The sequence below is a fragment of the Ornithorhynchus anatinus genome, chromosome 5 (genome assembly GCF_004115215.2).
Source record: "Ornithorhynchus anatinus isolate Pmale09 chromosome 5, mOrnAna1.pri.v4, whole genome shotgun sequence".
NCBI lineage: Eukaryota > Metazoa > Chordata > Mammalia > Monotremata > Ornithorhynchidae > Ornithorhynchus > Ornithorhynchus anatinus.
This window is the reverse complement of record NC_041732.1, coordinates 82,488,700-82,632,878: the sequence shown is the minus strand read 5'-3', so window position 1 is coordinate 82,632,878 and position 144,179 is coordinate 82,488,700. Positions and strand designations below refer to the sequence as shown.

Sequence of the window (144,179 nt, the reverse complement as noted above, 5' to 3'; positions counted from 1 at the left end):
AAGGAAGATCAGAGAGAAGGCAGACACAATAATCCAGCCAGGATATTATGAGAGCCTGTACCAGTAAGATAGCCGTTTGGGTGGAGAGGAAAGGGCAGATCTTGGCAGTTCTAATGCCAGATCCACTACTTGTCTGCTGCGTGACCTTGGGCATGTCACCTCACTTTTCGGTTCCCTCACCTGTACAGTGGGGATTAAGACTGGAAGCCCCATGTGAGAAATGGACTAAGTCCAAACTGATTAGTTCGTATCTAAACCAGCGCTCAGTATAGTACCTGGCACATAGTAAGTGCTTAACAAACACCATTACAAAAAAACTTTCTTCATTCAACAGTACTTACTGAGTGGCTTCTGAGTATCAAGCACTTTACTGATAGCGTACAAAAAGAGCACCAGTCATGGTCATCGTACTCAAGGAGAGGCGTTTACAGTGTACTGGGGAGGTAAACAGGCAGACGAGACTTGCATCAAAATTGAAAAATCGAGCCAAAACAGGACAACTTTCAAGGTGTAGATAACTCACTCTACCAGGTCAAGAAGGAAAGCTCTTACCCACAGATAGCACACCTCTCCTGGAGGATTCTGCTCAAGCTCCTCATATCTGAGACGCGGGACCAGAACCTCCAGGAGAGGGAGACTCACGGAGCACCAGATCATCTTGGGTCAAGAATCGTTCCACCAAAGACACAAATATTAGCCTTTCTGCCCTTCGGTTACCAAGGCTACAGCAGATAACACCAAAAGAGACCCATCTGCTGCCCTAAAATTGGGACTGAAAAGGAGAGACTGAAATTAACTTTCCTGGAAAACTGCCCAGGTTCTACACTGCTCTATCAGCCAATTTGCAAGGTGAGATTCTAAACACCAAGTCAACCAGTCAGTTGAACCCGGTAGCAGTGGGGAATGCTTGCCATTTCCCTCCAAATAAACATCAAGTTTTCAGGAGCCACTTCTAGGAGAAGAAAACTGAATTTCTAGAAGATGGTACATTCTGGTTTTTTAACCAGCGAAGGGTTTGTATGCCAACAGAGCGAGGGGATTAGTAAGCGCTCAATAAATAAGATTGAATGAATGAATGGGATCTTGGCAAGATTCCAACATTGGCTCAATCTGAGATCTGGCAATAGAAAGCTGGCTCTGAATTGGTATTTAAGACTTCACTTCATTTCAAAAGAGTCCCAAGTAGCTCTGAATTAGAAATTGAATTAGAAAGAGCGTTCTCTTGTTATGTTTCAGATTAGGTGGGTAAAACTCCTGATATAGAAGGTAAGGAATGGAATTATTACAACAAAAAAACTATCAATACTGTCGCTGAGAGGATGGTTAAAGATGAAAAAAATGCACACATTGCTTAGGGAAGTCAAAAAAAAGGACTCAGCAAGTTTGCTGCCAGAACTGTAAAAGTTTTCCATAATTTAATGAAATGTAAATACAGTGAAAGGGTAAAGCTTTGTTGCATAAATGCCTATTTCAACATTTTTGAGCTATGGAGTAGGCAAAAACAAGCCTCCTTTGCTTAGCTGGCCTTTTTATCTTAATAAAATCAAATAGGATACACCTTACAGTTCCCTCTGGTTACTACGTTGAACACATCAATGAGTTGAGATTTCAGCTGGTTCTTCCTTTCACCATATCAGCAGAATTTTCCCCTTTCTTTCCACCCAAACTGCCACCATGCTGGTCCAAAGCACTTGTCTTGTACCAACTCAACTATTGCATCTACCTCCTTCCTTTTCTCCCTGCCGTCAGTCACTACTGAAATCACTAACCTTCTCTGTTCTTCGATTTCAGCTTTCTTCCTACCGACTCCTTGCCCACCTACCTCCCTCTGGCCAAGAGGTCCTTCCCCATTCATATCCAAGAGACCACCACTCTCCCCACTTTCACATCTCTTCCAAGTGGCCTTCCCTAAGCCCTCTTTTCCATTTTTTCCGCTCCCTTTTGCGTCACCCTGATTCATTGCCTTTATTCATCCCCTCTCCCAGACCCACATTATTTCCCTGCCCATACTCCCTGCCTATAATGAGTTTACAGCCTAGAGGGGGTGACAGACATTAATATAAATAAATCACAGATATGGACAAAAGTGCTGTGGGGCTGGAGGTTGGGATGAGTAAAAGGAGCAAATCAGGTCGATGCAGAAGAAGTGGGAGAAGAGGAAAGTAGGGCTTACTCAGGGAAGGCCTCATGGAGGAGTTGTGCTTTAGATAAGGCTTTGAAGCAAGGGGAGAGTAATTGTCTGTCAGATATGAAGAGGGAGGATGTTCCAGGCCAGTGGCAGGATGTGGACGAGAGGTCAGAGGGGAGATAGACGAGATTGAAGTACAGTGAGAAAGTTGGCATTAGAGAAGTGAAATGTGTGGGCATCTGTAATTCATTTTAATATCTGTCTCCCCCTCTGGGCTGTCAGCTCCATCTGGGCAGTGCTCTCTATACCATAAGTACTCAATAAATACCACTGTTTGATTGATTCATTCATCATTTATAAATGTAAGTATATAACTGTCAATCAATTATATTTATTGAGCACTTATGGTGTACAGAGCATTAAGCTAAGCAGCTGGGAGAGAAACACATGCCAGAGTTGATAGACTCATTCCCTGCCCACAACAAGCTTACATTCTAGAGGGGGAGACGGGCATTATAAATCAATAAAATATGGATATGTTCACAAGTGTTTAGGGCCTGGGTGGGAGGTGAAAGGCTAATAGATGGAACAAATCAGAGACACACAGAATGAAGTGGGATAAAAGGAAATGAGGGATAGTCAGGGAAGGCCTCTAGGAGGAGAGTCTTCAAAAAGGCTCTGAAGGTAGGGAGAAATTGTTCATTGGAGATGAAGAGGTAGAGAGTACCAGGCCAGAGGCAGGATGTAGGCAAGAGGTCAGTGGCAAGCTAGATGAGATTGAGGTAGAAACAGTAGGTAGGCTTAGAGGAATGAAGTGTGATGGCTGGATTGTAGTGGGAGATTAATGAGGTGAGGTTAGGAGGGGGCAAGTGATGTTCTTTAAATTCAAGATAATGTCATTGATTGTGAGATCCTATAAAGCTCACCTCCTCCAAGAAGCCTTCCCAGACTGAGCTCCCCTTTTCCCTCTGCTCCCTCTGCTCTCCCTCTACCCCCTCTTCACCTCTCCTCAGCTAAGCCCTCTCTTCCCCCCTTTCCCTCTGCTCCTCCTCCTCTCCCTTCCCCTCCCCTCAGGACTGTACTCGTCCGTTCAACTGTATATATTTTCAATACCCTATTTATTTTGCTAATGAGATGTACATCACCTTGATTCTATTTAATTGCTATTGTTTTAATGAGATGCTCATCCCCTTGATTCTATTTATTGCTATTGTTCTTGTCTGTCTGTCTCCCCCGATTAGACTGTAAACCCGTCAAGGGCAGGGACTGTCTCTGTTACCGATTTGTACAGTCCAAGCGCTTAGTACAGTGCTCTGCACATAGTAAGTGCTCAATAAATACTATTGAATGAATGAATGAATCTACATTGGCTGCTTTGGCAAACTGACAGCATCTTTGCCTTTGGGTGAATCTACCTTTAGGCTTTCCTAATCTTTTCAAACCCTCTGCTCAAAGCAACCAGCCCCTCTCCAGATTACCACACGTCAGGATGGCTTGTGTATTTGCCAGGCACTGTACTAAGCTTAGGGGCAGTAACAAACTAATCAAGTTGGACTCAATCCATTTTCCACATGGGGCTAATCTCCATTTTACATATGTTAACAGAGGCACAGAGAAGTTAAGTAACTCGCCCAAGGTACAGCAGACCAGTGTCCCCAGAGCTGGGTCTAGAACACGGATCTTCTGACTCCCAGTTCCATGGTCTTTCCACTAGGCTTCCCCGGGTAGTAATCCCAGAAGACTGGTGTCATTCCAGGATTTGTGTTGCTGATTCCGTCTAATGATGGGGTTAATAATGGCACGGATGGGATTGCTATAGAAGCCAGATGCTATCACCCTTTCCCCAGGGGTAGGTTTGAGGATCAGCGCAACAAGAGTGAGAGATTAGAGTCAGAAAGGCTGAGTCATGTGAAATTTATTCCACGTGACAAATTGAACTTTCCTTTCAGGAGAAATACAGTTATTTTTAGTCAGTCACATGTGGAGAATTGAACGGTCCCCCAAGGGGAATACATGTATGCGTGACTCATGCGGTGAAGCAGCTAGCTCCCACCCACGAATGCTTCCCACTCGGGAGGAATTCACACAAACGTGGTGAGGCACCTACCTCCCACCCACAGATGCTTCCCTCTCAGGAGGAATACACTCATGTGCTACTGTACATGGAAAAGCACCTCACTCCCGCCCATGAACACTTCCCTCTTGGGAAGTATTCACTTCTGCATTACCCACATGTGGAGAAGCCCCTAGCTTCCAGTCCCTTGAGTGCTCAGCAGGACACTCTCCAGTCCCACAGCTCCTCATCTGGAGCAGACAAAATGGGTATCCCACCCTCTGGGCCCAGGTGACGCGCAGCCAACTGCTCCAAGTCTTGATACTCTGCCCAGAATGTTGGAGGCGGCAGGTATTTATTACCTGTTCTTTTGGGCCATTCAGGCTTCCGGTTTCCTTTTTTCCAATCTCCATCCCCCACCCCTTGCTCCTCCAGACCTTATTTCGTTGGCACGGGGGAGAGGGACATCTTCTTCCACATTTGCATAGAGGCTAGAGCACAGGCCTGGGAGTCAGAAGGTTCTAAACCCGGCTCCACCACTTGTCTGCTGTGTGACCTTGAGTAAATGACTTCACTTCTTTGTGCCTCAGTTACCTCATCTGTAAAATGGGGATTGAGACTGTGAGCCCCACGTGGGACTCACCTGACCTGGGGTGTCTGGAGGCTTTGGTTACAGAGACGGTGACCCACCTGCTCTTCCAAATTCTGTTTGCTAGCTCGGGCAGTCACGAGATAACATTTTGACCTCGAGATGGTTAGTGCCCTGGTTCACTTTGGAACAGATGTGTCAGGTCTTAAAGAAATAGTAAAGTTAGGTTATCACTTAAGCTTGTAATAATTAGTTAAGTACTTACTATGTGCCAATTGCTGGGGTAGATACAAGATAATCAGGTCCCACATGGGGCTCACAGTCCAACTTGGAGGGAGAGCAGGATTGAATCCCCATTTTCCTGATGACAGAACTGAGAAACAGAGAAGTTAAGGGACTTGCCCAAGGTCACAAAGCAATAAGTGGCAGAGCTGGGATTAGAATCCAGATCTTCTGTCTCCTAGGCTGTGCTCTATCCACAAGGTCATGCTCACACATGGTCACACATTTCCTGCCCACGTGGAGATTACAGTCTAAGAGGGAGGCAGACAGGTATTTAAACCCCTTTTAACAGATGAGAAAACTGAGAAACAGCAGGAATATGGAGTTTGACATGAGCCCATAAGTCTGACATGAGGTTTGTTGCACCTTTATTGCCAACTCCAGTAAATTTCAAAAACAGCACTCTGGCCTTCATAGGTAGTTTTATTTTTCTTTTCCGATCCCTATATCACTTAAAAGCATATTGATTAGGTAGCAAGATAAAGTGACAGTTTTACATTCTCTGTGCATCATTATCATCATCATCAATCAACTGAATGCCTACTGTTTGCAGAACTCTTGGGAAACATCCAAAAGGTGTAAGATAGATAGATCTAGCCCTCGAAGAACTTAGGAAAGTCTCTGGTTTTCTTGATGCGGGGCTGACGGTGACCCTGGCCTTCTTTAAGCTGATTCGTTATGGGCAGGGAATGTGTCTGCTTATTCTCTTGCATCGTTCTCTCCCAAGATCTTAGAACACTGCTCAGCACACAGTAAATGCTCAGTGAATACTACTGATTGATCGATTGCTGATCCATGGTGATGTGCCTGCTCTGTGAAGAGCTGATGATAAGCTGCAAGTGTTCTTTGGGGTGTCCCTTCTGATTTTCCCTCTAAAGCTCAGGCAAATTTGTCCTCGCTGAGACATCAGCTAGCTAGATCTCCTTCAGGCTTAATATCCATCCATGGCACTGTGATCCCATTGCCCTGATTGAGTTTTACAAACCATCCAAGCTTCACTCACATAATAACAGTTATTATTAGTAATAATAATTGTTAAGAACTTACTCTGTGCCAAGCACTAAGTCCTAAAGTACATACAAGATAGATCTGACACATTCCCTGCCCACGTGGAGATTACAGTCTAAGAGGGAGGCAAACGGGTATTTAAACCCCTTTTAACAGATGAGAAAACTGAGAAACAGCAGGAATGTGGAGTATTAATAGTTAGTGAGTATTTACTTGGTATGAAATACTACTGGATGGTGGGAAGAATCCATGGGGATGATCTCAAACATGGGACCCAGCCTATATGGGACTCAAAAAGTAGGTAGGTTGGAGAAGGTGGACAGGCATTCGGAAAGGGAGAGAGGTAAAAATTGAAATGAAATAAAATGCAACTACCTGTAACAATAACAGTAATAATAATAATAATGTTGATATTTGTTAAGAGCGTACTATGTGCAGAGCACTGTTCTAAGCACTGGGGTAGATACAGGGTAATCAGGTTGTCCCACGTGAGGCTCACAGTTAATCCCCAATTTACAGATGAGATAACTGAGGCCCAGAGAAGTGAAGTGACTTGCCCACATTCACACAGCTGACAAGTAGCAGAGTCAAAATTTGAACCCATGACCTCTGACTCCCAAGCCTGGGCTCTTTCCACTGAGCCATAATCTGTGGTACCTATTAAGCACCTACTATGTGCAGAACACTTTTAGTTCTAAGAACTTGGAAGGGTTCATGAGAAGGAAAAAGCCATTGGCTTTCCGTGACCTCCTGCATCAAGCAAAAATTTACTTCAGTCAATTTCCAGGCTCTCCATCAACTTGTTCCTTTTTTACACAGCTGCTCCCTTCACCCCACTACTCCCCAGCTCTCTGTCTAGGTTCCTTCCAAGCTAATCTTCTAACGATACTTCCTGTCCCCTGTCCCTATCTTTCACACCGTTACTCCAGCCTGGAACTCCTGCCTTCCCCAAAGCTAAGAGATGACAACTCTCCTCAGATTTGAAGCCTTCCTAAAATCCCACCTCCACTAATATGTCCTTTCTGATTAACTCCCAACCCTCCAGGTTGGATAAACCCACCAACCACCTCTAGTATTTTTGCACTTATTCGGGTACATAACAGGGGTGCAAACTGTCCAAGGTACATTTGATTTGATTACAGTCCTGCCTAAGCACCCCTATCTGATCATACTCCATCCAGTTGAAGGGGTTAACCTGCTAAAGGGCTGCATCCTCTGATTGACTCTCGCAGATGGGATATGATTCGTTTGGGTCATCTGCCAATCAGATGATATTTTAATCTGATGCAGATAGGACTGGGTATCACAATGTATCTTACCCTCTCTTTTCTGGTTCTGTCCCTTTGTCGCTAGGTCGACAAATGCAGCAAATAGCGTGGCTTAGTGGAAGGAGTCTGGGCTTGGGAGTCAGGGGTCATGAGTTCGAATCCCAGCTCTGCCACTTGTCAGCTGTGTGACTGTGGGCAAGTCACTTAACTTCTCTGTGCCTCAGTTACCTCATCTGTAAAATGGGGATTAACTGTGAGCCTCACGTGGGACAACCTGATGACCCCGTATCTCCCCCAGCGCTTAGAACAGTGCTCTGCACATAGTAAGCACTTAACAAATACTAACATTATTATCCAGTCAACTTCAGTGCTTAGAACAGTGCTTGGCACATACTAAGCACTTAACAAATACCATCATCATTATTATTATTGAAAGACTTCTCCTTAAAAATGACACTAGTGCACTGCACTCAATCAATCAATCAATCAGTGGTATTGATTGAGTGATTGCTGTGTGAAGAGTACTGTGCTAAGCTCTTGGGAGAGTATACTACAAAAGAGTTGGAAGATATGATCCCGCCGTCAAGGACCATAACATTCAGTGGGCACTTAGTAAATGTTACTGTTATTATTGTGGGGTGGGGGGGATTCTGAAAAATATTCTTCAGCTTGTTTATGACTTTTTCCTGCTCTTTTTCCTACCCCTTATATTGTACTCTCCCAAGTGCTTAGTACAGTGTTCTGCAAACAATAAATACTCAATAAATACGATTGGCCTATTGACTGACTAGAAGCAAAAAAACTTCCTTAAATGATTTCCTGGCCTTAATATGATAGTCATTTACTAATAACTTTTTGGAATGATCTCCTCTCAGGATTGCATCTGGAGAGTTTCCAGAATTCTACCCGTCTCGGTTACGGGAGGGAGAGTCAAACAGAGGCCTACCCATTCCATTCCTAGCTTGGGCAGTGGCTAGTGAGTGGAAGGCAATCTGCTACAAGTCAAAACTCACCTGTGCTGGGCAACAGCAGCATGGGAGAGAGTTGAGGGTGGAGTCTCAAGTTTATCACATGGAAGGAAGCAATGCTAAACCACTTCCTTACTTTTGCCAAAAAAACTCTATGGATATACTTCCAGAAGAATTGCAGATGGAGGTGCTGTGTTCTGGGAGATATGTGTCCATGGAGTCGCTATGGGTCAGCGATGACTCTACAGCATAAGACAAAACAAGATTTGCATTGATATCTATTCTGACCTCACAGACAAAGCCCTGATCGGGTGAAATTCTTTCGGCTTTAGCCAAAAAATGTAGTGGAATCTGCCCAAGTTCCCAAAATCATGAGTCACTCTTATTGCTTTTCTTTACCTGTCCACCTCCACTTACACCATGAGCCCCTCCTTGTGGGATGTCTGATCCAATCATCTCATATGTGCCCTGGTGCACAGCATAACACCTGGTACATAAAAAGCATTTAATAAAAGCCATGACAGAGTAACTGATAGAGTTTTTCTGATAAAAAACCTTGCAGCCTCATCTTTCATCTCCAAGCAACATTAAAAATAGAAAAGTGATTTGTCCCTCACTGGAAATTCAACTATTCCTTCTCTGTCAATCCCCACAGAAATCCAGAGTGAGATCAATTTTGGGTTGGCTCATGAGGGCAAGGATCAATCTCTGAGCTGCCGTTAAGTGTGAACTGGCTGTCAGTCTCAGACAAGGGCACTCATCCAACTTCAGCAAAGGTCACTCTGGTGTAGGGATTGGGAAGTATTAAAAAAGCTTAAAAGGAGGGAAAGATAATGACCAAAAATCCAGTGTATTTTTTTAAACCCCAGTAAATCCTCATAATGAACTTTTCACGCTATGAAGTTGTGTTTCAGAATGAATGATATAATCTAAATTGGTAAAATTCACCCACCTCTGGTGGTTGAAATATCTACTGCCAGGACCTAGATCCGGACAAGAGCAAAAACACCCACTATAAGACAAGCTGTACACAGAAGAGAAATCACAAAATGAAAATCAGGTCAGGATTTAAATGTCTTCAGCTTTAACTCTACCGTATCTCAAGGCCTGGAAAAGATCATCAGTAGGTTATCTTCCCAAGGAATCTCTCCCTAGACTGTTCTGTAGTTTATTAACAATATAATATCAATGCCAATTGCACATGAATTTCCTAACATTCTCTAGATAATTAGGGGTTGAGCTCCTGAATTCACACCTCCAAATTTTAGAGCTTCTCCCCTTTCCTATCCCGGTGGATTATTGCATCAGCCTCCTCTCGGATCTCCCTTCCTACTGTCTCTCCCCACTCCAGTCTATTCTTCATTCCGCTGCCCGGATTATCTTTCTACAGAAACGCTCTGGGCACGTCACTCCCCTCCTCAAAAACTTCCAGTGGTTGCCTATCAACCTTCGCATGAAGCAAAATCTCCTCACTTTTGGCTTCAAGCTCTCCATCACCTGGCCCCCTCCTACCTCACCTCCCTCCTCTCTTTCTACAGCCCACCCTGTACACTCTGCTCCTCTGCCGCTCACCTCTTCACGGTCCCTCGTTCTCTCTTGGTCCACTGTCGACCCCTGGCCCACGTTCTACCCCTGACCTGGAATGCCCTCCCTCCTCACCTCTGCCAAACTAACTCTCTTCCCCTCTTCCCCTACTGTGAGCTCACCTCCTCCAGGAGGCCTTCCCAGACTGAGCCCTCCCCTCTGCCCCTCCTTCTCTCCCCATTCCCCCTGCTCCCTCCCTCTGCTCTTCCCCAGCATGGCTTAGTGGAAAGAGCCTGGGTTTGGGAGTCAGAAGTTGTGGGTTCTAATCCAGGCTCCGCCGCTTGTCAGCTGTGTGACCATGGGCAAGTCACTTAACTTCTCTGTACCTCAGTTACCTTATCTGTAAAATGGGGATAAAGACTGTGAGCCCCACGTGGGACAACCTTATTACCTTGTATCCATCCCACTGCTTAGAACAGTGCTTGGCACATAGTAAGCACTTAACAAATACCAACATTATTATTATTATTTGTATGTATTATTTATTACTTATTTATTTTATTAATGATGTAAATATATCTATGATTCTATTTATCTTGATGGTATTGACGGCTGACTACTTGCTGTGTTTTGCTGTGTGTCTCCCCCGTTTAGACTGTGAGCCCATTGTTGGGCAGGGATTGTCTCTATCTCTTGCCGAATTGTACGTTCCAAGCATTTAGTACAGTGCTCTGCACATACTAAGCGCTCAATAAATATGATTGAATGTTTTATCTTGTCTCATACTGCTTGAGACTATGAGCCCCACCTGGGACAGGAACTGTGTCCAACTCAATTTGCTTGTAACCAACCAGTGCTTAGTACAGTACCTGGCACAGAGTAAGCGCTTAACAAATACCATCATTATTATTATTATTATTAAGTCATCTCCAACCCACAGCGACACCTTGGACACATCTCTCCCAGAATGCCCCACCTGGATCTGCAATCATTCTGGTAGTGGATCCATAGAGTTTTCTTGATAAAAATATGCAAGTGATTTACCACTGTGTCCTTTCACGTGGTAAAACTTGAGTCTCCACCCTCGACTCTCTCCCATGCCGCTGCTGCCCAGCACCGGTGAGTTTAACTTGTAGCAGATTGCCTTCCACTCCCTAGCCACTGCACAAGCTAGGAATGGAGTTACGGAAGCGTCTGCTTGATTCTCCCTCCCGTAATTGAGGCTGGTAGAGTACTGGAAACTTTCCAGGTGCTACTCTGAGAGGGTCCAATTCCGTCATGACCATTTAATTCAGGGCTTCCTGAGACACAGAGAGAAGAGCAGCTGAGAATGGAAACCAAAAGAAGCAGCCAATCTGAGCATGTGTGGTGCCCCAGGCTGGGGGAGGAAACCTGGTTTCCCAGAATCTTCCTCTCCCATGCCACCACGCAGAGAGAGTCATTCCCTCTAAGCCTTCCTCAATTTGCTCTTCTCCCTCCTTAGCATGAAACAGTCACAATGGGGCGATGTGATTTGGGCTATACTGACACATGACAATAACTTAGTTTTGCCTGGGTGGCTCACATCCACGGCCTTAACCGAATAACACTTAACACAATGGCAAGTAAACATTTCTCTTGCCATCTGTGTTTTCCAGGGTCACAACCACTCAATAAGAATGCAACCTGTATTGTTCGTTGTTTTACTTCTTGCAGAAACTGAACTGGCCCCATCCTTCTGGTCAAGCTACAACAAAGTAAATCCCTCCCTTTCTCTCTCCCTCCCTCCCACCTGGGATGAGATTAAGCAATCAACAATAAAGGGCTCCCTTCACTTGTCTGTTTCAAACATTAAAGGCTTTAAAGAGATCCGAAACAGATGACCAAAGAAGTACATTCGATTATATTTACTGAGCACTTACTGTGTTCAGAGCACTGTACAATTCAGCAGTAGAGACAATTCCTGCCCACACCAGGCTTAAAGTCTAGAAATTGTGGAATTGAGTAGGCAACTTAATTTAGAAATGGATTAAATAGCGATCAATCAATCACTAGCATTTATTGAGCACTTACTCTGTATAGAGCACTGTATAAAGTGCTTGGGAGAGTATAATAGACTTAGTAGATATTCTCCCTGGACTCAAGGAGCTTACCATCTATCAGTAGATGGACAGTAAAACAAATTACTGGAAAGGGGAAGCAAATAGAGTTTAAAGATGCTTAAATGCTGTTGGGGGAGAGGAGGTATGGGGTGAGTACCTAGATGTGAGGTGTGTATAGGTGACACATTGGTGGGTGAAATAGAATTAGGGAGATGTGAAATCAGTCAGGGAAGGCTAAGGTGGAGGTGTGATTTTAATAAGTTTTCGAAGATGGGGAGAGTTGTGGTCTGCCAAATATGAACAGGCAGGGACTTCCAGGGAGGAGGGAGGCATGAGCAAGAGGTCAGTGTAAGATGTTGATGATTTCATGGAGTCCTATTTAGAGGAATTATCCAGTGAGAACGTCATTGAACTTTAAAAACCCAACACAGCATGAAGACAAATGAACAAAAGGTTATGATTTCCCTATCACCAGGTAAAATCTTGGGATTAAAAAGTCTTGCATGACAGTGAATGCATTTATCAATATAATTGAAGAAGTTCCTATGGGAGAGAGGTGTTTGATGGTGCCCAGAGGTATTAAGAAGGACTTAACTTGCAATGAGGTGCATTAAGAAGAAAAGAGGAAGAGGCTGCTGGTTCATCCTAAATTGTTTGGCTTCTTCACAAAAGTTGAAAAAGCACCCACAGCAGGGCAAGCTCTTATTTTAATTTTTTTATGGCATTTGTTTTGCACTTACTATGTGCCAGCCACTGTTCTGAATGCTGGGGTAGATACAAGGTAATCAGATTGGACACAGTCCCTGTCTCACATGGGCTTCACAGTCTCAATCCCCGTTTTACAGATGAGGGAACTGAGGAACAGAGACATAAAGTGACTTGCCCAAGGTCACATAGCAGTCAAGTGGTGGAGCGGGGATTAGAACCCAGGTCCTCTGACGCCCAGGCCCCTACTCCATGTCGTTAGGCCATGCTGCTTTCATTCATTCACAGCTTCCTGAAAAAGACTCATAGTCCTATCACACTTCATTTACTTAAAACTGTGATGCTATGCTTTGAATTAGGTTAATAAAGATTAAACAAGAATTTAGTGGCATTTATTATTACAGTAGATACATTCAGCACATTTGCAGTACAATTTCATATCACTTCTGCAGACATTCTGGAATGGAGTCTAATTTATAAGATGTATATCTATGGAAAAACATAACCCATGATAGAAGTATTCAAGTTACAACCACCTTTTCAAGAACAATAATCCAGTTGTCTCGTGGGGTATGTTTAAAGTGATCTACTCATGTTGCTTATTATGCATTGTTTGCATTTCATCACATGTTGGGTATTCTGATAATTTGCACCTGCCTATCTCCTTTAATAGAATGTAAACACATTAAGGGCAGGACCATGGCTCTTACTTTTGTTATATTGTACCAAGCACTGGGTAAAGTGCTCTGAACTCAGTAGGAGCTCAATAAATACCACTGATTGATTGATTGATTGTCAGTAGGTGTTGGGGGAGGGGAGGGAGCAATGCTAGAAACCAGAAAAAGACTCCTGATGTATATCCTGATCTCCTGAGCAGGAGCTGTTAATATTTAGTTTGTTTTACTACAAGTAGCCTTGGGTTTCAGACTAATAACTCTCACCAAACCAGACATGCTATTTGCTGCTAGAAGCTACCACATTCTTAAAGCTGCCTTTTATGGGAAGCATGCATTCATTCATTCATTCATTCAATCATATTTATTGAGCATTTACTGTGTGCAGAGCACTGGACTAAGCGCTTGGAAGAGTACAATTCAGCAACAGAGACAATCAGCACGGTCTAGTGGATAAAGTATGGACCTGGGAATCAGAAGGACCTGGGTTCTAATCCCTGCTCTGCCAGTTGTCTGCTGAGTGACCTTGGGCAAGTCAATTAACTTCTCTGAACCTCAGTTACCACATCTGGAAAATGGAGATTAAGACTGGGAGCCCCATGTGGGACCCAGACTATGTCCAACTTGATTAGGTTGTATCTACCCCAGGTTTTAGTACAATATCAATCACATCCCTCTCCTGGAAACTATCCAATGTTGGCTTCAGTGACAATTTCCTCTCAGTTTCCCTTCTTGTCTTTCTGGCTACTCAGTCTCAGTCTCTAAGCCGGGGAGGGGGTGTCCCTCGAGGTTCAGTTCTGGGTCCCCTTCTATTCTCCATCTACACCCACCTCCTTGGAGACTTCATTTGAACCCATGGCTTCAGCTACCACTTCTCTGAAGATGATACACAAACTCCACATCTCCAGGCCCGATCTCTCTCCCCTCTTTGCTGTCTCGCATTTCTTCCTGCCTTCAAGACACCTCTACTTGGAGGTCCTCCGGTCACACATCAAATGCTTAACATTCATTCATTCAATTGTATTTATTGAGTGCATACTGTGTGCATAGCAATGTACTAAGTGCTTGGAAACTACAACATCACAATTATTATTATTAGAGAGTATTCTGTAGAAGTATGTAATATTCCATTATACACAGAAAGAAAAAGAGAGAGAGAGAGAAGAATTGTGGTATTTGTTCAGCATTTACTGCGGGCCAAGCACTGGGGTAAATACAAGATCATCAGGTAGGATGCAGTCCCTGTCCCTCATGGGGCTCGTATTCTAAGTAGCAGAGAGAACAAGTATTTAATTTCCAATTTGCAGATGAGGAAACGGAAGCACAGAGGAGTTAGGCGACTTGCCCAGGTCACACAGCAGATAAGAAGCAGAGTTAGGATTAGAACACTGGTCCTCTGACTCCCAGGCCAATGCATTTTCAAACAGGCCATGCTGTTTCTGTTAGACTAAGAAGATTTCTTAGTCTAACAGGGCCTTATCAACAGTGATCCAGAGTTCCCTTTGAATTATCTTATTTTCCAGGAGTTTGACTTTCAGCTGCCTGGATGGTTTCTATTCCACTTGTTGATGTACTGCCTTTATCATTAGTGAACGTTTAAAACGAATCAGACCAGCACTCAGAATCATTCATAGCTGCGTAATAGGAACACCCTTCCCATCTTGCTATTGAATGATGGTTAAATCAATTGCTTGAATCTTGGGAGCATCTCTTATATGGAAAGTGAAAAACTGTTCATTAGAAGCTGATTTAGAGCACATTCCCTGGGGAAGAGTTTAATTTGCCTTTTAAAAATCCCTTGGCTTACAGGACTGTTCTCCACGTTTCAGTGTTACTACAGTTGGGAAAGTAAAATGAGAAAAAAAAAATTTATAATTGAAACTGAAATGGACTAGTGGAAAAAGCATGGGATTAGGGGTAAGGAGACCCGGGATCAAGTCCTTGTCCCATCACTGACCTACTGTGTGACCTTGGACAAGTCACTTGTGCAAGACCCCTGGCCCACGTCCTACCTCTGGCTTGGAATGCCCTCCTCAAATCTGCTAAATCTGCTAAACAATCACACTTCCCCCTACTGAAGATTCACCTCCTCCAAGAGGCCTTCCCAGACTAAGCCCCCTTTTCCTCAGCTCCCCCTCTCCTCCCCATGTCCCCAACTCACTCCCTTTGCTCTAGCCACTCTCCCTGCCCCACAGGACTTGTATATCTATGTTCATATCTATAAGTCTATTTATTTTTATTTATGCCTGTTTATTCATTTTGATGTGTATATATCTATAATTCGGTATCTATAATTCCAATTATTTATACTGATGCCTGTTTATTTGTTCTGATGTCTGTCTCCCCCTTTCTAGACTGTAAACCCAGTGGGGACAGGGATTGTCTCTCTTTATTGCTGAATTGTACTTTAATAATAATAATGTTGGTATTTGTTAAGCGCTTACTATGTGCCAAACACTGTTCTAAGCGCTGGGGTAGACACAGGGGAATCAGACTGTCCCACGTGGGGCTCACAGTCTTAATCCCCATGTTACAGATGAGGTAACTGAGGCACCGAGAAGTTAAGAGACCTGCCCAAAGTCACACAGCTGACAAGTGGCAGAGCTGGAATTCGAACCCATGACCTCTGACTCCTCTTTCCACTGAGCCACGCTGCTTCTCAGTACAGTGCTCTGCACACAGTAAATGCTCGGTAAAAACGATTGAATGAATGAATGAACTTAACTTCTCTGGACCTCCATTCCCTCATCTGTAAAATGGGGATAAAATAGATCATGAAATCCCATGTGGGACAAGAACTCTGTCCAATCTCAAAACTCCTTTATCTACCCCCCCGCCGAGTGCCTAGTAAGCATTTAATCAATGACCGTGAGCTCCTTGTGGACAGGGAGTGAGTCTACCAATTCTGTTGTTTTGTACTCTCCCAAGCACTTATTATACTGCATTGCACACTGTAAGTGCTCAGTAAATTCCACTGATTGATTATTATTGAAAATAATAACAACTGACCCCAAACTTTCCAGAGACACAACCTCAGAAGAGCACATCTGGTAGATATGAAAAAACAGGAGGCAACGTGATAGTCTCTTGCCAAATATACATGAAAGGATGGCTGTGGTAGACTCTTTGCCTAATATGAATGAGAAAAAACAATCATAAAGCTCTTCAGAAAATCCTCACGAAATGGACACATGCGGGGCATAAGAGCAGCACTTGGTAATTGCGGAAAGGAAATTGACAGTCCGGGGAGTGTTTAAGGGGAATTGAGACAGCGACAGGGCCTCTGTATTGGGGCACTAAAAGCTGCATAGAAATCCAAACCTGTTGGAAGAGCAGCAGATCTAAATGATCTGGCTAGCTGCCCTCTAGCAGGTCTGCCAAGGCACTGGGGTAATCATGAGTGAAATCAATGTTCAATGAGAATTTTTTTTTATCACTGCCTAAAGGGAAGCAGCAGTGGTAAGTGGTAAGAGGCCTGGGTCTGAGGCCATCTGGACTCAATGCTGAAAATTTGATCGATTCACTTTCACCCTTTGGACCTCAGTTTGCCCATCTAAAAGACGGGAAGTATGATACGTTTCCTTCCCTATCTCCCTCAGGACCACTGTGAGTAAAAACGACATCGCAGTTGATGTGGCCCGGATTGCCCTCCCTCTTCATATCCGACAGACAACTACTCTCCCCCCCTTCAAAAGCCTTCTTGAAGGTTCATCTCCTCCAGGATCCCTCCTTTCCTCTTCTCCCACTCCCTTCTGCCTCACCTTGACACTTGCACTCTTTACTCGACCACCTCCCAGCCCCACAGCACTTATGTGCATGTCTGTAATTTTATTTTCTTTATAATAATAATAATGTTGGTATTTGTTAAGGGCCTACTATGTGCAGAGCCCTGTTCTAAGCGCTGGAGTAGATACAAGGTAATCAGGTTGTCCCAAATGAGGCTCACAGTCTTCAACCCCATTTTCCAGATGAGGTAACTGAGGCCCAGAGAATTTAAGTGACTTGCCCAAAGTCAGAGCCGGGATTCAAACCCACGACCTCTGATTCCCAAGCCCGGGCTCTTTCCACTGAGCCACGCTGCTTCTCTATATACATTAATGTCTCTCTCCCCCTCTAGAATGTAAGCTTGCTGTGGGCAGGGAATGTGTCTGATATATTGCTACTCTCCCAAGCACTTATTATAGTGTTCTTCACACAGTAAGCACTCAATAAATACGACTGAGTGACTCACTGACTGACTGGCTGCCAAAGTCGATGTAGGAATCGCATTTATTGAGCACTCACTGGATGTAACACACACTACAAAGTGTTTGGGGATAACAAAAGGGAGAAATAACACACGGTCTGGCTGTAAGGAGCTCATGCTCTGACAGGACCGTATGGGGAAAGAACAGAGGGAAAAGGAAGGAGAATGGCAAAGCTGTGAAGGGAATGTACTGAGAATGGGAAATATGGGGGCATGTGCTGGTGAGGGGTGCCCTACAGAGAGATTTGAGGAGAAAGAAGACCCTGAAGGCAAGTTCTACCTTCACATCTCTTGAATCCTCCCCTTCCGCTCCACATAAACTGCTAACAATATTGATCGAAGCACTTGTCATATCCCACCGTGACTACTGCCTCAGACTCCTACCTGACCTCTTTACCTCTTGTCTCTCCTGTCTCTTCAATCCTACTTCACTCTGGTGCCTGGATCGATTTTCTGAAAAACCATTCGGTCCATAACTCCCCACTCCTCATGAACATCCAGTGGTTTCCCATCCAACTCCTCATCAAACAGAAACTCCTTATTTCCCGTACCCATTTTCCCCTCTGTATCGTCTATGCGCTCGGATCTTAAGCACCTGATATTCAGCCCACCCGGAGTCCCAGAGCACTGATATATACATCCTTCTACTCTCTTTCCCCTTTCTGTCATTTATCTTAATGTCTATCTCCCCCTCTTGACTTTAAGCTCCTTGTGGTCAGTGATTACGTCTACCAACGCTATCGTATTATACTTTCCCAGATGCTTACTTCGGTTCTCTGAACACAGTAAGCACACTATAAGTACCATCGATTGATTGAGAAGGGAAAATCTAAGGTCAACCGGCAGGTGTTTAGGAGAAAGGATTTGGCAGATGGACCCAGAAGTTAAGGGAAGATAACTTGTAACCTTGAGGGATTCAGATTCAGATATGGAGTCTCCAGGAAAGATAGAAAAAGAAAATCAGGATAGATTCGGAATCTTAATAATTATGGTATTTAAGTGCTTGCTATGTGGAGAGCACTATTCTAAGTGGTGGGGTAGATAAGGGTGATCAGATTGTACCACATGGGGCTTACATTTTTTAATCTCCACTTTTACAGATGAGGTAACTGAGGTCTGGAGAAGTTAAATGACTTGCCCAAGGTCACACAGCGGACGAGCGGCTGTGTTGGGATTAGAACCCATGACCTCTGACTCCCAAGCCTGGGCTCTTTCCGCTAAGCCACGCTGTTTCTCATATAATCTTAATCATGTTCAGGTGGAACCCTCATGTGTATTTAGGAACATGGGAGGTTGTGTGGACTATTGGACAGAGTGTAGGCCTGGAGCCAGGAGACTCAATTTCTAATTCCAGCTGCAACACTCTGCAACCGCCTGTGACTCATTTTCCCTCTCCGTAAAATGGGGATGACTTTTTCTTATATTATGAGCCCCATGTAGGACAGGGATCATATCCTACCTGATTATCTTAATAATAATTGTGATGTTTGTTAAGTACTTACTATGTGCCAAGCATTGTGCTAATCACTAGGGTAAATAGATAGAATATAAGCAGATCAGACAGAGTCCCTGCCTCCCATGGAATTCAAAGTCTACAGGGAGGGAGAACAGGTATTTAATCCCCATTTTATATACGGAAACTGAGGCCCAGAGAAGTTCATCAATCGATCAATCGTATTTACTGAGTGCTTACTGTACGCAGAACACTGTATTAAGCACTTGGGAGAGTACAAGACACCAGAGGTGGTAGACGTGTTCCCTCCCCTCAAGGAGCTTACAGTTAGAGGGCAGTTGCTCAAGTTAAGTGACTTGGCCAGGGTCACGGAGCAGGCGAGTGACAGCGCGGGTGTTAGAACCCAGATCTCCTCACTCCCAATTCTGTGTCCTTTTCAATAGTTGATGTTGTTTCTGTACACCCCTCCACTTATCTCAAGGTTTGGCCCAAAGTAGCATTAGTAAACAATAAGGATAACATTAAGCCAGAATATTACCGGGATTCAGATCAGGATGAACTGGGGTCCCAGGATGCTTGGCAAAACCAAGGGATGGTCATCCGCCAGGACTTTTTGCCCCTAATGACCGGGCCACTACTTTATTGATAGAATTGCTACCATCAGACGTATCCTCCTAAAACCTCCCCTGCTCCTGTTCAGTCCCTCCCTCCTCCTGTGCTCTTTTTGACTCTCCATCTTGCCCTGCGGTATCTCAAGAAGAGATCTCCCATCTCCTCTCAAGATCTACCCTCTCCACCTACTCCTCTGACCCCATCCCTTCACACTTTATCGAAACCCTTTCTTTTTCATTCTTCCCTCTCTACCATCTTCAATTTTTCACTTTCCAATGACTTCTTCCCCACTTCTTTCACCTATGTTATCGCCTATGATAAAAAACTTTCCTTTGACCCCAAGACTCACTCCATTTATCACCCCCCTCTCCCTCCTATCATTCCTCTCCAAATTCCTTGAGTGAGTTGTCTACACCCACTGCTTCCGCTTTCGCTCCTCCGATTTATTCTTTGACCCCCTCCAACCTGGCTTCCACGCCCTTCACTTCAGAGAAACTGCCCTCTCACCAGTGATGGCCTTGCCAAATCCAACAGCCTCAACTCCATCCTAATCCTCCTCAACCTCTTAGCTGCCTTCTGCACTGTGGACCACCCCTTTCTCCTGAAAGCATTATCCAACCTAGATAATAATGTTGGTATTTAAGCGCTTACTAGGTGCAGAGCACTGTTCTAAGTGCTGGGGTAGATACAGGGTAATCAGGTTGTCCCACATGAGGCTCTCAGTCTTCATCTCCATTTTACAGATGAGGTAACTGAGGCACAGAGAAGTTAAGTGACTTGCCCACAGTCACACAGCTGACAAGCGGCAGGCTCGGGATTCAAACCCATGACTTCTGACTCCCAAACCCTGGCTTTTTCCACTGAGCCACGCTGCTTCTCTAACACTATCCAATCTTGTCCCCTCCTGGCTCCCCCATCCTCTATTTCTTATCTCTCCTCTTATCTCCCTTCTTGCTCATTCTCAGCTTATTTTTCTCATTCTCAGCTTATTTTTCAAGTTCCTCCTCTGCCACCCACGCCTTAACTGGGGGAGTCACTCAAGGCTCATTTCTGGGTCCCCTTCTATTTTCCAGCTACACCCATTCTCTTGGAGAACTCATTCACTCCCATGACATCAACTACCAACTTTATGAAGATGATTCCCAAATCTACATCTCCAGCCCTGATCTCTCTCTCCCTCTCCACAGTCTTGTAGTTCCTCCTGCCTTCAGGACATCTCTACGTGGATGACCCACCGACATCTCAAATTTAACATGACCAAAACAGAACTTCTCACTTCCCACCCAAACTCTCCACATGACCACATCACTGTAGACAGCACCACCATCCTCCCTGTCTCACAAACCTGTAAACTTGGCATTATCGTTGACTCATCTCTCTCATTCAACCCACATATTCAATCTGTCACCGAATTCTGTCATTTCTTCCTTCACAACATCACTAAAATCCAACTTTTCCTCTCGGTCCAAACAGCTATCACGTTGATCCAGACACTTATCCTATGCCACCTTAATTACTGCATCGGCTCCTTGCTGATCTCCCTGCTTCCTGTTTCCCCCGATTCTAGTCCATACTTCACTTTGCTGCCCTGATCATTTTTCTACCAAACCGTTCTGTCCACGTTTCCCAACTCCTCAAGAACCTCCAGTGATTGCCTATCCACCTCCGCATCGAACAGAAACTCCTCACCATATGCTTTCAAGCACTCAATCACATTTGTCCCCTGCTACCTCACCTCACCACTCTCTTACTACAACCCAACCCACACACTTCACTCCTCTAATGCCAACCTGCTCACTCACTGTATCTTGATTTCATTTATCTCACCGCCAACTTCTCGTCCACCTCCTGCCTCTGGCCTGGAACACCTTTCCTCTTCCTATCTGACAAAAGATCACTCTTCCCACTTTCAAAATCTTATTAAAAGCACTTCACCTCCGAGAGGGCTTCCGCGACTAAACCCTCATTTCCTCTTCTCCCACTTCCTTCTGTGTCACCCTTGCACTTAGATTCGCAACCTCTATTCACCCCTCCCTCAGTCCCACAGCACTTATGTACATATCTGTGATACATTTATATTAACGTCTATATCCCCCTATAGACTTTAAATTCTTTGAAGGCAGGGAATGTGTTTACCGACTCTGTTGTACTGTACTTTCCCAAATGCTAATACAGTGCACTGCACACTGTAAGCTCTTAATAAAAATGATTGATTGACCAGTTAGCACCCTTAACATTTCCATCTCTGATCCTAACTTTCCCTTCTATTCCCTCAATGTTTTACCCTACCCAATTCCCTCTTGAACCTGCTAAACGGGTTCTGCCCATAAACCTTCCTAAGGTAACTGGTTCCACATGCTCATCAACAGTTTTGTGACTAAGTGGTTCCTTTTGCAGAAAGGAACACTTCGCTCTTATAATGCTAACCTTCTCACTGTACCTTGATCTCGCCTATTTCGCTGCTGACCTCTCGCCCACATCCTGCCTTTGGCCTGGAAAGCCCTTCCTCTTCATATCCGATAAATAAATACTCTCCTCCTCTTCAAAGCCTTATTGAAGGTACATCTCCTCTAAGAGGCGTCTTCTGACTAAGCCCTCCTTTCCTCTCTCTTCTCCCACTCCCTTCTGCATTGCCCTGATTTACTCCCTTTATTCATCCATGCTTCCAGCCCCACTATGCTTATGTTCATATCTGTAAATGTATTTATTTGTATTAATAAATCCCCCTCTAGAATGTAAGTTCTCTTAGAGAAGGGAATGTGTCTGTAATATTGTTGTATTGTACTCTCCCAAGTGCTTAGTACAGTGCTCTGCACACAGTAAGCACTCAATAAATATGATTGACTCACAGAAATGGCATTTACTTGGGAATTACAAAACAAGAAAATGCCAAATACTCGGCCCATAAGGAAGTTCACTCTATTGGAGAAGACAGACATAACAGTATTTTCAGATCAAGTAATCAGAATAAATCACTGAATTTACCATGGAAATGTATACATATGAATAAATATGGATAAATAAGGATGAGTATATGATGCTGGATATAAGCAAATCAGTGCTAGAGTTTAGAGTTGGCTAATGGTTGAACCAGCCATTAGAATGTTCATATATAAAGTTGCCAACAATATAATAATGGGATATATTAAACACTTACAATATGCTAAGTGCTAAGATAGATGCAAAATAATCATATCAGACACAGACTCTGTCCCACAAGAGGGTCACAGTCTAAGAGAGAGGAGAAGCGGTTTTCTTATCCTCATTTAATGAAAGAGCTGAGGCCCAGAGAAGTTAAGGGAGTAGCTCAAGAACACACAGCAAGCCAGTGGGAGAATGAGGAGGAGAAAATGGTGACTTCCACATAACTATTCTTTCTACTAGATCTTACTGCCTGAGGCAGCTGGATGGTTTTGATTTCTTGCAGCTGCTGCAGCTATCCACTTCAGATAATTTGGGTTGAAAAAAGGAACCCAGAGAAGAAGACCTGTCTATCCTTGAACTTCTGGGGGGGACGTTGCAGCCAAAAGGCTCTGGATGGCAAGAAGGATCAACGAATAGGCTGGACATCGGTCTCACCTTCTTCTAATCATCTCGACCGGTGATAATTAGACTGACGACCACTCTAGACTGTAAGTTCATTGTGGACAGGGAACATGTCTACCATATTTTTTATATTGTGCTCTCCCAAGCTCTTAGTACAGAGCTCTGCACACAGTAAGCACTCCATAAATAATGGCACCTTATTGAAGGCATGTCTTCTGAGGCCTTCCCTTAAGCCCTTATTTCGTTTCGTTCATTCATTCATTCAATCGTATCTATTGAGAGCTTACTGTGTGCAGAGCACCGTACTAAATGCTTGGAAAGTACAATTCAGCAACAAAAGAGACAATCCCTGCCCAACAATGACTTGCTCCCTTTATTGACCTCCACCCTCAACTCCGCGGCACTTATGCACCTAGCCGTAATTTATTAATTTCTATTAATGTCTGTCTCCCCTTCTAAACAGTGAACTCGCTGTGGGCAGGGAATGTGTCCACCAACTCCGTTATATTGTTATATTTTACTCTCCCAAGCGCTTAGTACAGCGCTCTGCACACAGTAAGTGCTCAATAAATACAAATGATTGAATGAGTGAGTTTATGTGCAGCAACGGCCAAAATACTGAATCCTAACTTAAACCCATCTATGGCCTTTCATGAACGCACAAATTAGTTGAACATGCAGAGTTTGAAATCTTTTTATGAAATTCCTCCCAAAGGTGAAAAAGGACTTAACCCTTCCATTCCAACCCCACTTCTTTTTGTGCAAGGCAGTGTGATTTACTACTTCACACATCAGGCGGTGATTGCCAGAGTTTGTAAGGTGAAGTTATTGATCAAAACTACTGAGCAGTTATCCCTAGGTATCACTGTACCGAGCCATCCATCTTTTGAAGGTTAAAAGAATATTTCTCTAAATCTGGCACGCTGCAGTTCAGAACATTCCTGACTGGGCTTCATATCCTTAACCAGACATGTCATGTTGCTTAAGGTTCCTCACTGTCATTTTAAAACTGGTGTTAAGTGTCAGTGAAGTGACCATAAATGTACAATATATTTAGCCTGCCCAGCTCATCTTGATTATATTTCCCCAGTTTTCCCAAATGAGAGACGATAATTGATCGGGAATGAGCACAAGTTTCATTTTTTCCATTTGTTTGTTTGTTTGCCTTCTGTTAATTCCCTTCTGGAAATGGAAATGAAAAGCCTCTGTTTGATTAAATGCCTCGTGGCTATTTCCAATCACATTAACATTACAAAATATCAGTACGTAGTCATTTCCAAATGATCTTCCTTTGTCCGAAATGAATTAGAGGGGCAAGCAGAGGCCATTTGATGCGGATTAGATCACCTGATTAGAGATGCTCCGGGTGAGAACGGATGGCGACAAATGATATCACTATCGGCCCAGTAATCCTCTGCCGAATGGGGAGTGCTTAATTAAGCAAATGTGTCTGTTTGGTTTTTTTCTGGCTCTCAGTCTTACTGATGCATGTGGATAGGCCTTTCCAGACTGAGCTCCCCATTTCCCTCTGCTCCCCCTCTACTCCCCCTTCACCTCTCCTCAGCTAAACCCTCTTTTCCCCCCTTTCCCTCTGCTCCTCCCCCATCCCTTCCCATCCCCTCAGCACTGTACTCATCCGCTCAACTGTATATATCTTCATCACCCTATTTATTTTGTTATTGAGATGTACATCACCTTGATTCTATTTATTTGCTATTGTTTTAATGCAATGTTCATCCCCTCGATCCTATTTATTGCCATTGTTCTTGTCTGTCCGTTTCCCACGATTAGACTGTAAGCCCGTCAGACGGCAGGGACTGTCTCTATCTGTTACTGATTTGTACATTCCAAGCGCTTAGTACAGTGCTCTGCACATAGTAAGCGCTCAATAGATACTATTGAATGAATGAATGAATGAATGAAGACAATTCCTTTCTCATCTCTATCGGTTTAACTAAGTCTCGCATGATGAGCTATTTAAGTGTCTGTCCCCCCCTCCACTGGATTGTGAATTCCTTCGGGACAGTCGCTCAATTGTATTTATTGAGCATTTACTGTGGGCAAAGCACTGTACTAAGTGCTTGGGAGAGTACGATATAACAATCTAACATTCACATTGCCTATCAACAACGAGCTTACAGCCTAGAGGAGGAGACAGACATTAACATAAATAAATCATAATAAAAATGACAATAATAATAATAATGATGGTATTTGTTAAGTGCTTACTATGTGCAGAGCACTGTTCTAAGCGCTGGGGGAGATACAGGGTAATCAGGTTGTCCCACGTGGGGCTCAAAGTCTTCGTCCCCTTTTTCCAGATGAGGGAACTGAGGCACAGAGAAGTGAAGTGACTTGCCCACAGTCACACAGCTGACACGTGGCCTAGCCGGGATTCGAACCCATGTCCTCTGACTCCCAAGCCCGGGCTCTTTCCACTGAGCCACACTGCTTCTCGTACAACTTCGTACGTATTATCGCGAATAATTACGCTATATACATAGGTGCTGTGGGACTGAAGGTGGGGAGCAGAGCAGGGAGATGCAGAAGGGAGTGGGAGAAAGGGAAACGAGGGCTTAAGTCTCTTGGAGGAGATGTACCTTGAATAAGGTTTTGAAGGTGGGCAGAGTCATTGTCTGTTGGCTATGAAGGGGGAGGACGCTCCAGGCCAGAGGCAGGGCGTGGGTAAGTGGTCGGTGGTGAGATACGCTGAGAAGGATGGCATTAGAGGAGCAAATTGTGCTGGCTGGATTGTAGGAGAGTAGCCGAGGTGAAATAGGAGGAGGAGAGGTGATTGAGTGCCTTAAAGCCAATGGGGAAGAGTTTCTATAATAATGTTGGTATCTGTTAAGTGCTTACTATGTGCAGAGCACTGTTCTAAGCACTGGGGTAGATACAGGGGAATGAGGTTGTCCCACGTGAGGCTCACAGTCTTCATCCCCATTTTACAGATGAGGTAACTGAGGCCCAGAGAAGTGAAGTGACTTGCCCACAGTCACACAGCTGACAATGTGGAGGTGAATGAGCAACCACTGTGGGTTCTTGAGGAGTGGGGAAACATGGACTGAATGTTTCCTCGAAAAATGATCCGGGCAGCACAGTGAAGTATGGACTGGAGCGGGGAGAGGCGGGAGGTAGGGAGGTCACAATAAACACCGTTGACCGATTGGTTGAGTGAGGGAGAACCAACCTGCTATTCTTTTCACTTCTCTAAAAGGTGAGCTGAGCAGGCAGGGCTGACCACGGGGTCTGACCGCCCAGCCTCCTGTTCCCCAGTGGCATCCAGCCCTTTCTCGGCCTGGCCCGAGGGGAGGGGAAGAATACTTTGGACAAACTTTAGAACACGAGGGACCCTATGGCTGCTTATCTGAGGGGTGAATTTGGGGGGTGAATCCAGGATCTCTTCCTCTAGATGTCTCCCCTCTAATGTACCTTTAGTTACCCTTCCCCCTCCAGATCCATCCCCAGAGCATGGCCTAGTGGATAGAGCACAGGCCTGGGAGTCAGAAAGTCATGGGTTCTAATCCCGCCTCCGCCACTTGCCTGCTGTGCTACCTTGGACAAGTCACTTCTCTGGGCCTCAGTTACCTCATCTGTAAAATGAGGGTTGAGACTGTGAGCCCCATTGTGTCCAGCTAGATTTACGTGTATCCACCGCAGCTCTCAGTACAGTGCTTGGCAAGTAGTTTGCGCTTAACAAATGCCATCATTATTATTAATATTAATATCATTATTATAATGCGGTTGGTATGCCATGGGGGTATGATCTGCATAGACGGCATTTGGTTGGATCACTTCTGTGGGCAGGGAAGCAGCATGGCGTAGTATATAGAGTACGGGCCTGGCTATGCCCCTTGTCTTTTGCGTGACCTTGGGCAAGTCACTTCCCTTCTCTGGGCCTCAGTTACCCCTTATCTGTAAAACGGGGATCGAGACCGTGAGCCCCACATGGACAGGGACTGAGTCCAGCTTGATTTGCTTGTAAGCACCCCAGCGCTTAGTACAGTGCCTTTCAAAGAGTAAAAGCTTCACAAATGCTCCAATTAATTCATTCATTACCAACTCTGTTGTATTGTACTCTCTCAGGTGTTTCATAGCGTGCTTTGCCCATAGTAAGCGCTCAACAAATAGGATTGATTACAAGCGCATTTGGGCATTTTATTAATCTGCCCATCTCCAGGAGAAGGGATGGAAACTCTGATCCAACATGGCACCGCATCCCCTGTGATTGAAATCTGCCAGTCATATGACACAGTCTGACCGCAGCCTGGCACCTGCCACTCCCCCACACCCGATTCACTCCCCGGCCACCTCCGGAGGTACCGGACGCTTGTCCCTGGAGACCGGTCCATTCCTCGTGTGCCAGGGATTCTGCTGTGGGGAGGCAGCTCTGGAGGAAGGAATCCAGGAGAGAGATGAAAGACAATCAATAGGAGAATGGCTTCCTATTAATGAATTCCTAAATAATTGAAAATGGGAGAAGAACATGATTTAGGCACTCTTAAATTCTCTTCCTTGTCCACCCTTCCTCCTGCCCACTTCAACTCACTGTGAGGCCGCCCCCGAGCCACACAGCTGACACGTTTAGCCTGGGGCCCGGATCCCCTCCTCGGGACTTCAAGCCCACTTCCCTCTTCCCCGACGCTAGCCCCTGATCACGAGATTCGGCAACTTTTTAATTTACGCTTCGAAGACAATTAATCGGGAATCGATAGAAACCGACTTCTACCAGATGTCCTTGAAGGATTTCACCTGATTAATGTGATGTAATTACAAAATGCACCAATCCACCTGGAGCCCCTGGGGTAACAAAATCTCTGGCCACGTGACCTGCTTATGGCCAGCTGGGCCACATCCAGGTTGAGCTCACACACTGCACTCCACCATGTGCACCTTACCCCCACCTCCGACATCCCTAGTCTCCTCTCTTGTCCCGGCCCCAAACCACATTTCATTTATTCATTCACTCATTCGTTCATTCATTCGATCGTATTTATTGAGTGCTTACTGTATGCAGAGCACTGTACTAAGCTCTTCGGAAGTACAGTTCAATAAATAGAGACAATCCCTGACCACCATGGGCTCACAGTCTAGAACGGGGGAGACAGACATCAAAACAAGTAAACAGGCATCAGTACCATCATTATAAATAAATAGAATTATAAATATGTACACATCATTAATAAAAATAAATAGAACTATAATTATAAATATGTACATATATACCCAAGTTCTGTGGAGCAAGGAGGTGGGTAGAGCAAAGGGAGGGAGTCGGGATGAAGGGGAGGGGGAGCAGAGGAAAAGAGGGCTTAGTCTGGGAAGGCTTCCTGGAGGAGGTGAGCTTTCAGTAGGGCTTTGAAGGGGGGAAGTGTGCTAGTGTGGCGGATTTGAGGAGGGAGGGCATTCCAGGCCAGAGGTAGGATGTGGGCCAGGGGTCGACGGCGGGACAGGCGAGAACGAGGCCCAGTGAGAAGGTTAGCGGCAGAGGAGCAGAGTGTGCGGGCTGGGATGGAGAAGGAGAGAAGGGAGGTGAGGCAAGGAGATGGAGAGCTTTGAAGCCAATAGTGAGGATTTTTTGCTTGATAGGTCAACCATGCTGATCTCTCCCATGTCCCAGTCCTATCAAGTGCCTACTTGAGAAGCAGCGTGGCTCAGCGGAAAGAGGCTGGGCTTGGGAGTCAGAGGTCATGAGTTCGAAGCCCAGCTCTGCCATTTGTCAGCTGTATGACGGTGGGCAAGTCACTTAACTTCTCTGTGCCTCAGTCACCTCATCTGGAAAATGGGGATTAAGACTGTGAGCCTCACGTGGGACAACCTGATTACCCTGTATCTACCCCAGCACTTAGAACAGTGCCCTGCAAATAGTAAGCGCTTAACAAATACCAACATTATTACTCAATCCATCAATTGTACCTTCTGAGAATTTACTGTGTGTAGAGCACTGTACTAAGCGCTTGAGAGAGTACAACACAACAATATTGTGGCTCAGTGGAAAGAGCCCGGGCTTGGGAGTCAGAGGTCATGGGTTCTAACCCCGGCTCCGCCACTTGTCAGTTGTGTGACTCTGGGCAAAGTCACTTAACTTCTCTGTGCCTCAGTTACCTCATCTGGAAAATGGGGATTAAAACTGTGAGCCCTAAGTGGGACAACCTGATTACCTTGTATCCCCCCCAGTGCTTAGAACAGGGCTTTGCACATAGTAAGCGCTTAACAAATATCATCATCATCAATATCACGGACACATTCCCCCCGCCCACAATGAGCTTACTGAAAATAAAAATACATATTGCCTGCAAGAAGCAGCATGGCCTTATGGAACGGGCCCAGGCCTGGGAGTCAGAGGACCTGGGTTCTAAACCCAGCTTCACCTACTGTGTGACCTCGGGCTGGTCACATTCCCTCAGTTTTGTCATCTGTAAAATGTCTTAAACTATGATCCACGTATGGGACAGGGACTGTAATCTAATTACCTTGTTTCTACCCCCATGTTCAATAGAGCGCTTGACCAATATTAATCACAATAAATACCTACACTACTATTATCCAAGGAACTTCCAATCTAACAGGGGAGACAGGCAGACAGAAATTATTTAGCAATAGTGGAAGCAGGTGGGGGAATGAGTTCAAAACAGGAGATAGTATAAATGTCTGGATGAAATAGCTGAATAAATAATTGAATATTCTCACCTACATGAATGCTAAGGATGTGCATAATTACATAAGTTTTGGGGGCTGGGGAGGAGGGAGGCAGCTTTGGGATTGATAGAACTCAGGGTGTTGGGAATGAATCCGAGAAGGCTTCCTGCAGAAGAGGGTATTTTAGAGGGATAAATCAGAGATGGTGAGATTAATCCATCAATCAGTGGTATTTATTGAGCACTTACTATGTGCAGAGCACCGTACTAGCACTTGGAAGAGTACAATACCAGAAAGTTAGCAGACATGGTCCCTGCCCACACCAAGTTTACAGTCTAGAGGGGGATCAGTGTTTGAAGATGACGAAATCTAATCTGTGCGGTACCGATGTGTGGCCGAGGCGGGGTGGAGCAGATCAGCCGAGAAGAAAGGGTGGCTGAGGGATCAGAGAAGGGAACAGGGGAGTTTGCTCACGAGGAGCAGCATAGCCTAGCGGAGAGAGCACGGGCTTGGGAGTCAGAAGAACGTGGGTTCTAAATCTGGCTCTGTCACCTGTCTGCTGTGTGACCTTGGGCAAGTCACTTAACCTCTCTGAGCCTCAATCACCTCATCTGTAAAATGGGGATTAAGATCGTAAGCCCCATGTTGGACATGGACTGTGTCCAACCTGATTCGCTTGTGGCATCCCAGTGCTTAGAACAGTGTCTGATACTTAGTAAGTGCTTAACGTATACCATTAAAAAGTCATATAATTGTGGTATTTGTTAACTGCCTACTACCTGTCAGGCACTGTCCAGTCCTACATGGGGCTAGCAGTCTACGTAAGAGGGAAAACAGGTATTGAATCCCTACTTTGCAAATGAGGTAACTGAGTCACAGAGCAGTGACTTGCCCAAAATCATACAGCAGAGAAGTGGCAAAGGCAGGATTAGAACCCTGGTCCTCTGGCTCCCTGGCCCATCCTCTTTGCACTAGATCTCGCTGCTTTTCTACTAGAAGTGAGAAGGGAGAGGGGAGGGGTATCAGACACTGTTGTGGGCAGGCGGTTTGAGGACAGGGAGGGAAGAGGACATGAGTAGTGAGAAGCAGTGTGGTCTAGTGGATAGAGAACAGACTTGGGGGTCAGCAGGACCTGGGTTCTAATCCTGGCTCCATCACTCATCTGCTGTGTGACCTTAGACAAGTTATTCAACTTCTTTGTGACTCAGTTCCCGCATCTGTAAATGAAGATTAAGACTGTGAGCCTCATGTGGGGCATGGACTGGGTCCAACCTGATTAGCCTGTATCTGCTTAGTTCAGTGCCTGGTAATAATAATGTTTGGTATTTGTTAAGTGCTTACTATGTGCAGAGCACTGTTCTAAGTGCTGGGGTAGACACAGAGGAATCAGGTTGTCCCACATGGGGCTCACAGTCTTAATCCCATTTTACTGATGAGGTAACTGAGGCACAGAGAAGTGAAGTGACTTGCCCACAGTCACACAGCTGACAAGTGGCAGAGCTGGGATTTGAACCCATGACCTCTGACTACAAAGCCCGAGCTCTTTCCACTGAGCCACGCTGTTTCTCTACTAAGCACTTAACAAACACCATAAAAAAAAATTGAGTAATCTTAAATTACTTGATGACCAGAGTTGATGTCTGGATTCACCAAAGGCCATGGGTTGTAATCCTGCTCTGCCAAATGTCTGTTGTGTGACTTTGGGCAAATCACTAAACTTTTCTGTGCCTCAGTTACCTCATCTGTAAAAATGGGGATTGAGACTGAGAATCCCACATGGGACAGGAACTGTGTCCAACCTGATTTGTTTGTATCCACCACAGCGCTTAGTACAGCTCCTGGCATAGAGTAAGCGCTTAACAAATACCATAAAAAAAAGGTTGGTTGCAGAATCTACCCTTGGGGCCAAGGAATGGCTCAGCTTCCAAATGCCCCGGCCTTCCCCAGTTTTGTCACCGATCGATGCCACTTTTCCAACCACCTAAATGTTGTTGCAAGATTTCTTTACCTCCCACTCCTGCAATCAATCAGTAGTATTTATTGAGTCATACTATGTGTAAAGGACTGAACTAAGGGCTTGGGAGAGTACAATATCACACAGTTGATAGACATGTTCCCTGCCCATTATGAGTTTACAGTCTGAGGGACTTGATGGCTCTCTGGATTCTCACCAGACACCATCAGAACTAGCTCCTTTCAACTGTCTTCCTGGTCAGAGTAAGAGGCTCTGGAGTGTGGAAGGATGGGGCGGGAATCCTCCACCTTCCCATTCCCTGCACATCCCTCACTTCCCATTACCTTTCAACATGGCCTCTGGAATGTCTCCTCTTAAACTCTATTCATTTCGACCGATGACCTCCTACTAGACAACACAACACCCACCCACCGGCATGGACATGACCTGGTCTTCAAAATTACCATGTGCTATATCGCTTCCAAAATCACAAAATTTCATCCCCTAAACTCTAAAAACCTGACCCACCAGAGCAGGAATTACATATCCACACCAGCGAGGACATAACCTGGTCTTCAAAATTACCCTGTGCTTTATCGCTTCCAAAATCATAAAGTTCCATCCCCTAAACACTAAAAACCTGACCCATCAGAACAGAAATTATGTATCTCAGAAAGTACATTCACGACCATTTTTCAGTTGCACTATATAAAGCTAGTCCCCCCGCACACACTCTCCAAATGTTGTAACTTCAATCCCACCCCTTCTGCTGCTCCCCAGGGGTTCCTTCCAGAACGTCTAACTTGTTCTCCCATCTCCACGGTCTCCTACAACTCCTTCCGGTATAGGTCTATTATTTTAACTTTTATTTATTAATTCTCCAGTTGGGTCCCATTGAGATCTCACTACTACTTGCTCCCTCTGTTCACCTCCCCACTCCCAGCCCCACAGCATTTTTGTGTCCCCCTGTAACTTTATTTCTATTAATATCTGTCTCCCCCCATGTGTCTGTTTATTGTTACGTTGTACTCTCCCAAGCCCTCGGTACAGTGCTCTGCATACAGTAAGCACTCAGTAAATGTGATGGACCAACTGTCTGACTTCTGCTGCCATCCTAACTTTCCGGGCTGACCAGACAATCCCATGACTTGTGGGTCTTCCTTCTGGAGCTGTAAAATCAGTGGGTCGGGTGGGACTTCGGAAGGAGGGAGGAAAGCAGACAGTGGAGAATGAAGTGGGAAAGGAGGAAAAGGAGACAGCATAGCCGAGTCGAAAGATCACAGGACCGGAAGTCAGGAGATCTGGATTCCAGGCCTGGTTCCATCACTTGCCAGGTCTATGACCTTGGGTAAAATCACTTTAACCACTTTAAGCCACAGTTTCCTCATCTCTAAAGCTGGATAAACTACTTGTTATCCCTCCTTCTTCTTTGATAAACCCGGTGTGCGAGAGGGATTACGACAATTCTGATTATCTTGTATCTCCCTCCAGTGCACAGTGCTCAGTGTATAGTAGGCCCTTAAAAACTACCAGTGTGATTATCAAGGAGGAAGAGATGGAAAAGCCAGAGAGAGCCTCAGACCTCCTCCCTTTTCCCCATATCCAATTCTCTTCCTCCTCTTCTTCCTCCACCTCCACCTTCTCTTCCCCCATCCCTCCCCAGTCTGGCCCTGGCCCCCCGATTTTGCAGTGCTGAAGTCAGAGACCACCAGCCGTGGGGGTAGCTGGAATGGTGAAAGAAGCAACTGCAGCGAGGATCCAGCAGCAACAAAGACCCAACCGCGTTGTAGCTGCAGAAAAAAAGAAATAAAAGTTAAAAGAGAAAATTAAAATAGAGGCGGTGCAGGCAACTGAGGAGACTACTGGGGGAGGTTGAGGGATGGTGGGAGGCAAGAAAGCTGCAAAACCCACAGAAACCCAGCAGGCTGGGCTATGGCGAGGTGGGCATGGTGATTTTGTGGGTGAATTCAGGAGAAGAAGTAGGAGAAGAAGGGATTTCTGCCAGGCTGATGATGAAACCTCTGGTTTATCGCTTTCTGATCCTAGCTCCGAACCCATATCCCTCAAAATGTTTTCCATCTCCCAACCCCAGCTCCTTGCCCCAAGAACTCTGGCCTCCAGAAATCCTCTACTTTTCCCAAATTACTGCATCTGGTCACTCTAAAAGGCCCCCTCTCTTTGGTTCCCAAGTTCACACTCTAGGGTCATTGCTGAAGTGTCAGGTTCGGGTGTGTAGTGCCTAGGTGGGATGCCCCTGCCCTTTAGAGGTCAAAGATCAGATTCTATGGTTTTCTTAAATGAAATGATTTCAAGAACACAGGCAGCATCACAGAAAACTATTTCCCATTTTGCCAGGAAGTCTCTCTCTCTCTCATCACCAGCCTTGAGATGCTGGCCAAGCTCCCAGACTCAGTTGAAGCGGGGCCAGGCCACCGACCGACAGCGATCGACCGGCCAGCTTTGGCTGCCAATCAAACCCTCTCTCGCAGAGGATGATTTGCCGCTGACTTACCCAGCTAGTCCGAATGCCTACCCCCTGCCTGAAGGTGGAACTCTAATAAAAATGGTCAGTGAACCTGTCTGAAACTAAATATCCGTCAGTCAAATCCTTCCCCGCCTTCAGATTCTCCATAAAACCAACCGGGCAGTCTAGGTTCTCAGGTTTCCCTATAAACTCACCTCTAGGATCCTAATCGGGGCTAAATGTGGACACTCTTGGAAGCATCTATTTCCCATTCCTAGGGAGAACAAGGAGAGTGAGGAAGCCCTATGCCGAGGTGGTTTCTTTTTCAGAAGCCTACGGTTCTTGTCCCCCCAAGACAAGCTGTCCATGATGTGTTTGCAATGGCCCTATTAGGGCAAGTGTCAAGGAGTATGTTACTCCATAAGCCCCGAAGTTTCTTCTCAAGACAATCCCAACACCCCCTCCAGTCCAATAAATTATTCTGGTCATGGAAGTCGGAAAGTAGCCCAGAGAGAACAATCAAGTTTTCCGACCACAAACAGAGCACTCTTTTAGCTGGTTGGAGAGTTTGGCGCAGGGAATCAGGAACTGGGTATTTACCTTTCCTCAATCAATCCATCACAGAGAAAGTGTCTCCCAAGCCCTTAGTATGGTAGTTAATAAACATGATTGACTGATTGGTATTTATTGAGCCGTTATTGTGTGCAGATCACTGTACTAAGCATTTGGGAGAGTACAATATAACAGAGTTGGCAGACATGTTCCCTACCCATAAGAAGCTTACAGTCTAGAGGGCGAGACAGGCATTAATATAAAAAAAGAATGGGTGCATACCAAATAACAATGATTAATTGTGGCATTTGTTAAGCACGTACTATGTGCCAAGCAATGTTCTAATCACTGGGGTAGATACAAGTTAATCAGGCTGGACACAGTCCCTGTCCCACATGGGGTTCACTCTCTTAATCCCCATTTTACAGGTGAGGTAACTGAGGCACAGAGAAGTGAAGTGACTTGCCCAAGGTCACACAGCAGACATGTGGCAAGTCCTGACTCTCAGGGCCATGTTCTATCCACTAAGCTACACGGCCTCACTCTGCCTCTCTACCTAAGTGCTAAGTGAGGGAGGGGTGAATAAAGGGAGCAAATCCAAGTGCGAAGGTGAAACACAAGGGAGTGGGAGAAGAGGACACGAGGGCTTTGAAAAGGCTCTTAAGGTGGGGAGAGCCAATGTCTGTTGAATATAATAATGTTGGTATTTGTTAAGCGCTTACTATGTGCAGAGCACTGTTCTAAGTGCTGGGGTCGATACAGGGTAATCAGGTTGTCCCACGTGAGGCTCACAGTTAATCCCCATTTTACAGATGAGGTAACTGAGGCACAGAGAAGTTAAGTGACTTGCCCACAGTCACACAGCTGACAAGTGTCAGAGCCGGAATTCGAACCCATGACGTCTGACTCCCAAGCCCGGGCTCTTTCCACTGAGCCACACTGAAGGACGTTCCAGCCCAGAGGCAGGATGTGGGAGAGAGGTCAGCGGTGAGATAGGTGAGATGGAGGTACAGTGAGTAGTTAGGCATTGGAGGAGCAAAGCGCGTGATCTGGGTTAGAGTTGGAGAGCAGTGAGGTAAGGTAAGAGGGGAATGAGACCAGTATGATGGGTCTCCATCCCACTGTTGAGCTACTGGTGGACAAAAACAAGACCACAAAAGGCTAAGTGAACTTGCATGAAGCAATCTCCAGGAAGGGAAATGAGTTGTAAGTTTTTATGTATGTAATTCCCTCTTCCATTTCCGCAAATCGGTAAAAAGTGAATTGTTGTCAATCACATCATGACCTAATTAATAAAGATGGTATTTGTTAAGCGATTACTATGTGCCAAGTACTGCTCTAGATGCTGGGATTGACACACGGTTATCAGGTTGTCCCATGTGGGGCTCACAGTCTTAATCCCCCTTTTACAGGTGAGGTAACTGAGGCACAGAGAAGGGAAGTGACTTGCCCAAAGTCACATAGCTGACAAGTGGCGGAGCCAGGATTAGAACTCGTGACCTCTGACTCCCGAGCCCGGGCTCTTTCCACTAAGCCACGCTGCTTGTTGTGGGAAAATTCCTAGGACATCCTTTCTTTCAAAGCATCAATCCTGTGGACCCGTAGGGATTAGCTTGCTTTCTCTATGCTTCTCCTCCTGAAACCACCTAAAACGGTCCCCCGACAAGAATCATCCATAACCCAAACCCCAGAATGCTAACTGGGGAAACCTAGTTTTTCCTCCTCCTCCTCCTCCTCCTCCTCCTCCTCCTCCCTCACCTCAACCCAAATCCTTGATTTTTTATAATAGTATTCATTAAGCGCTTACTAGGTGCCAGGCACTGTACTAAGCGTTGGGGTGGTTACAAGCTAATCGGGTTGGGCACAGTCCAAGTCCCACAGGGGGTCCACACTCTTAATCCCCATTTTACAGATGAGGAAACTGAGGCACAGAGACGTTAAATGACTTGCCCAAGGTCGCACAGAAGACAAATAGTAGAGCCAGGATTAGATCCCAGGACCTCGGACTCCCAGGTTCCATGCTCTTTCTTTCCACTAAGCCACGCTGCTTCTCTGATATCTGCTTTGATACTCTCAGTCCCCTCCGCAACTCCACTCCATTCCCGGGGAAATCTGAAGACACAGACAGTAAACACATATTGGGAATAGAGGGCGAGAGTAGAAACTACTCGTTGAAATAAGAGAAAACAACTAAATTGAAAGATAAATGAATGATATAAATAAACCCAAGAGTGACTGGTGGTTCGTCAGAGAATGCCTCCGTTGTAGAGTAGTTTTTCAAGCGCTCAGTACAGTACTCTGCACACGGAAAGCACTCAGTATATTTGGTTAGATTGAATGCGCCCAGGAAGAGACGACCTGGGAACGGTTTGGGTTTGGCAGATGGGGAAGACACGGTTTGGTAGGTTGGACGAGGGAGGGAATCCCCGCGCAGCAAGGAGGACACAGCCGGAGGGCTGAAAGAGAGAGAAGAGTTGGCGGTAAGGTTCAGTTAGGTGGTAAGCAGCGTGGCTCAGTGGAAAGAGCACGGGCTTGGGAGTCAGAGGTCAAGAGTTCGAATCCCGGCTCTGCCACTTGTCAGCTGTGTGACCGTGGGCGAGTCACTTAACTTCTCTGTGCCTCGGTTCCCTCATCTGTAAAGTGGGGGTTAAGACTGTGAGCCTCACGTGGGACAACCCGATGACCCTGTAGCTGCCCCAGCGCTTAGAACAGTGCTCTGCACATAGTAAGCGCTTAACAAATACCAACAAATACCAACGTTGGCTGAAAAGAGTGAAAAGTCTCATCTGGGGTGTAGTGAAAGAAAGCAATCATGGGAGGAGCAGAAAGGTAAGACATACTTTTAAAACATTCGACACGTGACTTCTAGAGTAAGGTCAGCAACGCCGCTTCAGCACAGTAATTAAGATCACCACCTCTCAGGGTCACACTTGGAGAGTTTCCAGCGCTCTACCAGTCTCGACTATGGGAGGGAGAGTCGAGCAGAGGCATATCCCTGTCAGCTGTGTGACTGCGGGCAAGTCACTTCACTTCTCGGTGCCTCGGTTACCTCATCTGTAAAATGGGGATGAACTGTGAGCCTCACGTGGGACCACCTGATTCCCCTGTGTCTACCCCAGCGCTTAGAACAGTGCTCTGCACCTAGTAAGCGCTTAACAAATACCAACATCATTATTATTATTATATCCATTTCAGGTTCACTGCACTGAAAGAAGCAGGGGTAAACCGCTTCCATAATTTTACCAAGAAAACTCTATGGATAGGCTACCAGAACGATCGCAGATGGAGGGGGGGCATTCCGGGAGAGACGCGTCCACGGCGTCACTAGGGGTCGGACACGACTCGACGGCATAAGACAACGACAATACCAACAACTTCAGATCACAGATAACGAGGTCCCGGAATGACTTCGGAAAACCAGCTTCCAAACAACATCTGCACATCACACCATCACTGGGTGTACCGGGAGGGACCGGAGCCTGCGTAGACTGCCCGCCCCCTGTATATCGATTGTAACGGAATGCCGAGGAAAGGTTTATTGATTGACGGGCTGATGGTTTACCGATTCTATTTACTGTGATTATGTTGTCTTGTTTTTGTCCGTCTGTCTCCCCCGATTTGACTAGTAGCCCATGGATTGTGTCTATCTGTTGCCGAATTGTATATTCCAAGCGCTTAGTACAGTCCTCTGCACATAGTAAGCGTTCAATAAATACTACTGAATGAATGAATGAATTTAGAGCAGATCGCGGGGGGCTTACCCACAGACCAGTCCGTGGTGGCCGGCGGACTTGGAGAGAACACACCGCACCCTCTCCCCGCATGCACTGCCTCATATCCCCTCTGGTGTGCCAAGAACAAAGGCGGCCCCGTATGGTGGTGGGGAGGCATCGGCCACCTGGCTCTATGCTCCCTTCCAGATATCTCTGGGGCCCCAAGATTCGGGAGGGGTATGTCCTTGGCGATGGTTCGCCGTACGGTCTCGTTGCTGCCGTGGGGCCTCCTTCCTCCCGCAGGTCCATCTTCCTCCCACCCGGGGTTGGCACTATGCCGGCGCTGTGCAATTAACCGGGCAGGATGGAGCGGGGGTCGGCCTGGACTGTGCCAGCCCAAATGTTTCCCGTGGAGTCTGACCATAATAATGAGAACGTTGGTATTTGTTAAGCGCTTACTATGTGCAGAGCACTGTTCTAAGCACTGGGGGAGATACAGGGTCATCAGGTTGTCCCACATGAGGCTCACAGTCTTCATCCCCATTTTACAGTTGAGGGAACTGAGGCCCAGAGAAGTGAAGTGACTTGCCCACAGTCACACAGCTGACAAGTGGCATACACCGGGCAAAACGTACTTCCTACTTAGATAGTGAGATCTGTATAGGACAAGGACCATATCTGACCTAATTACCTTGTACCTTCCCCAGAGTTTAGAACAGTGTTTGACATACAGTAAGCGCTTGCCAACTCACTGATTATGATTGTGATTATTATCATCACTATCGTTAAAGAACAGATAACACTGGGCTCTCTAAAGAGTTCCCCTAAGTGAGCCAAACGGAGGGAACTGGAGCCGGGGCGAGCAAAAAAAATGCTCTTCAGATCCAACGGAGCCAAATCTAAAATGATGGGCACAGCATGTCGATGATAAATTAGCCTGGTGGGCAGCAAGTCAAACTGTCTTGGAAGAGAGGCCGTAGAAGGGCCATCCCGCCAACGGAGAGAAATTAAAACGGCATTAAATAGTGCAGTAGCAAACGGAACGCTCTTTATATTAACACAGTGTGGACGGGATTGTCAATCTTGCAGTGGCTAATAATAATAATGTTGGCATTTGTTAAGCGCTTACTATGTGCAGAACAGTGTTCTAAGCGCCGGGGTAGATACGGGGTAATCAGGTTGTCCCACGTGAGGCTCACAGTTAATCCCCATTTTACAGACGAGGTAACCGAGGCACAGAAAAGTTGTGACTTGCCCAAAGTCACACAGCTGACACGTGGCAGAGCCGGGATTCGAACCCATGACCTCTGACTCCCGAGCCCGTGCTCTTTCCACTGAGCCACGCTGCTTTAGGCTGGGAGGAGAGCCAGTGCGCCTCCCTCACGGGCCCACGGCCCTGGAGGACTCAAACGGTCAGGTTGGGAGGAATGAAGCGAAGGCGCAGATAGACTGTAAGCCCACTGTGGGCAGCGAATGCGTCTGCTATTTTGTTATATTGTACTCTCCCAAGTGCTTAATACAGTGCTCGTGAAGCAGTACGGCCTAACGGCAAGAGCAAAGGCTTGGGAGTCCGGCTACAGACACACTCACACACTTACCGAAACCTGACTACTAATAGCATCTTCTCGGATCCCAGAAGGCAGCTCTATAGAAATACACTTTACGGCATGTTATTGGGTTTACCTGGTCTCGGGATAATTCTGCTGGGAGATGCAATATAATCAGTTAATGTTACCTTGTAGCGTCCTCTAGAGCAGTGCGCCTCTGCCAAATATTCAGAAACGGGTAATCTAATTCGTTGACATTTCTGCAGAGCCTAGAGTTATGAGTGCAGTTGGGCCCGTTGGTTCCTATTTTTAGCCCAGGGAATGGCTCCCAACCAGTGACCAACTAAACTGGATCAATGTGTAGGCCAAAGTGACTGCAGCACATCTTCAGTGCTATATTGTAGGGCTACAGCGGCCAGTAGCTTGGCTGACCACCCCGGCCTGCCATCTTTCAGGATTCTGAACCTCTCCACCTGGCAGAACGCTCCAGGAGGTTCTTCAGTCAGTCAAAAACCTTCGCTACTAATGGAATAATCTCAACAGGCAGGACCAGAATTCAGGTTTGTTGATTTGCAGAGTAGTCGTGGCTCAGTGGAAAGAGCACGGGCTTTGGAGTCTGAGGTCATGGGTTTGAATCCCGGCTCTGCCACTTGTCAGCTGTGGGACTGTGGGCAAATCACTCAACTTCTCTGTGCCTCAGTTCCCTCATCTGTAAAATGAGGATTAAGACTGTGAGCCCCACGTGGGACGACCTGATTCCCCTGTGTCTACCCCAGCACTTAGAACAGTGCTCTGCACATAGTAAGTGCTTAACAAATACCAACATTATTATTATTAGTCCATTTCCACTGGACCAACATTACGAGCTTGACTGCATGTAGGGGTTCATAGGTGACTTCCTCCTATGATACTCACAGTGATACTCATAGCTTGTTGAGTCATAGGCTTTCAGGTGGATCGTAAATATCTTCCTAATAATAATAATGGCATTTGTTAAGCACTCACTATGGGCCAATCACTGTTCTAAGTACTGGGTAGATACAAACAAGGTAATCAGGTTGTCCCACGTGGAGCTCACGGTCTTAATCCCCATTTTATAGATGAGGTAACTGAGGCACGGAGAAGTTAAGTGACGTCACACAGCAGACAAGTGGCAGATCCAGGATTAGAACCAGTAAGCGCTCGATAAATACGACTGAATGAATGGATGATGAACCCACGTCCTCTGACTCCTAAGCAGTGCTCTTTCCGCTGAGCCACTTTGCTTCTCTCAATGATGCTTGCTTATCATCATCAATTGCATTTACTATTTGCAGAGCATCATACTAAGCTCTTGGGAGAATACAATATAACATAGTTGGTAGACACATTCCCTGCCCACAAGGAGCTTCCAATCTAGAGGGGAAGATAAACATTATTGAATCCTCAAACAAGGTTTATAAAATATATTATCAGCCACACTAGCACACATCGACAAGAAAATTTCATTGTCGATAATGTCATCTCCGAAAGCAAAGGTCAGTTAAACCTCTGTCCAAATATAACAATTCCTGTTGTATTTCGACTTCTCCTGTAATATCCAACTTTTATCGAGAGCGTTCGTTCCAGCTCGGGGAGAAATGGGATTCCTTGTGCCTAACTAATAATAATAATAGTGTTGGTATTTGTTAAGCTCTGACTATGTGCAGAGCACTGCTCTAAGCGCTGGGGTAGATACAGGGTGATCGGGTTGTCCCACGTGAGGCTCACAGCCTTAATCCCCATTTTCCAGATGAGGGAACTGAGGCACAGAGAAGTTAAGAGACTCGCCCACAGTCACACAGCTGACAAGGGGCAGAGCCGGAATTGGAACCCATGACCTCTGGCTCCCAAGCCCGGGCTCTCTCCACTGAGCCACGCTGCTTCTCTGTACTACAGAGAACTACAGCGAGAGCGTATTTTTATAAAGGACCGGCCAGCGGCTGTGGACTCCCCACATCTCTGTCAAACACGAACGGTTATCAAAAAGTGAAAAGCGTTATTTCTCTGTCCCCCTAACCCTTAAATTTCCTTTCAAAATCCTTCAAGTACTTTGGAACTTGAATGAGCCTGATTTACAAATCGTTCCATCTTGTGGTACAAGTGAACAGCTGCTGTTCGTGCGTCAGTCGATGGTACATACTGAGCGCTTACTGTGCGCAGAGCACCGTGCTAAGTCCCGGGGAGAGTACGGTTGTGGGGCGATGCCCCCCAGGTGGGCTGGGTCGTCGACCAGAGGGAGGCTCCGGATTCTTCAGACGGGGCGACGACGAGCCCAAGACCAGACGCTGAGCCAGAGTGATGAGTTCTGCCTCTGTACTGGATGTACTCACATAGCCGGAGCGCAGCAAGAGAAGGAGGGGTGCCAGTCCTAATGAGCAGGGCAGGCTCTGCGGGGCTCGTTCCAAACGCCTCCGACTAATGATTCAGCAATGCCTCTTATATACGAAGCCCGCTCGTCCCCGTCGGTCCTCCCCGGACTCCCAGGGTGTCTATCCGATGGGGACGGTTCCCGTTCCGCGACCTTGTAGTGTAGCGTTCCTGTGTCCTTGCTGTGGGTTGCTCAGGAGGAGGGAGGGGGTGAATTCCCAGACAGGGCACTCTTCCCACAACGGTATATAACAATAAACAGACCCGTTCCCCGCCGGTAGCGAGCTTACGGATTTTGCGGGTCGAAAAATGAAAGGTGAGGGAAAACGAGCTTGGGATTGAAGTTTATCAAGGCATATTAGATTGTGGTACCACCACCACCCCCCACTCTTCTTTCGCTTGTGCGTGTATTTGTCTACGTTTGTGTGTCCACCCATCCTGCAGAAGGTTAACAGACCTCCTCACTCCCCTCGTCACTGCTCTCAACAAGTTCCAGGTGAGTAGGTGACTCAGGATATCGGTCAATCTGTTGAGCCAAGGGTATTTTTTTAGTGACACCTTGAGTGTCTGAGGAGCCATATTTAGCAACGCAACTCACGGAGGAGGAACTGGAAAAGGTCCGCTGGACGCTGCTGGCCTCACCAGGACTACGCCTGATCAACCGTTATCTGGTGCTGCAATAACAAACAGAAAACCGATGAAGAGACAGAATAGTAATTAATAATGGTATTTGTTAAACACTTAAAATTCATTCAATAGTATTTATTCAGCGCTTACTATGTGCAGAGCACTGTACTAAGCGCTTGGAATGTACAAATCGGTAACAGATACAGTCCCTGCCCTTTGACGGGCTTACAGTCTATCCCGGCTCTGCCTCCTGTCCTCTGTGTGACTCTGGGCAAGTCACTTTACTTCTCCGTGCCTCAGTTCCCTCATCTGTAAAACTGGGATGAAGACTGTGAGCATCACGTGCGACAACCTGATGACCCTGTATCTCCCCCAGCACTTAGAACAGTGCTCTGCACATAGTAAGCGCTTAACAAATACCAACATTATTATTATTAATGCCCCAACCGAAGTACTAAATGCTGGGGGGCGTTGATACAAGATCATCAGATTGGACACAGTCCTTGTCCCACATGGGGCTCACAGTCTAAAGTGGTGGGAGAACTGGCACTGAATCCCCATTTTCCAGATGAGGACACTGAGGTACAGAGACTGGAAGCTCCTGGTGGGCAGGGAACGTATCTACTCTCTCTGCTGTATTGTATTCAGCAGCGTGGCTCAGTGGAAAGAGCCCGGACTTGGGAGTCAGAGGTCATGGGTTCGAATCCCGGCTCTGCCACTTGTCAGCTGTGTGACTGTGGGCAAGTCACTTCGCTTCTCTGGGACTCAGTTACCTCATCTGGAAAATGGGGATTAACTGTGAGCCCCACGTGGGACAACCTGATGACCCTGTATCTCCCCCAGCGCTTAGAACAGTGCTCTGCACACAGTAAGCGCTTAACGAATACCAACGTTATTATTATTACAGTTCTCTGCCCGCAACCATAAATACCACTGCTTGATTGGTATTACCCAGGAAGCAGGTGGCAGAACAGGATTTGAACCCAAGTTCTCTTTCCCCTAGACCAGGTTGCTTCCCAGAGGCCCGTGCTGCTTCCGTTATACAACCTCAATATGTGACTCAATGATAATAGCGACCATCATCCAATAAAATGGATGGTACTTGTGGTTCCACCTTCCAGATGGAAACAACATAAAAGTACACAAGATTATTTGATGAGAAAAGCTCCCAGATACAAGTGCAGGATACATCTTCAGGAAGAGACCTTGCCTCTTTTTCTCTATTTATTTTTTTGAGGGAACGGGAGGTGTATTTGTTAAGTGCTTACTTTGTGCCAGGCACTGTTCTAAGCGCTGAGGTAGATACAAGCTAATCAGTTTGGACACAGTATGCGGGGCTCAGTCTTAATCCCCATTTTGCAGATGAGGTAACTGAGGCTCAGAGAACTAAAGTGACTTATCTTCCGAGTGATACCACTTGGGGTTTGGATGTGGAATCAGAAAGTTCTTAGTCTGTAGTCTCCTAAATCTTTACAGAGGCAAAGTGACCAACTGATATCCTTCTGCCTGCCCGTAAAGTAGAAAAGCTTTGCTCTGATCATTAACATATATTTATTCAATAGTATTTATTGAGCGCTTACTATGTGCACAGCACTGTACTAAGCGCTTGGAATGTACAATAGAGACAATCCCTGCCCATCGACGGGCTTATAGTCTAATCGGGGGAGACAGACAGACAAAAACAATAGCAATAAATAGAATCAAGGGGATGTACATATCATTAACAAAATAAATAGGGTGATGAAAAATATACAGATGAGCAGGTAAGATGTATGACCCAACAGTGACTAATAATAATTGTGGTATTTGTTAAGCACTTACTATAGGTCAGACACTCTTCTAAGTGCTGGGGTAGATACAAACCGATCAGGTTGGACACGGTTCCTGCCCCAGATGGGGCTCATAGTCTCAGTGGGAGGGGGAATCATCATTTTAAAGTTGAGAAAACCGGGGCACAGAGAAGTTGTGACTTGCCCAAGGTTACGCAGCAGGTAAATGGTGGAGTTGGGATTAGAATCAGGTCAGAGGATCCCAGGCCCATTTTTTTTTTTCCAGCCACCCATACTTATTCTTAGATCGGAAACTCTTTGAAGGGCCTGGGACTGTGTCGAATTCTCATCAACGTCATCATCATCAAAGGTATTTATTGAGCTCTTACTGAGTACAGATACTGTACTAAACACTTGGAAGAGTAATGATAATAATAATAATGGTATTTTTTAAACGCTATGTGACAAGTACTGGGGTAGATACAAGCTGATCAGGTTGTCCCACGTCGGGCTCACAGTCATCATCCCCATTTTACAGATGAGGTAACCGAGGCACAGAAAAATTAAGTCACTTGCCCAAAGTCACAAAGCTGATAAGTAGCGGAGCCGGGATTAGCGGGATTAGAACCCACGGTCTCTGACTCCCAAGCCCGTGCTCTTTCCACGAAGCCACGGTGCTTCTCTACACTTCAACAGAGTTGGTAGACACATTCTCTGCCCACGACAAACTCACGCATTCTTTCCCAGCACTTAATACAGTGCTTTGCATGGCATGGGTTAGTAAATACTATTTCTACTACTAAATAGCAGTGAAGAAAAAGAAGCATCCTAAAAGGGTCTGGTTAAATGCATCCTAATCGGTCCCCAAATCGGACAGGCCGTGCGTCATGGGAGATTTCCGTGCACAGATGGGCAGTGATGAGGATTTTCAGAAAAAAGTCATGAGGACTCATGGGATTGGCTATCTAAGCAGCAATGGGTGACTTCTACTTCACGAACGTGCCAAACAACAGCTCCTACTCACAACACTACCTTCTGGACCTCAAATAAGTAAGAAAACCAAAACGCCATGATGCGACCAAGCTCTAAACTTTGACTTTGTGTAGACTAAGCCACTGTCTGTCAGCAGGACATGAAAAAAAGCAGGATCCTTTGCAAGAAATGGAAGGACCCAAGTGCTCTACTCACCTTCAACTCACATTTAGCCAACTCCCCCAGAGTCCATTCCTACACCTCACTAGAACTGGGGGGGTGAAAATTCCTTCTGGGGTTATGCCATCGATGGTGGAGATTTCTAAGAACCTCTTAGCGTACCTTGTGTGGTGGACCTTTCTCATCAAATCGCTCCTCTTTCAGTTATCGCTGGTTTTACAGAGTACACTGTTTCCTGGAATGTCGTTGAGTTTGTGTGGGCGACACAGCCTGTTCCTGAAAGTAGTCTGGCTTTCTTCTTGTTTTCCTTCCATTTCTTTTCATTTATCCTCAGTTGTTGTTGGCTGTCACCGAGGCACAGAGAAGCTAAGTGACTGGCCCGAGGTCCCACAGCGGACAAGTGCTGATCCCAGCCCTTATCCTATCCTGCCTTGACTACTCCATCTGCTTCCTTGCTGACCTCCCTGTCTCCTCTCCCCACTCCAGTCCACACTCCACTCAGCTGCGCGGATGATTTTTCTAAAAATAAACGTCCGGTCCAAGTCACCCCACTCCTCGAGAACCTCCAGCGGTTGCCCATCGACCTCAGCATCAAATAGAAACTCCTTACCATTGCCGTAAGGGCGGTCAATCAGTTTGCCCTCTCCTACCTCACCTCACTGATCTCCTACGACGGCCCAGTCCGTACACTTTGCTCCTCTAGAACCGGCTTACACGCTGGGCTCCGATCTCTCTATCTCACGCCCGACCCCTTTCCCGCATCCTCGCTCTAGCCTGGAATTTCCTCCCTCTCCAAATATGCCGGATCGCTACCCTCCTAACCTTCAAAGCCTCATTAAGGTCACACCTCCTCCGGGAGGCCTTCCCCGATTAAGCCCTCTTTTCCTCAGCTCCCTCTCCCTTCTGGGTCATCTGTGCCCTTGGATCTGTGAAGGCTTAGTGGAAAGAGCCCGGGTTCGGGAGGCAGAGGTCGCGGGCTCTAATCCCGGCTCCGCCGCTTGTCAGCTGGGCAAGTCGCTTCACTTCTCTGTGCCTCAGTTACCTCATCTGGCAAATGGGGATTAAGACTGTGAGCCCCACGTGGAACGGGGACTGTGCCCAACCCCATTACCCTGTATCTACCCCAGCGCTTAGAACAGTGCTTGGCACATAGTAAGCACTTAACAAATACCATCATTATTCTTTCTAGACCTGAGTCCACTGTTGGGTAGGGATTGTCTCTATTTGTTGTACAAATTGTACCGCGTGCTCTGCACACAGTAAGCGCTCAATAAATACGATCGAATGAATGAACCTTTGGACATTTAATATTTGGCCCACCTTCAAACCCACAGTATTTATGTACAGACCTTTAAATTATATATTAGACATTATTAATTTATATTAATGTCTGTTTCTCCGCTAGGCCGTCCGCTCACTGTGGGCAGGGAACATGTCTACCAATTTTGTACTCTTCCAAGTGCCTAGAACAGTGCCCTGCATAAAGTAAGTGCTCAATCAATATGATTGATGATGATGACATCTACCCCAGAACTTCGTATAGTGTCTGGCACAAAGTGCTTAACAAATACCCTTGAAAATAATTAGCAGGTTCACACTACACTGACAGGAAGGCTTTTAAGTTGTAGTAGAAGTAAGGTTTAAATAGCTACGACAGTTGAAAAAGGAGCATTAAACAAGCTGTGGGAATAAACACATTGTCCCAAACAGCATGGTCTAGTGGATAGAGCACGGGCTCAGGAGTCAGAGGACCTGGGTTCTAATCCCCGCTCCGCCCCCCCCGTCTGCCGGGTGACCTTGGGCAAGTCACTTGACTTCTCTGTGCCTCAGTTACCTCACTTGTAAAAGGGGAATGAAGACTGTGAGCCCCATGTGGGACAGGAACTGGGTCCAACCTGATCTGCCCCAGCACTTTGAAAAGTGCTTGACACATAAATACCATCATCATTATTAAACTTGTTCTTAAACAAAGGCCAAGTGTTGGAGCCTGCCTGAAATACTGCAATACTTCCCTGATCCAACTGGATCCAATCCCCATGGATATGGCCTCTGCGGGACTTTCCGGGAACTGGAACTCAGCCCTCCCTGGGGAACCCCAGTTTCTACCTGGAATTAAGGCTGCCTTTCTCTCATCCCCATCACTGGGCAGGGATTGTCTCCATCTGTTGCCGAATTGTACATTCCAAGCGCTTAGTACAGTGCTCTGCACATAGTGAGCGCTCAATAAATACTATTGAATGAATGAATCCTTCCCGACCCCTGAATTTTTATTATCTCTCTCTCCCTGCCCAGTTTCTCCCTCCGCTAGGTAGTACTGCAGTCGATTTGGGAAGCAGCGTGGCTCAGTGGAAAGAGGCCGGGCTTGGGAGTCAGAGGTCATGGGTTCGAATCCCGGCTCAGCCGCTTGTCAGCTGTGTGACCGTGGGCAAGTTACTTCACTTCTCTGTGCCTCAGTTGCCTCATCTGTAAAATGGAGATTAAGACTGTGAGCCTCACGTGGGACAACCAGATGACCCTGTATCTCCCCCAGCTCTTAGAACAGTGTTCTGCACATAGTAAGCGCTTAACAAATGCCAACATCATTGGTATTGTTATTGATTTCATCAGGTAAGTGATTGATGGCCTTTTTTACATAGCCTCCCCTCTGCAAGAGTTCCTGAGGAGTGAGCAATTTACTTGATCCGATAGTTTCCAGAACTTCCACCTCATCTTTAGGAGGGGACCAGCATGGTCAGAATCATGCTAGCCCAGACACTGGTCACCCCTCATCTTAACTGTTGTCTCAGCTTCCTCCGCGGTCTCCCCGCTTCCGATTTCTCTCCCCTCCGGTCGGTACTTTACTCTGACGCCTAGAAGCAGTGTGGCTTGGTGGATAGAGCGAGGTCCTGGGAGCCAGAAGGATCTGGGCTGTAATCCCGACCCTACAACTTGTCTGTCGTGTGAAGTTGGGCAAGTCACTTAACTTCTCTGGGCCTCAGTTATCTCATCTCTAAAATGGGGATGAAGACTGTGAGCCCCATATGGAACAGGGACTGTGTCCAACCTGATTAACTTGTATCTACCTCAGCGCTCAGAACAGTGTCTGGCACATGGTAAGAGCTTAACAAGCATTATTATCATCAAATCATATTCTAAAACATCTTTCGGCATATCTCCCTCTCCTCAAAAACCTCCGATGGTTACCCATTCCTCTCCACATCAAGTAGAAACTCCTGACCATTGATTTTTTGGCATTCAGGCAGCTCTCTCCTGATTTACACACTCTCATCTCCCATTCCAGCCTAGTTCACCCTCTTCATTTCTCTCAAACACATCCGTACTTTGCTCCTCGTTCTCATCTCTCCCTGCCTCCTGACCTCTCGCTCGTGTCTTTCCCTCAGCCTGGGATTCCCTCCCACTCCAAGTCTTCTCGTCCACAGCTCTCTCCATCTTTCAAGTCCTTCTGAAAACCTTCCCTGATTAATTTCTCTTCCCTACATTATATTTCCTGGACTCTTTTTGTGGGCAGGGAGCGTGTCCACCAACTCTGTTATATTGGACTCTCCCAAGCATTTAGTACAGTGCTCTGCACACAGTAAGTGCTCAATAAATATGACTGATTGATTGACTATCATTTCAGCACTTTTGCTTCATCTATGCACTATGAACTTGGGTACATTTCAACTTGGGAATGTGTCCTTTTATTGTTATATTGCACTCTCCCTAGCGTTTAATACAGTGCTCTGTACACAGTAAGCACTCCAGCGTGGCTCGGTGGAAAGAGCGCGGGTTTGGGAGTCAGAGGTCATGGGTTCTAATCCCGGCTCTGCCGCCTGTCAGCTGTGTGACTGAGGGCCAGTCATTTGACTTCTCTGTGCCTCAGTTAGTTCATCTGTAAAATGGGGATTAAGACTGTGAGCCCCACGAGGGACAACCTGATTATCCCGTATCTACCCCAGCACTGAACAGTGCTCTGCACATAGTAAGCACTTAACAAATACCAACATTATTATAAATACGACTAACTTACAAACCCATCTATTTAAGCATTTGCTCGGCTCCATATTCACTTATCCTTCTTCCTTCTATCTGTAAATCATCTGCCTCCCTCACCAGATTGTAAACTCCTTGAGGGCAAGAATCATTTCTACTAACTCTACTATACTTTCCCAAGCCCTTAAGACAGTGAACTGCACACAGAAGACACTCAGTCAACGCTCCGGATTATTTGATCGTGTGACTATCGCATGGTGATCTGTGATTTTGTCCTTAGCCATGTTTTGGTTTGGGTAGTGCATGGTTAGCTATGTTTTTCTGCAGTCGGTCCAGAAGGACTCTGGTCAGACTCTCGCCGGGAATGGAAAGCAGAGAAAAATCCCACTGGCACCAAGATTTACCAGGTGAATAACTGGTAACACGATGTGAAAAGCTTTCGATCCTTACCACAGAACGTGTCTCCCATTCTAGAGTTCGTTGAAATCAATCCATCAATCGTAGAGAAGCAGCGTGGCTTAGGGGAAAGAGCAAGGGCTTGGTAGTCGAGAACTTGGGTTCTAATCCCGGCTCCTTCACTTGTCTGCTGTGTGACCTTGGGCGAGCCACTTAACTTCTCTGTGTCTCAGTTTCCTCATCTGGAAAATGGGGATTCAGACTGTGAACCCCACGTGGGACAAGCCGATTACCTTGCGTCTTGGTACGTAGTAAGCGGTTAACCAATACCATTATCATTAGTTATCGAGCGTTTACCGTGTGAGAGATGCTGCCTTAAACTTCTATGGTGGACAGTTGTCCCTGAAGAATTGACCAAGAATTACATCCAAAAAGGCATAAAAGATCATTGGCATGGCAACCAGGATATCCAAGGAGAATGCATTATTATATTGGCATTAATATTCATGAGGAACTTATGACTCATTATTCCAACCGGGCCGAACCAAGCTGATTAATCAAACGCCACCCATCCTGGCTACCTGAAAGATGGTAACTGGGTGATTGCCACACCGTCCAAACGAGGGCAACAATCATGCGTCTGGGGACCCTTATGTGGTGGGCTCTAGTGACTACCGCTGCTGATATCAGATATTCGAAAAGAAACTCAAGCTGTGGGAGAACAGCAAGAGTTTGCTTTCCCCTCCAAATTCACCGGTAGCTGCAGGATCCCCAAATGGGATCCAAGCCTCAGGCGTCGGAGCAGGCAATAAAGCCCATCAGCCAGCTAATGGCCATTTAATCATATTCCTCCTCCGGCCTGCGGTGAATCCATCCAAGATTAACCACCGGAACGACACCCACACTATGCAGAGCTTCGCGTTCACGGCCCTTAGGAAAAGACTCGATTTTTTTCTCCATCGCGGCGCACCGTACCGTTCCAGCCTCCTCAAGTGATTCCCAGGTCCCCGGTGGAGATGCTCTCTTTATCAGTCAATCAGTGAATCAATCCTATTTATTGAGCATTCATTAAGTGCAGAGCTCTATAATGATAATAATAATGGGATTTAAGCGCTTACTATGTGCCGAGCACTGGTCTAAACACTGGGGTCGATACGAGGTCATCAGGTTGTCCCACGTGGGGCTCACAGTCTTAATCCCCATTCGGCAGATGAGGTAACTGAGGTGCAGAGACGTTAAGCCACTTGCCCACGGTCACACAGCAGACAAGTGGCGGAGCCGGGATTTGAACCGACGTCCTCTGACTCCCAAGTCTGTGCTCTTCGCACTAAGCTGCCCTGCTTCTCTAAATAAATTGTGCAGGTTGATGGTGTTACATACCATTATAGTCACATCTGGTCGACTGAGTGGTGTTGTCTACAGAGTAACAGACATAGAAGTAATGTTGCCAGCCACCATAAAGGTAGTTGGGTCGTACCGAAGCAGAAGCGGATAGACCACGGGCCTGGGAGTCAGAAGGTCACGGGTTCTAATCCCAACTCTGCCACCTGACTGCTGTGTGACCCTGGGCAAGTCACTAAGCTTCTCTGTGCTTCAGTTCCCTCACCTGCAAAATGGGGATTGAGACCGGGGGCTTCACATGGGACAGGTTCTGTGTCCAACCCCATTTGCTCGGATCCACCCCAGCGCTCAGTACGGTGCCTGGCACATAGTAAGCACTTCGAAAAAGAAGTGACCCATTCCTTTCCCATAAGGAAATGACAATCTAAGAGGGGTGACAAACATAACAAAAATTACAGACAGAAGTTGTCATAATCGATAATTGAATGTATTATTGATTGCACACGCACACACTCACATACGCACCCATTTTCAGCACATATATAATAATAAAAACAAATAAGTTTTGGTATTCGTTAAGTGCTTACTACGCACAAAGCACTGTTCTAAGCGCTGGGGGGGATAGAAGGTGATCAGGTTGTCACCCGTGGGGCTCACAGTCTTAATCCCCATTTTACAGATGAGGTAACTGAGGCTCAGAGAAGTTAAGTGAGTTGTCCAAAGTCACACAGCTGACAGGTGGCGGAGCCAGGATTAGAACCCATGACCTCTGACTCCCAAGCCCGGGCTCTTTCCATATATATGAGAAGCAGATCATCTTAGTGGAAAGAGCACGGACTTGGGAGTCAGAGGATGCTAGTTCTAATTCCGATTCCGCCCCTTGTCTGCTGTGTGACCTCGGGCAAGCCATTTAAGTTACTCTGTGCCTCGATTACCTCATCTGTAAATTAAGGATTACAATTGTGAGGCCCATGTGGGACCACCTGATTACCCTGTATCTACCCCAGCGCTTAGAACAGTGCTTGGAACATAGGAAGCGCTTAACAAAGATCATTATTATATATATATAATTATTATTATATAATATATATTATATTATTATATATATGTAAGGTGTGTTTATAAATAAACTCGTAAGTGCTAGGGTTGGATGAGGGTTTGGTCCTACATAGCATGCTACGAAATTCCCCAAGGAAGTTTTGCTAGACAGAAATTAATAGAGATTGCTGAACAATTTGTAGAAATAATAATTATGGTATTTGTTAAGCGCTTACTATGTGTCAAGCACTAATACTCAAGTGGACGTTGCTTTCCACCTCAGGATTATAATCAAAGTCTGGATTTCCAGGAGTCTATTTAGGGGTGAAGTCGAGTGTCACCCATTTTAGAGATCCTCCATTGTAGTAACATGAAGAAAAATAATAATTATGGCATTTGTTAACTGCTGACCACTTTGGACAGGTACTGTTTCTGTTATTTTGGGATACCGTACTCTCCCAAGCGCTCAGTGCAGTGTTCTGCACAGAGCGAGCATTCAATAAGTACGACCGACTACGTGCCAAGCACTGAGCTAGGCGTCGAGGTAGATACGATACAATAAGATCGGACACAGTCCCCGTCCCACATTGTCAGATGGGGTACATAATCCCCATTTTACACATAAGGAAACTGAGGCACAGAGAAGCTAAGTGATTTATCCAGGTCTCCTGACTCCTATGCCCATACGTATTCCATCTGGCGATGTCGCTTCTCTAGCGATTCTGGGGATTTGTTGTGAAATAATTTTACCAACAGCTAAATCGTTACCCAAATTTCAAGTAAACAATTATAATTTATATATTGTATGGATATATATTAAATTTAAAATTGCATATGCAGACACTATAATTATTTGCATAGCTTTAAATTATATATTGTAAATCATTTGTATTAATGTCTGCCTCCCCCCTAGACTCCTTCTGGGCAGGGAGAATGTCTACCAACTCAGACTCACCCCAGCACTTCACAGTGCTCTGCACCCAGTAAATGCTCAATAAATAAATACCACCGATCGACTGGTGGGAATCTTAGCCAGTCAACAATGGATCCAGTCGGATGAGATTCCGCCTACGGGGTCTGAGTGCGGAAAAAAGGTTTTACTCTTTTTAAGGAATTCTTATTTACTTTTATTCTAACATCTGTGCATGAGTTATTCAATTTTCTAAAGACTAATCGCCACACGCAGCGACTCCCCCATTGAGTTGGAGGATTATCCCAGAGCACACTGACGGCTAACGGGATCCGCGTCAGGGAGTCACGAAGGAACTACCGATAGACGGCTTATTTCTTAAACTGAATTACATTCTCTTCGCAATATCGCATTTATATTGTGTAATATACTCAGAAATCACAATAAATGGCCGGGAACGAGCCGCTTCTCCCAAGTCTCTAATGAGCTATTTAAAATCTTTGACTCAGCACGACGGCCTGTTCTAAAATGCAAGCACTTGGCTGAGAGACAGGTCGGTGAACCAACAATTCAGAAGTCAGGGGAATAAAGTTGCATCCCGGAGAGGAACAAACAGCAAGAAAACTGCAGAGTAACGGGACCGAACTCTAAAAATGGGAACCTTCTGCTATTTTATGCCTGCTGCCGACCTGGTAAGCACGTCTTGGGCAAGTCACTTAACTTCTCTATGCCTCAGTTACCTCATCTGTAAAATGGGGATTAAGGCTGTGAGCCTCATGTGGGACAACCTGATTACCCTGTATCTACCCCAGCGCTTAAAACAGTGTTGCGCTTAACAAATACCAACATTATTATTATCATTATTCAACCTGCTGCCTCCGATCACCCCTCCAAAACCTTGGCCCGCTCACCTACAGGGCTTGGTTTCGGCAACACGGCGATCCACCTCTCGCCTACGTCTGCTTCTCCTCAGTCTCTTCCGCCCCGACTTGATTAATGTGTGTCTACCTCAGCGCTTAGAACAGTGCTTGGTAAGTAGCAAGTGCTTAACTGTTATTATTATTATTATTAGTCAACTGCGTGACTGTGGGCAAGTCACTTAACTTCTCTGTGCCTCAGTTCCCTCATCTGTCAAATGGGGATGAAGACTGTGAGCCTCACGCAGGACAACCTGATGACCCTCTATCTACCCCAGTGCTTAGAACAGTGCTCTGCACATAGTAAGCGCTTAACAAATACCAACGTTATTATTATTATTGTTCCACCACAGAGCCCCTCACTGTATGTATCCAGCAAGGCTCTGTTCTCGTCCCCATACTCTACTTGCAGGACACTCACTCACTGGGAGAGTTCGTCTGCTCAGATGGCTTCAGCTATCACTTCTTCGTGAACAGCTGCCAAATTGACTTCTCCAACCTGTAATCCCATATTTGTGATCGAATTGTACTTTCCAGGCACTTAGTACAGTGCTCTACACACAGTAAGTGCTCAATAAACGCGATTGAAAGAATACCATGATTAAGTTGTTTTATGGTGATTAAGTTGGCTTGTTTTTGTCTGTCTCCCCTGATTAGACTGGGCAGGGATTGTCTCTATCTGTTGCCGAACTGTACATTCCAAGCGCTTAGTACGGTGCTCTGCACATAGTAAGCGCTCAATTCCACTTCAGCCACTTGTCAGCTGTGTGACTGTGGGCAAGTCACTTCACTTCTCTGGGCCTCAGTTGTAAAATGGGGATGAAGACTGTGAGCCTCACATGGGACAAACTGATCACCCTCTATCTCCCCCAGAGAGCTTAGAACCGTGCTCTGCACATAGTAAGGGCTTAACAAATACCAACATTATTATTATAAATACTATTGAATGAATGAATGAATGAATATTTCCTAGTGTCTCCAGGATGTCATCAACCACCTCAAAGTAACATGTCTGAAACTGAACTACTCATCTTCTCTCCTATATCCCGTCCTTTTCCCAACTTCCCCATCTCTGTCGATGACCCCGTAATCCCTCCGGACACCCTTGCTATCACCCGAGGCTCTTCGACTATCTTTCAACCGCCACGTTCAAGCTACGACTAAATCCTGCCCCTTTCTACTCCGCATATCCGACCTCTGCCCATCCCTCACCCAGTCTTCTTCCTTCTCGGTCCAAGCTCTCGCCGTATCATGGCCGGACTAGTTTAGCGGCCTCCTCCCTGATCTCCCTGCCTCCAGCCTCCCCCCCATCAAATCCACACCGCAGGCTGCTGCACGGATCCTCTTCTTTACGTGCCACTCATTCATTCATTCAACAGTATTTATTGAGCGCTTACTATGTGCAGAGCACTGTACTAAGCGCTTGGAACGTACAAATCGGCAACAGATAGAGACAGACCCTGCCCACTGACAGGCTTAGAGTCTAATCGGGGGAGACGGACGGACCAGAACGATGGCAATAAATAGAATCGAGGGGATGTACATCTCATTAAAACGATAGCAATAAATAGAATCGAGGTGATGTACATCTCATTAACAAAATAAATAGGGTAATTAAAAATATATACAAATGAGCGGACGAGCACCTACCCTCTCCTCAAATCCCTTCCCCTGGCTTCCCCTGTCCCTCAGCGACAACTCCTCCCACTTGGTCTCAAGGCTCTCGGCCAACCCCACCTTACATATCTCCTCGCTTTATCAATCGGTTAGACGATCGTATTTATTGAGCATTCAATATGCGCAGAGCTCTGTAATGATAATGATAATGGCATTTGATAAGCACTTACTATGTGCCAAGCAGTGTCCCAAGTGCCGGGGTCGATACAGGTAATCGGGTCGGTCCCACGTGGGGCTCACGGTCTCAATCCTCATTTTACGGATGAGGTAACTGAGGCACAGACGAGTCAAGTGACTTGCCGAGGGTCACAGAGCAGACAAGCGGAGGAGCCGGGATTAGAACCCAGGTCCCCGGACAGCCAAGCCCTTGCTCTTGCCGTTAGGCCATACTGCTTCACGAGCACTGTATTAAGCACTCGGGAGAGTACAATATAACAAAATAGCAGACGCATTCCCTGCCCACAGTGGGCTTACAGTCTATCTGCGCCTTCGCTTCATTCCTCCCAAACTGTCCATTTGAGTCCTCCGGGGCCGTGGGCCCGTGAGGGAGGCGCGCTGGCTCTCCTCCCAGCCTAAAGCAGCGCGGCTCAGTGGAAAGAGCCCGGGCTTGGGAGTCAGAGGTCATGGGTTCGAATTACGCCTCTGCTACTTGTCAGCTGTGTGACCGTGGGCAAGTCACTTAACTTCTCTGTGCCTCAGTTACCTCGTCTGGAAAATGGGGATTAACCGTGAGCCTCACGTGGGACAACCCGATTACCCTGTATCTCCCCCCAGTGCTTAGAACAGTGCTCTGCACATAGTAAGCGCTTAACAAATGCCAACATTATTATTAGAGAAGCAGCATGGCTCAGTGGAAAGAGCCCGGGCTTGGCAGTCAGAGGTCCTCGGTTCGAATCCAGGCTCTGCCACTTGGCACCTGTGTGACTGTGGGCAAGTCACTTAACTTCTCAGTGCCTCAGTTACCTCATCTGTAAAATGGAGATGAAGACTGTGAGCCTCACGTGGGACAACCTGATTATCCTGTATCTCCCCCAGCACTTAGAACAGCACTCTGCACATAGTAAGCGCTTTACAAATACCAACATTATTATTAGATGGGGAGGACTCTTAGGTCAAGAACCAGCGTGGCCTAGTGGATAAAGAGGATCTGGGCTCTAATCCCATCCCTGCCGCTCACCTGCTGTATGATCTTGGACAAGTCACTTAACTTCTCTGTGCCTCGATTATTCATTCATTCATTCAATAGTATTTATTGAGCGCTTACTATGTGCAGAGCACTGTACTAAGCGCTTGGAATGAACAAATCGGTAACAGATAGAGACAGTCCCTGCCCTATGACGGGCTTACAGTCTAGTCGGGGGAGACGGACAGACAAGAACAATAGCAATAAAATGGGGATTGAATACCCGTCCTCCCTCCTTCTTAGACCGGGAGCCCCGTGTGCGACTGCGACTGAATCTGGCCCGATAAGCTTGTATCTATCCCATTTCTCAGAGCGAAACTTGACACAGAATAAGAGCTTAACAGAAACCATAAAAATACTCATCCCAAGCTACAGTTGCCTTTTGGCCCCGCACAGATCCAGTCTGAATATAGCCCGGGATGTCCCCGGGCAATCATCTGGCCGGAACAAAAGACCCGGCAACTTCCAGAACTCTCCAGACTGGGGAATTCAAGCCGAGAAATGATAAGCAACCAGCCCCAGCCAGCTCAAGATGAGGCTGCCGGCCACTAACAACTGATTGCTAGTGGTGGAGAGGAGGGATTCAAGGCCCAGAGGAGCTCACCCCAAGTGCGGAGTGAGCTAAAGCAGACCGGCTTGGCTCTCGGGGCAGGGAACCGAAGCCGTAACTGGAGCTGTAAGGCTCCTGTCTGCATTCTTTTCCCAGATCCAAGGAGCTCCCGGGAGAGCCAGCAGCTTAAGGTGATCATCGGCACCGCCGAAAGAGACTCCACACTCATTCGTCGACACGATCCAGATCACAGAGAGCCCTGGAGGGGGTCAGACACTGAAAATATCGGGAAGAGAACCAAATCTCATGCCCTGGAAGAGTCTGGAGCATTAGCCACTTATTACCTCCTGGCACGCTTAGGAGCCTTCAAACTGCTCTTTTTGTTATCATGCCTAGCGGCTTTTATTGCTTGTTTCCTTACCTTGCTTCTTTGTATTTATCTTTTTAATCTTCCCCGTTCATGTGTATTTGGTGCCTGGTCACTTTTCTCGCCCTATGGGCTGCGAGCAACGTAGCTCAGTGGCAAGAGCCCGGGCTTGGGAGTCGGAGGTCGTGGGTTCCAATCCCGACCCTGCCACTTACCACTTTGGGCAAGTCACAACTTCTCTGGGCCTCGGTTACCTCATCTGTAAAATGGGGATTAAGACTGTGAGCCCCAGGTGGGACAACCTGACGACCCTGTATCTACCCCAGCGCTTAGAACAGCGCTTGGCACATAGTAAGCGCTTAACGAATATCACCATTATTATTATTAAATGTTCAACAGATACCACTGATTGGTGGATTGATTCCTCGTATTCAAAGATGTCACTCATGGTAAAATTCACCTAAGAGCGCATGTGAGGCTAAAAAACCCAATGGGGGGCCCACAGGGTGATCCAATGTGAGACATGAAGATTGTCCCTTATTGTCATGTTTGACGTTTACAACTGGCACGTTTTCCTTTTGCCTCCTCGTCTCTCAATCCTTATCAATAAATGGTCTTTAAGGAGTGCATACTGTGATCAGAGCACTGTGCTCAGTGCTTGGGAGAGTACAAGGCAACAGAAGTAGTGGACGCATTCCCTGTAAATAAGGAGCTTCGAGTCTAGAGGAGACTTATGAAGATTTTGCTCAAAAAAACAAAAAGAAGACGCTGGTCTCCCCTCCGCAAGTGGTTCTGATCTGTGAGCTGAGACGGAGCATTGTCTGAGGCTCTGTTTCGTTGAGCCCATAAAAGATTTCCTCTGTCCCCCTTGCTTTCGGTTGCATAATTCAACTCAACATTCAGCAGTGTTTCGATCTCTCGCTGTCGTTCAAAAATCCTCCTCCCAATATCGCACTCGATGGAGCTTGTTGAGGTGAGCATAGTTTCAATATCAGGAGACTTGACCTAATATAGGGGACCGAATTCTGGAACTCAATAAACACTACCGAATGAGTGAAACGGAGAATGATGACAGAAAACCTCAATGCAGAGGGAGCATCAGACTAAAAACTTAACTGAGCACTACTTAAGAAACTTTATTCACGCCTTATAAGAACCCACAAGAAACAAAGTGCTATGAAAGTACACGACTACATCATCAAAAATATGCAGAACACTTTTGGAGTCACAAATACATTTTTATATCCTGTTCAAATTTACTAAGATGAAAACATTCTTTCGGGCTCATCTATCTCTACTTTGGTATAACGTCTTTTTTATAAAAAGTTACCAGTCCAGTGACATGTTCTCTGGATAATTTAGAAGATTACTTATCTACTTGATCTTTAAGAAATCTTGACTTGGCAGAATTTAAGGGAAACATTCTCCAGTTCAAATGGACTTCCTGGAGTTATTACGTTCGGGGTTCTGTTAGGGTTTTTAGTTCTTACTAGTTTAGAAGACACAGAACTAATGATCGCATATTTATATTAACACCACACATCCCTTAAGCAGTCTTGACTCCGGATCGTTTACAATTCCCCAAATAAGATTCATGATACACTTTGGATGTTTCTAGAAAATGTGTTCGGTGTTGAATGCTGTCGGGGTTCGAGGATCCTCCAACGATCAACGTGAAAGACAGTGGATCCCACTGGACCAAAATTCCTTGTTTGCGACAAGAAAGGAAAACTCTTAACATCCTACCACGAGCACTAACTTTCTTTTCCTCTGTAATCCAAACAAAACCAGTTAGAGAAAAGTAGTTTGATTCCGCGCTGACTTTCAGTAGTTTGTTCCAAACCACCAATTCACTTTTTTAATGCTGATGTAAAGAACCAAGTTGACAATGTAGAATTCTTCTGTCATGTCCATCCAGATGAGCTTCAGCTGGACTCGTCCTTCTGGGTCCACGTAGCTTCCAGTGAAGTTCTTTACCCCGTTGTTTAAATGGTCAGAAGGTTGAGAAACAGGATATATGGTGAATGGGGAACTGAAACACCAGAAAGGTTTCTCTATTTCATCCAACAGGGTAACGTCCATTACACAGCAGTTCTATGAAAAGAAAAAATCACAAAGAAGGACTCGCAAGGCCAATCGTATAGAACAGAAACACCTCACCATCGGCTTTAAAGCGTTCGGCTTGCTCCCGGCTTCATGATTTCCTACTACAACCCAGTCTTCACTCTTCACGCCAGCTTGCTCACTGTTTTTCTATCCCATTTATCTCGCCCCTGACCCCTTTCCCACAACCTCCCTCTGGCCTGGAACTCCCTCCCCACCAATATATACCAGACCACCGTTCTTCCCATCTCCAAAGCGTTATCAAGGTCACATCTCCTCCAAGAGGCCTTCCCTGATTAAGCTCTCTTTCCCTGACTCCCTCTCCCTTCTGTGTGGTCTCTGCACTTACACTTGAACCCTTCGGGCACTTGGTAATCACCCCACCCTGAACCCCACAGCACTTATGTCAATGTCCATAATTACTCATTTATATTAATGTCTTTCTCCCCCTCTTGACTGTAAGCTCCTTGTGACAGGGATCATTTATTGGAGTCTCCCAAGTGCTTAGTACAGTGTTCTGCCCACAGTAAGTGCTCCATAAATACCACTGATTGTTAACGCTTAATGATACATCATCCGTAGCACAGCAAGACTTTTGCGTCAGTCTCCTTGCTGCTGTCCATCCTCTCCCCTCTCCAATCTACACTACCCTCTTCCACACAGAGCGTGCGCTGAAGTGCTGCCTGACAGACATGCCTCCATTCTTCCAAACCCTCTACTGGGTCCCAAACTCCTTCCTTCCCCAAATCCTACAGACTGCAGCTCTCTCCCACATTCAAAGTCCTCTTTAACTCCCACTTTTTCCAACAAGCCTCCCCCAATTAGTTCCCAGCACCCCAAATCTTTACTGACCCGCTGCCCCCACCTTGAACTTGGGTACGTATTTATACCCGTCCTCAGCTCTTTATTTGTAAATAATTTTATGTCTGTCTCCCCCATTAGACTGTAAGCTCCTTGAGGGCAGGGAACATGTCACTTCTCCATTTTATACTTCCCAAGAGCCTAGCACGGTATGATGCATCGAATGGGCACTCAATAAATACTATCACAGCTACTTCATAATGATATAGCAGCATGAGAAGCAGCGTGGCCTAGTGGCAAGACCACGGGCTTGGGAGTCAGAGGACCCGGGTTCTAATCCCGACTCGGCCACTCTTCTGCCGCGTGACCTTGGGTGAGTCAGTGTACTTCTCTGTGCCTCAGTTACCTCACCTGTAAAATGGTGAGCCCCACCTGGGACAACCTGATTACCTTGTATCTACCCCAGTGCTTAGAACAGTGCTTGGCACATAGTCAGCGCTTAACAAATACCATAACTATTAATTATTATTATACAGCCCTAAGTTTAGAAATCCTATAGAAGAACACCTACTGACTTCAACAGTAATCTTTTCTGTAGTCCCTAAAGAGTGGGCTCTCTAACTTTAGGATTCAGGGTGAGATTTTCTAACACTTAGTTTACTCATTTATTTACCAGTCTCTTGCAATGGGAGAGCCAAGCCTCTTCCTTGTAAAACCCTTATGGGTAAATATTTTCTCCAGAAAGTACGATTTGTTTAAATGTCTTCTCTATCATTTATGTGTTGTGAGAACTGGTTTATTTTTCTTAAATAATTTTAGATGATTTTCTTTGGACTCGAGAAATACACTACCGCAAGAGTCCCGTGGGGAGACTAATCTGCTATTTTGTGAGCTCCGAAGTTTTGTTTGTCTCCAAAGAGATGCCATCAGGAAAACAAATGGACTTGAGAGAACCTACCCACCAGGAATGACACAGTAGGAGATTACCCCAATGCCAGTCCAGGAATTGAGCCAAAGACATTTTTATTTATTTATTCGCTGCTCTGTCTCACTAAAACGAAAGCATTCTTTCCTGCCTCATCTACCTCCGCTAAATTTCTGCTTCTTTAAAGTCCCTTGTACAATGACATAGTCTCCAGACAACCTCAGGGATCACTTATCTACTTATTTAATGCAATACTGATGTTGCTTGCTAAAAAATGCTCACATCTCCCCTCTTCTAAAAGGAACCCTTCCTTGACCCCATGGCTCCCTCTAGTTAACATCCCATCTCCCTCCTTACTTTCCTCTCCAAACTCCTTGAGTGCGTTGCCTAAACCCACGGTCCCTATTTCCTCTCCTCCAGTTCTCTCTTGGACCCCTACCAATCTGCCTTCCATCCCCTTCATTCCACCTAAACTGTCCTCTCAGAGGTCACCAGTGATCTCCTTCTTGCCAAATCCGATGGCTCCTACTCTATTCTAATCCTCCTCGACCACTCAGCTGCCTTTGGCACTGTCGACCACCCACTTCTCCTGGAAACGTTATCCAATCTCTGCTTCACCGCCGCTGTTCTCTTCTGGTTCTCCTCCTATCTCTCTGGTGCTTATTCTCGGTCCCTTTCGTGGGCTTCACTTCTGCCTCCCCACCGCAAACTGTGGGAGTCCCTCAAGGTTCGGTTCTGGGTGCCCATCTCGTCTCCATCTACACCCACTCCCTTGGAAAATTCATTTGTTCTCATGGCTTCACCAACCATCGCTATATGGACGATTCCCAAATCTACATCTCCAGCCTCGATCTTGCACCTTTTCTGCAGTCTCGCATTTCCTCCTGCCTTCGGGACATCGCTACTTGGATGTCCCGCCAACATCTCAAACATGTATGAAACACAACTCCTCATCTTCCCACCCAAACCTTATCCTCCCCTCAACTTTCCCAGCCCTGTAAGCACCACCATCATTCTCCCTGTCTCACAAACCTGTAACCTTGACCATATCCTCAACTCATTTCTCTCATTCAACCCAACTATTCAATCTGTTGCCAAATCCCGTCGGTTCAACCTTCACGACGCCACCAAAATCCGCCCTTTCCTCTCTATCCAAACTTCTACCATGTTAATCCAAGCATTTATCCTAACTCGTGTTGAATCCTGCATCGACCTCCTCACTGACCTCTCCCCACTCCAAATCCTACTTCATTCTGCTGCCGAGATCACTCTTCAACAAAACCGTTCAGTCCGTGTTCCCCCACTCCTCAAGGACCTCCAGTGTTTGCACGTCCACTTCTGCATCAAACAGAAACTCCTTACCGTAGGCTTTAGAGCAGTCGATCGGCTCGCCTCCTCCTACCTTACCGCGCTGATCTACTACGGCCCAGTTTGCACATTTCAGTCCCCTAGAGAAAGCACTGCACTGTGTCAGAATCTCATCTATCCGGCCGCTGACCCCTTTCCCATATCCAATCTCTGGCCTGGAACGTCCCCCCTCTTCATATCTGACAGACGATCATTCTCCCCATCCTCAAAGCCTTATTAAAAGCACATCTCCTCCAAGAAGCCTTGTCCAACTAAGTGACTAAGTGACTTAAGCAAAGTGACCCAGCAGAACGGGGATTAGAACCCAAGTGCTCTGTGTTCTTTTCCCTAAGCCGTGCTGCTCGCCAGTCAGTGAACGGTGGCAGATGATATCTTGGAACCTTGAGGGGCTCTGACTGGAAAATACTCTCCAAAGTGGAGGGGAAAGTTGAGGATAAGTGGCCAGGTTTCTACCTCTGAGCTCAAACCACTGGAGAATTCATCTGAACCTGTGTCTGAGCTTAGCCTGGCCCCTCCCTGCTGAACTGCCCTCGGTTTGATCCCGTCGAGGGCCGTTTGTAACTCACAGTGCGTAATCCCCGGGAGACCGAAGAGCAGGCAAACAAGAGTTGGCTCCCCTTGGTGATATCTGCCTGTGACCCTGGTTGAAGGTACTGACTGGGGAATGGGCAAGATGACAGTAATAAATCACAACGGAGCAAGAGATCTCTCCAAAGAACCAGCTACTAGGAAAGTGAGGGGATGCGCCAATCAAACGCTGAGAAGCTACCACAGCCCTGAACTCTTCTCACACCCACAGCCCTCTCCCCGCCCCCCGGGCGGGAATGTTCCCAGGACTAGATCTACACCCATCATTTTCAAACCTCTCTAATGCTAAGACCTCCCGCTATTAATGTAAGTACTCAGGGACTTGTTTTTGAATAATTCTAATTTCAGTTCCACTTGAGACTTAAAGGTGCACCCTACTGAATGAGCTTTGACATTCGACCTGCTTAGATCAAGACCATTTGTGCCTATTCTACATCCAGCTACAATCAAAGTTGCTGCTGACAAAATGCCGTGTCGAGACCCAGACTCGAAAACTGTGTTATGTTAGTTCTCTTTACACTCTCCGCCCCTGAATTCTGCAGCCACAAATCGAGAACTGCAGATTCCCATACACGGCGGTGGGAACAGCAGGCCTTCAAGAGACTCGGCCCTCCAGCTAATGTCTTAGACGCCTCGGCCTTCCTCACGGCACAACTGCTCAACAGATGGCAATGGCTTCCCAATCACCAAGGTATCTTGGGAACAACCTTTACCTGTACGTTGCCTTCAAAAATATCTGTTTTCCAGAAGATGCCGATATTTTTATTAATGGGGAGATGCTGAGCGTTCTTCTTAAAATTTATGATTACGAGCTTCAGGTATCCATTTTGAATGTAATCTGAATAAAAATTTAAAAAAATCATTACTCCAGATCCATAGAATACACAGCAAATCAAAGCCTTTCCTGATTCATTTTTCTTCTCCCCGAGTTACATCCTGCCAAATACCACCTCAATACTTTGCACCACTTCCAAACTTTTTTCATAATCTACAATTTAAATAACATTCTCATCTATATACCCATCTTCTCCAATTTCTCTTACCTCTTATTTGTAATTATTTTATGTTCTCAGGGAACCTCGCTCTCATCTCTCTCATCATCGACCCCTTGCTCACGCCCACATTCCTTCTTGGAACTCCCTCCCCGACTACATCTTATTTTGTTTTTTATGGTACTTGGGAAGCACTTACTATGTGCCAAGCATTGCTCTAAGTGTTGGGGTAGATAAGAGTCGTTCAGGTTGAATACAATCCCTTTCCCACTTTCATTCATTCAATAGTATTTATTGAGCGCTTACTATGTGCAGAGCACTGTACTAAGCGCTTGGGATGAACAAGTCGGCAACAGATAGAGACAGTCCCTGCCGTGTGACGGGCTTACGGTCTAATCGGGGGAGATGGACAGACGAGAACAATGGCAATAAATAGAGTCGAGGGGAAGAACATCTCGTAAAAACAATGGCAACTAAATAGAATCGAGGCGATGTACAATTCATTAACAAAATAAATAGGGTGATGAAAATATATACAGTTGAGCGGACGAGTACAGTGCTGTGGGGATGGGGAGGGAGAGGTGGAGGAGCAGAGGGAAAAGGGGAAAAAGAGGGTTTAACTGCGGAGAGGTGAAGGGGGGGGTGGCAGAGGGAGTAGAGGGAGAAGAGGAGCTCAGTCTGGGAAGGCCTCTTGGAGGAGGTGAGTTTTAAGTAGGGTTTTGAAGAGGGAAAGAGAATCAGTTTGGCGGAGGTGAGGAGGGAGGGCGTTCCGGGACCGCGGGAGGACGTGACCCAGGGGTTGACGGCGGGATAGGCGAGACCGAGGGACGGTGAGGAGGTGGGCGGCGGAGGAGCGGAGCGTGCGGGGTGGGTGGTAGAAAGGGAGAAGGGAGGAGAGGTAGGAAGGGGCGAGGTGATGGAGAGCCTCGAAGCCTAGAGTGAGGAGTTTTTGTTTGGAGCGGAGGTCGATAGGCAATCACTGGAGTTGTTTAAGAAGGGGAGTGACATGCCCAGATCGTTTCTGCAGGAAGATGAGCCGGGCAGCGGAGTGAAGAATAGACCGGAGCGGGGCGAGAGAGGAGGAAGGGAGGTCAGAGAGAAGGCTGACACAGTAGTCTAGCCGGGATATAAGGAGATCCCGTAACAGTAAGGTAGCCGTTTGGGTGGAGAGGAAAGGGCGGATCTTGGCGATATCGTAGAGGTGAAACCGGCAGGTCTTGGTAACGGATAGGATGCGTGGGTTGAACGAGAGAGACGAGTCAAGGATGACACCGAGATCGCGGGCCCGAGAGACGGGAAGGATGGTCGTGCCATCGACGGTGACAGAGAAGTCTGGGAGAGGACCGGGTTTGGGAGGGAAGATGAGGAGCTCAGTCTCGCTCACGTTGAGTTTTAGGTGGCGGGCCGACATCCAGGTGGAGACGTCCCGGAGGCAGGAGGAGATGCGAGCCCGAAGGGAGGGGGAGAGGACAGGGGCGGAGATGTAGATCTGCGTGTCATCTGCGTAGAGACGGTAGTCAAAGCCGTGAGAGCGGATGAGTTCACCGAGGGAGTGAGTATAAATGGAGAACAGAAGAGGGCCGAGAACTGACCCTTGAGGAACTCCGACAGTTAAAGGATGGGAGGGGGAGGAGGCTCCAGCGAAGGAGACCGAGAATGACCCGCCAGAGAGGCGAGAGGAGAACCGGGAGAGGACGGAGTCCGTGAAGCCGAGGTGAGATAAGGTATGGAGGAGGAGGGGATGGTCGACAGTGTCAAAGGCAGCAGAGAGGTCAAGGAGGATCAGAATGGAGTAGGAGCCATTGGATTTGGCAAGAAGGAGGTCGCGGGTGACCTTAGAGAGAGCAGTCTCGGTAGAGTGGAGGGGACGGAAGCCAGATCGGAGGGGGTCTAGGAGAGAATGGGAGTTAAGGAATTCTAAGCATCGATTGTAGACGACTCGTTCTAGGATTTTGGAAAGGAAGGGTAGTAGGGAGATAGGGCGATAACTGGAGGGGGACGTGGGGATGAGGTACCTGAGACCCAGAGAAGTTAAGTGACTTGCCCATGGTCACACAGCAAATATGTGGCAGAGCCAGGTGTAGAACCCAGCTCCTTATGATTCCCAGGCCCGTGCTCTACCCACTAAGCCACACTGCTCCTCTATACAAAGCTCGACACATCTCCAGGAAGTCTTCTCGAATCGCTCATCCTCCCACCTGTCGTCCCTCGTTATTGGTTCACCCATAAGTCCATTTCCCTAAACACTTTTGTGAATTATCCACCCCAAACACAGCACTTACGTGCCTATCCTTAGTGTTGGTTGCCTTCCCTATCTGTAATTTACACGGGCATGAACGAGGCACAGTGAGCCTCTCCTTTCTTCATCATCTATGCCCTCGCCTCTGTGACCTTGGGACATCTGATATTCACCTCACCCCCAACACCAGAGCACTTAGGTACACATCTGCAAACTCTATATTATAAATTATTCATTTATTCATACTAATGTCTGTCTCCCCCTCTAGACTGTAAGCTCATCGTAGGCAGGGAACGTGTCCGCTAATTCTATTGTATCGTACTCTCCCAAGTGCTTAGTACAGTGCTTTTCACATAGTGAACGCTCAGTAAATACCACTGATTGATCCTTTCTTTCCTCTTATTCCTCCTTTTCAGTTCCTCCAATTTTTCTCACCACCCCTCCCCCCGCACTTCATCCTTGATGGGCCCTGTCTCCTCAACGCTCCATCACCAAATCCACGTCCCGCAGAGCTCTCCCAAACCCTACCCCAAATTCATTCCCCTGTTTGAACTGAAAAGTTAGCACTCCGGCTGGCCGTGACCCAGCTCCTTGTCCTTAGAGAAGCAGCGTGGCTTAATGGAAAGAGCCCGGGCTTGGGCGTCAGAGGTTGTGGGTTCCAATTCCGACCCCGCCACTTGTCAGCTGTGTGACTTCGGCCCAGTCGCTCAACTTTTCTGTGCCTCAGTTACCTCATCTGTAAAATGGGGATTAAGACTGTGAACCCCATGTGGGACAACCTGATGACCTTGTATCTACCCCGGCGCTTAGAAAAGTGCTTGGCACATAGTAAGCGCTTAACAAATACCAACATTATTATTATTATTGTTATCCAGCCAACTCAAAGAGTCTCTATCATCTTCAATATCCTTGTCACTTCCCACTTTTCTCCATTTTAAGGCTGGCCGTGAATAGAAGGACAACTCTGTCGTACATAGAACGGTATGTAGTATATAACAAGAAATAGTAATTCCACGTAGATATTTTCCGATCGCTGAAACGACTGGAGGAAGAAAATAGTCCCTATACCTTCTCCTGACTCTCCCTCCTCGGCCTTAGTGTGTGTAGGGCTCTGTATAGAGTGTGGCCTCAGCCACAAGCTATGGGCAGAAGAGGGAGCTGAGAATAAGCCTTTATTCCATGGCTACACTTGCTCCCTCTAAAGCAGGCTCAGAAATGGAAACTGAGAACTAGAAATGAGTTCTCAGAAACATGGATACCTAGAAAGGGCCTTACTACCTCAGTGGAACCCATCTGTCACCTTTAAAGTGGCATTTTGAATGCCTCTAACTACTGTGCATTCTCGATATTCAGTCAGTCTTGTATTTATTGAGCACCTATTGTAATTTAGCAGACACTTCCGTGCCCACAGCGAGTTTACAGTCTGAGTATAGAATCCTTACACCTTTTTCCACTGCAATTTTGGGAGGTACCATTTAACCGCCCCTAAACGTGAAGCTTTGAAAATGACGCACGCTGATTTTGAAAATGAACTTTTAAAATCCAGCTACGTAATTAGTGGAAATGAATTCCATTCAAAATAATCAATGGTTCTAATTTGGGTGGGGGCACCATTTAATCAGCCCTAAATGTGAAGCTTTGAAAACGACACACGCTGATTTTGAAAATGAGCACTGAAGATCCAGATATATAATTACTAGAAATGAATTACATTCAAAATAATCAATAGTTCTAAAAGAGGAATAGAGCGAGTAATTAATTCTGCACTCCAAGTAAAATTAAAAGTATGTTGATAGGCAAAAAATAATTCAGTTAAATATCATCTTACCTTGTGCACAAAAATTAATCTGTGACTTACAATATATAGCCTGCCTTCGGACAAAGCTCGAACATCAAAAAAGCCTAAATCCCATTCTACAGTATTCTACTACAAATACACTACTATTTTAATGGTAATCATTAAATCCTTACTCTATGTCAAGAACTGTCTTAAGTGCTGAGGTAAATACAAATTGATCGGATCAGAGAGAGTCCCTGTCCCACATGGGGCTCATAGTCTAACTAGGAAGGAGAAAAGGTACTGACTCTCCATGTTACAGCTGAAAAAACTGAGACACAGAGAAGTTAAGTGACTTGCCCAAGGTCACACAGCAAATAGGTGGCAGAGCTGGGATCAACGGTTCAAAGGCAGGAGCTCTTACGTTGCTTTCCACAAGAGAGGGTCATCCCACAGTCTCGGAATGCTTGAACGGAGAGAAAAACAACCCAACTCCTCCCTTCCTGAACTACGGTTGGGTCAAAACTAGATTTTGACTTTTCCCCTCCCTTCCTGAACTACGGTTGGGTCAAAACTAGATTTTGACTTTTCCCCTCCCTTCCTGAACTACGGGTGGGTCCAAATCTAGTTGACTTTACCTTTCCTGCTGCAGAGATTGTGGAAGGTCCCACACAGGTACTTATCCTTCCCGCTGTGCAGGTCGATATGGAGCTGATAGCCACGCAATCCATACTGCGGGTCAAGGTCATCCAGAAAAGGGTTGTGAGGAGGAGCGGCATACGGGCTTAGACAAGAACATAAACAGTGTTATACGGAATCAATAAATCAGTTGTATTGATCCCTGCCACTCTGCCATTTGTCTGCTCTGTGGCCTGGGTCAAGTCGCTTCTCTGCGCCTCAGTTACCTCAGCTGTGAAATGGGGAATAAGACCGTGAGCCCCATGTGGGACACGGACTGGGCCCCACCTGAGTAGCTTGCATTTACCTAGGTGCTTAGTACGGTGCCTGGAACACAGTAAGCGCTTATTAAATACCATAAAATTAAAATAAGTATTTATTCAGGACCTGCGGCTTGTAGACCACCATATTAAACACCAAGGAGAGTACGATACAATTAATAGACTTGATCCCTGCCCTCAAGGAGCTGCAAGCTTGGCCTAATGGATAGAGCATGGGAGTCAGAGTTAGGACCTGGGTTCTAATTCCACCTTCGCCACTTGCCCGCTGTGTGACCTTGGCAAGACACCTCACTTCCTCTGGGCCTCAGTCACCTCAGCTGAGAAATGGGAATTAAGACCGTGAGCCCCATGGGGGACATGGACTGTGGGAAACCTGAAAGTGCTTAACAAATATGATTAAAAAATTATATTTATTGAACACCGTATGCAGAGCGATATAATAAATGCTTGGGAGAGTAAAATATGTACGTAGACGTGATGCCTGATATCAAGAAGCTTACAATCTTTTAGAAGGGGAGACGGACCTAAAGTCATTATAGATAAGAGGATGGGAAGAAACACAGATTGGAAGAAATAAGTGAGGATAAAGAAATGAGTGCTTAAGCCCCACAGCCCTTATGAACCTATCTATGAATTATTCATATTAACGCCTGTCTCTCCCTCTAGACGTAAGATCTTGAGCATAGAGCTCGTCTAAAACCTCTGCTGTACTGTGCTCTCCCAAGTGCTTAATAACGTGCTCTGCACACAGTAATCACTCAATAGATTATAATTTAATTATAATTATAAATTATAAATTCTCTAATAAATTAGAGAAGCAGCGTGGCTCAGTGGAAAGAGCCCGGGCTTGGGAGTCAGAGGTCATGGTTTCGAATCCTGGCTCCACCATTTGGCAGCTGTGTGACTGTGGGCAAGTCACTTCACTTCTCTGTGCCTCAGCTACGTCACCTGTAAAATGGGGATTAACTGTGAGCCTCATGTGGGACAACCTGATGACCCTGTATCTACCCCAGCAGCTTAGAACAGTGCTCTGCACATAGTAAGCGCTTAACAATTACCAACATTATTATTAATAAATATCACTGATTGAGGTTCTTAGATGGCACAGAAGTGTTGAAATGATAACCACGGAAATATAAAGTGGGGAGAGTAGGAATCAATTGGGGAAGGCCTCCTTGGGGAGATATGATTTCAAAAGGACTTTGAAGATGGGGAGAGCAGTGGTCTGTTAAATGTGAAGGGGAAGGGATTTCCAGGAGGAAAGGAGGAGCAAGTGGTCAGCGGCAGGGGGCGGGGGGGGGGGGGAGAAGATGAAAATGGGGTCCAGTGAGGAGATTACCTGGAAAGAGATGAAGAAGGCAAGCTGGAATGTAGTTGGGAAAGCAGCATGGCCTAGTGGAAATAGCATGAGCTTGGGAGTCGGTGGATATGGGTTCTAATCCCGACTCGGCCACTCGTCTGCTGTGAGACCTCGGACAAGTCACCTAACTTCTCTTTGCCTCAGTTACCTCATCTGTAAAATGGCGATTAAGACGGTGAGCCCCATGCGGGCCAGGGGTTGTGTCCAACCCGATTACTAGCACTTAGAACATGGCACATAGTAAGCACTTAACAAATGCTCTAATTATTACTACTAATTATTATTTTTAGAATCTGTATGGAGAGCATGAGCGGACAGAACGGTAATGCCAATGGTCAGGAGCTTCTCTCTGATGTGGAGAGAAAGGGGCAACGAGTGGAGGTTGGTGAGAAGTGGGGAGACGTTTGGAGAACAACATTTTAGAAAAATGACTCTGGTTGCAAAGTGAAGGGCTGGAAAACGGCAAGTCTGGACCTGAGAGATCAGCAAGGAGGCTGATGTAATTGTCAAAGCAAGATCTATCCACTGAGGAGCAGCTCAGCCTGGAGGAACGAGCACAGGCCTGGGGGTCAGATGACCTGGGCTCTAATCCTGACTCCACCACTATGTGACTCTGGGCAAGTCACTTCACTTCTCCGTGCCTGATTCCTCACCTGTAAAATGGGGATTCAATGCCTATTTTCCCTCCCACTAAGACAGTGAGTCCCAGGTAGGACTGCGTCCAACCTGGTTATCATGCATCTACCCCTAGTGCTCAGAGTAGTGTTTGACACATAGTAAGTACTTAATAAATGCAATAAGAACAGTAATAATAATAACGAGAGTTGCCAGGACAGTGAGGTGGCTCTTCGGGTGGAGAAGAAGAGGCTGATTTTAGAAGGGGAGACCTGACGGGATCCGATGGCACACCGAATTTGGGGGTTGAAGGAGAGGGAGGAATGAAGGATAACGCCAAGTTATCTGGCCGGTGTTGTCCAACTTCACCGAGAAGCCCAGTGACAGAACTGCGATTAGAACCCAGGTTTCCTGACACTCATTCCTATGTTCTTTCCACTAGGCCAAGTTGTTTCATCACCTGCAAGCAGGAGAGGGTGCAGACTGATAGCTCCTGCCCTGGCCTACTGGAGCTCAGAAAGGTTACACATCTCTTTATTGCTGTATTGTACTATCCAAGTGCTTAGTAGAGTGCTCTGCACACAGTAAACACTCTATAGAAATGATTGAACGAATGAATGAAAGGAGTACAAATAGGAGTCCAATTCATTCAAGAAAACAATTTCAATTCCCAGTAGAATGAGGGACGTTAACTCCAACTGCCAGGGCGGCGGAGAGGACAGGGGAGACAAAACGCTCTTTCCTCAGGTAAACAGTTAAGAGGAGGAAGTAAATTCTATCCCAGCACTTACTACAATGCCCGGCACTTAACAAATACCATAAAAAACAGCTTGAAGACATAGCGTTACACCTCTCTGTATGATAACTCTCTCATCACAGGTTATCGCCCAACGAAGTAAATTAACAAAACAAGAATGTTCTTGTGAATTACTTCAGCAGGTCACCAGAATCTTTTAAAAAAAAATTTCAAGCCTACAGAGCTGTTTAACTAGCTAATTTATTTTACTTTTATTCCTCAGATGTAGAAGATAAATTGTACATACACCAAGCCTGAGCCCAAAATGCTCCTCTCCAGAAGATGATGACAATGAAGATTCGCCATAACAAAAGCCATTTCCTTCCCTTGCTGAAAAATTAATTACAAAGAATTCATTTTTCACCTGGAATAGCAAATTTTTCACAAGGTCTTCTTGAAGAACACAGCACATCAATCTTTCAGATATGTGTTATTTCTTATTATTGTAAGATTAGCAGAGTGCTCATGTATTATTACTGCTAATATATCCTTTCTATTTCATATGTCACACTGACAGGTGGGCCACAATCCCCAGGACGTTTCAGTACAAACTGTCCCAGCAGTCTTATTATAAAGTATGGGGGCACTTGGAAGTGACTGAAAAACTGACTGTGTATGATGATTCTGTGAAAACAAATATTTGCTGCTTCCAAAGTCTTATAATGAACACTATGTAAAGAAGAAGGGAAACCATTAAGAAGAATAAATGGCCCATATGTATCAATTAATATCCTTCATTCAGTCATCATCAGTGCTCTACTTATTAATCAAAAATCATTTTCCAATCTCCAGATTATTGCTTCCTATAACTTAGCGAGCCCATAATATAAAAATGGCACATTTTCTCAGTTTACCTATCAACTTCCACTTCAGAAGCAAACAAACCCCCAGATTTCTCCCTTTCCTCACTGCTGACAGGAAGAATGATGGCCCATATGCACTTGCCTGGGCAAGGCAGCCAATTCTGTGACCTGGACCGGGAGGACAAACAAGTAAGGACTCTGTAAGAGATATGGCCAAATCACGCCCATGCCAGAAAAGGCATTCATTCATTCATTCAATAGTATTTATTGAGCGCTTACTATGTGCAGAGCACTGTACTAAGCGCTTGGAATGTACAAATTGGTAACAGAGACAGTTCCTGCCCTTTGACGGGCTTACAGTCTAATCGGGCTTTTCCCCAAGCCACTGGAACAGAAAATGGAGCATTTACTATATATTGGGCGGTGGCGGGGAGCACTGGGACACAAGTAAGTGGAGAGGAGAAGAGTACTGATGCAGAGTACCCTTCCCTCTTGCCGCTTCCAAGGTCTGCTCGCCGGCGGTCTCCAACTCAGCTAGCACGGTAGGTAAAATGGCTGTGCCCAAAATCTCCAGCAGCCGTGGAAGTAGTCAGGACCCCCAAGGGGATGGGGGAAGGTTGGCAACGGTCACGACGACGATGACGACAATCTGCTGTTACCATCGTGCCTCGCCCCACTCCAAAACCACACTGGATACATCTTTCTATGTTTGTGTGGGAGCAAGTGCGAGTTTGTAGATACCAGCCTGTACTCTAGATTGTAAGCCTCTTCTAGGCTGTAAGCTCGCTGTGGGTAGGGATTGTGTCTGTTATAGTATTATATTCTACTGTCCCAAGCACCTAATACAGCCCTCTCCTCACAGAAAGCGCTCAGTAAAGATGACTGACATCCATGGATCTTTTTCTCTCTCTCCCTACCTCACTCAGTTCAACTACCCCGGATCCCACCTCTCCTTCTTCCCATCCCGTCCTATCTTCATCCCTCCCATCATCCCTCTTCCTCTTCCCATCTGTCCTTCTCTTTCCCCTTTTCCCTCCATCTCCATTTCCCTGCCCAAACCTTTCCTTCCTCCCTTTCATGCTTTATTCCTTCTCCTTTTTTTGAATCGCCAACCACTCTTGTGGAAGTATGGTCACTTCAGACTTGGCAAAAACCAAAAGTGAATTTGCATTGAGCCATTTCCACAAAACATATTAGATACTCCTATCCTGGCCTCTTCACCCACCCTCCGTCCACTTCTTGAGACATATACATTCACTGTGAGCAGGGAATGTGTCTCATATTGCTATATCGAACTCTTTCGAGCACTTAGTACAGTTCTCTGTGCCCGGGAAGTGCTGAACAAATACGACTGACTGATAAATATAAAGTTTCCCTTCAAAGGATGACTATTTGCCCAAGCATGGGCTTGGGAGTCAGAGGTCATGGGTTCAAATCCTGGCTCAGCCACTTGTCAGCTGTGTGACTTCGGGCAAGTCACTTAACTTCTCTGTGCCTCAGTTACCCCATCTGTAAAATGGGAATTAAGATTATGAGCCCCACGTGGGACAATCTGATCACCTTGTATCCCCCCCAGCGCTTTGCACATAGTAAGTGCTCAACAAATGCCATCATTATTATTATTATTATTTAACCTGAAACGTGTTTCTTCTACCTTGTGACCGACAAAAGCCTTAATTACGTATGCTTCTTGCTGAACAAAGAATGTATATTTGGTTTCCAGTTCAGATTTAAAGGCACAGAAAAAGCAGGCCAGCAGAAATCAACAAGTTAAAACTAAACTTAGAACAGGCATATACAAACAGGAAATAATAATAATAATGATAATAATTATGGTATTTGTTAAGCACTTACTATGTGCCAGGCACTGAACTGAGCACGAGACACTGTACTAAGCATAGAGGGAGACAATGATCCATGGGCACATTTGAAAGAGACACACATTTACATAAATGCAGGAATATCCACAACAACTTAGAAAAATAGAAAAACCCCGCTTCCTCTTCTCCCACTTTCCTTGATGCCCTGCAATCTGGCTCCCGCCCCCTCCGCTCCACTGAAGCTGCTCTTTCTAAGGCTACCCAAAGTCACCTCCTCGCCAAATCCATGTGCGTCCTCGACCTCTCAGTACCACGCACCACCTCCTTGTCCTGGGATCACTATCTTACCTTGGTTTCATTTAACACTGCCCTCCCCCTCTCCTTCTCCTCCTGCCTCCTTGGCCTCTCCTTCTCACTCTCTTTTGCTTTAGACCTCCCACCAGCTAAATGTGGGAGTCTCTCAAGTTCTGGATGTCCTTCCATTTTCCATTACACCCACTCCTTTGGAAGAGTCATCTGCTCCCATGGCTTCAACTACCATTCTTTCGCAGACGGTTCCCAAAGCTACTTCTCCAGTCCTGATCTCTTTCTGTCTCTGCAGTCTCACATTTCCTCCTGCCTTCAGGACACAGATGATTCCCCATCTACCTCTCCAGCCCTGATCTCTCTCCTTCTCCGCAAACTCACACTTCCTCCTGCCTTCAGAACAGCTCTACTTGGATGTCCCACCAACACCTCCTATTTAACATGTCTGAAACCAAACTCCTCATCTTTCCACCTAAAGCCACTCTCCCCCGACTTCCGCCTCACTGTTGGCGATAGCACCATCCTCCTGTCTCCGACGTCTGCAACCTCGGCATCATCCTTGGCATTAGCTCTCTCTCAGTTCGATTAATCAATCCATGGCATTTATTGAGTGCTTATCTTGTGTGCAGCACCGTACTAAGCACTTGGGAGAGTACGAGAGAGTTGGTAGACGGGACCCCTGCCCACGAGGAATTATCACATTCAGTCAGTCAGTCACCAATTCCTGTCAGTTTTATCTTCACAACATCTCTAGAATTTGTCCCTTCCTCTCTTCTCAGACTGCCACTTGTTTTCCCCGTCCCCAATCTCTTCCCTCTCCGGTCCATACTTGACTCTGTTGCCCAAATCACTCTCCTAAAGACTCATTCTGCACACATCTCATTCCAAAAAATCTCTGATATTTGCTCAACCGCCTCCACGAGATGCATTTTCACGGCAGAGATATTTCAGTTACTTCAGAATTCAGCTCAGCAAGCGGGAAGCAAAGGTATGATACACAAATGAATGTCCTCTCCGGGTTCTGGTTTGAAAGATATATCCCATAGGGCTCCGCGTACTTGAATTTACCCATCGTTCAGATTAGGGGAAAAATGAGGTCAGGGACAATATAACCGAGACGGCCAGTTCACCATTCTTACTAAATGAATATGGGAAACTCCAATCTTACCTTCCAGAGCCCAACAAGGAGTCCTGGGGCCAGATGGAAGAGCTGGATGAGTCTGTCAGAGCCAATCATCTTGGACCTAGATAGGTTACTCAGACAGTACTCAGCAATCAGGGAACGTCGCCGCGGTCTTTCGAAGACGAAGCACAATATGGTAAATAAAGGCAGGAGTAGGTTTCACCATTAACATAGTTACGTTTCTTTTCAGTTCATTAAAGCACCTTAGAGAAACAGCACCTTAAAGCACTGAATATTCCTAAACAAAGAGGTGTATGGACGCAGGATGACCAAATGGAAAGATCACAGGACTGGAAGCCAGGGTTCCCACCCCAGTTCTTCCACTTGTTCACTGTTGGACAAGTCACTTCACTTCTCTATGCCGCAGTTTCCTTATCTGTAAAATGGGAATGAAATACCTATTCTCTCTCCTCCTTAAAATGTGAGTCCCATGTGGGACAGGGACTTTGGACAATTTGATCATTTCATATCTACTCCAGTACTAAGCACAGCACGTGACACCTAATGAGTGCTTAACAAATACCACAATTATTAGAATTATGAAACCTGGGCTCTAATCCCAGGTTTGCCACCTGTCTACTACATGACCCAGGAAAAGTCATTTAACTTCTCTGTGCCTCAGTTTTCTTGTTTGCAAAATGGAGACAAAATACCTGCTCTCCCTCCTTGGACTGTAAGACAGGGACTGTGTCTGATTTGATTCTCTTGTACCCACCCCAGTGCTCAACAGAGTGCTTAGCACATAATATGTCCTTAATAATTAATTATAATCATTATATAGGGAAATGGCAAATCCAACACACTTCAGGCAAATTAGAAAATAGCATATTTCATCAGAGTATCCCTTTAATAATAATGTTGGTATTTGTTAAGCGCTTTCTATGTGCAGACCACTGTTCTAAGCACTGGGGTAGATACAGGGTCATCAGGTTGTCCCACGTGATGCTCACAGCTAATCCCCATTTTACAGATGAGGTAACCGAGGCACAGAGAAGTTGAGTGACTTGCCCACAGTCACACAGCTGATAAGTGGAAGAGCCGGGAGTCGAACCCACGACTCTGACTCCGAAGCCCAGGCTCTTTCCACTGAGCCACGCTGCTTCCGAGTGCATGTGCATTAATGTCTGTCTTCCCCGCCTCTAGACTGTAAGCTCGTTATGGGCAGGGAATGTGTTTATTATTTTCCCGTACTCTCCCATTTGCTTTATATATTCTCTGTACACAGTGAGTGCTCAATAAATATGACTGAATGAATGAACACTGGTTGTCCTAGTTGGTAAATTAGGCCCCGGCTGATCTTGTAGGAGGCTGACCGATTCTTCCCGGGCAATGGGAAGGCAAGTAAAGCAAATCACTGCGGGATGTGAGGTTTCCACGAGCCCAAATTCAGGAACTTGGCCCAATCCATCAGTTGCTTAGTCTGAGGCTGGCTGGAGTCCAGTGGGTCCAACCTTATTGACCTCCAGGCTCATCGCCCTCGCCAGTTGCTCCAGACGTTTAACTCCCTCCTCAAACCCCTTGTCTCCCAGCCTCCCCATCCCTTGTCCCCAGTGACCTGGCCACCTACTTCATTAAGAAAATTGACACTGTCACTTGTGATGTCCCTAAAATCTCCCCTTCCCCACCTCACCCTTCCCTGCTCCTGCCCCTTTTTCAACTCTCCCATCTTTCCCAGCGATACCTCTCGAGAAGATCAGCCCGGCGTAGTGGATAGAGCACGGACCTGGGAGTCAGAAGGTCATGGGTTCTAATCCCAGCTCTGCCACACGTCTGCTGCGTGACCTCGGGCAAGTCACTTCAGATCTCTGTGCCTCAGTTACCTCATTGGGAAATTGAGACTGTGAGCCCTAAGTGGGACAAAGGACTGCATACCAACCCGATTTGCTTGCAACTACCCCGGCGCTTAGTACAGTGCCTGGCACATAGTAAGCGCTTAACAGATATCATCTGTCTCATCTCCCTCCTATCATTCCTTTCCAAACTCCTTGAGCGAGCTGCCTGTACCTGCTGTCTCAAGCTCCTCTGCAGTTCTCTCCTTGATCCCCTCCAATCTAGCTTCCATCCCCTTCACTCCACAGAAACCAAGGGAGTGGGTTTTGATGGCGAATAGAAGGGACCCAAACTGAGCTCTGAGGCAATGTGACAGTTAGATGGTAGAGGCGGAGAAGGAGCCAGCAAAAGAGACTGAGAAGGACAAGTAAGAGAGATAGGAGAGAACAGTGTTGTTCACGCTGAGGTTAGATCATTCTTCCAGGAGAAGGGGGTGGTCCTCAGTGTCTAAATCAGTGGAGAGATCAAGAGGGATTTGAATGGAACAGAGGCCACCTGATTTGGCAAAATGGAGGTCACTGGTGACCTTAGAGAGGGCCGTTTCCATGGAGCGAAGGAGAAGGAAGCCAGATTCCGGAGGGTCAAGGAGAGAGTTGGAGGAGAAAAAGTGAGTGTGTACAACTCACTCAAGGAGTATGGAGAGAACCATAATAATAATAATAACGTTGGTATTTGTTAAGCGCTTACTATGTGCTGAGCACTGTTCTAAGCACTGGGATAGATACAGGGAAATCAGGTGGTCCCACCTGGGGCTCACAGTCTTCATCCCCGTTTTACAGATGAGGTAAGTGAGGAACCGAGAAGTCAAGTGACTTGCCCAAAGTCACACAGCTGACAGGTGGCGGAGCCGGGATTAGAACCCACGACCTCTGACTCCGAAGCCCGTGCTCTTTCCACTGAACCACGCTGCACTGGGCAGGGACTGTATCTTTTGCCGAATTGTATATTCCTAGCGCTTAGTACAGTGCTCTGCACATAGTAAGCGCTCAATAAATACTATTGAATGAATGATATTCATCCAAATTAATAAAATCCTCGACATCAGTTGCATTATTTTAGAACCTGGGTTTGAAGTCACCTATATGTTCTGCACTCTCTCTCTCCAAGTGATTTCCCAGAGACACAGAGAGAGAGAGAGTCTTAATAAACCTTTAATAATATCCCCTTTCCTATGATCTAGGGATATGACAATATAGAATTATTTTAGATACAATCTCCTAATTCTTTTTCACTAGTCAAATATTAGGTCACGGAATGAATGCAATTAATATTCTTGGCAGTGCCTGGTGGTGACAACGCTCAGATTCCTATTTGAGGACAGTCTGAGGTCAAAAGATGAAGGGAAAAGGGGAAACTATTTGCGCAGGCCCTGCTGCCTGAGATCTACATATATCAGAAGCCTAAGACCTGCGCCGCTCCAAATCATCCGAATTAGTAAACCTGGGGGAGACTTTTAATTTCAGGAGAGTGAAACACGGCTCTTCTTACTCATCTCTCTTCCAGGGCAGACTAATAATCTTGCCGATTAGTGAATACGAAGGCTTAGAACTCTCTGTTTATTTCAGCAGCCGTCTCTCTACAGTACTTCATGTGCGCCATAGAGCCTGCGTGTCTAGGAGCATAAAGGCATTTGGAATGGATCGGGTTTAGCTTTCTCCTTTATTTCTTTCTGTGCATCACGCCAATTCCTATACCTAGGTTCCGGGTGCTTGGGGAATGTCTGGAAATGTTTCTCAGATCCCAACCCCAGTTGTCTTGACGGACCAAATGTCACTAAATGCCAGAAGGGTGGTAATGGCAGTTCGGTAATCGTGAGCCGAGACAACTTGAAGCATTCAGAGTCCAACAGTACTCTACTGAGCTCTAACAACCCAATGAATCAATCAAGCCTGGCTCAGTGGAAAGAGCCCGGGCTTGGGAGTCAGAAGTCATGGGTTCGAATCCCGGCTCTGCCACTTGTCCGCTGTGTGACTGTGGGCAAGTCACTTAACTTCTCTGGGCCTCAGTTTCCTCATCTGTAAAATGGGGATTAACTGTGAGCCTCACGTGGGACAACCTGATTCCCCTGTATCTACCCCAGCGCTTAGAACAGTGCTTTGCATATAGTAAGCGCTTAACAAATACCAACATTATTATTATTATTATTATTGAGCATTTACTATTTTGCAGAGCACTGTACTAAACAGTTGAGAGAAGCCTGGCTTAGTGGAAAGAGCACGGATCGAGGAGCCAGAAGACCTGGATTCTAATCCCAGTTCGGCACTTGTCTGCGTGTGACCTTGGGCAAGTCACTTAAATTCTCCGGACCTCGAGTTTCCTCACCTGTAAAATGGGGATTAAATCCCACTCCCACTTACTCAGACTGTTCATGTGGAACTATGTCCAAACCTGATTAACTTACATCTACCTCCAGTGCTTAGACCAGTGCTTGGCACATCATAAGCACTTAACAAGTACGATGTTTGTTTACGATACAACAGAGACGGCAGACGCATTCCCTGCCCACGGTGAGCTTAGTGTCCAGAGGGGGAGAGAGACATTAATACAAATAATTTAAATATCAATGAAATAAAACTCACCCATTTCTGGTTTGAACCATACAACGGTCCAGGAAAACTGGTGTGACGCCACACAAATCTATCGCCGACAGAAAACCTATAGGTGGCCAAGTCTGTCCATACCAAACCACGGTAATAGAGGAGTCATTGAGGAAAGTCTCAGTCTGTTCCATAATATGCTCCTTTCCATTTCTGTCCTTCAGAACTATCACCCACTTCAGGCCGGACACTCTGTGGTTGGAAGAGATGAAAACCAAAACTCGGCACCAATTTTGTAAAGTTCATTTGGGTGAGTTGAGAATACAACAGTTAACCTTAGGTTTTATTCCCTAGCCAAACCTAAACTTTCCGAGATTTTTCTAGGTGAAATTTGACCGGAATAGAGACTCTTTATCTATCTTTATCTGTCCTTTTGGAGAGGAAATGCTTCTCTCAGAGATGAGCAGTGGTTTCATTTTGCAATCACTAGATTTCTAAAACCCAACAGGTCATCGCTTACTTGATAGCTTCTTTGGTCTTAAATGGAAGGCCAGTGTAACAATTGATGGGTTTGACGAACTGAATGGCCATCCTTTTGCCAGCTTCAATTCGTTTCATAATATAGTCCTTCTTCCAATAGCCAATGTCTTTGTCTTGAACGGAAATCTTCTCATCTGGATTCGTTTTCCACTTTGAAATTTTAGGTGAAAAGAAAGCAGTATAGGCTCTGAACCAGATCATACTGGGGAAAACAAAATGAAGACATAAGTGGTTATGGCCTATAAACAGAAGAAGAGGATCTTACAAATCAATGTTATTGCTGCAGAATCACCATCATATAAGAAAACGATTGCTCAAAACAACAATCAGCCGGCAAGTTCCTTTTTAACCTAACATTTTGATTGATGCAAGATTCGGATAGAGATTAGGATTCCTCAACTCACCAGCCCAGCCTCTAGCTAGAGCTGTGGACACCAGTGCATTTTACCTGACTCAATCAATCAAACAACGGTATTTAATGAGTGTTTACTGTGGGCAGAACATTGTACTAAGCGCTTGGGAGAGTACAGAAAAACAGAGTTGGTAGACATTCATAATAATAACAATGTTGGTATTTGTTAAGCGCTTACTATGTGCAGAGCACTGTTCTAAGCGCTAGGGTAGATACAGGGTAATCAGGTTGTCCCATGTGAGGTTCACAGTTAATCCCCATTTTACAGATGAGGTCACTGAGGCACAGAGAAGTTAAGTGACTCACGCCCAGTCACACAGCTGACAAGTGGCATAGCCGGGAGTCGAACTCATGACCTCTGACTCTGAAGCCCAGGCTCTTTTCCACTGAGCCACGCTGCTTCCCATTCAGTAGTATTTATTGAGCGCTTACTATGTACAGAACACTGTACTAAGCGCTTGGAATGTACAATTCGGCAACAGGTAGAGACAATTCCTGCCCAATGACGGGCTTCTAGTCTAATCGTGATATATGCCCATGGTCTAAAGGGAAGCAGGGTGACAAGCCCACTGTGCCCATGAAATTGTCCTGTTTCTCGCAACACCGAAAGCAATCCCAAGCCACCAACCCTCCAGGAATCGATTCCCAAGGTCAGAATCAATCAATCATTCAAGCAATGGTATTTATTGAGTGCTAACTGTGCAGATCACTGTACTAAGCGCTTGGGAGAGTACAACAGAGCTGGTAGGCACATTCCCTGCCCACAAGAAACTATCAGTATAGAGGGGAAGACAAACATTACTATAGATAAATTACGGACACAGATATCGGTGCGATGGGGCTGAGAGAGAGGTGGATATCAAGTGCTTAATACTGCACAAGATTGCAAGAGCACGGGAAATGCAGAGGGGAGAGGGAGTCCAGGGAAAAGAGGGCATGATCAAGGAAGACCTCTTGGAGATGTGACTTTAATAAGGCTTTGAAAGTTGAGAGAATGGTGTCCCGGCATATACGGAGGGGGAGGGAGGGAAGATTCATTCATTCATTCAACAGTATTTACTGATTGATTGATTCATTCATTCAATAGTATTTACTGAGCGCTTACTATGTGCAGAGCACTGTACTAAGCGCTTGGGATGAACAAGTCGGCAACAGATAGAGACAGTCCCTGCCGTTTGACGGGCTTACGGTCTAATCGGGGGAGACGGACAGACGAGAACAATGGCAATAAACAGCGTCGAGGGGAAGAACATCTCGTAAAAATAATGGCAACTAAATAGAATCGAGGCGATGTACAATTCATTAACAAAATAAATAGGGTAACGAAAATATATACAGTTGAGCGGACGAGTACAGTGCTGTGGGGATGGGAAGGGAGAGGTGGAGGAGCAGAGGGAAAAGGGGAAAATGAGGCTTTAGCTGCGGAGAGGTAAAGGGGGGATGGCAGAGGGAGTAGAGGGGGAAGAGGAGCTCAGTCTGGGAACGCCTCTTGGAGGAGGTGATTTTTAAGTAGGGTTTTGAAGAGGGAAAGAGAATCAGTTTGGCGGAGGTGAGGAGGGAGGGCGTTCCGGGACCGCGGGAGGACGTGACCCGGGGGTCGACGGCGGGATACGCGAGACCGAGGGACGGCGAGGAGGTGGGCGGCAGAGGAGCGGAGCGTGCGGGGTGGGCGGTAGAAAGAGAGAAGGGAGGAGAGGTAGGAAGGGGCGAGGTGATGGAGAGCCTTGAAGCCTAGAGTGAGGAGTTTTTGTTTGGAGCGGAGGTCGATAGGCAACCACTGGAGTTGTTTAAGAAGGGGAGTGACAGGCCCAGATCATTTCTTCGGGAAGATGAGCCGGGCAGCGGAGTGAAGAATAGACCGGAGCGGGGCGAGAGAGGAGGAAGGGAGGTCAGAGAGAAGGCTGACACAGTAGTCTAGCCGGGATATAACGAGAGCCCGTAATAGTAACGTAGCCGTTTGGGTGGAGAGGAAAGGGCGGATCTTGGCGATATCGTAGAGGTGAAACCGGCAGGTCTTGGTAACGGATAGGATGCGTGGGGTGAACGAGAGGGACGAGTCAAGGATGACACCGAGACTGCGGGCCCGAGAGACGGGAAGGATGGTCGTGCCATCCACGGTGATAGAGAAGTCTGGGAGAGGACCGGGTTTGGGAGGGAAGATGAGGAGCTCAGTCTCGCTCACGTTGAGTTTTAGGTGGCGGGCCGACATCCAGGTGGAGACGTCCCGGAGGCAGGAGGAGATGCGAGCCCGAAGGGAGGGGGAGAGGACAGGGGCGGAGATGTAGATCTGCGTGTCATCTGCGTAGAGATGGTAGTCAAAGCCGTGAGAGCGGATGAGTTCACCGAGGGAGTGAGTGTAAATGGAGAACAGAAGAGGGCCAAGAACTGACCCTTGAGGAACTCCAACAGTTAAAGGATGGGAGGGGGAGGAGGCTCCAGCGAAGGAGACCGAGAATGATCGGCCAGAGAGGTAAGAGGAGAACCAGGAGAGGACAGAGTCCGTGAAGCCAAGGTGAGATAAGGTATGGAAGAGGAGGGGATGGTCGATCAGTGTCAAAGGCAGCAGAGAGGTCAAGGAGGATCAGAATGGAGTAGGAGCCATTGGATTTGGCAAGAAGGAGGTCACGGGTGACCTTAGAGAGAGCAGTCTCGGTAGAGTGGAGGGGACGGAAGCCAGATCGGAGGGGGTCTAGGAGAGAATGGGAGTTAAGGAATTCTAGGCATCGATTATTGAGCGCTTACTGTGTGCGCAGCACTGTACTAAGCGCTTGGAAAGTAAAATTCAGCAAGAAATAGAGACAATCCCTACCCAACAATGGGCTCACAGTCTAGAAGGGGAAAGATGTGGGAAAGAGGTCAGCAGTGAGAGAGACAAGATCGGGGCACGGTGAGCAAGATGGTGTTAGAGGAGTGCAGTATGCAGCTGGGTTATTGTAGGAAATCAGCAGGGCTTTAGAGCAGATGGAAAAGAGTTTCCGTTTGATGGACAACCGCTGGTGGCTGAGGAGTGAGAAGATGTCGACTGAATGTATTTTTAGGAAATGATGAGGGAAGCAGACTGAAGTACAGATTGGAGTGGAAAGAGACCAGGAGATCAGTGAGGAGGCTGATGCAGTAGTCAAGGCAGGATACGATCACTTCTTGGATCAGCATTAACAGCAGTTTGGATCAGTCAATCAGTCACATTTCTTGAGGGCTTTCGGTGTTGCAGAGCATTGTGCTAAGCCCTTGGGTGAGTACAGTATAACAGTATAAAGAGATGCCACACACATTCCCCGCCCACGACGAGCTTACACGGAGTTGTTGTTGTCTTATGCCGTCGTGTCCGACCCACAGCGACGCCACGGACACATCTCTCCCAGAACGCCCCACCTCCACGTGCAATCGTTCTGGTAATAATAATAATGTTGGTATCTGTTAAGCGCTTACTATGTGCCGAGCACTGTTCTAAGTGCTGGGGTAGACACAGGGGAATCAGGTTGTCCCACGTGGGGCTCACAGTCTTAATCCCCATTTTACAGATGAGGTAACTGAAGCACCGAGAAGTTAAGCGCCTTGCCCAAAGTCACACAGCTGACAAGTGGCCGAGCTGGGATTAAAACCCATGACCTCTGACTCCAAAGCCCATGCTCTTTCCACTGAGCCACGCTGTAGTGCGTCCATAGAGCTTTCTTGGTAAAAACACGGAAGCGGTTTACCACTGCCTCCCGCACAGTAAACCCGAGTCTCCGCCCTCGCCTCTCATCCGTGTCGCTGCTGCCCAGCACGGGGAAGTTTTGAAGAAGGGGCAAACGTTACCGATGTTGTCAAGATAGAACACACGAGATCTGGTGACAGGTTAAATATGAGGAATTGAACGAGAGAGGTGAGTTGAAGATGACGCGAAGGTTACGGGCAGGCGAGACAGGGAGGATAGCAGTGTCGCGTACAGTGATGGGGAAGACAAGATTTGGGTAGGAAGATGAGGAGTTCTGTTTGGGACCAGTTTGGTCTGAGGTGTCAGCAGGACATCTATAAATCTGAGCCGCTTTCTTTCCTTTCCCCAGCTACTCCTCATAAATAGGATTCCGAGATGGAAAGGTTCCAACTCACTGTCAGACACAGATCTATCCTCTCACTGAGCCCTTCCCTGTACGTCGGGCTGATTGAGTAAGTAAAAATATCGATCATGTCTATCGTATTGTGCTCTCCCAAGTGGTTAGTACAGTTTTCTGCATACAGTAAGCACTCAAAAATACCTCTGATTGACTAGCGGATCATTATTATATCATTTATTATTATCTCTCTAGATGGCACCACCATCCTTCCTGTCTCTCAAGCCTGTAATTTTGTCATTATCCTTGACTTCTCTCTCTCATTCAACCCACAGACTCACTCCAACACTAAATCCTGTCGGACCCACCTTCACAAAATCGCTAAAATCTACTTCTTGCCTCTCCATCCAAACCGCTGCCACGTTAATACAGTCAGTCATCCTATCCCGCCCGGATTACCGCATCAGCCTCCTTGCTGACCTCCCGGCCTCCTGGGTCTCCCCTCCCCAGTCCAAACTTTACTCTGCTGCCCGGATTATTCTGCTATAAAAAAGCTCAGGACATATTTCCCCACTCCTCAAGAACCTCCGGTGGTTGCCCGCCCACCTCCCCATCAAAGAGAAACTCCTCACCGTTGGCTTTAAAGCACTCAATCACCTTGCCCCCTCCTACCTCATCTCGCTACTCTCCTACTATAGTACAATCCAGCCAGCACATTTTGCTCCTCTAATGCCGACTTTCTCACTCTATCTCGATATCCTCTACTCACCACCAACCTCTTTCCCACGTCCTGCCTCTGGCCTGGAATGTCCTCCCCCTTCATATCCAACAGACGGTGACGCTCCCCTATTTCACGGCTTTATTGAAGGCACACCTCCTCCAAGAGGCCTTCCCTGACTAAGCCCCCCTTTCCTGTCTCCTACTCCCTTCTGCATCGCCCTGACTTGTTCCCATTGTCCATCCTCCTTCCCAGCCCCATAGCACTTATTTACACATCTGCAATTTATTATATTAACGTCTGCCTTTCCCCCTTCTAAACTGTAAACTCGTCGTGATGACGACGAATGATGATGATGGTATTTGTGAAGCGCTTACTAACTCTGTTCTAAGCACTGGGGGAGATACAAGGTCATCAAGTTGTCCCATGAGGGGCTCCCAGTCTTCATCCCCATTTTACAGATGAGGGAACTGAGGACCAGAGAAGTTAAGTGATTGGCCCAAGGTCACACAGCTGACAAGTAACGGAGCCGAGACTAGAACCCATGACCTCTGACTCCCAGGCCGGGCTCTTTCCACTAAGCCAAGCAGGGACTGTGAATGCATCTATTTCTAGTTATGTTATACTCTCCCAAGCACTTAGTACAGTGCTCTGAACACAGTAAGCGCTCAATAAATACGACAATGAATGAATGAATGAATGAATGAATGAATGAATGGTGCTGCATTCATGGCCGCTAGGATTTGAAGTACCAGCAGTGAAGTACTAGCAGCCCATGGAACCTCACAGCCAAGTCAGGGGTATTGGCCGCTTTACCGATTCCCTTTCGAGCTGTAAAAGGGCTGGGCGTGAGACCCCCGGCCATGCTTCCAAACCTCATTTCACTTCGACTAAATCCGCTCTCGGTCCCAGGAACCCAGTCTGCCCGGAGATGCGCACATATGCCTGCCGATTTCAAGGGACGGATTCTTCCAAAAAAATCTTACTTTTAAAAACTGTGCAGGACATTCTGAACTTTGAAATTAGTACCAAAGGTCTGCTTTGAAATATTGGGAAAAAAATACTCTTTTTTAGAAACACAGTCCTACCACTCTAGCTGGCCTTTATTTATTTTTCTTTACTCATCTGTCCTCCCCGTCTTCTTCCCACCCTCTCCTGCCCCACTCACCTCGCTCTCCTTTAATCTGTGAAATCTCTACCCACAGAGCTTCCCAGCACTCCCCTTCCTCACACGTCTCAAACACAACCCCTTCTTCTGGAGGGAGCAGGAGCTCCTTTGCTGCGCTGCCCTCCAGCCGGACCAGCCCTTACCCCAGTAACCCCGACCCATTCCGGCTTTCATCCCTGTTCCTTCCCTGTTGCGAGGATTCATTGGTTCATTCAGTCATCTTTATCGAGTGCTTACTGTGTGCAGAGCCCTGTACTAAGCTCTTGGGGAGAGTAAGATACAATAATCAACTCACATTCCTGCCCACGGTGAGTGCCGATCCCTTAGGGCATGTGCCAGCAGAGCCCTCCCAAGTCACAGCTCGGTGAAAAGAAGACGGGGCAGAAACCCAGTGCACGTGGGGCGGCGGGGGGCCTCTCCAGGCCTCCTCGCTCACCCTGTTCTGACCTCATTCCCCGCGTGACCAAGAAGGAACAGGGTGGGTTTGAGTTATGGGGCACAGGCCTGGACGGACGAAACAGGGGTACAGAAGAGGAAGAGGAGCAGATTCAGGGAAGTAGGATGCAAGGAAAGGGGTGCAGGAAGCCAGTTTTTTCAACCTTGTCTCAGCACCCCTGCCTCTGGCCCTTCCCTGCCAACGCGATCCCTTCTAACCTGTATCCCCCAGTGCTGCCAGATCCGCAGGGACACGGTGGCGGGATGGACTTCCTCCTCTACCTGGGCTTGGGCTGTCCCATCCCTGCAGCTCTTGAGGGTGGAGGCGGGTCGGGGGGGAGGGTGAGTCTTAGGTAGCTCAGACTGCAAGGGATAATAATAATAATGATGGTACTTGTTTAACATTTACTAAATAAAATAAGTAAAAATAAATGGTGGTACTTGTTAAGCGTTTACTATGTGCAAAGCACCGTTCTAAGCGCTGGGGGAATACAAGGTGATCAGGTTGTCCCAAGTAGGGCTCACAGTTTTAATCCCCATTTTACAGATGAGGTAACCGAGGCACAGAGAAGTTAAGCGACATGCCCAAAGTCACACAGCTGGCAAGCGGCGGAGCCGGGATTAGAACCCACGACCTCTGACTCCCAAGCCCGGGCTCTTTCCCCTGAGCCACGCTGCTTCGTCAAGCACCCTTCTAAGCGCCGGGGGAGATACAAGCTGATCAGGTTGGACACGGTCCCTGTCCCACATGGGGCTCCCAGTCTTAATCTCCATTTTGCAGATGAGGTAACAGAAGCACAGAGAACTGAAGCGCCTTGCCCGAGGTCACACAGCGGAAAAGTGGTGGGGCCGAGATTAGATCCCAGGTCCTTCTGACTCCCGGGCCCATGTTCTATCCCATAGGGAGGGGATTGATTGGACCCGGCTAAGTAGAGTTTAATTTAAGAGACAGGAGAGAGGGTGCAGTTACCAGCATAGAGTTGCCCCAGCTGGGGTGGAACTGCTAGAGTATTTTTTATTCTTTTAATTCTACACAGGACGAGGGGACATTTTAGAAAAAAAAATGCCCAACAAACAGAACACGATGATGATATTTGTTAAGCACTTACTATATGCCAAGCATTGTTCTAAGCTCTGGGATAGATACAAGGTTATCAGGTTGTACCACGTGGGGCTCATGGTCTTAGTTCCCATTTTAGAGATGAGGTAACTGAGGTACAGGGAGGTTAAGTGACTTGCTCAAAGTCAAACAGCTGAAACGTGGTGGAGCCGGGATTAGAACTCACTCCCAAACCCGTGTTCTTTCCGCTAAGTCACGCTGCTTCAACATCTTGTAGAATATCCTGTAAAATATTACAACATCTTGTATAATACAGGTCATGCGGTCATCCTAGGAGACCAAGACCTAATTACCTGAAGTGCATTTTGGGGTGCAGGGATCAGAAACTGGAGCAAACACATAGTCAACACAATCCCGACTCTGCCCCTTGTCAGCTGTGTGACTGTGGGCAAGTCACTTCACTTCTCTGTGCCTCAGTTCCCTCATCTGTAAAATGGGGATGAAGAATGTGAGCCTTACGTGGGACAAACTCATTCCCCTGTATCTACCCCAGCGCATAGAACAGTGCTCTACACGTAGTAAGCGCTTAACAAATATCAACATTATTAATTTATGACTGTCCCTTCATCAGATCCCTTCCTCTCAGAGAATTGTTAACCAACCGAGCACTAGCTCATCCTGACTAAAATGCATTTTCTGGTTTGCAGATAGGCCGGAGCAATATGAATCACGTGGACTAGTGGATAGAGAACGGGCCTGGGAGTCAGAAGGACCTGGGTTCTAATCCCAGCATAGCCACTTGTCTTCTGTGATACTTTGGCTAAGTCACTCATCTTGTCTGGGCCTCAGTTACTTCATCTGTAAAATAATAATAATAATGTTGGTATTTGTTAAGCGCTTACTATGTGCAGAGCACTGTTCTAAGCGCTGGGGTAGATACAGGGTAATCAGGTTGTCCCATGTGAGGCTCACAGTTAATCCCCATTTTACAGATGAGGTAACTGAGGCCCAGAGAAGTAAAGTGACTCGCCCACAGTCACACAGCTGACAAGTGGCAGAGCCGGGAGTCGAACTCATGACCTCTGACGCCGAAGCCCAGCCTCTTTCCACTGAGCCACGTTGCTTCCAATGGGAATTAAGACTGTAAACCCCATATAATACATGAACTGTGTCCCATCTGATTAACTCCTTTATTCCCCAGCGCTTAGAACAGTGCCCAGCTTAACAAATACCATAAAAAAAATCAGTCCTTTGATGAGCCAGAAGAAAAATATTCCAACGCCCCAAAGACCATTAAATACAGACTATGACTTCAACTCGTTTTAGATAGTAATCACTGGCTAGAACTTTCACTAAACACTTTTTAAACTTATTTCGCAGATAACTGCACAACGTGAGTGAGTTTTTATCAAGTCTTCCTAACTGTTTCAGTGAAACCAGATAAAATACGTCTACTACAATCATAACCTGAGGCGACAAGATCCATAACTGTATTTTTCTTACTTATCATTGGCCAGGTGATAAAAACGCTTATTCACACAACCGATACACAACAAGGAGACAGGATCCAAGAAAGAAAATATCTTCAGTATGATCTCTGAGGGCATACTGGAGAAGAAAGAGAAAAGGAAACAAAATGAATATCTTATCTTAGAGCGTTAGAGCAGTGAAAAACAGCTCTTTTCCCTTATGCTGAGGAAATTAAATAGAACACAAATTGCTGCCAACTATCTGAGCCCCTGTATCAAAAAGCTACCGGCAATCTCCATCACTCAAATCTCCCGCCAGGCTTAGAACAGTGCTTAAGACACAGTAAGTACTTAACTCAATAATAATAGTAACAATAATAGTAATGATAATAATTAATAGGTGTACCGGGGTAGCAGACCAGCCAATTTTGCCTGGTACACAGGGGAAAGCAGCTTCTCCCCAGGTTCTGAGTAGTTGGTGACGTGTTTCCACCACTGTGGCTCTCTACAGTCACCTTGAATCGGCTTTAAAGCAGTCGATCCGCTCGTCCCCTCCTTCCTGACCTCGCTGATCTCCTACTGCGGCCCAGCCCGCACGCTCTGGTCTAGTGCCAGCTAACTCACTCTCTGCCCTGATCTTGTCTATCTGGCCGCTAACCCCTTTCCCACACCCTCCCCCTAGCCTGGAACTCCCTCCCGCTCCAGACCTCTCCACCTTTAAAGTATTACTAAGGTCACACCTCCTCCAAGAGGGCTTGCCCAATTAAACCCTCTTTTTCCCAGCTCTCTCTCCCTTCTGTATCATCTAGGCCCGTTCTATTTATCATGCAGCATGGCTCAGGGGAAGTAGCGTGGCTCAGTGGAAAGAGCCTGGGCTTCGGAGTCAGAGGTCATGGGTTCGAATCCCCGCTCTGCCACTTGTCAGCTGTGTGACTGTGGGCAAGTCACTTAACTTCTCTGGGCCTCAGTTACCACATCTGTAAAATGGGAATTAACTGTGAGCCCCACGTGGGATGACCTGATTACTCTGTATCTCCCCAAGCGCTTAGAACAGTGCTCTGCTCATAGTAAGCGCTTAACAAATACCAACATTATTATCGTGATTATGTTGTCTTGTATTTGTCCGTCCGTCTCCCCCGATTAGACCGTGAGCCCGTCACTGGGCAGGGATTGTCTCTATCTGTTGCCGAATTGTATATTCCAAGCGCTTAGTACAGTGCTCTGCACATAGTAAGTGCTCAATAAATACTACTGAATGAATGAATGAATCGGTGACCTCTGGACACTTGATATTTGCCCCATCCCCAATTCCACAGTCCTCCCGTGCCTATCTTTAAATTACATATTACAAATTACTTATTTATTCGGATTAAGGTCGGTCTCCCCCCTCGTCACGGGCAGGCTAAGTGTCTGCTAATTCTGGTGGGTTGTACTCTCCCAAGTGTTTAGTACAGTACTCCGCGCATAGTAAGCGCTCAATAAATACCACTGATTGACTGATTGTCTGAATGCCTTGATCCCCCTTGTCCGCGGGAGCCTCCTCCTAGATCCGAGGGCTTTATGTAGGGCACTCATATGTTTACGTTGGGGTTCAGGGTAGGACACAGACTTCGGCAAAGACGACAAGCGATCCTAAGAGATGGAACCCCTGCTGCGTCACCCCAAAAACTATTCTTCCTAAAGCAGCTTAGAACCACAGAGATTAGAATTGGGTGGCTCCGTTTGGGCAGGTTACCTATCTACCACCTCTGTTATACTGTACTATCCCAAGCGCTTAGTACAGCGCTCTGTACACAGTGAGCACTCAATAAATACCACCGATTAACAGTATAAAACATAGCCCCTAACCACAGGCCAGCTCCAAACTCAGCAAAGCAGAAAGATCCGAGGTTGCAATAGCAACCGTAACTAATGCGGATGAATAACGTCAACATCCATCTAGTAACTCATTCTAATTACGAGTCAGTATTTCACATTGTTGAGAGTGGGAGGGAAAATTAAGAAGGGACTAAGACTTCCTCAAACAGCCTTTAAATAATGCACAAATAAAATAGATTTTAGTCCTCTAGGGCCCCATTAATGGGCTCGGGATTTTTCAGATTTAAAAAATAATTGCAGAGGTGGTCACCACTGTTGTTTCCTTAATTTGATTTAATTTTTTGAATATCTACATTTCAAAAATGTGGGTGAGGCTTTTAGTTCTTATTTTACGATTTCTGCACAGAGACATCTGCATGGCTAGTGCTTCTTCAGGGCTCTTATTCTTTTCTGGCATTTGCAGGCAACCCAGATGGCTACCTGTCGGACCCTCTTGGCCACGTTACAGCAACTTGGCTTAATTTAGGGTATGAGACTTTTGGATGAATTCGGGATTTAAGACGAGCCGAAACTTAGTTTGGGAAGAAGGGTTCATTGTTGGAGGGAGTAGAATAATGGTTTTCACACCGAAAATGGCAATAAACGACTCTCATGCGAGTTAACCAAAGGGAACACCAGACTCTCGTTACCTGAGTGGGGCAAAGGAAAACAGCACTCACACATTAAGTTCATTTTGGAAGGGGAAATGTTAAAGTAAGATGAACAAAATTTAAATTTTGAGTGTTATTAGTAAAAGCTAATTTTTTAAAAAGTTATTTGAATTGTAGGAATTGAGTTAAATAATAATAATGGCATTTGTTAGGCGCTTACTATGTGCAAAGCACTGTTTTAAACACTGAAGAGGATACAGGGTGATCAGGTTGCCCCACGTGGGGCTCACAGTCTTAATCCCCATTTACAGATGAGGTAACTGAAGCACAGAGAAGTCAAGTGACTTGCCCAAAGTCACCCAGCCGACAGACGGCGGAGCCGGGATTTGAACCCATGACCTCTGGCTCCCAAGCCCATGCTCTTTCCACTGAGTCAGACAAAAGCCCAAAAATCAGTATCTATTCACTCGGCAAGAAGAGTTAAACAGTTTGATTTTGGTTTTTTAACATCATTTAGAAAAATCAAAGGTGAAATGTTTCTTTGATGCATTTGGGGGTTAACTGGAAAATACCATCCCTACCAATATGTGTTAAATAACACTAGCATCTTTGGTATTAGATTAGATTTCCCCAATAGTCACCTTTCATTTTTTTTCTCAGATGTCTTTTAAAGAGTGTTCGATTCTATCCGATCCTTAACACCTCTAATGTTAAAGAATACTTTTATAATGGTTTTTCTTGAGTCCCGAGGTTCTCTTCCACAATTACGAAAAAGAAAATAAAGCACAAAGGTAGTCTTGAAGGCACTCCTGTACAATTAAAAGAATACAGGCTGCAGCAAGATGCTCTCCTCAAATACCCAACTATGGTCAATTTGAGGGGTGCCACACCAGCTCTGGCTTTAGAATAAATTCGTAAATATAAAGCTCCCTTTCTTTCTGAGAGAGTGGAGAGGGAATTAATTTGAAGTGCAGCTTAGTAATAGAAAATTTAAATTTACCTGTCACCTTTAGAGGTTTGGTTTCAGACAGTCTAATGGGGATGATGGTGACAGGCTGACAAGTCACACGGCTATTCTCGACAGAGCTCAAAACCAAAATAGCAACTTGACATAATCAATATTATTCCCATTTTCCTCCTCCATTGTCCCCCTCTTCTCTCTTCCTCCCAAACCCAAAATGAATGTAAAAGTCAAGGTGACTGCTTCTGCAACTTATCTCTCCATGTAAGCACATTTCTTCAAGGATGATTCCCGAGAGTGTCTTGGAAACATTTTAGATTCCACAAACATAATTTCTAGCTTTCTCCTGGAAAAAACAACAAAAAAATTGAAGTCACCTAATTAGCAAATGAGAGGGGATGGGTATTTGAACTGCTTTTGCACCGTCCTATGGAGTTCAAAGAGAATTCAGAAACCACCAGGTTCGTTCCCTCTTATGAGTAGACCCCAAGGATACTATTCCATAAATGAACAGATACAAATACTTAATGGATCCATTTTTTAAAGCAATCTTTCATTCATTCACTCAATCGAATTTACTGAGCGCTTACTGTGTGCAGAACACTATACTAAGCATTTGGAAAGTACAACTCGGCAACAGATAGAGACAATCCTTATCCAACAACGGGCTCACTTTCACCTCCTTAGAAAGAGTACAGTAATAAAATAAATATATCTAGCATTTGACTAATCTTGAATGAGCTATGTGTATAAATGTAGGGAAGGAAACAATGATGGATTATAGTGAACAGGGACGCATGGGCAGAGTTCTCACCACCTGCTTAAAAATTCGGGTTTCAGCTCTACCCCAGTTAATAGACGACGGGCCTGGGACTCAGAAGGTCATGGGTTCTAATCCAGACTCCGCCACTTGTTTGTCGAGCAACCGCAGGCGAATCACCTCACTTCTCTGGGCCTCAGCTACCTCAATCTGTAAAATGGGGATTGAGACTGTGAGCCCCACGTGGGACAGGGAGTTTGCCCAACCCAATTTGCTTGTATCCACCCCTGTGCTTAGAACAGCTAGAGAAGCAGCGTGGCTCAGTGGGAAGAGCCCGGGCCTGGGAGTCAGAGGTCATGGGTTCGAATCCCAGCTCTGCCTCTTGTCAGCTTTGTGACTGTGGGCAAGTCACTTAACTTCTCTGTGCCTCAGTGACCCCATCTGTAAAATGGGGATGAAGACTGTAAGCCTCACGAGGAACAACCTGATTACCCTGTATCTACCCCAGCGCTCTGCACATAGTAAGAAGCTTAACAAATACTAACATTATTATTATTAACAGTGCCTGGCACATATTAAACACAACAAATTCATTCATTCATTCAATAGTATTTATTGAGCGCTTACAATGTGCAGAGCACTGTACTAAGCACTTGGAATGTACAAATCTGTAACAGAGACAGTCCCTGCCCTTTGACGGGCTTACAGTCTAATCGGGGGAGACGGACAGACAAGAACAATAGCAATAAATAGAATCAAGAGGATGAACAACTCACTAAAACAATAGCAAATAAATTGAATTAAGGCGATGTACATTTCATTAACAAAATAAATAGGGTAATGAAAATATATACAGTTGAGCAGACCAGTACAGTGCTGAGGGGAGGAGAAGGGAGAGGGGGAGGAGCAGAGGGAAATGAGGAGAAAAGAGGGTTAAACTGCGGAGAGGTGAAGGGGGGGGGTAGAGGCTGTAGAGGGAGAAGGGGAGCTCAGTCTGGGAAGGTCTCTTGGAGGAGGTGAGTTTTAAGTAAGGTTTTGAAGAGGGGAAGAGAATCAGTTTGGCGGAGGTGAGGAGGGAGGGCGTTCCAGGACTGCGGGAGGACATGGCCCAGGGGTCGATGGCGGGATGGGCGAGAACGGGGGACGGCGAGGAGGTGGGCGGCAGAGAAGGGGAGCGTGCGGGGTGGGTGGTAGAAAGAGAGAAGGGAGGAGAGGTAGGAAGGGGCAAGGTGATGGACTCCCTTGAAGCCTAGAGTGAGGAGTTTTTGTTTTGCGTGAAGGTTGATAAGCAACCACTGGAAGTTTTTAAGAAGGGGAGTGGCATGCCCAGAGCATTTCTGCAGGAAGATGAGCCGGCCAGCGGAGTGTAGAATAGACGGGAGCGGGGAGAGATGGGAGGAAGGGAGATCAGAGAGCAGGCTGACACAGTAATCTAGCAGGGATATTACGAGAGCCCGTAACAGTAAGGTAGCCGTTTGGGTGGAGAGGAAAGGGCGGATCTTGGCGATATTATAAAGGTGAGACCGGCAGGTTTCGGTGACAGATCGGATGTGTGGGGTGAACGAGAGAGACGAGTCAAAGATGACACCGAGGTTCCGGGCCTGAGAGACGGAAAGGATGGTCGTACCAGCCACGGTGATAGGGAAGTCAGGGAGAGGACAGGGCTTGGGAGGGAAGATGAGGAGCTCAGTTTTGGTCAAGTTGAGTTTTAGTTGGCGGGCAGACATCCAGGTAGAGACGTCTTGGAGGCAGGAGGAGATACGAGCCTGAAGGGAGGGGGAGAGGACAGGGGCAGAGTTGGAGATCTGTTTGTCATCTGCATAGAGATGATAGTGGAAGCCGTGAGAGCGAATGAGTGCACTGAGGGAGTGAGCGTAGATGGAGAACAGAAGAGGGCCGAGAACTGACCCTTGGGGAACCCCAACAGTTAGAGAATGGGAGGGGGAGGAGGAGCCTGCGAAGGAGACCGAGAATGACCGGCCAGAGAGATAAGAGGAGAACCGGGAGAGGACGGAGTCCGTGAAGCCAAGGTGAGATAAGGTGTGGAGGAGAAGGGGATGGTCGACAGTGTCATTCATTCAATAGTATTTATTGAGCGCTTACTATGTGTAGAGCACTGTACTAAGCGCTTGGAATGTAGTGTCAAAGGCAGCTGAGAGGTCGAGGAGGATTAGGAGTAGAGTAGGAGTAGGAGCCATTGGATTTGGCAAGAAGGAGGTCACGGGTGACCTTCGAGAGAGCAGTCTCGGTAGAGTGGAGGGGATGGAAGCCAGATCTGAGGGGGTCCAGGAGAGAATGGGAGTTAAGGAATTCTAAGCAGCGAGTGTAGATGGCTCGTTCTAGGATCTTGGAAAGGAAGGGTAGCAAGGAGATAGGCAGGTAACTGGAAGGGGAAATGAGGTCGAGAGAGGGTTTTTTTAGGATGGGGAGACATGGGCATGTTTGAAGGCAGAGGGGAAGAAGCCATTGGAGAGTGAGCGGTTAAAAATAGAAGTTAAGGAGGGGAGGAGGGCAGGGGCGATGGTTTTTATAAGGTGTGCGGGAATGGGGTCCGAAGCACAGGTGGAGGGGGTGGCACTTGCGAGGAGGGAGGAGATCTCCTCTGAGGATACTGCAGGGAAAGATGGGAAAGTAGGGGAGAGGGTTGATGGGGGGGGGGAGGCAGAAGGGGGAGGGGTGACTTTGGGGAATTCAGACCTGATTGTGTTAATTTTCATGATGAAGTAGGTGGCCAGATCATTGGGGGTGAGCACTGTTCTAAGCACTGGGGTAGATACAAGATTATCAGGTTGTCCCATGTGAGGCCCACAGTCTTAATCCCCATTTTCCGCTTGAGGTAACTGAGGCATCGAGAAGTGAACTGAGTTGCCCCAAGTCACACAGCTGACAGGTGGCAGAGCCGGGATTAGAACCCATGACCCCTGACTTCAGAGCCCGTGCTCTTTCCACTGAGCCACGCTGCTTCTCCTACTGTGCCAAGCACTGTTCTGAGTGCTGGGGAGGATACAAGGTGATCAGGTTGTCCCATGTGAGGCTCACAGTCTTAATCCCCATTTTACAGATGAGGGAACTGAGGCACGGAGAAGTGAACTGACTTGCCCAAAGTCACACAGCTGACAGGTGGTAGATCTGGGATTAGAACCCATGACCCCTGACTCCTAAGCCGGTGCTTTTTCCACCATGCCACGCTGCTTCTCCCAGTATGTGCCAAGCACTGTTCTAAGCGCTGGGGAGAATACCAGGTGATCAGGTGACCCAGGGTAATCAGTCACCCAGCTGTAACCCACCACCCTGATGAGGTAATCAGGGTAGAAACAGGCTAATCAGGTCGTCCCACATGAGGCTCACAAGTCTTCATCCCCATTTTACAGATGAGGTCACTGAGGCACAGAGAAGTGACTTGCCCAAAGTCACACTGCTGACACACGGCGGGGGTGGGATTGGAACTCAAGACCCCGACTCCTAGGCCCGTGCTCTTTCCACTGAGAGCCACTGATTGTCTCTATCTGCTGCCGAACTGTACTTTCCAAGGGTTTAGTCCAGGGTTCAGCACACAGTAAGCGCTCAGTAGATGAGCCCTTTGATTCTATTTATGTACATCCCCTTGATTCTATTTATCGTGATTACGTTGTCTTATTTTTGTCCAGCTGTTTCCCCCGATTAGACTGTGAGTCCATCACTAGGCAGGGATTGTCTCTGTCAGTTGCCAAATTGTCCATTTCAAGCACCTAGTAAGCTCTCAACAAATGCTATTGAATGAATGAATGAATGAGCCCATTGTTGGGCAGGGATTGTCTCTATCTAATAATAATGTTGGTATTTGGTAAGCACTTACTATCTACCAAGCACTGTTCTAAGCGCTGGGGTAGATACAGGGTAATTAGGTTGTCCCAGGTGAGGCTCACAGTCTTAATCCCCATTTTACAGAGATCACTGAGGCACAGAGAAGTGACTTGCCCAAAGTCACACCACTGACACAGTAGGGGCGGGTTCGGGATCAGAACTCAAGACGCCTGACTCCTAGGCCCGTGCTCTTTCCACTGAGCCAGATGGTCTCTGCTGCCAAATTGTACTTTCCAAGGGCTTAGTCCAGGGTTCGACACACAGTAAGCGCTCAACAGATGAGCCCATCGTTGGGCAGGGTTTGTCTGTACCTAGTAATGATAATGTTGGTATTTGGTAAGCGCTTACTGTGTGCCGAGCACCGTTCTAAGCGCTGGGGTGGATACAGGGTCATCTGATTGTCCCAGGTGAGACTCACGGTCTTCATCCCCCTTTGAGAGATGAGGTCCCTGAGGCACTAAGTGACTTGCCCAAAGTCTGCCAGGTGGCAGAGGCGGGCTGGGAACCCATGACCTCTGACTGCTAAGCCCGGCCTCTTTGCACTGGGCCACGTCGTTGCCGAAGTGTCCGAGCGCTTGGCGCAGCGCTCCGCGCAGAGTGGGCGCTCCTCCAGAGGACTGAAAGAATGGCTTCTTTGGCCAACCTCCCGGCAGCCCTTGCGCCTGGGGCCCAAGCTTGGCCACACTGGGGCGGCCGGCGGCCAAATGCCACGGAGACCCCTCCCCGGCCCGCTCTGGCGCAGTCGGCGCCTAGCACCGCGCTCGGCGGGCGGGGAGCGTCCCCTCGTTGGGCCGCAAGCACCGGAGCGGGGAGGAGAAGCGGCCTCGGAGGGGACGGGCCGCGTCCCCCAACGGCCCTGCCTTGTCCCCCAGGAGGGCAAGGCTGGCGAGCGGCCCCGGCTCAGGACCCGCCGGCCCTTTACCTGCTCCGCACGGGGCGGCGGGGCCCGAGGAGGCCCTCGGCCCCCTCCAAGGCCGGGCCGGGTGGCAGCCGGAGGGCGGCCGGGCTGTAGCCCGCCGCCATGTCGGCGCCCGAGGCGAGAAGAAGGCCGCCCAACGGCGCCTCCTCGGCGCGGCCTCGGCGCAGGCGCACGGCCAGGCGCGGCCTCGGCGCAGGCGCACGGCCAGGCGCGGCCGCTCTCCGGCCAGGAGTCACGTGGGTGGGGCGCGGCTCGTCCCCCCCCCCTCCCTCCCTCCCTCCCTCCCGCCCGCCCGCCCGCCGCGGCGCAGGCGCAGAAGCGGCGTCTTCAGGCGGGGCTGGTGGCGGCCCCCGGGCCGGCTTTCCCGACAAGCAGCGGGGCGGCGGTGTTGTCAATGGCGCGGGTGGGCCTGCTGCCCCGGGCGCTGTGGCCAGTCCTGGGGGCGGCCGACCGGCTGCTCGGGGCCGCGGGGAAGCGGCCGTGGCCGTCCCCGCCGGCAGGCCGACCTCCAGCCGGGGCGAGGCCGGGGCCGTGGGCAGTTTGGAGTCAGGGCCCGGGAGGGGGCCTGGGCCCCGGCCGGCCGGTCCTGCTGGTCCCCCGGAGAGCCGCCGCCACCGAGGGCCGGGACCCCCGAGGGCCGCTGCCCACCACCCCCCTCACCCCCGCCCAGCAAGGTAACGGCCCCCCAAGGGAGGGCGGGCGGACACCCTCCCACCTGGGCACCCACTCCCCTTCCCCTCCACCCCCCCCCAGAACTGAAACTCCTTGTGGGCCGGGGAGCCCCCCGTTTATTCTCCTCGCATTCGTCTCATCGTGTTGATGGAGCGCTGACCGTGTGCAGGGCGCCGTGCCGAGCCCCAGAGAGAGACCATCCCTGCCCAGCAGCGGCCGCACAGGCCAAACCGGGGAGACGGACGACGAAACAAGGAGTCAGGCATCAATACCATCCAGATAGATTCATTCAGTCGTATTTATTGAGCGCTGACTGTGAGCAGAGCGCTGTGCCGAGCCTTTGGAATGGACGGTTCGGCCCCAGAGAGAGACCATCCCTGCCCAGCAACGGGCGCATAGGCCAAACGGGGGAGACGGACGACGAAACCAGGAGTCAGGCATCAATACCATCCAGATAGATTCAGTCGTATTTATTGAGCGCTGACTGTGTGCAGAGCGCTGGTACCGATCCCTTGGAATGGACAGTTTGGCCACAGATAGAGGCAATCCCTGCCCAACCACGGGCTCACAGTCTAAACGGAGGAGACAGACAACAGAGAGTCAGGCATCAATACCATCCAAATAGATTCATTCATTCAGCCCTATTTATTGAGCCCTTTCTATGTGCGGAGCACTGGACTAAGCGCTTGGAATGGACAGTTCGGCCACAGATAGAGCCATTCCCTGCCCAACAACGGGCTCGGGGTCCCAATGGAGCAGACAGACAGCAAAACAAAACGAGGAGTCAGGCATCAATACCATCCAAATAGATTCATTAAGTCGTATTTATTGAGCACCGACTGTGAGCAGAGCGCTGTACTAAGTGCTTGGAATGGACACTTTGGCAACAGAGGCAACCCCTGCCCAACAACGGGCGCACAGTCTAAATGGGGGAGACAGCAAAACAAGGAGTCAGGCATCAATACGATCCAAATAGATTCATTCATTCAGTTGTATTTATTGAGTGCTGACTGTGAGCAGAGCGCTGTACTAAGCACTGGGAATGGACAATTCGGCAACAGATAGAGGCAACCCCTGCCCAACAACAGGCTCACAGTCTAAATGGGGGAGACAGCAAAAGAAAACAAGGAGTCAGGTATCCCATCAAAATAGATTCATTCAGTCGTATTTATTGAGCGCTTACTCTGCAGAGCGCTGTACTAAGCCCTTGGAATGGACAATTCGGCCACAGAGACAATCCCTGCCCAACAACGGGCCCACAGTCTAAAAGGGGGAGACAGCAAAACAAGTAGGCATCAATACCATCAAAATAGATAAATAGGATCATAGATATGCATATATCATTAATAAAATAGAGTAATAAATAATATATACAAGTAGACACTAGTGCTGTGGGGAGGGGAAGGGGGTAGAGCAGAGGGAGGGAGTAGGGGGAATGGGGAGGAGGAGCAGAGGGAATAGGGCTCAGCCTAGGAAGGCCTCCTGGAGGAGGTGAGCTCTCAGTAGGGCTTTGAAGAGGGGAAGAGAGCTGGTTTGGCTGATGTGAAGAGGGTGGGCATTCCAGGTCAGAGGTAGGACGTGGGCCAGGAGTCAGTGGCGGGACAGGGTGGTCTCCCCATTTTCAACTGTGAGCCCGGTGTTGGGCAGGGATGGTTTCTATCTGTTGCCAAATTGTACATTCCAAGTGCTTAGTACAGTGCTCTGTGCACAGTAAGTGCTCAATAAATACGATTGAATGAATGAAGGAGGCACGGTGAGGTTAGCGACAGAGGAGGGGAGTGTACGGAGTGGGCTGTAGAAGGAGAGAAGGGGGCAAGGTGATAGAGAGCCAACACTTAGTACAGTGTCCGGCACAGAGTAAGCGCTCGAAAAATACGATTGAATGAGCGGGCCTGCAATAAATCAACCACACCATGGTATTTATCGAGCGCTTACTGCGTGTACAGCACAGTACTAAGCGTTTGGGAGATGACAGTACAGCAGGGCTGGTAGACGTGTACCCTGCCCGCAACGAGCTTATATATTTTTGGTTTAACGTTAGGTTCAGAGCTTCCTCCGTGCACATTCAACGGCCTTTAGGACGAAACAGCCCTTTGGTCATGGAGTAATAATAATAGTAATCGTGGTATTTGTTAAGCGCTTGCAGTGGGCCAAGCCAAGGGGGAGATATATGGAGACCAGACCCACACGAGGGTCGTAGTTGGAGAAGGATGACACGTGTTGAATCCCCGTTTTACAGATGGGGAAACTGAGGCACCATCGCAGAGCAGGGATTAGAGCCCAGGTCCTCCCGTCTTCCTTTTCTGAGCCTTTCCCCCTTGTCCACTCTGCTTCACGGTGAAACTAAAAACACTGAAACACATTAAGAATCGGGAGTGAAAGTAACTATGGGAATGAGTCATCTAATTTATTTTGGTCTCTCTTGAAAATCACAAGGATTTAGACTCTGCAAATCATTAGTGGTGCTTATTGTATATAACTGGTATTTAGCCCTTTTGACATGGATAGGTGCACAGGGATAGGTACAAGAGAATAATAGTCATGGTATTTAAGCACTTACCAGGTGCCAAGCACTGTACTAAGCACCGGAGTGATTACAGACAAATCAGATTGGAAAAAGTCCCTGTCCTGCACAGGGCTCACAATCTTAATCCCCATTTTACAGTTGAAGTAACTGAGGCCCAGAGAAGTGAAGCGACTTGCCCGAGGCCACACACAACACAAGTGGCAGAGCTGGGATTGGAACCCATGATCTTCTGACTCCCAGGCCCGGGCTCTATCCACTACGCCATGCTGACTTCTCCGATCGGGTCAGGTCAGACACGGCCCCCATCCCATGTGGGACTCCCAATCTAAGAGGGAGGGAAAATAGGTGGTTGATATTACCATTAGGGAAACTGAGGCCCAGAGAGATTGAGTGATTTCGCCGTGGTTACACAGCAGGTCAGGAGGAGCCGGGACCAGGAATTGGTCTCCTGCTTGCCAGCCCCACGCACTTTCCACTAGGTCGCAAATGCAGATAAAATGGACTTTTTTTTCCAGCTCTCGGTCTGGTTTTATATATTTGTTGTCCAGATGATTTACATTCATAGGCACGTATCGCAAGACCTCAATCAGTGGTATTTGTTGAGCACTTAAAATGTGCAGAGCACTGTGCTTAGCACTTGGGAGAGTCCAGGCAGCATGGCTTAGTGGATAAAGCATGGGTCTGGGAGTCAGAAGGCCATGGGTTATGATGCCGGCTCCACCACTTGTCTGCTGTGTGACCTTGGGCAAGTCACCTAACTTCTCTGTGCCTCAGCTACCTCCTCTGTAAAATGGGGATTAAGACCATGAGGGCCACATGGGACAGGGACTGTGTCGGACCCGATTTGCTTGCATTCGCCCCAATACTTAGCACACCGCCTGGCACGTGGTAAGTGCTGAACAAATACCATTATATTATTACATATTATAATTATTACAGTTAACAGTGGATAGACACATTCCCTGCCCACAAAGAGCTTACCTCCTTTCCATCTTCTGGTGAAACTTCTCAGCCAAGTTAGGAGAGTCATCTGGATTTGTAGCTAGATATATGGATCAAAATTGTGTCCAGGTTTGGTTCTATCTGATCTGACGGTGACCTAATTCTAAAATGAAGAGTAAGATCAGATAGGATTATGCTGTATTGAAATAAGGAAAAAAAAACTAGTTCATCTTTTTCACAAATTATCCAATGCAGTGTCTCTACTTTTATTGAAAATATATCCGGTAAAATAGGCCAGGGAACAACTGTATAGGGTAGCGGATGAGACAAGTCTCCGGCTCCTCCTACGGAGGTATCGTGCTCGAAAACAGAAAGCGACCACGGGACGCAGCGTGGCCTAGTGGAAAGAGCCTGGGAGTCGGAGGACTTGGGTTCTAATTCCAACTCCACCCGTGTGCTCACTGCGTGAACTCAGGCCACTCACTCAACTTCTCTCTCAATTACCATATCCGTAAAAATGTGATTAAGACCGTGAGCCCCACGTGGACTACGGACTGTGTCCAACATTCTGTCTATCCCAGCACTTAGTATAGGGTCAGGCACGTAGTAAGCACTTAAATCCCATTTTTCCAATCGTGTTGTCACAGTCCCAAGCCCCAGGGTGAGTTTACAGTGGTGGGATCTAAGGCAGTGGGGAGCTGAGACAGCAAACCAGGCGCTTCCCCGTCATCCACAGCACTTCCTGGGTGAAGGCCCCAGAATCTCAAGCTTGGCCCTTTTTTATAAAGCAAAAATGCAGCCCAAAGAGTTCAGTAGGCTTGATGTTCATATTAGATCTACTATTAATTTATTGCAAACATGGGAATGACACTACATAAATTTGGCTGGCTGATTTCCTTTTTCATTATAATAATAACAATAGTATTTGTTAAACATTTGCTCGGGGCCAAGCACTCTACTAATTAAGTGCTGGAGTAGATACGGCATAATCAGGTCCCACATGGGGCTCACAGGGTAAGTAGGAGGGAGAAGGGTACTGAATCCCATTTTGAAGATGAGGGAACTGAGGCCCAGCCAAGTGAATAATCAAATAATCATAATGATGGCATTTGTTAAGCGCTTACTATGTGCCAAGCACTGTTCTAAGCACTGGGGGGGGGGGGTAACAAGGTAATCAGGTTGTTCCACGTGGGGCTCACAGTCTTAATCCACATTTTGCAGATGAGGTAACTGAGGCACCTAGAAGTTAAGTGACTTGCCCAAGGTCACACAGCTGATAAGTGGCCGTGGCGGGATTAGAACGCATGACCTCCCAGGCCCGTGCTCTTTCCACTAGGCCACACCGCTTCCTGGGTTCAGTGCCATCAGTCCCAATTTGGATTGATGTTTTCCTGGGACCTGAAGCTTGCTATAAAGGCACACATTCATTAACAGATTTTTCTTGCTTCTTCTAATATTGCTGAGCAGTTATAGTGACTATCAGATATGCCATTATATGAACCTGATACAATATTCCAATTTTCTTATCATTAGGAGATATCTGTGCAACAAAAGAGCTGGGGTATTTCAAGCAATAGATAATGCAAAAGAAATTTCCGGGCACTAAAATGTATCAATCCAATCTACATTTTGGGGGTTGTGGGGGGCGTTAATTAGCCCCCACTCAGCATGGCTGATAGGGACACCGTTCTTTCCGGTCCCCACTTTGGTGTCCTATTCCACCTTTCCACTTTTTATAGTGATTTCTCCCTTCCGTTTTCTGTTTTAACTTTTGTTGTTTAGTTTATTTCTCTGCAAGCAGTTTTTATACAAATATTATTAATTATTATTGTTGTTGAATGACTTTCTTGCCTCTTTTGGTCTCACATTTTTGCTTAGCTGCTATGCTGTAAACTTCTTGGGGGCAGGGATCGGGTCTTTTCACTACTGTGCAAGATAATCAGATCAATCTGTCAATCGTATTTATTGAGCGCTTACTGTGTGCAAACTACTGTACTAAGCGCTTGGGAGAGTACAACATAACTGAGTTGGTAGACACAGTCTCTGTCCCACAGGGGTTCATAGTGTACGTCGGAGGGGGAGAGGGTTTTAGTCCTCATTTTTAAGATGAGGAAACTTGAGTTACAGAGAAGTGACTTGCCTACCACTTAGCAAAGTGCTCTGCACAGAGTACGTTGCTTGATTGACTCATCCCTCCCCTCCTAACCCACTCACAATCCCCTAGGGTAGATCTGTCTTCTAAACAATGTGGAGTTTCACCCTCTTTACCTTGGCTGTCTTTTAGTCTATCTTTTTTCAAAAATTTCTACACGCTTTCTCTTTTTCTTCCTACTCTTCTCCAGTCTCACTTATTCTCATCCCCCAATCCTTTCCTCCTACCGTGCTCTGGATAGGTAAGGTTTTGTAATTTTCCTCGCTTTATTTTGGTTGGGGAGAGTGGTTTCCATTCAGCTTTGCTTTCGGTTGTCTTACTATTCAGTCCTCCGTTATCAGTCATCGTTTCCTCTCTGCTCAAATAATTGTCAGATTGAGAAGCACCATGGTGGGCAAGTCACTTCACTTCTCTGTGCCTCAGTTCCCTCATCTGTAAAATGGGGATGAAGACTGTGAGCCTCACGTGGGGCGACCTCATTCCCCTGTATCTACCCTAGCACTTAGAACAGTGCACGGAATAAGCACTTAACAAATACCAACATTATTATTATCATCATTATTAATGGATAGAGCACGGGCCTGGGAGTCAGAAATTTATGGGTTCTAGTCCCAGCTCCGCTACTTGTCTGCTGTGTGACCTCGGGAAAGTCACTTCACTTCTCTGGGCCTCAGTTACCTCATCTGTAAAATGGGGATTAAGACTGTGGGCCCCACCTGGGACAGCTTGACTACCTTATGTCTGCCCCAGCGCTTAGAACAGTGCTTGGCACATAGCGTTTAACAAATACCCTAGTAATAATTATTAGTATTATAATAACCATTGTGATACTTGTTAAAACGTTATGTGCCAAGCACTGTAGTAAGCACTGGGGGAGGTACAAGATAATCAGGTCAGATGTAGTCCCCGTTCCATGTGGAGCTCACAGTTTAAGTAGGAGGGCAAATGGGTATTTAGTCCTCATTTTATAGATGGGAGAATCGAGGTACAGACAAGCGACTTGGCCCTAGGTCACACAGTAGGCAAGTACCAGTGTTGGGATTAGAATCCGAGTCCTCAGCCTCTCAGACCCCTGCTCCTTCCATAAGGAAATGTAGGACTTTTCCCTCCAAAACTCCCCCATGGCCCCTTCCAGCTTTCCCTCTCTGTGGCAGCTTGGTCGGGACAGGTGAGGGTGGAGCTTGGCATCACGGCACCCTTCCTGTACAGACCTAGGATTCACCAGGTAGCATATGTGTGCCCCGGGGCCGGGAGTGTGGTTACAATAATAATTTTGACATTCATTAAGCACATAAAATGTGCTCTACCCTGGGGCTCAGTATCTTATTCCCGTTTTACAGGTGAGGAAACTGAGGCCCAGTGGCTTGCCCAGTCTGACAGTCGGCTGGTGGCGGCATTGCGACTCAAACCAGTTCTCCCGCCTTCCATTCTCGCGCTCTTTCCGATAGACTGTGCCAACCATTGGGGGGCTGGGTAGCAGCAGTGAGAGACCCCAACCTCTTTTCCTTACTGTCCCCAACCCAAACCCTGTTCATTCTGCACTGGAGCTAGGGCTCTGGCAGACTATTGTATAAACTCAGAGTTTTAAATGTAGGCAGACCAGAGAAGCACCAGAAATGGAAACAAATACGTGCTCATCCCCATCCTGCCCCCTAGCTCTTCATCTCAGTCCCTCCACGAGGGATCTCGTTGAAATCTTGGACGGTCATTAAAAGAGGTAGGGAATAAATAGGAGGGAAAAGCGGGCTTGGGATTGAAGCAGTTTGGGGATGAGGTAAAATGGAAAGGCAGAAATCTCCGTGGAGGAGAAGAACCTGCCTCTGCTGGGGAGATTTCTGACGGGCACGTGTGTGTTTGTGAGCGTGTCGCCGCGCTGCCGGGGGTCCGTCTTACTCTCTGCCTCCTACACCCATGGCCTGCTTTGGTTTTGGAAGAGTAAGTCATGGGGAGAAGTGAGCAGGATGGCTTAGAGCATAGAGCACAGGCCTGCGAGTCAGAAGGATCTGGGTTCCAGTCCCGGCTCCGCCATTCGTCCGCTCCGGGACCTCGGGAAAGTCGCGTAACTTCTCTGTGCCTCAGTTCCCTCTTCTGCAGACTGGAAATTAAGCAGATGAGCAAATTAGGCGTGAGCCCCATGTGGGACATGGACTGTGTCCTACCTGGTTATCTCATATCTACCCCCGCGCTTAATTCGGTGCCCGTTACATCATAAAGCACCTAACAGATACCACTTGAATAAGGAACGTGCAGGGAGTATACGCTCCTCAGGAAGTACCACTTGGTCACTGCCAGGATGCTCCCGTGTTCTCCCACCCCTAGACAGGAGGCCACTGGGCCTTGCCTCCCCAGTTGGCTGTTCTGTCACGATGGCGTCACGCTGTGGTAAACGTGATGTCATCTGTGTCTCGGGTCGTGCGACGGGTCTAACGCTGGGCACGGGCTTCAGTACGTGCAGCCCTGATTCTGAAATCACCGGCCAAAAGGAGTCACTTCAGACCGATATGGAAAGGGGGGGGGAAACGGTCTTTACGACGGCTTCCCTATTTGCACTTTCCCAAAAACAGAACTCAGTATTTATTTGGAACGTGTGTAATTTTGTTTTGTTTTCTCTTGTTACAGTGAAAGAAGCTGGAAGGGATTTTACCTATCTGATAGTGGTGCTCGTTGGAATCAGCGTCACAGGTTACCACGCCACAAGTCCATTAGCCGAACCTTTTCTTTGCTTGGCGCAACGCGAGCCGATTTGATTTTCAATTGGTTTTCCTTTGATCTTAGGTGGCTTGTTCTATGTGATTTTCAAAGAACTTTTCTCTTCATCCAGTCCTAGTAAGATCTATGGCGATGCCCTAGAAAAATGCAGAGCTCATCCAGAGGTTAGTTTTTACGGTTGTGTTAACAGGAAATAACGAGGTAAAATGCTGTATGGAGAAATAATAATACTAATCATGGTATTTGTTAAGTGCTTACTCTGTGGCAGGCACTGTACTAAGCGCCGGGGTGGATACAAGCAAATTGGGTTGGACACAGTCCCTGTCCCATACGGGGCTCACAGTCTCAGTCCCCATTCTACAGATGAGGTCACCGCGGCACAGAGAAGTGAAGTGACTTGCCCGTGGTCACAAAGCAGACAAGGATTAGAACCCATGACCTCCTGTCTCCTGGGCCTGTGCTCTATCCACTACGCCATGACGGAGGGCAGCTCCCAGCTGATCTCGGGTTTTGACTAGCTGGCTATTTGTTCTTTGTTCAGTTGCAATCCAGTTAGTGCCTTTGTTTCAAAGTAGGGATGTCAAGGCTATCGTCCTCCCGGCCCATAAGTTGTGCTCTTGTAGCACACTTTTCCAAAGGAATCAGCAAAATAAATTCAAGGAGGTTGGGAGTGATGTTATTAACAATGGAATTCTCATTTTCTCTGCCTGGAATGCTTGTCCTTGGAGTGACCCAAGACGTGACATGTAAGTGTTTGCTGCCTTAATCGCAAAGCAGACTGAAGGGGAAAATTTCCAGCTCCATGAAGGAGCCCAGTGGTCCAGGGCACCGCATTCAAGTCAGATTGTCCTCTTAAAGAGCCGAAGAGCATTCCACTGTTTGGAAAGCAAATACACAGTCAGAGGCCGCTCTCGGGATGTGAACGGTGAGGAGAGAGCCCCGCGTCCTCATTCTTATCTACGTAGCTGAGCGGCCTCCGGGAGCCAAGCCCTCAGTTCCAGGCCGGTGGCCAACCGGAGAGCCCGCCCAGCGAACCGGCCCACGGTCGGGATCGTGTTTTGTGAAAGCAGCTGGAGAACACGTCCTCTAGAATGTGGGACACGTGCATCATTCTCTAGCGGGTCCCCTTTGGGGACTCTCTCGTGGAGATGTTTGTACCTCCACTGCAGATATACCTGGAGCTCTGGCACGTGCGCAGACGTACTGGTGGTGCCATTGTACATGGTGAGAGCCATTGACCGTCCCCTACTGGGGATGCAGAGTCCAGTTCACCGGAACTTAATCCTTGAATGGTCCATTTTGAGAGAGACAGATTCCCCAAGTGCCTAAGCGACTTCCTGGAAGTAAGGTCGGCCCCTGGGTGAGTTGGATTGACGCTGCCATTTCCTCAAGTACCCTAATGGCAACGTCGTGGCCTGAATAAGGTAATGCAGCTTTCCCAGGTGACCGGTTTCCTCTGGTGAAGAGTTCCGGGCGCCCAGAGATTTGCCCAGGGAAACCACCACAGGTTTAATTGTAAATGGTGTCGATTTCAGTACGACCCGCTCTGTAGACACAAGGCGAAGTCAAACAAAAAGTAATAAAGCAAACGTTACGGCGTATAGCGGCGTGACTGAAAATCGTAAGATGCGCTAGAGGAGGCAGAAATTCTCCAATGGTTTTCATTTTCTGGAAGATAAAAGATTTTATTTCCATTAACGACTTATCTGGTTTCTCCTGAAAAGTGTGCTTCATTGGAGAAAAAAATATAAATCGTTTACTGAGACGTAATCTCTGTTCTCATAGGTAATAGGTGTTTTTGGTGAGCCCATTAAAGGTTATGGCGAGACCACAAGACGGGGTAGAAGACAACATGTCAGGTACCCGTATAAATCACAAAATAATTACGGCAGATGAACAACAAAACCACCGAGGAGACATCTTTATCTAAAAAATAGCCAGGCGGATTTCACATCCTCCCTCAGTAGCCTTCCTAGTTAATCTTCCTTTTGTCCAATAAATATAATATCAGTATGCACTTACAACAGGTGAAACATTGTACTGAGCGCTGGGGAGAATACACAGAGATGGATTCAAACCCAGTCCTTGGCCCAGAGGGTTCTCACAAGCTGAGGTGGGGCAGGACAGAGTGGAGGGTTAAAATGACAGGCTAAAATTCACCAATTTGAAAATGCAACAGTAAAAATTACCATGCGGTGGAGAGCGTTCTCGTGTTACTCACCGCACTGGAGGGGACGTTTTGGTCTGAACCGCCACAGTTTCCCGACGCTATAAAAGTTACTAAGGCAGCCTCTGCCCACCTTGTGCCCGAGGGGAGCGGAGCATCAATTCCTTGGTAGTGGGTGGAAGGATGGGAGTTGCCGAGGCCACTCTTCTGCCTCTGTCCGGCAATCAGTGGTATTTATTGAGCTTTTATTCCCTGTGGAACACTGTCCTAAATGCTTGGGAGAATACAAAAGAGTAGATAAACATAATCCCCGCTCTGAGGGAGCTTACAGCCTAGCGGGGGAGACAGACATTAAAATAAATTATAGGTAGAGGAAATAACCGAGAAGAAGGATATGGAACGTAAGTGCCGCGGGGGTGGATTGAGTACCTAAGTGCTGAGAGGGTGGAACTAAGTGTACAGGTGAGGCGGTGGGGAAGGAAAACAGAGTATAGTCAGGGAGGAGATATGATTTTAGTAAGGTTTTGATGATGGAGAGAGGGCCGGTCTGTCAATTATAAAGGGCGAGAGAGTTCCACGCAGGAGGTAGGATGTGAGAAGGGGTCGACATGGTGGAAAGGCTCAGCGAGTAGCTTGTAGATGAACAAAGTGGGAGAGATGTTGACTCAGTTCCTTGAATCCAATGGTGAGGAGCTTCTGCTTGATGCAGAGATGGATAAGCCACCATTAGAGGTACATGAGGAGCGGGAGGACATACACAGAACGTTTTTAAGAAAAATGATCCAGGCAGCAGAGTGAAGTGTGGCCTGGAGCTGGGGGAAGCTGATGCAGTGGTCGAGGTGGGATATAAGTGCTTGAACTAGTGTGGCAGAGTTGACTAGAGAGAGAGCGAGTTCTGGAGATGTTGTGGAGATAGAACCGACAGGATCGTGACTGACTTAAAGTGCAGGATAAAGGAGAGAGGCTTCAAGGACAATACCAAGGTTTCAGGCTCGTGAGACAGGATAAGCGTGTTGTCAACAGTGACGGGAAAGTTGCAGAGAGGGCAGAGTTGGGGAAGGAAAATGAGTTCAATCAATTAGTGGTGTTTATCGAGTGCTACCATGTGCAGACCACTGCGTCAGGCGCTGAGAAAGAATATACAGATAGAAATTAGACATGGGCCCTATCCCTTCGTTGGCTCACAGTCTCAGACAGTTACCTTTAAACTGCTCTAAACTGAAGCCGAATGATACAGAAATAAAACAAAAACATGATTTTTAACCCAGGGAATAGGCTTTTGCCTCATTCAGCTTACAGATCTTTGCAGAAAGATCATTTATCATGCTCCTCAAACAATATATGCATCTTTGCTACAGGCAGCATGAGGTGCCTTAAAGGAGATGAGCAAATGATTTAGGAGAACTATGTAATTGATGCTTTGGGGTGTTGTTTTTTTTCTTATCTGGGGTGGAAGCGTAGAAATTCACTTACTAACGTACTACACCGTCCAGGCATTCATCATATCCTGACTTGACTACTGCATCACCCACCTCACTGATCTCCCAGCCTTTAATTTCTCCCCTCTCCAGACCACACTTCACTCTGCTGCCCAGATCATTTTTCTACAGCATCATTCTAGAAGTATCGTCGTATTCCTCACAGACCTCTAATGGTTGATCATTCTTCTCCACGCGAAGCAGAAACTCCTGATTTTTGGCTTGAAGACTTTCAGTCAGCATTCTCCCTCCTACTTGTCCCCTCATCTTCCCAATTATAGTAATAATAATAGTAGTATTGGTATTTAAGCGCCTACTATGTGCAGAGCACTGTTCTGAGCGCTGGGGTAGATATTGGGTAATCAAGTTGTCCCACGTGAGACTCACAGTCTTAACCCCATTTTACAGATGAGGTAATTGAGGCACAGAGAAGTCACACAGCTGACAAGTGGCAATAATAATGATGGCATTTGTTAAGTGCTCACTATGTGTAAAACACTGTTCTAAGCGCCGGGTGGGGGGGTACAAGGTAATCAGGTTGTCCCACATGGGGCTCACAGTTTTAATCCTCATTTTATAGATGAGGTAACTGAGGCACCGAGAAGTTAAGTGATTTGCCCAAAGCCACACAGCAGACAAGTGGTGGAGCGGGGATTAGAACCCACGACCTCTGACTCCCAAGCCCGGGCTCTTTCCACTGAGCCACGCTGCTTGTACAGTTGTATTCCCCACCACACCCTCTAACTGCCACTTCAACATTTTCGTGCCACTTAAGCGCTGAAGTACGCTCAACCTCCCATGTCTTGTCTTATGCCGTCCGGCCGTTTCCGACCCATGGCGGCAGCACGGACGCATCTCTCCCAGAACGCCCCGCTCTCCATCTGCAGTCGTTCCGGTAGTGGATCCATAGGGTTTTCCTGGTAAAAATACAGAGGTGGCTTACCACTGCCGCCTTCCGCGCGGTAAACTCGAACCTCCTCCCCTGACTCCCATGCCGCCGCTGCCCAGCGTAGGTGAGTCTTGACTTGTAGCAGACTGCCTTCCGCTCGCTAGCCACTGGCCAAGCTAGGAATGGAACGGAGAGACCTCTGCTTGACTCTCCCTCCCGTAGCCGAGACCGGTAGAGTACTGGAAACTCTCCAGGTGCGACCTAGAGGGGCAGTGGTATAATTCTCTCCATTTCCTCCTTCCTACTTGTATTTTATTTGAGCTCGATTGTGCCCTCTTTGAGGGCAGGGATTGTGCCTTCTAATCCTCTTGTACTGTGCATCACACGGCACTCTGCACCCCAGTGCTCACTAAATATTATTAAATGATTGATTACGAGGCTTCGCAGGAGAATGTCTTCCTACATGAGAGAAGCCAGGAAATGCCGTTCGTACGAAATTATCTGGCGTTGCCATTCATCGCTTTGCTCGTGGTGCTTGCCGGGGAGAGTTATGGCTTAGAAACCAGTACTGTCTTCGGGGAGGAGGAGGGATGGGAATTCGGGGCACCGGCACGACAAGTGAAGCAATTCATAAACTTGGTTCTGGCTTAATGAGAGGAAATTGGCCCTCTCCGTAATTTCCCCCAGACGTAACTTGTATAGATAAACAGGGCACAATGCTACCAAACAGTTTTTTTCCAAGGGGATATTTTCCTGGGCATCAGGTGCTTGAAGTAGCTGCTGCCAAGTAAACACCCTCCCACACATACACACACATATACACACAAACACACTCAGCCAGCAAACACTTGTCCCTCTCCCATCATCCCGTTGTTTGTGTTGACTTGACGGAGCCTCCCGTGAACTGATAGGGCGGTGAAATGTCAGTGAGCCGTTTTTGCCCAACTTGAAAATAGTTCTCAGTTCATCTGATAAACATATCCTCCAAAATTCAGTAAAGACACACTAGATGGCACTTGTGCTTAAGTAATCCCACCTAGCCTGCAAGAGTGAGTGCCTCTTTTTACACATTCAGAAATTATTCCAAGTTCATTCAATAGTATTTATTGAGCGCTTACTATGTGCAGAGCACTGTACTAAGCGCTTGGAATGAACAAGTCGGCAACAGATAGAGACAGTCCCTGCCGTTTGACGGGCTTACGGTCTAATCGGGGGAGACGGACAGACGAGAACGATGGCAATAAATAGAGTCGAGGGGAAGAACATCTCGTAAAAACAATGGCAACTAAATAGAATCGAGGCGATGTACATTTCATTAACAAAATAAATAGGGTAATGGAAATATATACAGTTGAGCGGACGAGTACAGTGCCGAGGGGATGGGAAGGGAGAGGGGGAGGAGCAGAGGGAAAGGGGGGAAAAGAGGGTTTAGCTGCGGAGAGGTGAAGGGGAGGTGGTAGAGGGAGTAGAGGGAGAAGAGGAGCTCAGTCTGGGAAGGCCTCTTGGAGGAGGTGAGTTTTAAGTAGGGTTTTGAAAAGGGGAAGAGAATCAGTTTGGCGGAGGTGAGGAGGGAGGGCGTTCCGGGACCGCGGGAGGACGTGACCCGGGGGTCGACGGCGGGACGGGCGAGACCGAGGGACGGCGAGGAGGTGGGCGGCGGAGGAGCGGAGCGTGCGGGGTGGGCGGTAGAAAGAGAGAAGGGAGGAGAGGTAGGAAGGGGCAAGGTGATGGAGAGCCTTGAAGCCTAGAGTGAGGAGTTTTTGTTTGGAGCGGAGGTTGATAGGCAACCACTGGAGTTGTACCAAGTTGGTATTTCTTGCTAACAGCTGGCTCTAGTAAAGTCTCGGGAATCTGAGAATTTTGCCTGGACATCACGGAATCCTCTTCCGGGTAGAAACGCTGCAGATAGGTCCATGCCCTGACCACTAATCCACGCTGCTTCTCTAGTCTCTAGGTTCGTGGGCAGGGAATAATAATAATGTTGGTATTTGTTAAGCGTTTACTATGTGCAGAGCACTGTTCTAATCGCTGGGGTAGATACAGGGTAATCAGGTTGTCCCCCGTGAGGCTTACGGTCTTAATCCCCATTTTACAGATGAGGTAACTGAGGCACAGAAAAGTTAAGTGACTTGCCCACAGTCACACAGCTGACAAGTGGCAGAGCTGGGATACGAACCCATGACCTCTGACTCCCAAGGCCGGGCTCTTTCCACTGAGCCATGCTGCTTCTCTCTCTCTCTGTTATACTGTGATATTGTACTCTCCCAAGCGCATAGCACAGTGCTCTGCACACGGTAAGCGCCCGATAAATATGATTGATTAAAGGGGATACGATAAGTGCCCGTTCTTCCTCTTGATTTATGACCTCCTTGCGGGACAGGGCCTATCCATACCTGATCTGATTAGATCGTCTCTTATCTACTCCAGCGCTCAGCACACTCCTTCACCCAGGGTAAGGAAGGAATAAATGTGTGAACTAACATTAGAGGTAGTAAATATGCGGGAAAAGAAAAAGACTTTTTCTTTACAGTCATGTGGAATATGTAAAAGATGGAACAAAACGCATGCGTCTGAAATTCTACATTGAGGGATCAGAACCAGGAAAGCAAGGAACGGTGCATCTTGAAATGAAAGAGGTAATGGAACGGGTATTGTGGGTCAGCGAGCCACTTCTCTTTTGAAGTTCTTGCAGGGGAGTTGCCCATTGTGAAACCTGCGGGGTTTTTGTGTATGTTTTCAGAACCTTGAAAGCGGCAAATACGAATATCGCTATATCTTTGTGGATGTCGATGCCTATCCTCGAAGAACCATCATTATTGAAGACAACCGATAAGAGCTTTCGCAAACCCAACTGGCCCGATACCTTGGACTGAGGGCTGGTGGAATCACAGTATCACAGTACGACTGCTCATATCCACTCCCTCTGGAAATCAGTTGAGTAGGAAAGAAAAATGTCTGCATCATAATCAGGAGTGTTCTAATGAGATGTTCTACCAGACTGCAAGAAATAGGATTTGGAGCAAAAAGCCATAAAAAAAGAGACTCTTCTTATAGTGGATTTTTAGTCATGGACAATATCTTTAGTGCCTCTAGCTAGATCTTCCAAAATGTAAGGGTTTGATTTTTTTTTTTAAGGTTAGTCACAGAAATAAAGAAAATGAATTGTAAAAGCTCATTTTTTTTTTCATTTGTGCCCATTATACTACAGCCATGAATTAACAAGAGTAATTTATCACGAACGTAAAGGACATGCTGCCAAAATCCAATTTGTCTCACCTTTGGTTCCATTTTTGATTTGGCTATTTGTGTGTTTAAATTTGAAGCCAGATCCCAGGTGAAAATCATGGTATTGACCACGTGTCACGTGTCTAGCTGTGCTAAGAACTGGTGACACCTTTCTGATCCCTATCCTCCAAACCTGGGTCCGCCACTCTGACATTCTCCCTTGGTCTCAGAAAGGCCGAGAGCTTGGGAAAATACAGTACAACGGAGTTGGTAGACGTGTTCCCTGTCCACGAGGACCTTACGGTCTAGAGGGGGGCCTACATACACGCTGTGAGGCCGAAGGCGGATATCAAATGTTTAGGGGGTATAAGTCCAGGTGAGTAGGTGTGGCACAAGGGAGGGCAAGTGGGGGAAATGAGGGGAATCGCTTTCTGCAGTGGGGCCCTGTGAGTTCAGAAAACACCCCTGAAACACTGGGCCCACCCAAAGAATAGGCAGCCTTTTCATGGGAAAATGAGAGTGACGGAAAGGCAGAACTGGCCTGGGCGGAAAGAGATCAGAAAGGAGTAGCGATTTGTATAATAATAATTATGGTACCTGTTACCTAAGTGCAAGCACTCTTCTAAGCACTGGGGTAGAGACCAGTTAATCAGCTGGGATGCAGTCCCTGTCCCCCAGTGTGGCTCACACTCGTAATCCCTATTCTACAGGTGAGGTAACAGAGGCCCCGAGAAGTTACGTGACTTCCCCCAGGTCGCATAGCAGACGTGGCGGAGCCAGGATTAGAACCCAGGTCCTTCTGAGTCCCAGGCCTGTGCTCTATCCACTAAGCAACACTGCTTCTCAAATTCTCTACTTATATGCCCATAGGCACTTGGGAACCAGGAGAGAGGGTGGCTCAAAGCAGGATACACAAATGTAGGTGTACATACACAACCCACACGCAAACATACCCCACTCCACCTCCAATTCTACACCCATAAGCACCTAGGAAAACGGGCCAAGGGTGACCCAGGAGGACATGCTCAACCGGAGACACAAACACACACCGCACACATTCCACGAGAGTCAACAGGTCAGACCCCAAGCCCCCCCTCAACCCTCCTCCCCCCAAGGAGGGTAGTATGAACCCCAGCACTTAGAACAGTGCTTGACCCGTAGTAAGCACTAATAAATACTATTTAAAAGAAGGTAGGGGAGAACAGTAGAACTATGGGGAAAATGTCCAGGAAAAGAAGGGGATGATCTTTCAAAACGTGGCTCAGTGGAAAGAGGCCGGGCTTGGGAGTCAGAGGTCAGGGGTTCAAATCCTGACTCTGCCACTTAGCTGTGTGACTGTGGGCAAGTCACTTCACTTCTCTGTGCCTCAGTTTCCTCATCTGTAAAATGGGGATTATGACTGTGAGCCTCATGTGGGACAACCTGATTACCCCAGCGCTTAGAACAGTGCTCTGCACATAGTAAACGCTTAACCAATACCGACATCATCAATTAGCAGCCATTGGGAAGTGAACCACTGAAGAAGGAGGTCAGGGAGAGGCTAAATATTTCGATAAGGTGCAGAGGGATGAGGTCAGAAGGCAGAGGGTGGATTTTGAGAGGAGCCAGGAGATCTTTTGAGACATTCCTGGGAAAGATAAGAGTCAAGGGGGAGGAGTGGGGAATGACTGGAGAGTCATGTCCAAAACAGAACTACTTATCTTCCTACCCAAACCCCGTCCTTCCCCTTCTTTTGCCTTGACTGCAGAAAATAGCACTACCTTCCCTCTCTCACAAGCCCATGACCTTGGCATCATCTAGACTCCTCTCATACAACCCACATATTCAATCTCTCACCAAATCCTGTCGCTTCTACCTTACCGAATTGTTAAAACCCAAGCTTCCCTCTCCGTCCAAATGACGACTACCGTGTCGATCCAGGCACTTAACCCAACCCGCCTTGGCTATCGCAACTGCCTCCTGTCTCATCCAAGTCCAGTCCGTACTTCATCTCCATCACAACTCCTTATGTTGCCCCCCAAACCCTGTCCTTCCCCTTTCCCATCACCGGAGATGGCATCACCATCCTTCCTGCCTCACAAGCCCGTAACCTCGGTGTTAACCATTCATTCACTCATTCAATAGTATTTATTGAGCGCTTACTATGTGCAGAGCACTGTACTAAGCGCTTGGAATGAACAAGTCGGCAACACATAGAGGCAGTCCCTGCCGTTTGACGGGCTTACGGTCTAATCGGGGGAGACGGACAGACGAGAACGATGGCAATAAATAGAGTCGAGGGGAAGAACATCTCGTAAAAACAATGGCAACTAAATAGAATCGAGGCGATGTACATTTCATTAACAAAATAAATAGGGTAATGGAAATATATACAGTTGAGCGGACGAGTACAGTGCCGAGGGGATGGGAAGGGAGAGGGGGAGGAGCAGAGGGAAAGGGGGGAAAAGAGGGTTTAGCTGCGGAGAGGTGAAAGGGAGGTGGTAGAGGGAGTAGAGGGAGAAGAGGAGCTCAGTCTGGGAAGGCCTCTTGGAGGAGGTGAGTTTTAAGTAGGGTTTTGAAGAAGGGAAGAGAATCAGTTTGGCGGAGGTGAGGAGGGAGGGCGTTCCGGGACCGCGGGAGGACGTGGCCCGGGGGTCGATGGCGGGATGGGCGAGACCGAGGGACGGTGAGGATGTGGGCGGCGGAGGAGCGGAGCGTGCGGGGTGGGTGGTAGAAAGGGAGAAGGGAGGAGAGGTAGGAAGGGGCAAGGTGATGTAGAGCCTCGAAGCCTAGAGTGCGGAGTTTTTGTTTGGAGCGGAGGTTGATAGGCAGCCACTGGAGTTGTTTAAGAAGGGGAGTGACATGTCCTGATCGTTTCTGCAGGAAGATGAGCCGGGCAGCGGAGTGAAGAATAGTCCGGAGCAGGGCGAGAGAGGAGGAAGGGAGGTCAGAGAGAAGGCCGACACAGTAGTCTAGCCGGGATATAACGAGAGCCCGTAGCAGTAAGGTAGCCGTTTGGGTGGAGAGGAAAGGGCGGATCTTGGCGATATCGTAAAGGTGAAACCGGCAGGTCTCGGTAACGGATAGGATGCGTGGGGTGAACGAGAGAGACGAGTCAAGGATGACACCGAGATCGCAGGCCCGAGAGACGGGAAGGATGGTCGGTGATAGAGAAGTCTGGGAGAGGACCGGGTTTGGGAGGGAAGATGAGGAGCTCAGTCTTGCTCGTGTTGAGTTTTACGTGGCGGGCCGACATCCAGGTGGAGACGTCCTGGAGGCGGGAGGAGATGCGAGCCTGAAGGGAGGGGGAGAGGACAGGGGCCTTTGACTCCTCTCTCTCATGCAACCCACAGTCCATCACTAAATCCTGTCAGATTCAACCTTCACAGTATCGCTAAAATCCATCCTCTCCTCTCCATCCACAGTGCTACCACATTAGCCCGAGCACTTTTCTTATCCCGCCTTGATTACTGGATCAGTCTCCTTGCTGACCTCCCAACTTCCTGTCTCTCTCCACTCCAGTCTATATTTTCACTCTGCTGCCGGATCAGTTTTCTACAAAAACGTTCAGACCACGTTGCCCCGCTCCTCAAGAACCTCCAGTGGTTGCCCATCTACCTCGACATCAACAGAAACTCCTCGCCCTTGGCTTTAAAGCCCTCCATCACCTTGCCCCCTCCTACCTCACCTCACTACCCTCCCACTACAGCCCAGCCCGCACGCCGAACTCCGCTAACCTTCTCACTGTACCTCGATCTCGTCTATCTCGCTGCCAACCTCTCATTGACGTCCTGCCTCTGGCCTGGAACGCCCTCCCTCTTCGTATCTGACAATGATTCTCCCCAACTTCAGAGCCTTATTGAAGGCACATCTCCTAGAGGCCTTCCCTAAGTCCTCTTTTCCTTTTCTTCCACTCCCTTCTGCATCGCCCTGACTTGCTCCCTTTATTCATCCCCCACCCAGCCCCACAGCACTTATGGATGTATCTGTAATTTCATTTATATATGTATTAATATCTGTGTCCACCTCTAGAGTATAAGCTTGTTGTGAGCGGGGGATGTGTGTCTCTCTTAAATTGCTGCGTTGTATTCTCCCAAGCGCGTCAGAGGACCTGGGTTCTAATCTTTGCCAATTCCTTGCTGTATGACATGTCTTAAGCACTTGGGAGAGTGTCATACAATTGAGTTGGTAGATACACCCGGCTCATCTTCCTGCAGAAACGCTCTGGGGATGTCACTCCCCTTCTTAAACACCTCCAGTGGTTGCCTATCAACCTCCGCTCCAAACAGAAACTCCTCACTCTAGGCTTCAAGGCTCTACATCACCTTGCCCCCTCCCACCTCTCCTCCCTTCTTTCTACCGCCCACCCCGCACGCTCCGCTCCTCCGCCGCCCACCTCCTCACCGTCCCTCGGTCTCGCCTATCCCGCCGTCGACCCCCGGGCCACGTCCTAGCGCGGTCCTGGAACGCCCTCCCTCCTCACCTCCGCCAAACTGATTCTCTTCCCCTCTTCAAAACCCTACTTAAAACTCACCTCCTCCAAGAGGCCTTCCCACACTGAGCTCCCCCTTTTCCCTCTGCTCCCTCTGCTCCCCCTCTACCCCCCTTCACCTCTCCTCAGCTAAACCCTCTTTTCACCCCTTTCCCTCTGCTTCTCCCCCTCTCCCTTCCCCTCCCCTCAGTACTGTACTCATCCGCTCAACTGTATATATTTTCATTACCCTATTTATTTTGTTAATGAGATGTACATCACCTTGATTCTATTTATTTGCCATTGTTTTAATGCGATGTTCATCCCCTCGATTCTATTTATTGCTATTGTTTTTGTCTGCCTCCCCGATGAGACTGTAAGCCCGTCAATGGGCAGGAATTGTCTCTATCTGTTACCGATTTGTACATTCCAAGCGCTTAGTACAGTGCCCTGCACATAGTAAGCGCTCAATAAATACTATTGAATGAAATACTATTGAATGAATGAAAACTGTTTGCTAATTGCATTTTTTTCATCTGTCTAGCATGCTTACGTGCACTGTTCAGAAAACTGTTTGCTTCTATAACTGATGGCCCTATATCTATCCAGACCTTTAATAATTTGGAAGACTGTCTATGCTGCATAAATTCCAGAGGTAACACAGACATTCCAAAACCTTGTAACATCACATCCAAACCTCAAAAGCAAAAGCAACCCTAGAAACACTTATTAAACAAGGTTATCATCCTATATTTAAAAGGAATTAACTCTTTAATCAGGAGAAGCAGCGTGTCCTAGTGGATGGAGCACGGGCCTGGGAGTCAGAAGCACCTGGGTTCTGATCCCAGCTCTGTCACAAGTGTGTTGTAAGACTCTGGGCAAGTCACTTCATTTTCTCCGTGCCTCAGTTATCTCATCTGTAAAATGGGGATTAAGACTGTGAGCCCCTTGAGGGACAAAGCCTGTGTCCAACTCGATTACTTTGTATCTACCCCAGGGCTTGGAACAGTGCCCGGCACATAGTAAGCACTTTTCAAATGCCATTAAAGAAGCCTGTTTCAGATGCTTAACTCCCTCTTCCAACCCCCTGCCTTCCTCCATCTCTTTTGCTCCTAATAACCTGGCCACGAACTATATCGATCCATCATTATTTATTGAGTACTTGCTGGGTGCGGAGCAGCGTCCTGAGCAAATGGGAGAGTACGATGTAACGGAAGTCGGTCGACACATTCCCTGCCCACAGTGAGCTTACAGATCAGAGGGGGAGAGAAACAGCAATATAAACAAATGATTTACGGGTACGTCTATAAGTGCTGTGGAGCGGAGGATGGGGTGAACATTCATTCAGCCAGTCATACTTACTGAGCGCTTACTGTGTGCAGACCACTCTACTAAGCAGTTGGAAAGTACAATTCGGCAACAGCCAGAGACAATCCCTAGCCAGCAACGGGCCTCACCGTCTAGAAATCGTGCTGAAAGGGTACAGAGCCAAGCGAATACGTGAAACGGAACGGGGAAGTGGGGAAAGGGCTTAACTGGGGAAGGCCATTTGGAGAGCTGAGAACTTAATGACAGTGCTCTGCACACAGTAGACGCTCAATAAATAGGAATGGATGAATAAAGGTGGGGAGGGTGGTGGTCCGGCAAATACGGAGGGGGAAGAATTTCTAGGCCAGAAGGAGGATGTGGGAGAGGGGTCGGCGGTGAGATAGACGGGACTGAGGCATAGCAAACGAGCTGGAGCTAGAGGAGCGGAGTGTGTGGCTGGGCTGTGGTAGGAGATCAGTAAGAGAAGCAGCGTGGCTCAGTGGAAAGGGGAGTCAGAGGTCATGGGTTCGAATCCCGGCTCCACCGCTTGTCAGCTGTGTGACTGTGGGCAAGTCACTTCACTTCTTTGTGCCTCAGTTACCTCATCTGTAAAATGGGGATTAAGACTGCAAGCCTCACGTAGGACAACCCGATTACCCTGTATCTACCCTAGCGCTTAGAACAGTGCTCTGCACATAGTAGGCGCTTTACAAATACCAACGTTAATTAAGGTACGGTGGGAGGGGGCACATTGATTGACTCCTTTAAAGAAGACGAGAAGGGGTTTGTATTTTATGTGAAGGTGGATGGGCAACTACCGGAGGTTCTTGAGAAGTGGAAAGATGTGGTCTGAATTTATTTTTTTTTAGAAAAGTGACCCACGCAGCAGAGTGACGTCAATCGGTCAGGCGTATTTATTGAGCACTTACTGTGTGTAGAGCACTGTTATTAAGTTCACAGCTCTTCCAAATGGCCTGGGGAGAGTACAACACAACAATCAAACACACACATGATTCCCCGTCCTCAACAAGCTTACAGTCTAGAGGCGGAGACAGACACTAGGCAACATTGCTTCGCTGTTTTTGTTCAGATTAGAGGTCATTTAAGATTAGAGGTCATCTACCAGTCCTCTAGCCACTCATTCCCGGAACTTTATCATTACTTCACCTTTAGGTTACTCTCTCTGTGTGTCTGTGTGTACACACAGAGCCTATTGAAGAAAACACCGGTGAAATGTAGAGGGCCGTATAGGTGAGAAAGTCTGCGCGGGACCTTCCAATATCGGCTACACGGCGGACACAGTAAGGTCCCGTGGGAGAAGAGGCTGGGACGGGGCGGGGGGACCGTTACAGAGACTCCCGTCCTCCTGCCGGCCCAGCACGGTCCCTATGCTGTGACAGCCTCAGGGAAGGCAAGCAGGGGAAGGTGCGACTGGTAAAAAAACGAAAAGTTACATGTGGGGCAGAGGGGAGGGCGAGTCAGGGCCTTGGGGATGGGGGGATGGGGCCGGTGCACAGGAGGCCTGGACGAAGGTAGGAACCATCTGTAGAGCCACGGTCGGCGGGGACTAGGTTCTGGGTTCCGGAGCGAGGCGAACGGGAAGCGAGGGAGGTGGTGGGGGCCGGGCGGCGGTTACCCCATCACTGAGAAGAGGAGACGAAGCGATTCTACTTCCCTGAAGTAAAATTCTGGCTGGCTGGCGCGCCTCACTAAATTGTCTATGTGAGAAATGACCTCTAATGACCTGAGTTTACACACTTCCAAAGAGTGAATCATTCTTCCTACTCCTCATCAATAATAGGGATGATATTTGTGAAGCGCATACTCTCTGCCAAGCGCTGTTCTTATCACTGGGGTAGCTACCAGGTAATCAGGTTGGCCCCCGTGGGACTCACAGTCATAATCCCCATGTTACAGATGCGGTCACTGAGGTACAGAGAAGTGAAGTGACTTGCCCGAAGTCCCACAGCTGACAAGTGGCGGAGCTGGTACCATCAATGGTATCTACTGAGTGTTTACACTGTGAAGAGCACTGTACTATGCACTTGGGAGATAATAATAATAACAGTGTTGGTATTTGTTAAGCGCTTACTATGTGCAGAGCACTGTTGTAAGCGCTGGGGTAGATACAGGGTCATCAGGTTGTCCCACGTGAGGCTCACAGTCTTCATCCCCATTTTAATAATAATGTTGGTATTTGTTAAGCGCTTACTATGTGCAGAGCACTGTTCTAAGCGCTGGGGTAGACACAGGGGAATCAGGTTGTCCCACGTGGGGCTCACAGTCTTCATCCCCATTTTACAGATGAGGGAACTGAGGCACAGAGAAGTTAAGTGACTCGCCCACAGTCACACAGCTGACAAGTGGCAGAGCTGGGATTCGAACTCATGAGCCCTGACTCCAAAGCCCGTGCTCTTTCCACTGCGCCACGTTTTACAGATGAGGTAACTGAGGCACAGAGAGGTTAAGTGACTCGCCCACAGTCACATAGCTGACAAGTGGCAGAGCCGGGATTGGAACCCATGACCTCTGACTCCTAAGCCCGGGCTCTTTCCACTGAGCCACGCTGCTTAGTATAGTGCTCTGCACACAGTAAGCGCTCAGTAAATATCACTGATTGATTAGACTGTGAGCTCTGTGTGGGATAGGGACTGTTTTATTAAACAACAACAATAATAATAATAATAATAATAATAAACTGTGGTACTTGTTAAGCACTTATTTTATACCAGATACTGAATGGACTGTGAGCTCTATGTGGGATTCGGACTATGTTAATAATAATAATAATAATAATAATTGTGGTATTTGTTAAGCACTTATTAAATGCCAGGTTTGAATGAATAGACTGTGAACTCTATGTGGGATAGGGACTGTGTTAATAAGAATAATAATAATAATAATCGTGGTATTTGTTAAGCGCTTACTATGTGCCAGGGAATGAATGAATACTGTACTAAGCGATGGAGTGTATACAAGCAAATAAGGTTGAACACTGTCCCTCCCTGTCCCATGCGGGGGCCCGCAGTCTCAATCCCCATTTTACAGATGAGGTAACTGAGGCACAGAGAAGTGAAATCAATTGCCCAAGGTCACACGGCAGACAAGGGGCAGAGCCGGAATTAGAACCCATGACCTTCTGCATCCCAGGCCCGTGCTCTGTCCGCTACACCGTGTGTTCTACGTGATTACCTGTATCTACCCCATTGCTTGACACATGATAATAAGTTCTTATCATTAATAAGGAAAAACCAACAAAAAAAACCCTTCATTGTTAAAAATTTAAAAACCCAACATTATCCAGCCACCAAAAAGGAAAGATTTCTGTGGCTGGAGTGAAGCTCTCTCTAGTGTCCTTCTGGAAGAATTGCTCTTCTGCTGGCAATGGGCACTTGGCCCGCTTCCCGTCTAATAATAATAATCTAATAATAATAATAATGACGGCATTTGTTAAGCACTTACTATGTGCCAAGCACTGTTCTAAGCTTTGGGGGAGGTACAAGATAATCAGGTTGTCCCACGTGGGGCTCACAGTCTTCATACCCAGTTTCCACATGAGGGAACTGAGGGCACAGAGAAGTGAAGTGACTCGCATAAAGTCACACTGGCGATAAGTGGCGGAGCTGGGATTCGAACCCATGACCTCTGACTCCCAAGATCGGGCTCTTTCCACTGAGCCACGCTGCTTCTCTATGAAAAGTAGATGGTGGGTTCTTTCCTCCTGTGGCACTCATTTCCTTTCCCTCAACAAATAATAATGTTGGTATTTGTTAAGCGCTTACTATGTGCGGAGCACTGTTCTAAGTCCTGGGGTAGATCCAGGGTAATCAGGTTGTCCCACGTGAGGCTCACAGCCTTAATCCCCATTTTCCAGATGAGGGAACTGAGGCACAGAGAAGTTAAGTGACTTGGCCACAGTCACACAGCTGAGAAGTGGCAGAGCCGGGATTGGAACCCATGACCTCTGGCTCCCAAGCCCGGGCTCTTTCCACAGAGCCACACCGCAAAGATATTCCCGGGCTCAGTGCCTACTGCAGCAACACGTAAACTCGTTGTGGGCAGAGAACGTGTCTGATACATTGTTGTATTGTACTTTCCCAAGTGCTTAGTACAGTGCTCTGCACACAGTAAGCGCTCGGTAAATATTCATTCGTTCATTCAATAGTATATATTGAGCGCTCACTATGGGCAGAGCACTGTACTAAGCGCTTGGAATGTACAAATCGGCAACAGATAGAGACAGTCCCTGCCCTTCGACGGGCTTACGGTCTAATCCGGGGAGACGGACGGCCAAAAACAACAGCAGTAAATAGAATCGAGGGCATGAACATCTCGTTAAAACAATAGCAATAAATGGAATCAAGGTGATGTACATCTCATTAACAAAATAAATAGGGGAATGAAAATATATACAGTTGAGCGGACGAGTACAGTGCTGAGGGGAAGGGAGAGGGGGAATAATAATGGTATTTGTTAAGCGCTTACTATGTGCAAAGCACCGTTCTAGGCGCTGGTGGGATACAAGGGGAACAGGTTGTCCCACGTGGGGCTCACGGTTTTTAATCCCCGTTTTCCAGATGAGGTCACTGAGGCCCAGAGAAGTGAAGTGACTTGCCCAAAGTCACCCAGCTGGCAAGCAGCGGAGCCGGGATTCGAACCCATGACCTCGGGCTCCCAAGCTTACCATGCGCAGAGCACCGTACTAAGCGCCGCTTGGATGTACAAATCGGTAACAGATAGAGACAGTCCCTGCCCCTCGACGGGTTTACGGTCTCATCGGGGGAGACGGGCAGACAAGAACAGTGGCAATAAATAGAATCGAGGGGAAGAACAGCTCATTAAAACAATAGCAATAAATAGAATCGAGGGGATGTACATCTCGTTCAACTCAAGTTGTCCGAATGCCCCGAAATGCCGTGAAAAACAAGTGATGGGAGAGCTGAGCGTACTTAATAAATACGATCGACGGAGTGACTCTCCCAATTTGTCTTAACCACTTCCTTTAGGATGGACTTTGCCCTAAAACTGGGGCAAAGTGGTTACCTCTTGGGGACTGAAGCGGGTGCGAGAGGAAGACGGCTGCATTCATTGTGCCCTTTGTCATACTGCAGCGTGGCTCAGTGGAAAGAGCATGGGCTTGGGAGTCAGAGGTGGTGGGTTCGAATCCCCGCTCTGCCACTTGTCAGTCGTGTGACCTTGGACGAGTCACTTCACTTCTCTGTGCCTCAGTGACCTCATCTGTAAAGCGGGGATGAAGACTGTGAGCCTCACGTGGGACAACCTGTTTACCCTGTATCTCCCCCAGCGCTTAGAACAGTGCCCTGCACATAGTAGGCGCTTAACAAATATCTACATTAATATACTGGGGCTTTGCAGAGGTCTTCGTCTCGCCCTTACTATAAAGACCCAGCTCCTCACCTCTTCTCTAACGAGTCATTACAAAACTCTAGTTTTGTTTGTTTTTTCGTCCCGGAAGTCAGACGAGCTGGGCTCTAATCCAGCTTTTATCGTGATTAAACCGTCTCGTTTATGTCCGTCCGTCTCCCCCGATTAGACCGTAAACCCGTCGACGGGCAGGGATTGTCTCTGTCTGTTGCCGGATTGTAGATTCCAAGCGCTTAGTACAGTGCTCTGCACAAAGTAAGCGCTCAATAAATACTATTGAATGAATGAATACGATTGATTGATTGAATGAATAGTATGACGGTCATCTGTAAAATGGGGATTAAGACTGTGAAGTCCATGTGGGACAGGGACTGTGTCCAACCACATTACCTTAGAGAAGCAGCGTGGCTCAGTGGAAAGAGCCCGGGCTTGGGAGTCAGAGATCGTGGGTTCAAATCCCGCCTCTGCCCCTTGTCAGCTGTGTGACTGTGGGCAAGTCACTTCACTTCTCTGGGCCTCAGTTCCCTCATCTGTAAAATGGGGATGAAGACTGTGAGCCTCACGTGGCATAGCCTGATGACCCTGTATCTCCCCCAGCGCTTAGAACAGTGCTCGGCACATAGTAAGCGCTGAACAAATACCAACATTATTATTACCCCATCGCTTAACATAGTGCCTGGCGCATTTTAGGCACTTTCAAAAAAAAAAAAACCCTGACCATTTATCACTAGCAGCATTAATAGTAGCTCCACTACTAATTCTGTTGTATTATACTCTCCCAAGCGCCTAGTACAGTGCACTGCACCTAGTAAGTAGTCAATAAACACCACTGATTGCATGATAATGGTGGTGATGGAAGTGAGATTACTAATTAAGTGCTTACTCTATGCAGAGCACTATTTTAAATGCTGAGAGAGATTACACAGGAGAGAATTAGACATATCCTCATCCCTTGTGGGGCTGGACGGTCTCCCAGCTAAGCAGCAGCAGCATTTATTGAAGCAACAATAAAAACGATCACGGTATTTAGCTCCCCCCGCCTTCCGCGTCACCTCGACTGGGAATATTATGTATATATGCATATATCTATAATTCTATTTATTCATATTGATCTCTGTTTACTTGTTTTTATATGTATATATCTATAGTTCTATTTATTTGTACTGATGACTGTTTACTTGTTTTGATTACTTGTTTCGTTGTTTGTCTACCCCCTTCTAACCTGTAAGCCCGGTCTGGGCAGGGATTGTCTCTCCTTATTGCTGAATGCATATATCTATAATTCTATTTATTCATATTCATCTCTGTTTACTTGTTTTGATGTGAATATATCTATAATTCTATTTCTTGAATTGATGACTGTTTACTTGTTTTGATTACTTGTTTTGATGTTTTACTCCCCCCTTCACCTCTCCGCAGCTAAACCCTCTTCTCCCCCCTTTCCCTCTGCTCCTCCCCCTCTCCCGTCCCATCCCCTCAGCCCTGTGCTCGTCCGCTCAACTGTATATATCTTCATCACCCTATTTATTTTGTTAATCAGATGTACATCGCCTTGATTCTACTTATTTGCTATTGTTTTAATGAGCTGTTCTTCCCCTCGATTCTATTTATTGCCATTGTTCTTGTCTGCCCGTCTCCCCCGATTAGACTGTAAGCCCGTCAGAGGGCAGGGACTGTCTCTATCTGTTACCGATGTGTACATTCCAAGCGCTTAGTACAGTGCTCTGCACATAGTAAGCGCTCAATAAATACTATTGAATGAATGAATGAATGTCTCTCCCATTCTAGATCGTAAGCCCGGTGTGGGCAGGGATTGTCTCTCCTTATTGCTGAATGCATATGTCTATAATTCTACTTATTCATACTGACCTCCGTTTACTTGTTTCGATGTGTATATCTCTGTAATTCTACTTATTTGTATTGATGACTGTTTACTGGTTTTGATTACTTGTTTTGATGTCTGTCTCGCCCCTTCTAGACTGTAAGCCCGGTGTGGGCAGGGATTCTCTCTCCTTATTGCTGAGTTGTACTTTCCAAGCGCTTAGTACAGTGCTCTGCACACAGTAAGTGCTCGATAAATATGATCGAATGAATAGCTCCTTGTGGGCAGGGAAGGGGGGTCTATCGACACTGTTCAAAGTATTTCGTTCAGTGCTCTATACACAGTAAGTACTCAGTAATAATAATAATGATTATGGTATCTGTTAAGCACTTACTACGTGGCAGCCACTGTTCTAAGCGCTGGGATGGATACGGACAAATCGGGTGGGACACAGTCCCTGTGCCACGTGAGACTCACGGTCTCAGTCCCCAATTTCCAGATGAGGAAACGAAGCCCCGAGAAGTGAAGCGTTTTGCCCGAGGTCACACAGCGGACAAGCGGCGGAGGCGGGATTAGAACCCATGACCTTCCGACTCCCGGACCCGGGCTCTAAGTACCATCGATCGATTAAGCAAGCACTTGCTAGGAGCCAAGCATTAGGGTAGATGTCAGATGATCGGATCAGACCCAGTTCTGCCATATTAGTCCAAGAGCAGAAGAGCAGGTCCCCTATCCCCATTCCGTAGATGAAGGAACTGGAGCACAGAGAGGTCAAGTGAACTGTCCAAAATACACAGCAGGCCAAGCCGAGAATGGAGCTGGAGCTAGAAGCTAGGTCTTCCCATTCCCAGAACCATGTTCTTTCTACCAGGCCTCACTGGCTCCAAAGCGGAACACTGTCCTGGCCGCCTATTCAGCATGCAAAGGTTCTCTAGATGCCTACTGTGGGCAGAACCTTGAATCCTCACCTCCGCCAGACTAAGTCTCTTCCCCTCTTCAAAGCCCTACTGAGAGCTCACCTCCTCCGAGAGGCCTTCCCACACTGAGCTTCCCCTTTTCCCTCTGCTCCCTCTGCTGCCTCTGTGCCCCCCCTTCACCTCCCCTCAGCTAAGCCCCTTTTTCCCCCCTTTCCCTCTGCTCCTCCCCCTCTCCCTTCCCCTCCCCTCAGCACCGTGCTAGTCCGTTCAATTGTATATATTTTTATTACCCTATTTATTTTGTTAATGAGATGTACATCCCCCCTTGATTCTATTTATTGCTATTGTTCTTGTCTGTCTCCCCCGACTAGACTGTGAGCCCGTCAGTGGGCAGGGATTGTATCTATCTGTTGCCGAATTGTACATTCCAAGAACTTAGTACAGTGCTCTGCACATGGTAAGCGCTCAATAAATACCATTGAATGAACGAAGTTCTTCGGAGCATTCGGTAGACGTCAAAGCCAACCCTTCCCGCCTTCAGTGGAAAGAGCGTGGGCTTTGGAGTCAGGGCTCATGAGTTCGAATCCCAGCTCTGCCACTTGTCGGCTGTGTGACTGTGGGCAAGTCACTTAACTTCTCTGTGCCTCAGTTCCCTCATCTGTAAAATGGGGATTAAGACTGTGAGCCCCACGTGGGACAACCTGATTCCCCTGTGTCTACCCCAGCGCTTAGAACAGTGCTTGGCACATAGTAAGCGCTTAACAAAATACCAACATTCAAAAAGTTTACAGTCTAACAAGGTGGCGGGGGCGAGGGGAAAGGGCGATGAGCAAACACAAATTTGTAAAAATTCATAATGAAAGCTTCAGTGACACAATTGCCTCCCTAGAAGGAGAACGAACAATTCCGGGGTCTAACAACCCTCCTAGTTTGGGAAATCCCACTAGATGGTCAACTCCTTGAAGGCAGGGGACGTGTCTACCAACGGCCCTTTGTCGGGCGGGGATTGTCTCTATCTGTGCCGAATTGTACATTCCAAGTGCTTAGTACAGTGCTCTGCACACAGTAAGCGCTCAATAAATACGACCGGAATGAATAATAATAATTATGGTATTCCTTCAGCGCTTACTATGTGCCAGGCGCTGGTCTAAGCGCTAGGGTGGCTACAGGATCATCGGGTTGGACACGATCCTGGTCCCACAGAGGGCTCATAGTCTTAGTCCCCATTTGATAGATGAGGGAACTGAGACCCAGAGAAGTAAAGTGACTTGCCCGAGATCACACGGCAGACAACTGGCAGAGCCGGGATTAGAACCCCTGACCTTCTGCCTCCCAGGCCCGCGCTATCTCCACTAGGCTCTAGTGGATTGTACTCTCTATCACTTTGTACAGTGCTCTACGCAAAGTAAGCGCTCAATAAATTGCCTGTTGTGTGACCTTGGGCAAGTCACTTAACTTCTCTGTCATTGAACCTCATCTGTAAAAGGCTGTGTGTTCTGCGTGGGACAGGGGTTGTACCCGAACAGATCAGTTTGCCTCTACTCATTCATTCAATTCATTCAATAGTATTTATTGAGCGCTTACTATGTGCAGAGCACTGTACTAAGCGCTTGGGATGAACAAGTCGGCAACAGATAGAGACGGTCCCTGCCGTTTGACGGGCTTACGGTCTAATCGGGGGAGACGGACAGACGAGAACGATGGCAATAAACAGAGTCGAGGGGAAGAACATCTCGTAAAAACAATGGCGACTAAATAGAATCGAGGCGATGTACAATTCATTAACAAAATAAATAGGGTAACGAAAATATATACAGTTGAGTGGACGAGTACAGTGCTGTGGGGATGGGAAGGGAGAGGTGGAGGAGCAGAGGGAAAAGGGGAAAATGAGGCTTTAGCTGCGGAGAGGTAAAGGGGGATGGCAGAGGGAGTAGAGGGGGAAGAGGAGCTCAGTCTGGGAACGCCTCTTGGAGGAGGCCAGTGCCTAGTACAGTGCCTGGCACATAGTAAGCGCTTAAGAAATACGACACAAAAAAAAATACCAATCAAATTGGTTGATTCCTTAAATCCAACCCAAATCCCTCATGTTGAAGTTGAGGGCTCTGCCTTTGATTTGACCTGAACTTGAATTTTTTATATTATTACAAAATGTGTTTGACTCTTAACCGCTCCCTTCTCTCCCAACTATTTATATCGTATCCTCTCCGGTGCTTAGCACCGTACCTTGCACGCAGTAAAAACACTCGATAAACACCATAACTAACCTTTTTTTCTGTGCTCCCTAGACTTGAACTTGAGTGGCGGGTTCAGACAAGAAAAATGTTACCGAGGGGAAAGTAGAGCAAAAAAAAAAAAAAGAGAGAGAGAGAGAAATATGAACTCCACCGAGTTAAGCTAGAAAAAGTTCTCGTTTGGAGGAGAGTTCTCATCCAACTATTTTGTGCTTCGTTTGAGAAACGTTGAATGGGCGGCCCTCTCCCAAGGAGACGAATGCCGTTGACGCAGGTAACTGCCGGTTGCTGGCAACGAGAGCCCCGTTCGGAGAACACAAATCACCCCCGGCAGAGCCGACGCTTGGCCGGCTGCCTCCCTTCTCCTCTCCTCCACTCTGCGGAACTGCCAGGATGGCCTTGCGCCATTTCCACCCAGAAACAAAGCCCGGAACCCACCTCGTCGTCCCCCGGGCTTCCCCCGACTGCCCGGTTTCACTCCAGTTCAACGTCGGCCGCAGCATCGCCGGTTTTTCCATCACTGTCTCTCTCCCCCTCCGGACTTCAATCTCCCCGTGGGCAGGACTGTGTCCGTTAAAGCAGCGTGGCTTAGTGGAAAGAGCCCGGGCGTGGGAGTCAGAGGTCGTGGGTTCTAATCCCGACTCCGCCCCTCGTCTGCTGTGTGACCTCGGGCGAGTCGCTTAACTTCTCTGGCCATCTTTACCTCATCTGTAAAAATGGGGATTAAAAAAAAAAAATGTGAGCCCCACTCGGGACAATCTGATTACCCTGTATCTACCCCAGTGCTTAGAACAGTGCTCTGCACATAGTAAGTGCTTAACAAATACCATTATTTTTAAAGCAATAATAATCAGGGGTGTCCGTTAAGCCCTCATTACGCGCCAGGCAGTCTACTAAGTGCCGGGGTGGATACGAGCAAACTGGGTCGGACACAGTCCCTGTCCCACGTGGGGCTCACAGTCTTAATCCCCGTTTTACAGATGAGGGAATGAGGCACAGAGAAGTTAAGCGACTTGCCCGGGGTCACACAGCAAAGAGATGGCAGAGCGGGGAATAGAACCGAGGTCCTTCCAACTCCTAGGCCTGTGCTATAATACTGTACCTAGTATAGTGCTCTGCACACAGTACGCGCTCAATAAAGATTATCTAAGCGACACCGTCCCGTTCCTTAGAGATGAAAACGTAAGCCCTTCGGGTTCAGGACCTACCATTCAGTGACCCCCGCGCCGCTCGGAATGACCCTCGCCTGTGTGTGCCATTTGCCGATTCCCCTCTTAGCCGTCCTGCCATTGATTATTGTCTTCGTTGCCGATGATTAATGTCCTTAATACGAATAGAGGGATTTGGTAAGTGCTTCCTACGTGCCAAGCACAGTCCCTGGCCCAAACGGGGCTCTAAAGGTGGGGGAAGCGTGGCTCAGTGGAAAGAGCACGGACTTGGGAGTCAGAGGTCAGGGGTTCGAATCCCGGATCTGCCACTTGTCAACTGTGTGACTATGGGCAAGTCACTTAACTTCTCTGTGCCTCAGTTACCTCATCTGTAAAATGGGGATTAAGACCGTGAGCCTCACGTGGGACAACCTGATTACCCTGTATCTACCCCAGTGCTTAGAACAGTGCTCTGCACATAGGAAGCGCTTAACGAATACCAACATTAATTAAGTATTGTATCATCCCCATTTTACAGATGAGGGAAATCAAGACACCGAGGAGTCGAGTGACTCACCTAGGGTTACGCTGCAGGCAAGTGAACTCAGGTCCTGGGCGCTCTCCTCTAGACTGTAGACGCTTTATGGGCAGGGAGTGTGTCTGTGATATTGTACTCTCTCAAGCACTTAGTACAGTGCTCTGCACGCGGAAGTGCTCAATAAATATGACTGACTGGGAAGGCCCTCTTCCATCCACTTCCTCAGTGCTCAACAGTGCCTTTCCTCTCCCTTGTCCGTGGCTCAGAGTGGAAAGAGCCCGGGCTTGGGAGCCATAGGTCATGGGTTCGAATCCCGGCTCCGCTGCTTGCCAGCTGGGTGACTTTGGGCAAGTCACTTCACTTCTCTGGGCCTCAGTGACCTCATCTGGAAAACGGGGATTTAAAAAGGTGAGCCCCACGTGGGACAACCTGTTCACCTTGTATCCCACCAGCGCCTAGAACGGTGCTTTGCACATATTAAGCGCTTAACAAATACCATTATTATTCCCCCTCTCCCTTCCCCTCCCCTCAGCACTGTACTCGTCCGCTCAACTGTATATATTTTCATTCCCCTATTTATTTTGTTAATGAGATGTACATCACCTTGATTCTATTTATTTGCTATTGTTTTAACGAGATGTTCATGCCCTCGATTCTATTTATTGCTATTGCTCTTGTCTGTCCGTCTCCCCCGATTAGACCGTAAGCCCGTCGAAGGGCAGGGACTGTCTCTATCTGTTACCGATTTGTCCATTCCAAGCGCTTAGTACAGTGCTCTGCACCTAGTAAGGGCTCAATAAATACTATTGAATGAATGAATGAATCTCCTTTCCACCTGCTTGGAATTTTCCTCTTCTACCTATATGACGCATCTCATCCCTTCTCTCCTTTTGAGAATACTCACTCTGTCTCCCTCACAGTCAATCAGAAGTATTCATTAAGTGCCAAGCACTGTACTAGGTGCTTGGGAGAGAATGGTGCTTGGATAGAGCATGGGCCTGGAAGTCAGAATAATAATAATAATGATTACAGTATTCATTAAGCGCTTACTATGTGCCAAGCACTGTTGTAAGCACTGGGGTAGATACAAGGTAATCAGGTCGTCGTCCCACGTGGGGCTCACATTTGACAGATGAGGTAACTGAGGCCCAGAGAAGTTAAGTGGCTTTCCCGAGGTCACACAGCAGACAAGTGGCAGAGCCGGGATTAGAACCCACATCTTCTGACTCCAACAGCCCATGCTCTTTCCACTAAGCCACGCTGCTTCTCTGGTTCTGATCCCATCTCCGCCACTCGTCTGCTGTGTGACCTTGGGCAAGTCGCTTCACTTCTCTGGGCCTCAGTTACCTCATTGGGGAAAATAGGGATCGAGACTGTGAGCCCCACATGGGACAGGGACTGTGTCCAACCCGACTTGCTGGTATCCACCCCAGCGCTCAGTACAGTGCCTGGCACATAGTAAGCGCTTAACAAATACCACAATTATTATTAATATAACAAGACAGTAGAGTTGCAAGACACATTTCTTGCCCATTCCTTCCTGCCATCCTCAAGCTCTTGCCAGGGTCACCTTCAGACGGTGCTTGAAATAACCACGGTGAAAACCGAGAAAGTGGCCAGTCTCTCTCCACCCGACTCGGAATCAGTCAACAGCATTTATGAAGCGCCTACTGCCCGCAGAACACTGTACTTAGCGCTCGGAGGGTGTTCAACAGAGTTAGTAGATACGATATCTGCCCTCAAGGAGGGCAATCTGCCAGGAGAGGAAGACATTCAAGATACCCACTAGACTTTAAGCTCTTTGATAACGATGGTATTTTTTAAGCGCTTCCTATGTGCCCAGCACTGTTTTAAATGCTGGAGTAATCAGGTTGTCCCACGTGGGCTCACGGGACTTAATCCCCATTTTACAGATGAAGTAACCGAGGCACAGAGAAGTGAGGTGACTTACCCAAAGTCACACAGCTGCTAAGCGGCAGAGCTGGGATGTAGAATCCACGCCCCCTGACTCCCGAGCCCGGGCTCCTTCCACTGAGCCGCGCTGCTTGTCTTTGAGGGCAGGGCAGAATTTTGAGGGCAGAATTCAATCGAACTCTCGCAAGCTTTTAAGTCCAGTGCTCTGCACGGAGAAAGTGCTCAATAAATTCCACCTATTGATTGGGTGATGGATTAGGGGAATAAAGGGGGGAAAGGAGAGCAGATCCTTACCCCCCGCCGCCTCGCCGCCTCCGCTGTCTCCTGGAGCTGCTTTCGTCACCGGCTCCATCGAAACCTGGAGTTAAGTGGCATTGGGTACAGTCCCCTGGACCAGGATGGGATGGGCCAGTTGAACAGTGGTGGTGAAGCCTAATGGACAGAGCCCGGGCCTGGGAATCAGAAGGACCTGGGTTCTAATCCCGCCTCTGGCACTTGTCTGCTGTGTGATCTCGGGCAAGTCACTTCTCTGGGCCTCAGTTATCTCGTCTGTAAAATAGGGATTAAGACTGTGAGCCCCATGTGGGATAGGAACTGACTCCAGTCTGATTAACTTGTATCTACTCCAGTGCTCAGAAGAGTACGTGGCAAATAGTAAGTGCTCAACAGGTACCGTAATAACGATAATGCCCTCCCAGGTACTTAGTCCACGGCTGTGAATATAGTAAGCACTCTGGATATCAGATGGCAGGCCAGGATCAAGAGCAAGAGGTTCTGGAACGAAGTCAGGCGACCAAAGCCTAAGCTCCGCTCAACGCAGCTACGCTGGATCGGACGTGTGAAGAGAATGTGTGGCTGCAGGATATCCATACGGGTGTTGCAAGGAGAGCTGAAATTGGGAAACCAAGGCAAGAAGGGCAGTGGAAACATTTTAAAGACACGGTGAAACGGAACCTCAACGGCACTGGATCCCAGCTGGAACAAATTGTTCATTCATTCAATCGTATTTACTGAGAGCTCACCGTGTGCAGAGCACCGTACTAAGCACTTGGGAGAGTACAATACCACAACGAAGACAAAGCCCCTGCTCACAAGAAGCTGACAGTCTAGAGGGGCAGATAAATATTAATATTGTCATACGCTGTCGAGTCATCTCCGACCCATAGCGACGCCATGGACGCATCTCTCCCGGGACGCCCCACCTCCACCTGCAATCCTGGTAGTGGATCCACACAGTTTTCTTGAGAAAAATATGGAAGTAGTTTACCACTGTCTCCTTCCGTGCAGTAAACCTGAGTCTCCACCTTGGATTCTCTCCCATGCCACTGCTGCCCAACACCGGTGAGTTTTGACTGGTAGCAGATTTGCCTTCCACTCGCTAGCCCCTGCCCTGCTTGATTCTCCCTCCTGTAATCGAGCCTGGAAAAGTACTGGAAACTCTCCAGGTGTGACCCTGAGAGGGAAAAGGTTAATATAAATAAATCCATAAATAAATAAATAACAGATATATATACATATATGCTGTGGGGATGGGAGGGAGGATGAATGAAGGGAGCAAGTCAGGACGACGAAGAAGGGAGTGGGAGAAGAGGAGAGGAGGGCTTAGTCGGGGAAGGCTTCTTGGAGGAGACGGGCCTTCAATAAGGCTTTGAAGTCGGGGAGAGCAATTATCTGTCTGATATGAGATGAGAAGGCGCTCCGGGCCAGAGGTGGGATGTGGGCGAGGGGACGGCGGCAAGACAGACGAGATCAAGGTACAGTGAGAAGACTAGCATAGAGGAACCAAGTGGGATGTAGCAGGAGAGTAGCGAGGTGAGACAGGAGGGGGCAAGGTGATGAAGAGCTTTAAAGCCACTGGGGAGGAGTTTTTGTTTGATGTGGAGGTGGCTGGGCAGCCACCAGAGTTTCTTGAGGAGTGGGAAACATGGTCTGAATGTTTCTGAAGGAAAACGATGCGGGCGGCAGAGTGGAGTACGGCCCGGAGTGGGGAGAGACGGGAGGCAGGGAGGTCAGCGAGGAGTCCGATACAGTAATCAAGGTGGGCTAGGATAAGTGCTCGCGTTAATGCGGTAGCTGTTTGGATGAAGAGGAAGGGGAGGATTTGGGCGATCTTATGCAGGTGGAACTGAAAGGATTTAGCGATGGCTTGAATATCAAGAAGGGACTAGCATTCTCTGAGCAAATACTTCTCAAGGAAAGAAGAGACAAGGAGATAAAGAGGAAAACAGAGCCAGCAGCTGCAAACACCGAACGTAACAGTCCGCTGAGACAGACTTTTTTTATGTCCACTGTGGCCAAAAGGGTGGTCTTGCATTTGCTTTTTCGCCACACACCTCTAGATGAACTTTACCACCAGTGGGCAATTCTTTCTGAATAATTAACGACAGTAACAAGGGTGATGATGATGATGATAATAATGGTATTTAAGTACTTACTATGTGCCAGGCACTGTTCTAAACACTGGGTTAGATACAAGATAGGTTGGACACACTCCCTTTCCCACACAGGGCTCACAGATTTAATCCCCGTTTTACAGATGAAAGAATTGAGGCACAGAGAAGTTAAGTGACTAGCCCGAGGTCACACAGCAGAGAAGTGGTGGAGCTGGGATCAGGACCCAGGTCTTTCTGACTCCCAGGCTTGTCCTCTTTCCAATAGGCCAGGTGGGCAAGGATTAACAAGAGAAGCAGCGTGGCTCAGTGGAAAGAGCGCGGGCTTTGGAGTCAGAGGTCATGGGTTCTAATCCCGGCTCGGCCACTTGTCAGCTGTGTGACTTTGGGCAAGTCACTTAACTTCTCGGTGCCTCAGTTACCTCATCTGTAAAATGGGGATTAAGACTGTGAGCCCCATGTGGGACAACCTGATTCCCCTGTGTCTACCCCAGTGCTTAGAACAGTGCTCGGCACATAGTAAGCGCTTAACAAATACCAACATTATTATTATTAAGTCTGCCAACACTATTGTGTTGTACTTTCCCATGCACTTATTTCAGTGCTCTGCATATGGTAAATGCTCAACAATAGCAAATACTATTGTTGGCTTCATTTCTTTGAATACTAAGGATAACTCTCTACACTGGCGGGTTAGCGGCGATGCCATCTGGATGTTTCTTCCATCTCCACCATACCCAATCCACAGGGGCGATGGCTCCCTTTGCCCGATTAGAGTTGGTGCCCCCGGTGTATATGATTTTTCTGATGCAAATCAGAACATAAAGCCATAGCATCAGGATTTACTGAGCACTTTCTGGATCCAGAACACTGTATTAGCACTTTTTTTAATGGTATTTGTTAAACTCTTACTATGGGACAGGCACTCTACTAAATGCTTGGGGTAGATACCAGCTAATTGGGTTAGACCTAGTCCCCTGTCCCACATGGGGCTCACGGTCTTAATCCCCATTTTACATCCTCTGTGTAAACGGAAGCACACAGAGAAGTTGAGGGCTTGCCCGAGGTCACACAGCAGGAGGCAAGTGGCAGAGCCAGAATCAGAACCCAGGTCCCCTGACTCCCAGGCCCGTGCTCTAGCTACTGGAGTGTAAAACACAAGCAGTTCGGTCCTCTAGAAGTACAATCCATCAGACTGTAAAGTCCTTGAAGGCAGGAATCACAGCTACCAACTTAATTGCATTGTATTTTCCCCAGCGCTTAATTCGGGACGCTGCGTAGTGAGCACTCAATAAATATTATGGATGGACTGATAGAAGACAAATGAGAACAAAAGGGAAAAGGGATAAAACCAATAACCAATGTCGGCCAAAAAATGAACAGAGAAGTGGAATACAGCATCATACTTAGAAACATTATTCAGCTCCATTGATCACTTGATACCTTCTTTGACCAGGAGGCCCCAAAACCAAAAGCTAATCCCAGAAAGAATGCAAAGAACTAACCACAAGGTCTAAGGGTGAGAAAGGATTTATGCAATCCCTCTGCCTTTCCAGCCACCCACGCACTCACACGTACATTACGTACATTTTCCCATCAGTGGTGTCTTCTTTAAATAGGAAGGACAACTTTATGCCAATCAGTCAATCAGTGACTTTATTTATTGAGCACTTACTGTGTGCACAGCAATGCTTGGGAGACTACAGTTCAACAGAATTTACAGATGAAGGAATTGAAGCGTTCCCTATTCGTGTATTCATCGACAGCTGATAGCATAGTGTTAAGGGGAGCTTAAAATAATAATGATAATGATTTTTGTTAAGTACTTTCTGTACTAAGCCCTGGGGTGGATACAAGCAAATCGGGTTGGACACCGTCCCCGTTCCAAGTGGGGCTCAAGGTCTCAATCCCCATTTTCCAGATGAGGTAACTGAGGCACAGATAAGTGAGGTGACTTGCCGAAGGTCACAAAGCAGTCATGGGTGGAGCTGGGATTAGAACCCATGACCTTCTGACTCCCCGGCCGGTGCAAGGATGACCCGCTCAGGGAGGTGAGAGTGAGTGGGGGGCATCACCTAACACCATCTCATATTAAGTGACTCAGCAGTGGGCTGGGGGAAGCGGCGATGTCCCCAGCAAAGACTTGGTGAGGATGGGGAAACCAGGAAGCAGGCCCGAAAATGGAGACAAGCCCATTAGACCCCTTCTTACATTGCCAACATCTTGGGAGGAGGAGGAGGGTCTCAAATGACACGGTGCAATTCTCACTTGCGTGCATGGAGCAGGCAGCTGTGTGCTTTCCAAAATCTGTACCAAATGCTCTTGGTCTCACTTTCCACATTCACAGTTTCCCAATCATTTCCTCATTCTCTTCTGTAGATCAAATGTCGCTCTAGCAGCTGGCAGATCTTAACATGTCCCAAACAGAGCTCCTAATCTTCCCAACCAAACCCTGTCCTCCTTCCCTCTGACTCTCCCATCACTGTTGACGGTTTGACCCTCCTTCCTGTCTCATAACGCCATAACCTTGGCGTTGTACTTCACTCCACTCTCTGTCGACCCACATATTCAATCCATTACTAAATCCTGTCAGTTTGACCTTCACATCTCTAAAATCCTCCCTTTCTTCTCCCTGTTACCACGTTAATACTCTCAGTCATCCCATCCTGCCTGGATTACTGCATCAGCCTCTCTTCTGGCCTCCTAGCCTCCTGTCTCTCCTCACTCCAGTCCTTACTTCACTCTGCAGCCCAAATCATTTTCCTACAAAAAGTTCAGGACTTGTCACCTCCCTCCTCAAAAACCTCCAGTGACTGTCCATCCACCTCCATCTCAACCATAAACTCCTCACGATTGGCTTTAAAGCAGTCTACCACCTTGCCCCCTTCCTACCTCACCTCCCTTCTCTCCTTCTATGACTCAGCCCACACTCTTTGCTCCTCTGGTGCCGCTCCGATCTCGCCCATCTCGCCGCTGACCCCTGGCCCACGTCCCGTCTCTGGCCTGGACCGCCCTCCCCTTCCTCAAATCTGACATACAGTGACTCTCCCCAACTTCCAAGCCTTATTGAAGGCACATCTCCTCCAAGAGGCCTTCCCTGACTAAGCCCGACTTTTCCTCATCTCCCACTCCCTTCTGCGTCTCCCCGACTTGCTCCTTTCGCTCTTCCCCCCTTCCAGCCCCACAGCACTTAGGTACATATCTCTAATTTATTTATTTGCACTGATGTCTGTTTCCCCGCTTCCAGACCGTAAGCTCACTGTGGGCAGAGAATGTATCCGTTTATTGCTCTAGTGTACTCTCCCAAGCATTTAGTACAGTGCTCTGTACGCAGTAAGCGCTCAATAAATACGATTGCCTGAATGAATGAAAATACCTGCTTGGTATCTCCTTGCCCCGGCTCGTTCGCTATAGGCGGCTCCCAGTGAGTCTGGTTTGGGCAAAGATATCCTGTCAGAGAATGTTGAGGCAGTAAGTGACATTGCCTGAGTCAGAAGGAGGTATGATGTTATATATTAAAAATAAATAGCTCAGAGGATAAAGAAACAAGTCTAGCTGGTATTCCCAGTGAGTAGAAAAAGCTTGCCGTAATCTTGCGAGGAGTTGCTGTTCAGAGGTCGGGTGATAGTCCGACTTCAGAGGAGCTGAGGTTGTGATCCTCTTTCACGCTGGCAGGCAAATCAATTTAAATCCTGCTAGCCACCTCTTCTGCTGAGAGAGATAGAGAGAGATTTCAGAGGTAACCCAAAGGCCTCAGAAACCAAACAGAATTTAACCCATTTTTTAAATGGTATTAGTTATTCATTTGCAGCATAGCTCAGTGGAAAGAGCACGGGCTGGGGAGTCAGAGATCATGGGTTCAAATCCTGGCTCCCGCCACTTGTCAGCTGTGTGACTTTGGGCAAGTCACTTCACTTCTCTGGGACTCAGTGACCTCGACTGTAAAATGGGCATGAAGACCGTGAGCGCCACGTAGGACAATCTGATCACCTTTGTTTCCTCCCCAGCTCTTAGAACAGTGCTTTGCACACAGTAAGCGCTTAACAAATATCATCATCATCATCACTTACTCTGGTTCAGACACTATTCTAAGCTCTGGGGTAATTGTGAGTTAATGAGGTTGGACACAGTCCCTCGCGAAATGAGGAGGCTTACAGGCTAAATAGGAGGGAGAACAGGTACCTAATCCATATTTTACAGTCAAGGAAACAGAGGCACAGGGAAGTTAAGTGACTTGCTCAAAGTCATTCAGCATAGCAATTGGCAGGGCTGGGATTAGAACTCAGGTCCTTCGACTCCCAGGGCTGTGTTCTTTCCACCTGGCCACATCGCTTCCATTTGCTGCTTCTCTCTTCCCATACCTGGGGTAGTCCAGACGGGAGTCTGGCAAGACCCAGCTTTAGGCATTCCCAAAGTGAGACCCCCCCCCTTGACCCCCTTTCCCTCTGCTTCCCCTCCCCCCCCACTCTGCTCCTCCCCCTTCCCCTCCCCTCAGCACTGTGCTCATTTGTATCTAGTATTTATTACCCTGTTTATTTTGTTAATGAGGTATACATCCCCTTGATTCTATTTATCTTGATGATGTCTTGTTTTCCTTTTGTTCTGTTTTGCTTTGTTGCCTGTCTCCCCCGTTTAGACTGTGAGCCCGTCATTTGGCAGGGATTGTGTCTGTTGCCAAATTGTACATTCCAAGCGCTTAGTACAGTGCTCTGCACATAGTAAACACTCAATAAATATGAGTGAATGAATGAATGAATGAATGGTCCCTTTAATCAGCCACGCTGGAGCCAGCCCAACTAGTTGGATGCTGACTCACTGGCCCTTTGGCCACCGTTGGGCACAGGAAGGAAAAAGCACTGGGCAAAGCTTCCTCTATCCGAAGAGGTTTGCCCCAATCACACACATGCTTCTCATGGAAGGAAATAATAATGATAATAATAATTGTGGTATTTGTTAAACACTTACTATGTGCCAGGCACTGTACCAAGTTATGGGGTGAGGCTCAGTGGAAAGAGCATGGGCTTGGGAGTCAGAGGTCATGGGTTCTAATCCCAGCTCCGCCACTTGTCAGCTGGGTGACTTTGGGCAAGTCACTTAACTTCTCTCTGCCTCAATTACCTCATCTGTAAAATGGGGATGAAGACTGTAAGCCCCACGAGGGACAACCTGATCACCTTGTATCCCCCAGCGCTTAGAACAGTGCTTTGCACATAGTAAGTGCTTAACAAATGCCAAC

The 144,179-nt window shown here is 47.3% G+C and overlaps 2 protein-coding genes and 2 non-coding genes across 9 annotated transcripts; 2 read left to right on the top strand and 2 right to left on the bottom strand.

Moving 5' to 3' along the window:
- Window positions 1-8,193: 8,193 nt before the first annotated feature.
- On the top strand, window positions 8,194-8,331 carry LOC114812310. The gene has a single exon (XR_003759966.1). It is a non-coding gene; the product is annotated as a small nucleolar RNA SNORA7 (small nucleolar RNA).
- A 51,070-nt stretch (window positions 8,332-59,401) lies between these two features.
- On the bottom strand, window positions 59,402-100,198 carry FBXO15 (F-box protein 15). Of its 6 annotated transcripts, none has more exons than XM_029066315.2 (10): window positions 100,083-100,180; window positions 94,814-94,903; window positions 91,163-91,267; window positions 81,813-82,034; window positions 81,335-81,544; window positions 76,911-77,037; window positions 73,061-73,143; window positions 69,722-69,867; window positions 64,789-64,913; window positions 59,402-60,384 (listed from the first exon to the last, which is right to left on the bottom strand). In XM_029066315.2, the coding sequence occupies exons 2-10, from the start codon at window positions 94,885-94,887 to the stop codon at window positions 60,115-60,117; spliced, it is 1,362 nt and encodes a 453-aa protein (XP_028922148.1). In that variant the 5' UTR covers window positions 94,888-94,903; window positions 100,083-100,180; the 3' UTR covers window positions 59,402-60,114. The 6 variants fall into 6 exon arrangements, with proteins under 6 accessions (XP_028922148.1, XP_028922151.1, XP_028922150.1 ...); XM_029066318.1 differs by lacking the exon at window positions 100,083-100,180 and adding an exon at window positions 94,238-94,405 and having other exon boundaries at window positions 94,597-94,897; XM_029066317.1 differs by lacking the exon at window positions 100,083-100,180 and having other exon boundaries at window positions 94,597-94,897.
- Window positions 100,199-100,394: 196 nt separating this feature from the next.
- On the top strand, window positions 100,395-116,790 carry TIMM21 (translocase of inner mitochondrial membrane 21). The gene is made up of 6 exons (XM_029066122.1): window positions 100,395-100,753; window positions 108,992-109,054; window positions 109,148-109,245; window positions 110,867-110,940; window positions 116,146-116,251; window positions 116,356-116,790. Exons 1-6 carry the CDS (start codon window positions 100,474-100,476, stop codon window positions 116,446-116,448), a joined length of 714 nt encoding a protein of 237 aa, XP_028921955.1. The 5' UTR covers window positions 100,395-100,473; the 3' UTR covers window positions 116,449-116,790.
- Window positions 113,750-113,887, bottom strand: LOC114812544. The gene has a single exon (XR_003760195.1). It is a non-coding gene; the product is annotated as a small nucleolar RNA SNORA7 (small nucleolar RNA).
- Window positions 116,791-144,179: the final 27,389 nt, after the last annotated feature.

Coding starts and splice junctions, on each gene's coding strand:
- TIMM21 (XM_029066122.1), top strand. CDS start 100,474: ATGGCGCGGGTGGGCCTGCTGCCCCGGGCGCTGTGGCCAGTCCTGGGG. Junction 109,055..109,147: donor CGTTGGAATCAGCGTCACAG/GTTACCACGCCA, acceptor CTTTGATCTTAG/GTGGCTTGTTCTATGTGATT. Junction 109,246..110,866: donor AATGCAGAGCTCATCCAGAG/GTTAGTTTTTAC, acceptor CTGTTCTCATAG/GTAATAGGTGTTTTTGGTGA.
- FBXO15 (XM_029066315.2), bottom strand. CDS start 94,887: ATGTTTGTGGAATCTAAAATGTTTCCAAGACACTCTCGGGAATCATCC. Junction 69,868..73,060: donor ATTTTGGGCTCAGGCTTGGT/GTATGTACAATT, acceptor TTCTTGTCTAAG/CCCGTATGCCGCTCCTCCTC. Junction 64,914..69,721: donor CAATCTCTGCAGCAGGAAAG/GTAAAGTCAACT, acceptor ATTTTTATTCAG/ATTACATTCAAAATGGATAC.